Below are 144179 nucleotides of genomic sequence, written 5' to 3'. Positions count from 1 at the left end.
TGATCAATATTATTTAATCATTCTATAAAGAGTTTGATCAATATTATTTATTCATACTATAAAGAATTTGATCAATATTATTTATTCATATTATAAAGAATTTGATCAATATTATTTATTCATACTATAAAGAGTTTGATCAAAATTATTTATTAATACTATAAAGAATTTGATCAATATTATTTATTCATACTATAAAGAATTTGATCAATATTATTTATTCATACTATAATGAATTTGATCAATATTATTTATTCATACTATAAAGAGTTTGATCAATATTATTTATCCATACTATAAAGAGTTTGATCAATATTATTAATTCATATGATAAAGAAAAAGTTTGATCAATATTATTAATTCATACTATAAAGAGTTTGATCAATATTAATTATTCATACTATAAAGAGTTTGATCAATATTATTGATTCATACTATAAAGAGTTGGATCAATATTATTTATTCATATTATAAAGAATTTGAGCAATATTATTTATTCATACTATAAAGAATTTGATCAATATTATTTATTCATACTATAAAAAGTTCGATCAATATTATTTATTCATGCTATAAAGAATTTGATCAATATTATTTATTCATACTATAAAGAATTTGAGCAATATTATTTATTCATACTATAAAGAGTTTGATCAATATAATTTATTCATACTATAAAGAATTTGATCAATATTATTTATTCATTCTATAAAGAATTTGATCAATATTATTTATTCATACTATAAAGAATTTGATCAATATTATTTATTCATACTATAAAGAGTTTGATCAAAATTATTTATTCATACTATAAAGAATTTGAGCAATATTATTTATTCATATTATAAAGAATTTAATACATATTATTAAATCATTCTATAAAGAATTTGAGCAATATTATTTATTCATACTATAAAGAGTTTGATCAATATTATTTATTCAAACTATAAAGAGTTTGATCAATATTATTTATTCATTCTATAAAGAATTTGATCAATATTATTTATTCATACTATAAAGAATTTGATCAATATTATTTATTCATATTATAAAGAATTTGATCAATATTATTTATTCATACTATAAAGAGTTCGATCAATATTATTTATTCATACTATAAAGAATTTGATCAATATTGTTTATTCATACTATAAAGAATTTGATCAATATTATTTATTCATACTATAAAGAATTTGATCAATATTATTTATTCATACTATAAAGAATTTGATCAATATTATTTATTCATATTATAAAGAGTTTGATCAATATTATTTATTCATATTATAATGAATTTGATCAATAATATTTATTCATACTATAAAGAATTTGATCAATATTATTTATTCATATTATAATGAATTTGATCAATATTATTTATTCATATTATAAAGAGTTTGATCAATATTATTTATTCATACTATAAAGAATTTGATCAATATTATTTATTCATATTATAATGAATTTGATCAATATTATTTATTCATATTATAAAGAGTTTGATCAATATTATTTATTCATACTATAAAGAATTTGATCAATATTATTTATTCATACTATAAAGAATTTGATCAATATTATTTATCCATACTATAAAGAGTTTGATCAATATTATTGATTCATACTATAAAGAGTTTTATCAATATTATTTATTCCTACTATAAAGAGTTTGATCAATATTATTTATTCATATTATAAAGAATTTTAGAAATATTATTTATTCATACTATAAAGAATTTGATCAATATTATTTATTCATACTATAAAAAGTTTGATCAATATTATTTATTCATTCTATAAAGAATTTGAGCAATATTATTTATTCATACTATAAAGAGTTTGATCAATATTATTTATTCATATTATAAAGAATTTGATCAATATTATTTATTCATACTATAAAGAGTTTGATCAATATTATTGATTCATACTATAAAGAATTTGATCAATATAATTTATTCATACTATAAAAAGTTTGATCAATATTATTTATTCATTCTATAAAGAATTTGAGCAATATTATTTATTCATACTATAAAGAGTTTGATCAATATTATTTATTCATATTATAAAGAATTTGATCAATATTATTTATTCATACTATAAAGAATTTGATCAATATTATTTATTCATACTATAAAGAGTTTGATCAATATTATTGATTCATACTATAAAGAGTTTGATCAATATTGTTTAATCATTCTATAAAGAATTTGAGCAATATTATTTATTCATACTATAAAGAGTTTGATCAATATTATTTATTCATACTATAAAGAGTTTGATCAATATTATTTATTCATATTATAAAGAGTTTGATCAATATTATTTATTCATACTATAAAGAATTTGATCAATATTATTGATTCATACTATAAAGAGTTTGATCAATATTATTTATTCATACTATAAAGAGTTTGATCAATATTATTTATTCATATTATAAAGAGTTTGATCAATATTATTTATTCATACTATAAAGAGTTTGATCAATATTATTGATTCATACTATAAAGAGTTTGATCAATATTATTTATTCATACTATAAAGAGTTTGATCAATATTATTTATTCATATTATAAAGAGTTTGATCAATATTATTTATTCATACTATAAAGAGTTTGATCAATATTATTTATTCATATTATAAAGAGTTTGATCAATATTATTGATTCATACTATAAAAAGTTTGATCAATATTATTTATTCATACAATAAAGAGTTGGATCAATATTATTTATTCATATTATAAAGAGTTTGATCAATATTATTTATTCATATTATAAAGAGTTTGATCAATATTATTGATACATACTATAAAGAATTTGATCAATATGATTGATTCATATAATAAAGAGTTTGATCAATATTATTTATTCATACTATAAAGAATTTGATCAATATTATTTATTCATACTATAAAGAGTTTGATCAATATTATTTATTCATATTATAAAGAGTTTGATCAATATTATTGATTCATATTATAAAGAGTTTGATCAATATTATTTATTCATACTATAAAGAATTTGATCAATATTATTGATTCATATTATAAAGAGTTTGATCAATATTATTTATTCATACTATAAAGAATTTGATCAATATTATTTATTCATATTATAAAGAGTTTGATCAATATTATTTATTCATATTATAAAGAATTTGATCAATATTATTTATTCATACTATAAAGAGTTTGATCAATATTATTTATTCATACTATAAAGAGTTTGATCAATATTATTTATTCATATTATAAAGAGTTTGATCAATATTATTAATTCATTCTATAAAGAATTTGATCAATATTATTTATTCATACTATAAAGAGTTTGATCAATATTATTTATTCATACTATAAAGAGTTTGATCAATATTATTTACTCATACTATAAAGAATTTGATCAATATTATTTATTCATATTATAAAGAGTTTGATCAATATTATTTATTCATACTATAAAGAGTTGATCTATATTATTTATTAATACTATAAAGAATTTGATCAATATTATTTATTCTTATTATAAAGAATTTGATCAAAATTATTTATAGATACTATAAAGAGTTTGATCAATATTATTTATTCATATTATAAAGAAAAAGTTTGATCAATATTATTTATTCATATTATAAAGAGTTTGATCAATATTATTGATTCATACTATAAAGAGTTTGTTCAATATTATTTATTCATACTACAAAGAGTTTGATCAATATTATTTATTCATACTATAAAGAATTTGATCAATATTATTTATTCATATTATAAAGAATTTGATCAATATTATTTATTCACACTATAAAGAGTTTGATCAATATTATTTATTCATACTATAAAGAGTTTGATCAATATTATTTATTCATACTATAAAACATTTGATCAATATTATTTATTCATATTATAAAGAATTTGATCAATATTATTTATTCATACTATAAAGAATTTGATCAATATTATTTATTCATATTATAAAGAATTATATCATTATTATTTATTCATATTATAAAGATTTTGATCAATATTATTTATTCATATTATAATGAATTTGATCATTATTATTTATTCATATTATAAAGAATTTGATCAATATTATTTATTCATATTATAAAGAGTTTGATCAATATTATTTATTCATATTATAAAGAATTTGATCTATATTATTTATTCATATTATAAAGAGTTTGATCAATATTATTATTTGTTCATATTATAAAGAATTTGATCAGTATTATTTATTCATACTATAAAGAATTTGATCAATATTATTTATTCATACTATAAAGAATTTGATCAATATTATTTATTCATATTATAAAGAGTTTGATCAATATTATTTATTCATACTATAAAGAATTTGATCAGTATTATTTATTCATACTATAAAGAATTTGATCAATATTATTAATTCATACTATAAAGAATTTGATCAATATTATTTATTCATATTATAAAGAGGTTGATTAATATTATTTGTTCATACTATAAAGAATTTGATCAATATTATTTATTCATACTATAAAGAATTTGAGCAATATTATTTATTCATACTATAAAGAATTTGATCAATATTATTCATTCATATTATAAAGAGTTTGATCAATATTATTTATTCATACTATAAAGAATTTGATCCGTATTATTTATTCATATTATAAAGAATTTGATCAATATTATTTAATCATTCTATAAAGAGTTTGATCAATATTATTTATTCATACTATAAAGAGTTTGATCAATATTATTTATTCATATTATAAAGAATGTGATCAATATTATTTATTCATACTATAAAGAGTTTGATCAATATTATTTATTCATACTATAAAGAATTTGATCAATATTATTTATTCATTCTATAAAGAATTTGATCAATATTATTTATTCATACTATAAAGAATTTGATCAATATTATTTATTCATATTATAAAGAATTTGATCATTATTATTTATTCATACTATAAAGAGTTTGATCAATGTTATTTATTCATACTATAAAGAATTTGATCAATATTATTTATTCATTCTATAAAGAATTTGATCAATATTATTTATTCATACTATAAAGAATTTGATCAATATTATTTATTCATATTATAAAGAATTTGATCAATATTATTTATTCATACTATAAAGAATTTGATCAATATTATTTATTCATATTATAAAGAGTTTGATCAATATTATTTATTCATACTATAAAGAGTTTGATCAATATTATTTATTCATATTATAAAGAATTTGATCAAAATTATTTTTTCATACTATAAAGAGTTTGATCAATATTATTTATTCATATTATAAAGAAAAAGTTTGATCAATAATGTTTAATTATACTATAAAGAGTTTGATCAATATTATTGATTCATACTATAAAGAATTTGATCAATATTATTTATTCATATTATAAAGAGTTTGATCAATATTATTTATTGGCTGAGTTGGATAACTTTTCACGCCTATATGATATTAATTTAAGAAATATATGTTCTTTTTGTGAATTCAGGTTGGATCCATGTGTTTTAATTTGGCAGTAAATAATTACAAAATTTAAAAACATGTTTAGAAGTTTCTTTCCCGAGAAAATTAAGCTGATAATAATAAGCCTTAAGTATAGGGTCTCATTAGTTTCAAACTTTTACTTAAGGGGTTGCGAGTGTGAAAAGGTTGAGAATCCCTGTATTATAGGATCTACCCGTTAAATATCTTTATGTTTTGATTCTATTAAAACAAATACCACGCCTTAAGAATGTATTTGAAATTGTCATCTGACGATAAGTACTTCATCTCAAGAGACACGAATTCTTTTTGAGTTATTGAAGGTTGCAATTGCGCTCTAGAAACTCTTGTAGCCAATTGACAAATCGACCATGTGATTAATCGAATGGATTTATACGTATTCATATTAATGAAATAAGACGGAATGTTTTGTCCGTCCTAAAGTGACCAGTTTATGCGCGGTAAATATTATATTACAAGTTGTCCCGTAAAAGCTGAGATACCCAGCCTTCCCGCCACAGATAGTAGTTTAGGCTGATATTGAACATTTCCAAATGTCAAATATGCCCTTGTGAAGAAATTTGGGTATTTGTACTGAAACTAAAAAATAGATATCCAATTTAGAGTTCGAGCAATTGATTTTAACGCTGTAGTCGCGGTCGTGATAAAATCATTACCAAATACACTTCCGTATTTTGTTAATTCTTTTCAGAGAAATTTTAATGTAAAAGACCCAAATATTTGGAAGCCAAACTATTCAATATATAAATATATATGAAATGCGACGGTTTGAAACATCACCAATCTACATGTAGTGTATTTAATGGTAAAAAGAACTCGAGAAACTGTACTTTTGTTAATGTTTTGACGAAGAGGTCGTGATCGCCGTCGATGATGAAGATTCATATAGTGATTAGCGCGTTTGAAACCTTGTATAAGAAAGCAAGTAAACGGGTTATTTACCGTTCGTTTAATGATTTTCTCTCTCTTATAATTTTCGATCTTACATGCTTGAAATGACCTGTGCATTAAATGAACTTGACATCGGGGGTAATAACATGTCTGTTAGTGACGCCATATTTTAATGTTAGTAAGCGTTCGTTTATAAAGCGAAGAACTGTGTTCCAGAATATGGTTGGTTGGTTTGTTTTATGCCATATCAACCCTTTTCAGGTCATTAATGCTAAAATCCATTGATTTTGAAGTAAAATATTTTAATAGGATATATTTGTTTTTTCAGTTTTTATTTAACCTATAGTTGGGACCCTAACAGGTACTACCATTCCGGGTCAGTCAACCTGGAAGCAATAGCAATTAAGGAGTGGCTCCACACTCTCCAAAGCCTGTAAGCTGGGGGTTCACCATCGGATATAGTTTAAGGTCATATCCAGGACCTCCAGAATATGAGAATTTTCAGAGCTCAACCAAGCAGAATGGACGGACTTTGGTGTGGGAGGCTTTATTAGTTATGAATCGGAAATTAGAATATTATGTTAGGTCTATGTATCTATTAGCCAGTTACAGTCTGTGTAATCACAGAATCTGTAGAACATGTAGAATTCATCATCAGTGACAACCAGTAGCAGTGATAGTACTAAATATTTAGAGTGAAAAATAGAGACTCCTTCCTCTAGAGATATTTCGATTGTGATGGTGTTGCTTGTAGGATTCAATGTAGCATTTTATTATCACGACTGAATGTGTCTGAAATGGTGTTCGAAAGCTACATAAGGTAGTGGCTAGTAGCCTAGATGTATTGAATTTGTATGTGGCATCTGTTGTTGAAAACCTATGATACTTTGGCCCGGAGGGGAATTTCTGAGGTCATTTTATTATATAGGAGATAAAATAGTTATTTTGCCCCAATTACTGTAAAAATACATGTTAAATATATGTTCTCAAACGTAAAAACACAATCGTGTGTGGGTGATCTATAGATTTTAGGTTTACTGGAAGTTGAAATCAATAATTAGTTATTATTTTATTATTAATGCCAGCAGTAGAACTTATAAAACAAAACAAAACAAACAAAATCAAAAAAGATAAATAGGCACATTTTTTTCGATTCCGATTCTAATTCCGATGCCCCAAAGTCCCAATATTTTTCGATTCCGATTAATCGTCCCAACACTAATTAGTACCCAGTTTACACAATTTTCAAAAGCGCAAAACATGCGAAGATATTTACCTTTGTACAAAAGTGTTTCAAAGATGATTCTTATGATACCATCTTAAAACTAAATATATATATAAAAATAAAATAACTTATCCGCGAATGTGTGAGATTCCAAACGAGATTCCAAACGAGATTTCAAACGAGACCTTTACTCTTTCTTGAGCTTCACTCACCCAGTTTCATCAAAGCTCAATTCTAGTCGGAGTTAGACGAAAGTCACAGCTAGTCAACTTATTTTGACCCTTTTTTTTTTAATGTTCTCAGATATACTTCCCCGTTAATATCCAAGTAAGCCGTATATAGGATGCTTATTTAGTTTAATCAAGACATTGAAAAATAGAAAGCGAAGAACTGCGTTCCAGAATATGGTTGGTTGGTTTGTTTTATGATATACTTCCCCGTTAATATCCAAGTAATAATATTTATTAATTAATATAGTTTAATCAAGACATTAAAAAATATATTGTTATGTACTCGTTATGGAATTAAATTCTCATAAAAAATTCACTTAATTTGATCGAATAGATCTTTTTTACAAAGTAAAAAAATTGTTTGTCCTTGAAATTCATATTTATTTCGATGTTGTTTTAGGACTATTCGTCTTATAACTTGTTTTCGTCTGTGATTTTATACTTATATGTATTATATACTCGTTGAGTTCGTATTCCGAGAGGAATATATATCATTTTTGTGTATATCTCTTTCTTTGTAATATATATATATATATATATATATATATATATATATATATATATATATATATATATATATATATATTAAATCTATCCATTTTAAACATGATCCCATAGATATATTTATTTTAATCGTTAATCTATCATGATTTTTTAGTTTAAACATGGGTAGGTTAATGAGATAGAAATAGATATATATGTAGGGGACTAGGATATATAAATACCCCAATCCCGTTACAAAAGAATAATGAAACGCATGGGAATTGAAGGAAACAAAGACTCAAGTAATTGATAAGATAAACGTCGTTTATTTGCTGTTGAAAGAAATGAACATTTTCGTTATAACATGTCCGCGCGTATGTAACCAATGTCCGTTGCAGGACTGGTGTTGTACAAGAAGAGGAAATGTGTTTTCATCTCAAGTTTGGGTCACTATTGTTTGTTCGCGCGTGGGAATTGAAGTGAGTGTTGTAGTGGAAATGAGAACCCAGCGTGTAGGCAAGGAAGAGGATATTAGAGTTGTCATCAGTTAGTAGTCAGCTACGGGAAGGTGTCCTTAGTGGCCAGTAGTCGATGGAGAGAGAAAGAGGGAGAATGTATACATACAGTCATTAGCTCGTGCCCCCATACATAGTAGGAAGTGGGCGTGAGGTGCGCGTGCGCGCGCGCCGAAACGGCGGCGGCTTGTTAGCCCAACCTCTCTCGTTGAGAGTTGGTCCTAAAGAGAGGATTAGAAACAACTTGTCTTCATGTTTTATACTCGCTTCTGGAGTGTCTTTTGCGCATGTGTATTTCCTTAGAAAGCGGAAGTGACGTCGTCCATGTGTGTGTTCGTGTTCGCATGTGTGAGTCATGTGTATACGTAAGCGTGTGTGTATATATACGTGAATGTGAGTGTATGTACGCGAACGTGAATATGTGTACATGTGTGGACGTGGGCGCGTATGTTTGTGTGCGCGTATGTATATGACAGCTTGAAATATGAATGTGTGTTTTGTGTGAAACTTGAAAAAGGCTCGTACATATACTCTTAGCCAGAATATAAATTATGCATAGTACTTTTACTTCGAGTTGCCTTATTTTCTCCTTTTTTATGTTGATATATATATATATATATATATATATATATATATATATATATATATATAGATAAATTTTTAATATCTCATTGAAATTCTTAACTACTTAGTTCAATCATTAATTAATCATTTCATTTTATTTTAAACGTTAGTCACTTGTTTTAAATGTAATTAGCCTTATTAGTTAAACGATTTATATCTTCGTAGTCGAGGAATATAAATAAAATAATGAATTATTCTGATATAAAACGTAACTTTCTAAACTATGTAATCATAAATAACCATCTCATTGATATTTTATTTACTACTTATTCAATCATTAATCTATCATCTCATAATTTTATTTAGTTTTAAACGTTTAATCACCTGTTTTAAATGTAATGTTATGTTTTAAACGTATATTATCTATTTTAAAAATAACTAGTATAATGAATAAAGATTGGATTATTAATCTTAACTGATGAATGTATATAATGTACAGAATAGAAATGAATATGGTTAAAAAAAAGCATAACTCTAAAATTATATACCACATCAATTTGTATAATGTGATAACCTATCTTATCTGGTTACCCCTGTCTTAACCTTGGAAATTATATAATCCCATTTATTGGTTTTAATTATAAAAAGAGGTTATGTTTTTGACGGATACTCTCGTGGATATTCTTGGTCTGTTGAGGTGATTTTCCTTGGCAGGGTGGTCACTGAAACATGTTTGCATATGTGTAGCCATTATTTATCACATCCAACATATATATATATATATATATAGTTTTTGTTGCTGATTTTTTAAACGATATTAAGGTTAACGTCTCCACCCTGGAGATCCGGTGTTTTTTTTTTTTTTTTAGAAAGTTGCCCATTTTTTATTTGGACGTATTATTTATTTATTATTTTTTAAAAATAGTAATCTACGTACACGTGTATTTCGGGGCCCTACCCCTCTTCAGCGTAGCTTGACTGTTGTTAGGATTCGAACCCCGGACCTTATGTATTTCAGTCGAGCGTCTTAACCCATTACGCTATGGTGCTATAGACAATTTACTCCCTAGTTTTTATCGTTTATCTATTTATGTAGTCTTTGTTGTCGATTTTTTAAACGATATTAAGGTTAACGTCTCCACTTTGGAAATCCGGTATTTTTTTAGAAAGTCGCCCATTTTTTATTTGGACACATTATTTATTTAGTTATTTATTATTTTTTAACAAAAGTAATCTATGTACACGCGTGTTTCGGGGCCCTACCCCACTTCAGTGTAGCTTGTCTAAGGAAAATTTCATCGTCTTTTGATTCTGTGAAAAATGTAACCTTTATTGAAACTAATTTGATTGTTCTGTTAACATATCGATATCTATAACACAAATATTGGCATCTATACTTAGGAGAGGTACTAGAATGACAATCGCTGCTAACATTAAACATTTTTTTTACATGGAGATCACCACTTATCAAGGCCCGGAGGCCACTCAGGGATAAGGGTTATTGCGTGTACAGAAATCAATGAGATAATATTGTAGTAATCATTAGTATTGGGGATTTGATAGAGTGTCTTACTTAAGGGGGCGGTTTGTCAGGAATTTGTTTATGTTGGACTTGAAGACATCCAAAAACATCAAAAATAAAATTATATAATTTAGAAAAGATTAAATTAAATACATTGAAAAATAACCTAGCCATCCAAATAAGGCTGCTATAGAATTCTAAAGATGTTGAAAATAGTTTTTATAGATTACCCACAACGTGATCTGTAACATTACTGTTTAACTTTGAATTGTAACATTACTTGTAACATTACTTTATGACAGTGCATTATAACGTTACTTTATAACGCTGCAGATAATTGGATAATATTGTAAATTCGTTGCCTTCTAACGTTACAAAAAGTGAATTACTTTATAACGCTGCATTGTAACGTTACTTTAACGTTACTTTATAACGCTGCATTGCAACGTTACTTTATAACATTGCAATGTAACATTACTTTATAACATTGCATTGCAACGTTACTTTAATGTTATATTATACGTGGAATTATAAAGTTACTTTGTAACGTTGCATTTTAACGTTAATTTATAAGTTGCATTGTAAAGTTACTTTGTAATGCTTCAGATACATTGATAATATTGAAAATTCGTTGCCTTCTAACGTTACAAAAGTGAACGTATAAGAATGCAGATATATATCATTGTAACGTTGATAAAACTTTGTGTCATAATATTACAAATATGTTGCCTTGTAACGCTAAAAACATATTGCCACGTAATGTTTAAAATGTGTTACAGTGTAACGTTTTAAAAGTATGGCGTCGTAACGTTGTAAATAAGTTACCCTGTAACGTTTCAAAATTTTTCCTTGTAATCTTGCAATAATACGTTATCTTGGTACATAGGAAGTAAAGCGCTTTATAGCGTTTAAAATATGTATCCTTGTAACGATGCAAATACACTACCTTACACTGTTACAAATCGTTTCCTTATAAAATTACAAAAATATTTTTAGATGACATGAACATAAAAAATAAAATAAAAACTCTGATAAAGGTGTGAAGAGGCATGGTAATAAGAGACCACGGTTGGCGTGTGCCGCAGTAGTGAAACAGTAGCACTCTAACGTGAAACCCTTCTAATACAAAACATAATACAAGGATGCTAATTAAGGCGCTGTCTAGAGTTCGAGGTGGCAGAATAAAAAGACGGATTTTTGTGAGATAGGAGTCTTTCGTTTTTGGTCGTTGTCTTCTTTGAGTATTTTTGCTGTGAAGATAAAGAAAAAGGGTAAAAGTGCGCTGGTTGACCCCCTTTAAGAAGTTAGTTGTTGCCGAACGTGTTCTGTTTTTGGGTTACTTATTTAGAAATCTATTATTTAACATGGGAAAGGGGAAGGTGTTTTGTATCGATGTTGTACTTTAATCTAACGATTTAATCCCAAATTCTTCAAGGTATGACTTCTGGTGGTTAACCAGAGCACTTGTAACAGAAAAAGTAACAGAAAAGAAATGGAAAAGAAAAAGAAGGAAAAGAAAAAAAAAGGAAAAGAATAAAAGGAAAAGAATAAAAGGAAAAGAAAAAAAGGAAAAGAATAAAAGGAAAAGAATAAAAGGAAAAGAAAAAGGAAAAGAAAAAGAAGGAAAAGAATAAAAGGAAAAGAAAAAAAGGAAAAGAAAAAAAGGAAAAGAATGAAAGGAAAAGAATAAAAGGAAAAGAAAAAAAGGAAAAGAAAAAAAGGAAAAGAAAAAAAGGAAAAGAATAAAAGGAAAAGAAAAAGAAGGAAAAGAATAAAAGGAAAAGAAAAAGGAAAAGAAAAAGAAGGAAAAGAAAAAGAAGGAAAAGGAAAAGAATGAAAATAAATGGAAAAGAAATGGAAAAGAAAAAGAAGGAAAATAAACCAAGGAAAAGAAAAGGGAAAAGAAAAAGAAGGAAAAGAAAAAAAGGAATAAAAGGAAAAGAAAAAGGAAAAGAAAAAGAAGGAAAAGAAATGGAAAAGAAAAAGGAAAAGAAAAAGAAGGAAAAGAAAAATAAGGAAAAAAAGAGTGTTACTGCTGGTTTGGCGAATAAGCAAACGAGTCGTGGAAAAGGAAAATACTTTTGTTCCGGCGAAGTACAACGAGAAACAATCTATTGATGTGGCGAATCAAGAAATACGAGTTAGTGAAAAGGAGTTCAGACTCCCTTTTTAGGAAAAGGCTGAACATATAGAGAAAATTAAAAATTAAAATTATTAACATATAGAAAGAAAATTAACTTAAATAAAAGAAGTCCATTTATTTCTAGAATCTCAGAATTGTGTCTGAAAAAAAAATCACAGTATTTGAAAATTGTGACAGGTGTTTCAGGGTAAATCTATAATTCCAAAGTTCATCCGAACAAATGATTTTTACATAAATAATAAAAATAATAAAATAGAATAAAATAATAAAATAAAATAAACTTTTGATATAGTTGAACAATAACTTCTTGACATTCGTGAAAGTAGTTTTTTTGTTTTATTTTTTACAAAGAAGTCACCACTTATCAAGGCCCAGAGGTTACTCGAGGATAAGGGTTAATAAGTGTACAGTGGTCAATGGGATAATATCGTAGTAATTGTTAGTAGTGGAAATTTGGTAAATTCGATTATTTAAGGGGAACGGCTCATCAAGAACTTGTTTACGTTGGACTTGAAGACGAACATATTATAGTCAGCCGGAAAGCAGGCAAATGGAGGAGAGTTCCACAGGTGTGCAGTTCTAAGAAAAAAAACTTTGTTTATGGAATCTACGTTTAGGTTTATGCACGGATAAAGAGTGGGGGAAATTATTGATAGTGTTTTCAGCTGGGCGAGTGTTTCACGTGAATATTTGACGAAGAGGGACCATAGATCGAAGCTCAGACAAGCACTCGCCATGTAAATAACGATAAAGCAGAGAAAGGGGTTTCAGGGAAGAGAAAAGGGTTTCAGGGAAGAGAAAAGGGTATCCCCCACTAGGCTACGAAGTCTATTTTGAACTCTGTCAAGGCAGGATAAGTCCTTTCTAGCAGCTCCTGTCCAGATGTAGCAACAGTACTCCATCCTTGGACATACTTAGCTCTTATATAAATAGAGAATTGCATCAGCAGTGAGATATCTACTGGATCGATAGAAGGATCCCACCATTTTCCCAGCGACAACAGATTTGATGTACGTGCTCCATTTTATATCAGGAGTAATGGTCAAGCCCAGGAGCTTGTCAAACCATGAGGCCTCCCCAAGACGAGAGCCATTCATTTCAATTGATGCCAGATGGGGATCAGAGTGTTGATGATGTAAAGACAAAAGCTTGGTTTTAAATGCATTAAAAGTAACCAGCCAACTGTTTCCCCATTGTACCACATGCTCAAGATCAGAAGAGAGATAATCAGAGAGAACTTGGTCATTTACGGTCTTTGATGTACTGCCACAGATGGTAGTGTCGTCAGCATAAATATCTACGAATGATGTAAGGATGTGATTTGGAAGATTATTACTATTAGGAAGAGAGTTGGGCCCATGATGGAACACCGAGGGACTCCAGCATTAATACTGTGAGCTTCTGATTTCTGCCCATCAGCCACTACTCTTATGAACCTATCAGACAGAAATGATTTAATACTTGGTTAAACTGGCTTCCACCGAATGGGGAAGTTTCATGGGAATATCAGTCGCTTGTAAATTGATTTATGCAAATTAACTCGATACATCTCATTTTTTCGAATGTTCATTGAAATAGCGACAAGTTTAAACAAAAACATTGAAACATGAGGATTGATTAATTGTATGATTTGGATTCTTTCTGTCAAACTCGGGAATCTGCACAAAGTCAGCAAGGATCCGTGGCGCAATGGTTAGATTACTTGGAAAATTCAGTGGTAAAAAAAGACATTCTTTTGAAGGTCGAAGGTTTAATCCTCAGCGTGAGCGACCGAAAAATACAATTGCGCATTACTTAGGACTTCTATCCAGTTATGGCTGACGGAACAAGATCATGCTACCTCTGTGGATTAAATAAAGGGTTCTGTTCAAAATTCTGTGCAGATTCCCGAGTTCGACAAGATAAACCTGAAGAAGGTTGGAGCTTACATGGGACGAAACATTGTAAAAATAACACTTAAGATGAGAACAGTAGTCCGAAGAATCCAAATAAAACGATTGAAACACCAATTTTTTTTTATTCCATCGGTAAGTGCCCTAAGAAAACATGAAAAAATTTGTTGTCAACAACACCCAGCATTTGTCAACAGAAAAGACCCAATTTTTCATGACAATGCCTGACTGCAAGTTGTTAAATTGACTCTGCAGAAGTTGAACGAATTGGGCTACGAAACTCTGTCTCATCCGCCATACTCTCCAGACGGTCACCTACCAACTACCACTTTTTCAAGAATCTTGACAACTTTCTAAAGTGTTCCTTGGTAATCATATAAAATAAAATGTATGAAGACTTTCAGCTAATCTATACTTATTTTATATATCTTTATTAACTTCACTGTTTTTTTTTTATTTCAACCATTTATTAATTACAAAAATTTGAAGAAATTTTAAAAAAATTAAGAAAACACTACAACAAACGAATAAATTAATTTAAAAACAATTTAACTTTTCAAACTCCTAGTAGTGGGTTTGTTAGTGCAGTGTTCACGCTTGGTAGTAACCCGAGTTTTCAATCTCAAAGTTAATGCGCTCTTTATGTCTAGCCACAATGATGAGTCATCCGTGGATGACTATATGATAATCAGTAGGGCTATGACAACAGCACATTCTTTTCATTGTCTTGACTCTCGAGTATATATCCGAGATAGTTAGACATAATTAATCACCCGAGAACCACATCACTCTACATAAAAAACATAAGATATCAATGGCTATATACCTGAGAATCAAAACAAGGAAAAGAATATGCTGTTGTCATCGCCCTACTAATCAGGTAGTTTTATGTTTTCCTTTTCCAAGCCCTGGGAACGATTTGGACATTGGTGACCGCTGCAAATAAATAGTTTGTTTATAATGTCATATTTTGATCCGAGGGGGTAATCTGTCAAGTCTCTACCGCCTCATAATAACGAACTAATCTGTTGAGAGACGAAAGTGATTCTATAAGAATACCGACTACGCACACACACTTTATATATGTGTACATGTTTATATATCTGTTCATACAGGTTTCATGTGTAAATAATTGACTGACCATTTTGAAAGACAACTGCTAGGTGTAAGTGACGGCAATGTGGCCTATATTTAATTTAGTTTATGTAAAGTGAGTAAAAAGAAGTGAAACCCTCCGTGAAAAAATCGGCACCATCGGTTTCAAATCCAAATAAAAGAAATATAATTGACTTTCTATGTTGAACTCTCTTCAGTCTCTTTTTATATTTGCCTCTCCGCAAAACAGCGTGTAAGCCACCTTTTCACAGGGTGACAGACGGTACCGATGTTTTCCTAATCTGTAATAAATATACAGATCAATAAATGTTACGTTCTTGTTTTTTTAATATTTCGAAGATTTAGTAGAGAACCAACAAACGACTAAGTGAAAAATAAATTTTAAAAATAAATAAATAAATATACAATAAATAATTGTTACCGTAGCCAATAAAAGTTACTTATTTACATATTTTTTGTGTTTTTAAGTTGTTTTTAATGCTCTTTATTTGATCTCAAAAATTCTGTTTTTACGAGCGGTTTTGAATCAAAACATGTTCTTGTTGAGAAGGAAGCCTTGTTTTGAAATTCGCGGTTTCCATGTTCCATGAAGTTTTTTGTGCACATCTCAGAAACTTGTGTGTTTTTTTTTCTGTGCAGTTTAACATTCCAAACATATTCTGTGTTTACCTTTTCCGGTTTTTTTTTTGGTGGGGGGGGGGATATTTAATTTTGGCACTTGTGCAGTGTAACATTTCCAAGCAAATTCTGTGTTTTATTTTAAGATTTCCGTTTTTTTTTTTTGGAGGGGGGGGTAGTGTAAAATCGGAGAGAAGGAAAAAAGAAAGCATTCATTACGAGTAAATAAGGAAAGATAGACGACAGGGGAAAGAAAAGAAAGAAAAAAAAGAAAAGAAAGAAAAGGACAAGAAGCTTCTAACCAGCATAAATCTGATCGCCTCTCCTATTCCACGTGTGGGAATGCGTAAATTCGAAAATTAAAATGAAAATATCTATTAACGCAAAAATATATAATAGAAAAAGATATCGGAGATTCTTACCTGGTATATTATCAGGAAACATTTCAATATGAAGAAAAAGTTGCCGCCAGCAGAAACGACAGATTTCAAATTTGATTTTCCCGCGAATCAGAAAAAAAAAATGTCCGATGAAGTGATCCTATAAGTTCGAATTATTTAGCACACGTAAAACATTTTTTTTTCTATCTTTGTCCGGTTTATTATTTATTTTTATGTTTTAAATCCAATACTTTTTCAATGTGGAAATCTCAGACTAATTTATCCAGTTGATCCAAAGGAAAATTCCAAACAAACATGGAGTTTCTTCTGAATTCCAACATCCTTTTCGTATTTGCAGATTCGGACATTTCTGCATAATTATTTTTTGGTAAAGTCGATTCAGGTTGTCTAAAACTGGAAATAAACATCTTTTTTTTTTTTTTTAGGAGAGATTAGGGGGTAGCTGTGTTAATAAAACTGCCGGATAAAATCCAGCGTGCCTGTGTGTGTTCCTGGCCTATACACAACTTTGATAAACATACATTGAATTTTTAATGTTTTTTTTTTGTTCAGTATTAATTGAATATTTATTGAAAACAAAAATAAAATAATGGAAAACCAAATCGAATAAAAATGTATATTAAACAAAAAAATCTCATTTAAAAAAAGTTGTGATATGACTATTTTAAATTATTTTTCTCCGAGCTCTCCACCTGAAATATACTTCCAAAAAAAAAAAAAAAATGAATTTTGTACTTCTAAAAGTCATTTAAAAATTTTTTTCTCATTGATTTGTATTTTTTCTTTCTTTTTTTTAATAACTAAGTTTTTTTGTTTTCCTTCCTAAAGTTAAAGCTTAACTTTAAAAGACCCAATGAGCGGTTCCAAAAATAACACGAATATTTATATTTTTAAAAAGGGAGCCAGAAGAATGGATCAGCATTATTTCTAATTACATCTTATAAAAACAATCTTTGAATAAAAAACGAGTAGATAGTAATTATTTTGAAATTACAAAAGGTTTTTCATAAATACTTAACATATACAACAAATACTGAATTAACGATTCACAAGTCATTTAGAAAATAATATAACTTTAAATTTGTCAAAAAAAGTTTTTTTTCTCCACTTTCTGGTTCATTTTTTTTTCTTTCAATAGCTTATCCGCGTTTATGGTTTCGTCTGCATCTTTTTTTTTCTCTGTTCATCCACCTCTTTGATTTCGAGGACTTAATAAAATAAAACTCCGCTTCGAAAATTCAGCACAAAGCTGAAGGCAGCGGCGGACAGAATAAGGAATCCCCTTGCACATTTATTATATCTAGTTCAGAAAGAAACACTAACATTCTAATTTTATTTCCTTTGTTGTTTTTCTCAGGTTTTTTTTCGTCTCCTTTCCTTTTCTTCTTTAAACTCGTGGACTTTCAAACACAATCCGATAAAAGTTTTACTGTAAAACAAAGTTTAAAAGAATCTGCTTAAACATGTAAAAAGGCAAACAAAAAATAAAGAATTTCCGTGAATCAACAACCTGGTTGGGAGTTTTTTTTTTTCACCCTTTAAGTATGTCTTGAATTCACAATAAAATCATTTACAGTGAAATGAGATATATCGTTTTATTTTCAATGATTTCTCTTTTGGAGTATGAAACATTAAAAAGGTTTTGTTTTTAAATGCCGTTATCGCAACCGCGGGTTAAAAAATGTATTTATATTATATTTATATATTTTATATGTTTTTTCTAACTTTCATTATCATTAGTTGAATAATCATCATTAGTTGAATAATCATGGAACTCACTTTTCGAAATCATAACTTTTTTTATTCAATTATAAACTAAAGCATCCAAATATAATAAGTTATTTCTGTTGTTCGCTTGTCTATCGCGCTGTAAGTTTGAAATAGCATTCCCGGTTGTTTGTCACGTAAAGATGATATTTTTTCTTGGTCTGTCACGTTTACGTTTGAAATAGCTTTTTTAGACGTGTCCAACCATCTCCATAAGAAATGATATCCTTTTATTGATCTGTCATGTTTAAGTTTCAAACAACATTCTTTTGGTCTGTCACGATACATGTACCGATTGAATGGACGTATCTTAAGATTATCAGATCTTCTGAACGTTTTTTAGAAGACAATTATTTTTAATAACCTTCAACACACCAACTTCTTGCAACAAACAGCTTGAACATTATTATAATCCGCGTTTCCTTTTTGTTGTGTTTTTTTATTATTCTGGTAGTCCCTTTCATTTGGCCGTCTGTCAATCGTCCTTCTTTCAGCTTAAGTGTGACCGTCTCTACATGGCTCTATTCGCAAAGCCACAAAGGACAAACATGCCTAGTCTATGCTCTAACACGCCCAACACCGGAGAAGAAGAAAGAAAGCAGAAACCCCCGGATTGTACTTTGTCCAATTAAAACCGGCTTGTCGTATATCTGCATACGAGTGTGTGTAAGTGGGGTGGAGAAGAAGACTCGAAATGGCCAGTGCGAACCCAAGTGACGACGGCTGAGGTGGAGAGGTGAGAGGTCACACCTGTATTTGTGTGGAAATGTTTGGTCGAGGCGCAAATGCAAGAGAAAGTATGAACGTCGTCGAGTCAAAACCTCAGGTGAGAGAATGTCACAAGGACAACGTGAGTCGCGAGGAGTCATTAGTTATTTTGACAAGTGTGTCTCTTCTGCAGTTTGCTTTATATTAAATCCAAAATTCGTCGAAGAACAGATTATATAAATTCTCCACTCTATAGTAAAGGCCAAGGCATATATATATATATATATATATATATATATATATATATATATATATATATATATATATATAAATTGTCCTCTAAAAAACGTTCAGAAGATCTGATATTCTTAAGATACGTCTATTCAATTGGTATATTTATCGTGACAGACCAAAAGAATGCTGTTTGAAACTTAAACATGACAGACAAATAAAAGGATATCGTTTTTATAGAGATGGTTGGACACGTCTACAAAAGCAAACAGGCAGTTTGAGCACTGTACAAGTGGCGGACGGATGTATGTTTAAATAGACATTCGGAGAGACGGCTTGCGGGCATCGCTTCTGTGGTCGAGTGGTAGAACTCCCGACTCTCAACACGACGGTTCTAGGTTCGATCCTTGGCTTGGGAGAGGTGTTAGTTTAGCGGCACTGATGAGTTGTGAGGCAACGAAACAGGACTGTATGTGGATGGCTACAAATATATACATAATAAATTCATATATATATATATAAATTAATAATTATTACGTTCATAAAAGACTTACTTTTATGCACGTAATAATTATTAATAAATAATATTTTAATAATTATTAATAAATAATATTTTTAAAAATTAAAAAAATAAATAAATAAAATAAAATCAAAATGAAATACGTCCTGAAAAATGTGGGCGGAAAAAATGTAAACAAAGGGTGTATATATTAGTCCTCGCGCGAAAGAGCAGAACAAAAAATGTTTTAAATACTACTAATAATAGAATAACAGGACTACTATTGACCGTAACCAGTTATACAGTCCTTTTGAAATTTTCATCTCTATTTTTCTCGTTATGTACTGAATATTTGTTAATGAAACCTATATGAAATATGTTCCTTATTAAATTTGAAAGATTTTCTATTCTGAAAGAAGTTTAAAAAATTTAATCTAAAAAAGTTATTTTAAAGTTTCTGTTAAAAAAATTCAGATTTTCTCATTATTCAGACCTGTATTACAAAGAGGGGGTTACAAAAATGAGTTGTGGTATGAAGAAAAATACAAACTGAAACAGAGAGAATATTCAGACCTGTAATAATACAAAGAGGGAGTTGCAAAAATGAGTTGTGGTGTGAGATAGAAATAGAGAGAAGGAGAGTTTTAAAATACAATCTTAAAAAGATAGAGAGATAGAGATAGAGAGAAGGAGAGTTTTAAAATATAATCTTAAAAAGATAAGATACAAGTTAGAAAAGCATTTCATCCAAGGCATGAACATTGTTAAATAAAATGTTTTTACTATAGGCTTTAAAAATAAATTTAACAAAGTTAGGTATAAAAATTTAATTTAAATTGAATCAAAAAATTACCTTGAATTTATTTTATGTAATGTACATTTTGGTGCACTTTAAAAACATTATCTTTCACCTAGCAATTAATGATAAAGATATAGGCTCATAAGAGAAGTGGTCGATGGACAAAAATCAGAGGCCTGCAGTATTAATGCTGGAGTCTCTCAGGGGTCAATCCTGGGCCCAACTCTCTTCCTGATCTACATCAATGACCTCCCTAAACACATACTTAAATCATTCGTTGACATCTATGCTGATGACACGACCATATACGGCAACACATCAAAGGCTGTAAATGACAAAGTTCTCTCTGTTTCTCTCTCCTCTGATCTCGAGCGCATGGTTCAGTGGGGGAAGAGGTGGCTGGTTACCTTTAATGCGTCTAAAACCAAACTCCTATCCTTACATCATCAACGCTCTGATCCCCATCTGGCATTAATTGGGATGGATGGCTCTCGTCTGGGAGAGGCCCCGTGTTTTGACAAGCTTCGGGGTTTGACCTTTACTCCTGATTTGAAATGGAGCATGTACATCAAGTCTGTTGCCAAGGTCGCTGGAAAGATGGTGGGATCCTTCTACCGCTCCAGAAGATATCTCACTACTGATGCAATTCTCTATCTATATAAAAGCTAAGTACGTCCAAGAATGGAATACTGTTGCCATATCTGGGCAGGAGCTGCTAAAAACAGCCTATCCTGCCTTGACAGAGTACAAAATAGACTTCGTGGCTTAGTGGGGATGCCCTTTTCTCCACCCTGCAACCTCTCTCCCACAGAAGAGACGTTGCGAGCCTATCCTTGTTTTATCGTTATTTCCATGGCAGGTGCTCGTCTGAACTCCAATCTCTGCCCCCCCTCACCAATCTTTCACGAAAAACACCCGTCTAGCCGAATCCATTGTGAAAATTTTCCCCCACTCTATATCTGTGCCTAAATCAAAATGTGGATTCCATGAACAAAGCTTCTTTCTTAGAACTGCACGCCTGTGGAACTCTGTTCCGTCTGCCTGCTTCCCACCTGACTACAACTTGGATGTGTTCAAGTCCAACGTTAACAAATTCCTAATGAACCGCCCCCTTAAGTAAACACTTCATCAAATCTCCACACTAACGTAATGTACTTGCAATAACCCTTATCCCTGAGTGGCTTCCGGGCCTTGATAAGTGGTGACCACTGTGTAAAAAAAAAAAAATAAATAACAAAATAAATAAAATTTTCAATGATTTTTTTAAAAAGTGCAACAGAATGTACATTACATAAAATAAATCCAAGGTAATTTTTTGATTCAATTTAAATTAAATTTTTATACCTTACTCTGTAAAATTTATAAAAGTGCACTTTGAAGATAAATAAATTTCGAATTGAATCTTTTACCTTTATTTTTAAAGCCTATAGTAAAAACATTTTGTTTAACAATTTTCATGCCTTGGATGAAATGCTTTTCTAACTTATATATATATATATATATATATATATATATATATATATATAATTTAAAGGAGATTAGAACAATAGTCTAAAGAGCTGAGTGTATTTTAATGTAACAGTGAAATTACTAGTTTAATTAAAATACAGGAAAGAGAAAGTGCTCGTTGTAATTTAGATATATAATAAGCTCGATAGTTAAATGTCCTAGAGCTAATTCAATATTAAGTAATGTGATTGATAATTTAAAATTTAAAAATCAAATTATAATTAAATTAAAAATCCGTTTCATAAGAAGGAACAACAACAAAATCAATTATCTGTACGATCGTTTCGGAAAACAATGCTTTTTATTGTGGTATACATCAAGTTACGTACAATAATTACATATAGTTTTTTAATAAGCAAGGTCCCCTCGTCAGCAAATTTTGAAGGGTTTTTATTGAATTTAAAAGACACCATAAATAAACCTAGCATTAAAAGTAAGGCAGATGAATCTTTTAATTTTTCGCTTTTTGAAATCAGGAACTATGGTTAAAATACTCATTTAGATGTTTGCTATAGCTTTTTATCTTTATTTATCAACAAGATAAAAAGCTATAGCAAACATCTAAATGAGTATTTTAACCATAGTTCCTGATTTCAAAAACTTTACATTAGACTTGAAGACACCCATGTTAGAGAATGAGGAAAGTTGTTGGCGGTTGTTTCAGATAGGCGAGTATTTGTTGAGAACATCTTTCGGGGAGGAACCATAGATTGGAGCTCAGTCGAACATCTACCAGGAAAGTATTGATAGAGCAGAGACTGGCTTGCAATATTTTTTCTTCTGTGAGAAAGATGAAATGAAGAGGCGGAGATTTCGAAAACGGTTTTGTATCCTGTCAAGGCAGGAAAAGTTGCTTTTCGGGGCTCCATCCCAAATGTGGCAACAGTACTCCATGTTCGGGCGTATTTGACTTTTGTACAAGTAGAGTATTGCGTCGGCAGTGAGAAAATTTCTGGAGCAGTAGAACGATCCCATCATTTTTCCATTGATTTTGGCAACATATTTGATGTAGGTCCTCCATTTTAAGTCAAGGATAAAGGTCAGTCCCAGAACTTTATCGAGGCCGGATGCTTCATCAAGTTCTTGGCAAATAGTTTGGCTTTGTCGAATGAAAAGTAATCAGCTTAGGACCGTTCATGATGGTTGGGATGAAAGTTACGTATCTGTTCAGATTCATGTGCAGTGTACAGCAACACATTCAAGGGTGAACAACAATGGTCGACTTTTTGGTTTAATTTGAAGTTTGTAGAGTGTATATAGCTATACCAATAGTTAGCCATTCAAGTCAGGCGCTATAGGGGATACAGCCTTTTGAACATAGAGCTTAGGGGTATAACCGATATGTACGTACGGAAGCCGTCACAATCGGCCATAGAGTACCGATACACTGTGCGATAAAGTAAAAAATATCCCCCTCTTGCAAGACAACATTTAGATCCCCAATGCACATATCGCCAGATCAGAAGCACAAGCGTGTGGCTATGTAATCCTCTCCCACCCCTACTCTCCTAACCTTTCACCTCTTTCTAGCTATGAAGTTGTTTTTGAAAGGAAAGCGTTTCTCAAATGACGCAGCCTTGATTTATTAAGTCACGTCGTGGTTTCAGGACTAACCTGGGGTGTTCTACACAAACGGTATTCAATAGGGCCAATGCTTATCTCTGGGTGGTTACTATGTAGAGTACGGCTAATAATTGTGCCAAGTTTCGTTGCTATACTGCCACGAGAACTAAGTCAGATGCAATACTCTTCAAATATCCTTCGTATGTGTTGCTTTTCGAATTCAAAGATTTTACTTAAGATTTTCGCTATTTTTTTTCATAATTGCCGTCCAGTATATAAAATGTCAATCTTCCTTCCACTTTCTCCGCTTCTTTTTCATGTTTTTTTTAGAATAATTAGTTTCATTTCAGTTGTTTTGGTAAGTTTCATGTATTTGCTGTTTTTGCTATCTCCCCCATCCTCACTTTGTGAACTGCTAGAACGACGAAATCGACGATTTGACAAGTGTTTTTCTTTTTGTTGTTTGCATTAATATTCTTGTGGATGAGTTTGTCTGTTTGTACAAATTTCTTCATGCCATCTATATATTAATACGATAGCGTGTGTGTTCTTTTGTGTGTCACGCTTTTCGGCAAATTTCATTGGTTGAGATTTAAGAACACACACGCTATCGTATTAATATATAGATTATACTAAATGTGAGTTAATCGATTTGGTGAGTGTTTAATGAGATCCCAGGCATAATCTCCTTCTTTTCTAGTAGGGGGGGAATAGTCTGACGTGTTTACTTCCGGTGATGACGTCATTATCTTCTGTTAAAAAAGATGCATATAATATATTTATGATGTACTACATTAACATAAGATGTCATATTCCAAAAATCACATGGATGTACTGCTGATTCCAAAAAATAGGTAAATGAGTCAGTGCACGCTAGAGGCTTATTTGTAACATTCCAAAAATCACGTAATCATATCACATAATCTTGACTTCATATTTTTGTCCTTAATGCCATCATGACAGTAATTATAAAAACTCTTCTTAAGGTTAAAGTCACTGGAATGTTGAGACTACACTCAGAAATTCATGTTGATGCAATGGTTGCCTAATCTCTAACCGTGTTAATGTTTTTATGTATTAATTTTGAAAAGCTGCTGAAACAGTTTATAATTTAAACATTATTTTATTTCATGTATATTTCATGTATATTTTTAATAGTTGGGTGCGGGAGGGGATATGAAATCAGTCCCGGAAATGGCTGAAACTATGAAAATACCCAGAGTTGATTGATGTATTTGTAATGCAATAATCAGCCCAGGCAATATATCAAAGTTATCATTTTAGTAAGGGAGGCGATAATGTGGGCTTAAATTATGAAAAATGATTGTCGAAATTAGTAACATATCCAAGAATTATAAAAAATGATGAAATGTGAGTTAATTGATTGGTGCGTTTGTAATAAAATAATCAGCCCAGAATATATCCAATTTATTATTTTAGTAAGGGGGGGGCGATATAGTTTTAACAAAAGGGCATGAATATTATGATAATGCATTTATTCTGAACATCCACATATGAATGATACAGCTGTGGAATTTCCGCAGGTCCCGCTAGTTATTATTATTATTATTATTATTATTATTATTATTATTATTATTATTATTATTATTTCATGGTCTCAACTTTTGGATGTTTTTAGTTGGATTTTTTTCTTGAACATCAGGACAATATTTTAACACTTTCGTCGTTCCTAATAGTGTCTATTTTGCAGAATTGGGGGAAAATATTTCACCAATCTGTTTAAACCATTTATGGGGGCTTCTCGTTATAGTCCAAGCCTTTCAATCACAATGGGAATAATCTTGACTTTTCTTTTTCATTTACATAATCTGAATTCCCATTTCAGAATTTTATATTTATTTGTTTTCTTACACTCTGGTACTGTAAGGGCATGAAAAAATTGAACTTATCCATGCAGAAAAAAATTGAACCGACACGCATTTACCAGCGCCTATTTACAATTGACGATGCCGATGTAGTTGATGTCAACACAGTTAGGAGATAGGTTTGACGATTTCAGATATGCGATAGCAGTGTCAGAAACCGATCTTAAGAATGCGTGAAAAAAAAAATTGAATAATTCGACCTCATATTTTTACAAGCTTATAACTACTTGAAAAATGCAATTCAAACCCTAATTTTTTTCAAGACCAAAATTAAAAAAAAACCGGTTTAATAGCAAATTATGCAATATTTGTTTTTTTTAAATCGGTTTTCTTTAAAAAAGATTTGAAGAAAATCAACGAAATTTTACATACTTCGGTTATAAAAACCGATGTAAATTCGAAAAAATCACTTACCTATAAAACACTATTGAATGTTTAGTTTCATTCTTCATTGTTCAGAATTTATCCATATTTATATTTTAAAATCCATTTATTTTTTAAATAAAAGATTTTTTTAAACGACTGTTTGAAAAAAGCACAATGACGCAAGCATTTTTACGTCTTTATCGAAAAACCAGAAGTAGTGTTTGTTCTTGTTTTGAACTACGGATGGACAGAAGGCAGTAAAAACCACACGTTCGCGTCAGCCGTGTAGCCTTGTGTCTGAAGAAATATGTTTTCCCATAGTTTAAAAATAGTCAAATTTTACTTCTAAGACTTTGCCTTAAAAAAAAAAACACTCGAGGAATTTTTGTTTTCTTTTCTCAAAGAAATTTTTGATTTATCATATTTTCATTCTTCTTTATCGAGTGATTTTTTTAAAAATATCTAAAAAAGAAAACATTGAACGAAAAAAAAAATTGTCATCATCGTCCATTACTTACTGGACAATATTAGCAGAATTCCAATAAAAAAAAAATCAACGTGGTTAAAAAAAAAAGGATCTTACACTTTGGACTTTGCAGGTAAATTTCCAAAAAACAATTCTTTTTTGTTTTAATTTACAATATATTATTTATTGATCTTTTATCTTCAATTTGTGTTATATAAAACTTTGGTACGTAAATTAATTATTAAAATTTTAATAGACATTTCAAAATGGGGAGGGTGAATTAAAAAAAAAACGTTTGCCTAAAATATTATATTCGGTTTATTGGAAAGAGCATAAAATTTCACTTTAACCCTGAAAATATCGTAAAAATTTAACCAACAAAAAAATTTTGATAGATTTTTAAAGTCTAAAAATTGGAAAAGAATTAACTCGTAAAATTCAATTGATTTCATTACGAAAAAAAAAAAATGGCTGCATGAAGGTGCGCCGGCACTTTGTAAACACTGTTTTTTAAAAAATAAAAAAAATAATATTTCTATTTTTTTTTTTTTTTTTTTTTTTTACATGGGCGTCACCACTTATTAAGGCCCGAAGGCCACTTAGGGATAAGGGTTATTGCGTGAACAGTAATCAATGAGATAGTGTTGTAGTAATCATTAGTATTGGGGGTTTTGATAGAGTGTCTTACTTAAGGGGACGGTTTGGCAGGAGTTTGTTTATGTTGGATTTGAAGACGTCCAAGTTGTAGTTAGGTGGGAAACAGGCAAGCGGCAGAGAGTTCCACTGGCGTGCAGTTCTAAGAAAGAAGCTTTGCTCATGGAATCTACGTTTGGATTTAGGCAGAGATAAAGAGTGGGGAAAATTATTGACAGTAGTTTCAGTCAGACGGGTGTTTCTCGTGAAAGATTGGCGAGGGAGGACGAGGGATTGGGGCTCAGACCAGCACTTGCCATGGAAATAACGATAAAACAAAGGCAGGCTCGCAACGTCTCTTCTGTGGGAGAGAGGTTGCAGAGAAGAGAAAAGGGCACCCCCCACTAAGCCACGAAGTCTATTTTGTACTCTGTCAAGGCAGGATAGGCTGTTTTTAGTAGCTCCTGCCCAGATGTGGCAGCAGTACTCCATCCTTGGACGTACTTGGCTTTTATACAGATAGAGAATTGCATCAGTAGTGAGATATCTTCTGGAGCGGTAGAAGGATCCCACCATCTTTCCAGCGATCTTGGCAACAGATTTGATGTATGTGTTCCATTTCAGATCACGAGTAAAGGTCAAGCCAGAAGCTTGTCAAAACATGGAGCCTCTCCAAGACGAGAGCCATCCATTTCGATTGATGCCAGATGGGGATCAGAGCGTTGATGATGTAAAGATAGAAGCTTGGTTTTGGATGCATTAAAAGTGACCAGCCACCTCTTCCCCCATTGTACCACGTGCTCAATATTAGAGAGAGAGAATTAAAGAGAAATTTGTGATTTACGGCCTTTGATGTGTTGCCATAGATGGTCGTGTCATCAGCGTAGATGTCAACGAATGATTTAAGTATGTGTTTTGGGAGATCGTTGATGTAGATCAGGAAGAGAGTTTGGCCCAGGATGGACCACTGGGGGACTCCAGCATTAATACTGTGGGCCTCTGATTTCTGCCCATCAACCATTACTCTTATGAACCTATCAGAGAGAAATGATTTAATAATTGAGAAAACATTTCCAGTAATACGGTAGCTGAAAATCTTGTGAAGTAGGCCCTTATGCCATACCGTATCGAAGGCCTTTGATATGTCAAGAGCAATTGCACTGGAAAGGAAACCTTTGTCAAGAGATTCACTAACTTTAATATTTTATTTTGGAAGTATATTCCTTAAAGAAAATAAACAACCCACTTTTAAAAGAGAAATTACGAGGTTTTTTTTTTTTATATTTTGTTCGCAATTTCGTGTTAGGGGTGTCAAAAATTCCCCCCCCCCAAATTCTGATACACCTAGAGATGCGAGTGACAAAGCGCGCCTTTACAATCAAGGCATCAACAGAAGCTGGCAAAACTGCATTGAGAATGGTGGTGATTATGTGGAAAAATAAATTCTGGAGCACAAAAGGTCGCTTGTATAATGGTGCCACTCCCGTCTTTGTAGCTCTTCAACTTTTTAGTTTTTGACTTAAAAATAGGAGGCCTTACTTTTAGAATGACCCTTGTATTACTTGAACGTATCTGAAGATACCAATATAATAGTGCAGCACGAAAATAAGTCCAAATTATAGGTAATGGCTCCAAGTTTTCTTAAACTTCGATCTGGGGCAGGTGCCCCAGAATAGAATCTGCTGCATATATGTGTAAATAATATACGGTGTGTGTGTGTGTGTGTGTGTGTGTGTGTGTGTGTGTGTGTGTGTGTGTGCATACGTGTATACGTGTGGAGAATTGGTGAACACCTGCAAATCCGGGAAGTCCGGTTAACCCCCTTCACCTTCATACCTCTTCCATACAAGTGAAAGGAGCGTAAAACGTAAAAGATGGTACAGAGGGAGAGGGGATCCGTCTCCATGTCTTTTTTTCTTTCTCATTTTCCCTACTATCGCCCCCTCGTAACCCCATCCCCAAAACCACCCGATTCCGTTCGGGCAAAATACAAATATTGATTCACCTTTCCGCGTGTTTGGTTAATCGCCTTGGATTCTTTATTCTAGATGAGAGACGAGAAATGGATTCGTCGTCGGAAGGGGGCAGAAATGAACGGCTATAACGCAAAAGAAGAAGAAGAGGAAGAAGACGAGGAAGAAGACGAAGAAGAAAAGAAGAAGAAGAAGAAGAAGAAGAAGAAGAAGCGACTTGGAGATAAATAAACAAAAAAGAAAAGGTAGACATAAGAAAAGGGGGTAGGAATCAAAAAAAGAAGAGAAAGAATAAAATGAAATGAAGAAGAAAGAAAGAGCGAAAATTCTAAGGAGAAAAAAAGAAGTGAAAAGAACAGACAGAAGAAACAGAGAAAAATGAAATGACGAAAATAGGAGCGGTAGATAGATAGATAGATAGATAGATAGATAGATATATAGATAGATAGATAGATAGATAGATAGATAGATAAAGACAAAATCAAGAAGAAATGAAAACAGAAAAAAGCAAAATAAGAAGAAATAAGAAACTAACGATATAACGAATAAAAAAAAAAGAAAGAGCGATGAAACGAAATAGCGAAACAAGACGCACAATAATTTTCCATGAAGACTTTTTTGTATAGGCATTTAAAATTGTCATAGACTCTTGAAAATTCAATATGTTATTGCTATACTTATTATGAGATGACTGGCCAATTTTTAAGATTTCAGGTTCAAATGAACAGTTACAGCAGCAATTTGAATACACCCTACTAAAACCTAATTGTCACAGCGGCTGAATTTCAAAAATGCATTCTGGACTTTAGAAGAACGATATACAATAAAACATTTTTAACTTGGGGAAAAATGCCACACAAACGTATGGAATACTTCAGACTGCTTTTGGACCATCTTGCATGAATCGAGCATCAGTTTTTGAGTGGTATAAGAGATTTAAGGAAAGCAGAGAGTCTGCGAGGGATGATGAGAGGTGTGGGAGGAGTAAGGAAGTAAGAACACCAGAGTTGATTGGCCAAATAAAGAATTTCATGGATAAGGATCGTTGTGTGTCTATAGAGACAATAAGTGCAGAGTTTGATGTCAGTGTGGGAACTGTATCACAATTATTTGCAAATAACTGAAGATGCGGAGGATTTGCACAAAGTTTATCCCAATGGGGCTCAGAGAAGATCAGAAAGAAAGCCGTTGTCATGACAGCAGAGAGGTGGTAGAGTTGATCAATTCACATCCTTCAGTTTTTGATGCTCTGATCACCTGCGATGAAAGCTGGATCTACTGCTATGACCCAGAGTTCTCAGTGGGAGCATTCTGGCTATCCCAAACCCAAGAAGGCCAGACAGAGCAAATCCAGAGAGAAACTTGTGATGATCCCTTTTTTTATTTTAATACTACGGGCATGATCTACATGCATTGGGATAATCAACAAGGAATACAATTTTGAGTTTTTAAGGGAGTTTAGGAAAAGATTCCGTTGGAAGAGGGCAGCACTTTTCAGATCGGGTCAGCGGCATTCCCACCAGGACAATGCACCAGTCCACAACTCCATCTTCGTCACAGACTATTTGACCAAGATGGACATCAAGGCAGTTCCTCACTCTCCCTATTGTCCATACCTTGCTCCACATAACTTTTGGTTACTTAATCTCAAGGAAAACCTTAGAAGCTGTCGTTATGAGACAATTGAGGAGATGAAAGAGGCGGTGATGAGGGTCATTGACACGATCATATAAAAATACTTCTATAGGACATTTCAGAAGATGTTGGAATAGTATAAGTGCATTGCAGCCGCAGGAGATTACTTCAAAGGGGACTAGAATTTCATGTGCGTATTTTCAATAAAAGCGCCCATACGAAAAAAGTCAGGAAACTTATCAAAGGCACCTCGTACAAATAAAAAAAAAGGATGCAAGAAAAAAGAAAGAAAGAATCAAGTAAGATCAAGCAACAATGAAAAAAAAAAAAAGAAATAGAAAGTTAAAGAAAAAGAAAAAGAGCAAAAAGTAAAAAGGAGAATCGAAACAGCAAAAAAATTTTTCTAAACGTATTATCGAACATTATCGAAATAAATGCGGAGAATAGATACATAAAATAATAATAATAATATGATTATATATACGTTTGTTGTAACTTTTATCCTCATCTTTTATTATATATATATATATATATATATATATGTTTGTTGTAACTTTTATCATCTTTTATTTTATATATATATATATATATATATATATATATATATATATATATATATATATATTTAAAATGGGTTAAGAAATTCCAATGAAATAAAGACGGATATTTAAATAAGGGGTAGTCACCAACAATGTATTTTTTAACATTATTTTATTATTCCGTGTCTTGGTTTTTCATTGAGAATTATGTTTAGATCATTGTAATAATGTTTTTAAATCATTGAAATCGTTTTTAACGCGTTTCATGCGTTCTGTGAAGCGTCCTCTTCAGAAATTATTTTCAAAATGTGTTGGAGATGTAAAAATAGCATTTTCGTAGTTCATTTGAAGTGTTTCCAAGAGGTGAAAACGTGTAAGTGTCTACTATTCATAGGAATGTTCAATTTTATACACATTGTTGGTGACTACCCCCTTATATATATATATATATATATATATATATATATATATATATATATATATATATATATAGTGTAAAATTTTGTTGAAAATTCAAAAACACGCTTTCTTTTTATAACCTTCGTTTATTTCCTGGATTATTTACATTACAGCTGTTTCATTGATGAGTAGGCAATTTTACGATTTATGTTTCCATAAAAATATCCTGTCTTCATCGACTTCTTCAGATGTTTATCCATTAGATTTTTACAAGAAAAGGTATATTTTTAACATGCTGAACATCGTATTTGGGTAAAAAGATTTCCAAAGTATGCCTCCTCACTTCCTCTATCTTCTGATGTTATGTGAAGATAGTTTTCCGTTTTAACCCGTAGTTTCGTATTTTTTTTAAATTATCATATAATTTAATTTTTATATTTATATATTTATGCATGTTTATTTTAATATTCTTTTTTAGCTTAGTGTTTGAATTCGTATTATTACCCGATCCTTCTGTTTAAAGGGAAGGTCACTCTATTGATATTATTTTTTATATCTAGGATTACCTCCCTTGGATCTTTTTTCTTTCCTTATATTATACTTTCGTATTTACTATTTTTTTCCTAATCTGCTCTAGTTCGTGAAATTAAATATCTGTTTCTGTGCAAACACCCGTGGATTGCATCTAATATATATATATATATATATATATATATATATATATATATATATATATATATATATATATATATATATATATATTAAATAAAAGATGTGGATAAAAGTTACAACAAACTTATTATATCATCAGGTCATTAAGAAAAGAATAAGAGAGAAAAATCCCATAAGAAGAGAAGACGGACCAAAATTATACAAAATATGCAAGATAGATAAAAGCTAGCTTAAGGACATTTAGATTGGAAATGAAATAAATATATATTAAAATATATTAAATAAAGTATAAAATACATTAAGATATAACTAAAAAAAAAAAGAATCAAGCATGATAGGAAAGAAAAAATTATAACATAAAAAAATAAATAATTATAAATATGAAAAGAAAAAAGAAATAGTAACAAAATGGAAGTGTAGTATAAAAGTAACAGAAACAAATGGGACCTATTAGATCGAAAACTCTTTTTTGAACCCTATCGAAGAGGGAGAGGCTAGTGGTAGATGCAGTAGCCCAGATGTGGCGATACATACAGGGGCGACTTGTGGCCTTGTAGAGGTACAGGATACTTTCAGGTGTGAGTAGTTTTCTAGCTCGATAGAGGGAACCCATCTTCTTTGCAACAGCTTTCGCAATGTCCTTAATGTATTTGTTCCAGTTTATATTGCCTGTGAATGTTAGGCCGAGGTGTTTGAAGGAAGAATTCTCTGGTAGGGTGTTATTTGGGGGCTGGAGAGGGGTTTTGTAATTGTTATAGGGGAGAAGTTTAGTCTTCCGAGCATTAAATGTTACCATCCATTTGCGGCCCCATTCCAGTATTGTTTGGAGGTCATTTTTTTAACGATTCAGCCATTGACTTAGATTTATGTACATCCGTTGTTCCCTCAGGCATATTATAGAGTGTTGTATCATCAGCAAATATACCCATCTCGGACACGATATTATCAGGGAGGTCATTGATGAATATCAGGAATAATAGTGGTCCAAGAATCGACTCCTGAGGTACGCCCACATAATTTGTTATGCTGTTTGGATGTACATCCATCAATGAAAACCTGGATGGTCCTATTGTATAAGAAGACTCTAATTATACTTAGTATATGTCCAGTTATACAGTATGATTTAATTTTTATTAGTAGCCCTTTGTGCCAGACTTTGTCAGAGACCCTGGCTATATCAATGGGTTACAAGCCCTGGCTTCACCCGCTTATCCAGTACATGGTATATGCGTTCAGAGATTACTGTTAAAATATCTGCAGTAGAACGACATTGCCTAAATCCATACTGTTGGTCAGAGAAAATATTTGCTTTTACGAGGTGGTGGACTAGTACTTGATTAATTAAGACCTCAAAGATTTTAGCAAAGAGGGAAAGGAGACTGATAGGGCGATAAGTGAGAGGGTCAGTCCTTTCACAGAATTCTTATACACAGAGGCCATCTTCCAGCTATTACGGAGGCAAGATTCAGCAAGGCATTTATTGTAGAACTTGGATAATACGGAGGCTAGCTCAGCTGAGCATTTCTTAATTAGTATAGCAGGGATGAGATCAGGCCCACACATCTTGGACCTGAGAAGGGGTGTAGTGTAGCTAGTTTCAGTCTTTTTTTATAAATACTATTATGGCATGTTTTTTTGTTTTTTTTTAGAATTGTATTACATCTTTTATTCCAGCTCGTTTGACTCATTCATCTAGTGGTCTCCATCAATTCACTGTTTTAATATCTTATTTTAACATAATTATTCGAGTAACTTCTTTCAAAGAACTGCAAGAACTCATTTCTTGTTTCCTGTTTTCCTCCTATCTGCAACGTTATTCTTTTCAAGACTAAAGTGAATAAGCATCTTTTGTTTTTGTAATAATCATCTTTTGTTCTTGTTAGCTCCTTAAATCAAGTGATTTCCTGCCTTGCCTGGAGCGATTTCCATACGAAATGTCATGGTATTGACCATAAACTGAGCGTTTACTAATCGAGGAAACTATTATACACTTTCATCATTGTGAACCCAGATATTTGCTTGTCTGTGGATACAAGCACTTGAATGCTAATGCTTAGTCTTAAATCAAGTTTTATTATTATGAAGAAAAAACAGTTACAGAAAAAAACAGAGTGACAGGTTACATAATAAGAGAGAGAGAGAGAGAGAGAGAGAGAGAGAGAGAGAGAGAGAGAGAGAGAGATGATGATGACACCATTTTCTATAAAAGCCACGACAGGAAAACAAATGAACACATATCTAAAGAAATGGCAAAAACACTAGACGATGACCTCCAATCTGTAGTGGAATGGGGACAAAAATGGATGGTCACATTCAATGCTGCCAAGACTAAACTTGTTTCCTTCAATAATTACAAGAAACCTTCTCTACCACCAATAGCAATGCCAATGGCTCTTTATCTGAGAGTACACCTTTTAAACTCCTTGGCTTAACGTTCACATGAAACATGAGTTGGACAAATTACATTGAGAGTATTACCAGAACCGTTGTGAAGAAGGTAGGCTCTCTCTACTGTGCTAGAAAACTATTAATACCCGAAAGTATCCTGTACCTTTATAAGGCCACCATTCGCCCATGTATGGAGTATTGTTGTCATATTTGGGCTGGTGCATCTGCTACTAGTCTCTCGCTCCTAGACAAGTTTCAAAAGAGAGTCGCCAATCTGATAGGCCCTGGACTGTCATCTAAGCTTCAATCTCTGTCCCATTGACGAAATGTTGCATCCCTCTGCCTTTTCTACAAGTATTTTAATGGTGAATGCTCTGACGAACTGCAAGCACTTGTGCCCCCACAACGTAAACACCCTCGACAAACCCGGCAGGCAGCTAAATCCCATCCCCACACAGTAGAGATCCCTAGATGTAAAAGAGCCTTCTACTCTAGTAGTTTCTTCCCCAGAAGCAGGTCCCTGCTTCCCCAACTGTACTGACATGCAGAAGTTCAAGTGTAACGTGAACTGACATCTTGCTGCCCAACTCCCTGCATAGTACTCCAGTAGCTGTTGCCCCTATACCAAAGTGACAATGTGCCTTGTTTGGGGTGAAAATGTAATAATAATACAAAAAAAAAAAATTCTTTGAATATAAAAATATATATAAATTCCAAAAAATCACTTACCTATAAAAATGCTGTTCAATGGGTACTTACATTCTTCCTTGTTAAGAATTTCTCCATACTTATATTTTATATTCCATGTCCTTTTTAAATAAAATACTTTTTTAAGCGAGTATAAATAAATACCGCGACATGAGATGTTTCACAACTGGAATAAAGGGAGACAAACGTCGCCTTTTCTTCCAGTTGAGAACTTCGGTGGCCTTAAGCGCCAGAATTAATCTCCCTTTCTATTGATAGCTGTAAACGAAAATTAATAAATATGGGCCACAGTAGTTGAAAAAATAGTCACATTTTACTTATCAGTTTTTGCCTGTAAAAAAAAAACACTCGAGGAATTTTTAATTTTTTTTTCTTTTCTGAAAGAAATACATGAGTTTTTGATTTAATATATTTTATTTCTACTTTATGGAGTGAATTTCTTTTTCAAATATCTAAAAAAAAAAAAACATTGAATGAAATAGAAAAAAATTGTCGTAATTCTACGAAATTTTCTGAACATTATAAGATTATAAGGTTTCACTTAAAAAAAAAATTAACGTGGTTTTAAAAAAAGGTTTTAATATTTGGACTTTACAGGTAAATTTGCAAATAACTTTTTTGTTTGTTTGTTTTAAATTAACTTATTTCATTTATTGATCTTTTCTCTTCAATTGTGATATATAAATTTGAGGTGAGAAAATTAATTATTTTCATTTGAATAGACATTTCAAAATGGGGGGGGTGAATAAAAAATCGCTTTTCTAGTATATTATATTCGGTTTATTGGAAAGAGCATAAAATTTCACATTGAACCTGAAAATATCGTAAAACTTGAACCATTGGAAAAATTTTGATAGATCTTTAAAGTTTAAAAATAGAAAAAAAATTTAACTCGTAAAATTCATTTGATTTCATTACGTAAAAAAAAAAAAAAAAAAAAAAAAAATAGCTGCGTGAGGCGCGCCGGCACTTTGTAAACACTGTTTAAAAAAAAGAAAAAGAAATAATATTTCTATTATTTTTTAAACAACTTTAATAGTTTATTTTGGAAGTATATTCCACAAAGAAAATAAACAACCCACTTTAAAAGGAGAAATTACGTTTTTTATATTTTATTCGCAGTTTCGTGTTAGTGGTGTAAAAAATTCCCCCCAAATTCTGACACACCTACCTTACCTCTGTATCCGTCTGATTCTAACAAAATAAATTGTAAATTGTTATTTATAACAAAAAGTGGTTATCTTCACGTTTACAAAGGCTTTATATGGAGCTGTCGGCTATAAAATAAAACGAGTATTTTTTTTTTTACTTTTCGAATTGTACTTTTTAAAATAAACAAACGAACAAAAAGTTGAGTTATCAATTTGTTTTTCTTTTGCTCGTTCGCTTATTCATAAATTTCATGGGAGATAACTCCTTAATAATAATCATGGGAGATAACTTATTAACAATAAACGTCATGGGAAATAACTCTCCTTTAAGTTAAAAATTAGAGTTATCTTCCACAATTCGTAAAAAAAAAAAAAAAAAAAAAAAAAATGTATCGTGCATTTACATTATTTCTAGAGGAAGTACCTGGATATGATATACGCATCAACATTCTTAAACTCCGATAAACAGTACATCTATACAGACAAACCCAATTCAAAGAATATGCAAATGTAAAAAAATGTTCATAAGATAAACTATGCTATGAAATTGAACTTTAGTCCTGTCGGACATAAATAAATATATTGCCTGCAATATATATATATATATATATATATATATATATATATATATATATATATATATATATATATATATATATATATATATATATATATATATATATATATTAAACGGTAATCTACGTGCATGCAGGTTTCGGGGTATCTATCTCTCTTCAGCGTAGCTTGAATGTGTCTAAGAATCGAACTCCGGATCATGTGTATTGTAAGAAATTCTGCAAAAATAGGCTCTTTATTAGACGATTTGTCCGCCCGCGGATTTGTTTGAACCAATCAGATTGCATGTTATTACTAACTGCCGAGAATGTGCTTGGCGCCATAATTATCCTTTCAGATCGCCAGAATTCAAAAAGATGCAGGCTGAAATGGACATCGAATTCTCACTCGAAACTCAAGCATTGAACTTACTTTGTTACTTTGAGACGTTTTAATGCCCAAATGTGGGGGAAATTTTATTACCATTTGCAAACACCAATGCCCTTTTGTTGGGCGAATTATTATATTTTTGTACGTTGTTGTGCTCTATGAATTAACTGACTTTCTTCATTACTATATAATGTCTGTCAAAGACGAAATTAAAATCTACTGTTTGACCTGTTTTGTCCGCCATTGGACAGTATCAACAGAGGACTCCTCGATGCAGCATCCGACTTGCAGTATCCATTTTGGATGATATCTCAACTCTTCACTCTGCGCAGTTCTTCGTCAGCGGAAGTTTTCTATCCAGCTTTTATCGAAGATGAACTATTATCCCTCCGGGGATGTTACCAACCCATAGTGGCAGATGATGCATCTTTTGCAATATGAATCTTTTTGGTTTCATAAAATTTACGTTGAATTTTAAAATATGAGCCTGTTGTAATTCTGTTTGGTTTTCTTCCATTCTGCCAAAAATTTTCTCACAGTATCATAGTCCGGCGCGTTAATCGTTATCCCATGAAATCCTAGATGATTTTACTGTTATTTTTATCGTTTATAAACTTAGATTTCTTGTTGATTTTTTTAACGATAAATACGGTTATAAATATTATATTATGCAAATGAATTAACATCGTTTACTCCCCATGATTTTCGAAACCGGAAGTAGTTTGGATGAGTAAGCATGTCAAATTGATGATTCAATGTTTTTATTAACACGAGTTCACACCTGCTGCTTGAGTGTTGTTGGTATAGTGACAAATGACAAACGGCATTCACCCTAGGCAGATTGAGCCCCCCCCCAAAGGAGGACGTGTCAAAGGAATAACAAATTCACAAGCAGTCCCCAGTCGCATATATCTCCAGATCAGGAGAGTTGACTGCATTAGTTTTACTTATTTATTTATTTTTTTCGCAGTTCTTGCAGTTAAATGTCGACAACCTTCTCCATAAGCGCCTAATATTCCCAAATAGTTACTTATCTGGTACTGACCAAGCAAAACGAAAACCAGTGAATCAATGTGTGTACGTCATATTGGTATAGTGCTTGGTTATGTCAATTTCTATAGTTTTATAAATTATGTTTATATCCAAACAATTAAGTTTGCACTTTTATGTTATGCAATTTATGTGTTGCACTTTAAAATAATGTTGAATGTTATTTGATTTAAGGTTTTTAGAATGATTGGAAAAACAGTCGCTTGGTTAAAAAAATAAATAAATTGTAATATTTACTTTTATGCCATTATGTTCTGGTCATTACATGAAATTCAATAAATACGTATCCAGTTAAAAATATTTAGACTTACGTGAGATTCGAACTCGGTAATGGCAAATGTAAAACTCGCATTTAATTGTCAATGTTTTGACGATTTGGCATCATACAAACTCTGCTTATTTCATTTTCAACAACCAATCGCAGTTTTCTATTTGGATATGAACAAACTAAAAAAAAAAAAATAAATAAATACCATAACATCTTTTTATAGTATACTAGCCTGGGTGCCCGGCGTTGTCCGGGTGTTTGGAGGTGTGTGTTGAGCAAAAAAAAAAAAAAAAAAATGTGGTATTAGGTAAGCAGGCAGGCTCAAACCCGTACCGCGAAGGAGAAAAAGAACGTGAAAAAGTCCTCTCCCTGTAGAAAAGTGCCCAGTTAAGGATGAACAAATTAATGTTTTTAGCCAATTTTTCAATATTTGTCGGCCGAAGAGTCGAGTTTCAAAATGATACCGATCTCGTGAAAATCCGTCGCCTCTATCGAAAGTTTTAGGCAGAAATACATACATACATACATACATTCATTTAAACAGACAGGTGAGATTTACATTATAGAAGATGGATTTGTAATAGCATTGAAGACCGATAATAATCAATGCAAACACGGTATTATAATTAACAAAAAGTGTATTAGCAAAAATATGTTATAAAAATACACGTCATGATTTTGGGGGTCATAACTGTCATGTCAGTAACTTCTAAAAAATGTAGCTTTATTTATAGTTTCTTTTTCATTTTCTTCCTTTGAAGATTGTAATGCTGAGTATGGGGCAGTCAAACCAGTTGCCAACATTTCCATGCTTTTTAATGAAACCAACCGAGAGCTCTTTGTAGTATCCTCACTGTTCCTTTAAGTGCAATTGTCTGGATCTTCTTTGCACTTGGTTTACCAGGAATATTAGTTAGGCAGGACTTCAGGTTATTCTTTATAAGCCCTGTGGCACCTATAACAACTGGTATGATTGATATCTGCCTAAGATTCCAGTTTCTTTTCATATCATACACGAGATTTAGTCTGTTTCTCTCTTTCAGACCTCCATCATTAGAGACACTCACTTCAACTAAGGTTGCCACTCTCTCTAGCTTATTACATATAACTATGTCAGCTTTGACAGCAGCATTTTCAAGGTAGGTAACTGTAGGGATTACATAGTCGTATGGTATATAAGTCATTTCCAACTGTCCTTTCAGGTTGACGTCCCCAGATACACTAGATGTTTAATTTTTTACAGATGGTGCAGTGGAGGTACTTACATACTCGATCATGTCTCGCTGTGTAGTAGCCATCCCCCAAAAGAAACTTGCAACTTGATACCAGATGAGTCACACTTTCCAATTTTGTGTGGCAGAACCTGCATTTATAGTCTGTGTGTGAGTGAGTCTATTATTCCTGAAATGAGTATATCAGCTTGCCCCATAACAGGATTTGTTAGAACACTTTCGTATCTAAGACGAAAACACATACTTAAATCATTCGTTGACATCTATGCTGATGACACGACCATCTACGGCAACACATCAATGCTGTAAATGACAAAGTTCTCTCTGATTCTCTCTCCTCTGATCTCGAGCGCGTGGTTCAGTGGGGGAAGATGTGCCTGGTTACCTTTAATGCATCCAAAACCAAACTCCTATCCTTACATCATCAACGCTCTGATCCCCATCTGGCATCAATTGGGATGGATGGCTCTCGTCTGGGAGAGGCCCCGTGTTTTGACAAGCTTCTGGGTTTGACCTTTACTCCTGATATGAAATGGAACACGTACATCAAGTCTGTTGCCAAGGTCGCTGGAAAGATGGTGGGATCCTTCTACCGCTCCAGAAGATATCTCACTACTGATGCAATTCTCTATCTATATAAAAGCCAAGTACGTCCATGGATGGAATACTGTTGCGATATCTGGGCAGGAGCTGCTAAAAACAGTCTATCCTGCCTTGACAGAGTACAAAATAGACTTCGTGGCTTAGTGGGGGATGCCCTTTTCTCTACCCTGCAACCTCTCTCCCACAGAAAAAACGTTGCGAGCCTATCCTTGTTTTATCGTTATTTCCATGGCAGGTGCTGGTCTGAACTCCAATCTCTGGTCCCCCCTCGCCAATCTTTCACGAAAAACATCCGTCTAGCTGAATCCACTGTGAAAAATTTCCCCCACTCTTTATCTGTGCCTAAATCAAAACGTAGATTCCATGAACAAAGCTTCTTTCTTAGAACTGCACGCTTGTGGAACTCTGTTCCATCTGCCTGCTTCCCTCCGGACTACAACTTGGATGTCTTCAAGTCCAATGTTAACAAATTCCTAATGAACCGCCCCTTAAGTAAACACTTCATCAAATCTCCACACTAACGTAATGTACTTGCAATAACCCTTATCCCTGAGTGGCTTCCGGGCCTTGATAAGTGGTGATCACTGTGTAAAAAAAAAAGAAAAAAAAGACATTGTCAGTAATAATTCCCAACAATAAGTCACTCTAAATTCTTTTTCGATCTTATTCAGCAATACATTTGGGTAAAACCGTAGTTTAGTGGCGTAAACATAATCCAATGAAAAATTGTGCACATGATATAAGTTTATTGTTTTATTTATCTTGTTGTTGTTATTTTTTTTTTGTTTTTTTTAAAGATTAGTAAACTAGCAGGACCAGTGTACCGGTGTCGCTCAGTGGAAATATGACCTGAAACCAGGACAGCTACGTTTTGATCAGATTGGACATTCGCTGTAATGTTTAGAAGAAAAATTGAAAGGAATATTGAAGCATATAAACTACCGAATCAACATTTTATTTCTGGAAAACCTTATAAGCATTCAGTAGCTTCACGGAAGAAATTGTGTAGAAGTTTTACGTATAAGAAAATGAAGGCGGAAAAGAGAAAGAAGAATAAAGAAAACGAAAGATTAAAAAAGAAAACAAAAAGAGGAAAAAGGGAGAAGAAAAAGAAAGCATAAAAGAAAGAGAAGAAAACCAAAAAAGAAGAAAAAGCAAAAGAAGAAGTAGAAGAAAAAGAAGGAAAAGCCAAAGAAGAAAAGAAGAAGACGAATAAAGAAGAGGAATAAGAAGAAAAAGAAGAAAGAAAAGACGAAGGAAAAGAATAAGGAAAAAGAAAGAGAGGACTAAAAAAAGAAAAAGACGCTACAGAAGGAAGGAAAAGACGTACAAATGAAGATATAGACGCGAAAAAAGAAGAAGACGATGAAAAGAAAGTGCACAAAAAAAAAAGCTGAAAAAAAAAACCCTGCAGAAAGATGAAAAAGAAGACGCTGGAAAAGAAGAAGAAAAAGAAGGAGCGAAGGTGCAGGTGAAGAAGACGTAAAAATGCCTGCGAAATAAGTAGCAGAAGCCACTGGCTGATAGCAGTCATAAACCACGTGTGTATTTACGTACAATCGATAGCGAATTAATAAGTATAGGCCATGTTGACATTGATGTAATAGCTTTAAGAAAACGCAATGCCCGCGGATTCAAGCTGAAATATAGCAGGAATAGTTCAATGAAACTTGTTAAAATAATGTTATTTTATTTTGTATGTAAAGTTTTTTGTTTCGGGTAACGTGTCTAAGAGCGATACAGGAAAAGTTCCAAAATAGCATTCCGTTATTCGAAGAATTACTGGTTCTAACGGTAAGATGTTTGTCCAAGTGCCATTCCGTCATTCTGCTGAAATCAGAATTAAAAGGGAGCGTTCCGTATTGTTTATTTGTAAGCCAATGTAATATGTATGAAACTAATGCATTGACGTAGTGAAATAATGAACCGATGTCCTGTAGCTAAATAGTGTAAATAAAAGAATCGGTGATTTAGAGTCTTGTGGAAGGACAAAAAATAAAGAGGATAAAATATTTGCTACTACCATGGTGAGCTCACTTGGTGAGAGAGTCAGCCAAGGAGGAGAAAATCTAACTTTTATAGAAAGATGAGGAAATGTGTTAGTTTTGCATGAAAACACGCTGCAGTATGAGTTTGGAATCGTGAGTGGGAAAGATTTGCATAGGAATTGGCGCGTTGTTTTCCTATAGTGTTGAAAGTAATGATGGAAAAATCGTTATCAAATTATTAATGTAGATAGAAGAATAGAAGATTAGAAGAAGAAGAAGAAGAAGAATAATAGAAAGATAGAATAGATAAAATAGAAGATAGAAGATAGAATAGGTAGAGGAGAGATGAGGGGGCATTTTGAGTTAAAATCAACTAAAAATTACGCTTGTAATCTTATAAATACAAGTTAAATGTGTACATACGCTGAAATAATTGCGAGAAAAAAAAATAGAAACATAAAAAAACAATAGAATCTTCATACAAACGGAAACTAGCGATTATTTCAGCATATGTACACATTTAAAGCGTGTTCTTCTCAAGATTACAAGCGTAATACTAAATAGATTTTAACTCGAAATAGTTCACCATTTCCTACCATTTAACAAAATCAACAGGATAAAACAATATCGCATGTACACAATTTTCATCGCATTATGCTATGGCCACTAAACTGCGGTTTTACTAACATCTGTCTGCATACATCGTATGCTTCAAAGGTTACCTTCAGCGGTTAGCTTACCGATCATATGACATATTTGTACCACGTGACCTGATATTATCTTTAGACTAGCTCTACGTAGCTATGACCTTTTGGTGGAGGAGGAGGGCCTCGAAAATAGCATTTCTGTTAATCATAGTAATAGGTTGCTTATGTGGCCTTTTCGTTAAATAACGTATCCAATTTTAACGCACGCGCGCACACACACACACGCGTGCGCACACGCGCACACACACGCGCACGCACACACATATCCTAAGTCATGGTAGCAGTACTTTAACTTTTGTCAGGAAAATAGATAAATTTAACTCTTTATGACGATCTGCATAAGTAATTGATCATTTTTATAAAATTTCAAGTTCCTATCTCTAATAATAGTTATTATACAGACGGACATGTGTCTCTCATATTATAATGTATTCGTACTTTTTTTCTTTCTCGCAGATCCTCCTCTTCAAACATGTTTGCCTGTTCATGTATACGCTAACTACTTATGCCTTATTAGACGTAGGAATGTGAAATTTGGTAGGTGGATGCCCTACTTATGTATATTGTCGTAGAAGTGCGAGCACAAGGCAGGACTTGAGATCCAACCATCGTTCGCGCAAAAATACACACGTGTAGAAAACTTAAAAGCACACCTATCTTTTACTAGCGTGGGTGCCCAGCGTTGCCCGGGTGTTTGGAGGTGTGTGTCGAGCAAAAAAAAAAAAAAAAAAAAAAAGTAGTAGGCAGGCAGGCTCGAACCCGGGACGCGAAGGCGGAAAAGAAAGTGGAGGTATGTGTAAGGGTGTTGGTTGAGTAAAAAAAAACAAAAGAAAAATTACGAGCGCCAATAAATAAATAAATAAATAAATAAATAAAAATAAAATAAAAAAATGTAGGAGTAATAAGCAGGCTCGAACCCGTAACACACCAGAGGAAAAAGGGACGAAAAAAATACAAACTGTCAACCGATGTGCATAGCGTGATTTTGACGTCACGGGCGGTCGAAATAACGTGTTTTATGCGACGTCGTGGGCGCGTGGGTTGAATGACTTGCAAAAAATGTCAGCGGAAAAACCGACCCTCCCTGTAGAAAACTGCCCAGTTAAGAGTGACGGATTAATGTTTTTGGCTAATTCTTCGTTATTTGTCGTCGGAAGGGTTCAGCTGATACCGATCTCGTGAAAATCCGTCGCCTCTGTCGAAAGTTTTTGCGAAACATACATACATACATACATACATACATACATACATACGTAGTACGTACATACATACATACATACATACATACATACATACGTACGTAGTACGTACATACATACATACATACATACATACATACATACAGACAGGTGAGATTTATACTATAGATTATTTACTCACTCGAACTTTTTTTTTTTAGTGGTTGACGCTTTTTTATTAGGGAGTCATCGCTTATCAAGGCTAAAGACAACAGATTAGTGATCGTTGGTGGTGAAAGTTGGGTAAGTTGTCTAAAGTTACTGGCTTCCTGGCCTTCTTATGCACCAAACATTGATCTTATTTTTACTTTCTCTTTCCGAAACTCAATCATGTTCTGCGCAGTTAAAGGGTAAGGTAAGGCTTTTTCTCTGATGAGTTAATTTATTGTTAATCGCCTGAGGTGCCCATACCAAGAATGCCGGCAGAAGTTATTATTTAAAAGGGCAAGACATCAAAAACTTGTTTACATTAGACATGAAGACGCCTATGCTATAGTCAGCTGAAAAAACATGTCAGCCAAACCGAGTTTCACGGTCGGGCAGTTTTAAAAAAGAAGCTTTGTTTATGGAAACCGCGTTCAGATGAAGGTACAAATAAAGAGTAGAGGAAATTGTTTTTAATGGTTGTAGACAGACGAGTTTGGGATGGAGAATTATAGATTGAAGATCAGCTGAACACTTGCCATTAAAATAATGATGGAGAAGATACGGGCTTGCAACATCTCTTTTGTGGGAAAGAAGTCGCAGGGACGATAAAATGTCATCACCTACCAGACTACGACTTTTTTTTCTTGTGTGAATGAGGTAATTAATCATGTACACCATATTTAATGGTGTACAGAATGAAACTAGAGATTAGAGTTTGGTCGAGAACCTATCATGAAAATAACGATAGAGTAGAAAAGAGCTTGCGGCGTCACTTCTGTAAGAAAATCAGCAGGTCATATTTTAATGACTTGTTCGTTTGTTATCAGGTTGCATAACATATTATGCAAGTTGAAATAATCTTTGTTGTCGGGTTTTGCAACTCGATACAGTGCGTTGAACACCTCCACTTTGACCATTAAAATGATCTCACCTCTCCTTGTATTTTTTCGATCGCTTATTTGCAATACGCCTTTTTATTGTCCCTCTTTCTCTTCGTTACTTCCAGTGTACTTAATCACACTGATTGTATAAAACAATACGTATTAGATATGTTTGAAGTCAAAACAACGCATTAGTACAAAATAAACAGATATTTATTTTGTTTGAAATTTATATTGAAATTTATGAATATATCTGTTTATTTTGTAATAATGCGTTGTTTTGGCTTCAAACATATCTAATACGTATTTACTTTATTCAAACTCAACCAGCGCTTCTACTCAAGAAACACTAACGTCAATACTGCGTGACCAACGCACCGTTCCGACACTTGAAAAGACTACCGCAGAAACAACAAACGGACTTCTACTGATTCTATGCTCCAACATCAACATGGCAAAAAAAAAAGACCTACTGAAGATGAAGTTTTACTTCGAAATATATTTATAAATTTCAATATAAATTTCAAACAAAATGAATATCTGTTTATTTTGTAATAATGCGTTGTTTTTGCTTCAAACGTATCTAATACATATTTATTTTATTCACTCAACCAGCGCTTCTATTCAAGGAACACACATCCTAACACTGATTGTAGTTTTTACTGGTTGTAACTCTAATATACCGGATAGCCTCTGATCTTATGCGCCATTTGGATCATGTAGATTTCTGTTCTCATCTTGAATGTTATTCTCATAGCGTTTCCGTCGATGTAACCTCCGATCTTTTCCAAATGAGTCTCAGGAATTGTTATGTAGAACTCGAGAATCTCTATGGAATTTCGAACGGGAGCATTTATTTAATTTGCAATGGTAGCTTCCGTCAGTCACGACCGGATGGAAGTCCTAAATACTGAGGATTGAAGATTTAACCTTCAAAAACCTGTTATTTAGAACTGATTATAAATTAACCCTTTATCCGTTGCGCCATGCGTTTATGTGTGTATGTAAAACTCCGATCTAATATAAATGATGTGTTAGAGAAGGAAACGATGAAAATGCCAAAATATATTTGCCGGAGATTTTTTTTCAGCAGTGCCTTTAAATAATAAAAAAAAAGATCTTAATTGTGACATTTATTTGTAAATTCTAATCGGGATTAGTTTACTGAAGCAATACAAAATATTGGGTGAAAGTAAAGACATTTTGGTACTTATGCAGAACACGAACCGCGCTGTCATCGGCATGCTCCGAGTAGATTACGTAAACTGCCGAAAGGTGTCGGATAAAAACTTCATGGCCGATATTTAAAACGCTAGGAAACAATTAAAAATTAAGGAAAAACATAATGATAATCGAAAATAATCATTGTATTATAATTTCAATGAAAATAAAAAATGCTATCCATGGAGTTTACGGACCGTGCTAAAATAATAACATTATTATTTAGAAAGCCATTCTTAATCTTAACATGAGGAGTGGGGGCTTTTTAACTGTTTTGTACTTTCACATAATAATTTAATAAACAAAAATAAACAACCGTAGGCTGCTGTGATTTCATTGGCTATGTGTTTCGGTATTTTCCTGCGATTGACGTAACCTGCTCGGAATATGCCAACAGATACGCAGTCAGTATTTTGCACAAGTACCAACATTTTCCAAAATTTGTCCATCTTATTTGACTGACTGTTTTCATACGACTGTGCATTGTTTCGGTCGATTGTGATAATTTGTGTATACAGGGTAATCAAAAACATGGAATCGGTAATAAAACACTCGCCATGTCAAGCGACACTGTGGAGCCGTGGTACAACGGAACAGCTCTCTGTGAATTATTACATATCCTCTTTATTCATGAGTAAGAGATGAAACGCTTGTTAATTCGTACGTACAGGGTTATTATAAACTTCAAACTTATAGAATCGTGAATAAAAAGCACAATCGTTTTTTTTTTCAATCCAGCCATATTTGGAACAAATATACTTCAGCCTATGCTTGCCTTGCCCACCAAGTTTCAGCCATAAATGCCCAACAGGCTTTCTTTTATCGTTACTGTGATTACTGTGCTGAAACACTAACCCTAACGTTTAAAGAAGAGGCTGTGCCACATTTCAATCAACTATTCAACGAGAAGACGCTGAAGGCTCAGTAATCTGTTCAGACGCATAGAGAGTTTACAATAATTAAAACAACTCAATTTTCCGTAAATTACCAACAAAATTTTGTCGATCCCAACTCTGGAGCGTATACACAAGCAATTAAAACAGCATGGCATATACACAAGCAATTAAAACACCATGGCGTATACACAAGCAATTAAAACAGCATGGCATATACACAAGCAATTAAAACACCATGGCATATACACAAGCAATTAAAACAGCATGGCATATACACAAGCAATTAAAACAGCATGGCATATACGCAAGCAATTAAAACACCATGGCATATACACAAGCAATTAAAACACCATGGCATATACACAAGCAATTAAAACACCATGGCGTATACACAAGCAATTAAAACACCATGGCATATACACAAGCAATTAAAACACCATGGCATATACACAAGCAATTAAAACACCATGGCGTTAACAAAATAGAGGGACATATAGTGTATATATTTGTTCCTTGTAGATAACAAACCATAATAGCATCTAATAAGGTTACAGTGATGATCCATACTCAAACCGGAACTTTTCATACAACACCGTGACAACACTGACAAAATTATTAATGCCTAAATCAGTCTGACTGTTCTGGGTTTATTCCGTCTGTTTTTTAAAAGTCGATTGTTGTCCACAACTTATTGCTGAGCGATTTAAAAGTCGATTGTTGTCCACAACTTTTATTGCTGAGCGTTGGCGTAGGTATGCACGTTAGTAAGCAGTGTTTTTTCCTTTTAGTGAACGATCACTCGACACGCAAAACATCTGGCACGGTTCTGGTCTCTATTATCACAGTTTTATTTTTACTAGAAATTAACTGAAGTAAAACCCAAGTGTGTTAAACGTGCTCATTTCACCTGTTGGGTGGGATAATGTAGCAAAGTAGTTCGACGACAAAAAGAGGCGACACACACACACACACACACACACACACACACACACACACACACACACACACACACACACTAAGAAAGCGAAAACTTGGTAAATGTTAAAAATGCCAAGTTTATTTACTTGAAAGAAGATAGCACAGACGTATATCGCATACAGATGAAGTCGGAGGGAATATGTAAATGCTGATTGATTCTTTCGTTGTCGATCGTACTAACAACTTGCTACGGTATCGAGTCGTGTTTCACGAGGGTTTCCGATCTTACTAAAAGGTGAAATGTCGAGAGGTCACCATAATAGTGGGGACACGTAGCAAGCCTTCCTGTGGCGTTCCTGTTCATCTTTCGACAGACCGATTATCGCACGACGCTCATCGCACAACGAAAAAAACAAAAACAAAAAACAAACAAGCAAACAAACAAAAAAAACAAACAAAAAGAATAGTAAGACGTTTTCTGTCAAGTACTTTATATATGCCAAGTACTTTGGCAAAGAAAACACACACACACACACACACACACACACACACACACACACACATATATATATATATATATATAAGAAACTAGAAGGGTTAGCGGTGTCTTCTGGGATCTTAATTGCCCTAAATTTCGTAGACTAGAAACACATAAATAAAAAAATTAAATGAAATAAAAAATAAAAGCAAACGTAAACACCCCGCTCAAAAATTGTAATTTGAAATTTAATTATGAATTTATTTTTCGATAAAATCAGAGTAAAAATAATTATAACCCGGGTGAGGTTCTAACTGACAACTTCTGCATCTAAGTGCTAGGCAATACGGATTGACCCACAACGATAAGTACGAAATATTGGCGCTGTTAAATACGCAAATAACACCCTTTTCTTTTCTCTACCTATCTCTTTCTACAAAGTCGGATGTAAGTCAGTAATAATATAAAAAACGGTGCAAGATTAAATTTGTAATGTTAAATTTCTTCCCAGTGTTATGAGTGACATGCATAACAGATGTGTCTGCAAGGGTAAGTCCTCCCCAACTTTCTTCTATTCATGACTAATAAAATATAGATCAAGATTAAATATTAAAATCGATTGTTTTAGTTGTGCATACGAATGGCAGAAGAGAAAGGGGGATGAAAGGAAATTGAAAATATTTGATTTGAGTCCGGTCGCCCAAGATGTTTTCTTTCTTTATAGTAAAATGAGCATTTCATTAAACTGGGGATAATGCTGGGACCGACCAGTTTGAGAAAAGGTGATGCCCAAGATTATCTGCAGATAAGCTCCTTTGAATGAAGACTGTTTAACCACTATCCCAAATGGATATCACGAGTAATCAACTTCTGAGTGGTCGAATAGTGATCACTAACAAATGCTGGAATCCCTAAGAGTGAAACGATTCTAGGAGATGAGAAGGGGAGGCTATATATATATGATTAGTTTTTTTTTGGAAAAAGAAATCCAGCAGAGTGCTCAGTTAAAAGGAAAATCCGCAATGTAAGAGCATATTTATATTTTGTGTACAGAAAGTTGTTAGATGAGACAAATCATTGGTACCGTCGGTTTCAAGCCCGATAGTACGACCGTTTGAGGTATCCTTATCAAGCTCTCTTCAGCCAATATTCGTCTATGAGACGGAGGATACCTTAAACGGTCGTATTATCGGGCTTGAAACCGACGGTACCAATGATTTGTCTCATCTAACAACTATATATATAATTGATACTTTTGTTGTTATAAATATAATTTAATTTGTCTACTTTAGTAATTTTTTATTCTTTTATTGCTGAGCGTTGGCGTAGGTATGCACTTTATCGAATGCCATTCTCGCTTATCTTTATTTTTTCTAACGAATTTTACCACCTCGATTCAAGTTGGCCCGGGGGCGAAAAATCTTCAACGTAGGCACCAACCACTAAACTGCTTTATCTATATGTGGGGAAAGAAAAAAAAAGAAGAAAACAAAACAAAAAAAAAATAAACGGCAAAAAAGTAAACTCTTCTGCCACACTGCAAAAACGTATCCTTGAGAATCGAAAAGTTGGCTCAAAATTTGAGCAGCTTGGCATTTAAAACAAATTACCTGTTGCAGAATTACTTCTTGGGTGTACATGGATCATTAGTGCAAGACCGACCTACGCCAACAGTCGAGCGATAGATTACTTTCGTTTTGCTAACATATGCCTAAGTGTTCTTGTGGTTTGTCAGCTATCTTTTGTGTACACCCACCCATTATTGGTGAGTGAATGTCGCCATAATGCACTATTAGCCTGCTGATCGATGAGAATTATTATTTTTTCTTTTTTAGATAATAAAAAATAAATGTTGGTAGCCGCTCTCGTCGATTCAAACAACTAAGTTGTCCGAAATTTACACAGCATTTCTTTATAGTGGTGAAGACTTTGTGTACGACCAAGTGATGGTCACAAGACCAAGCAGACAATATACTTAAGATATTTTACAGAGATTTTTCTTCTCTTATATGCATTTATTAACGAAGACAGAGTCCCCAGACACTAACCTGGAAATTTTTACGTCCCAATAGAATACATACAGCATACGTGTATATATATATATATATATATATATATATATATATATATATATATATATATATATATATATATATATATATATATTCTGAAAATAAGGGCTTCTTTCTGTTTGTGTCTTCGAAGCACGTGTGTTACACAATTATAGTTGCGTTAGTGGAACGTTTGGAGGTCAAGGTGGGGAGAAGGAACACTGAGTGGAAGTTACGCAAACCATATGATTTCCGAACGATACTCTCTGACTCTCTCTTAGCCGTCAACTGTTTCACTGATTGCGCATGCAAGGCCCTGAAACATGATAGTTTCTTTATGTTAATAATAAGTAGGTTTGAAAACACTTTATAAAGATCCTGTCAAGCTGGTCTAATGGTTGTTGTACGTGACTCACTGTCTTTAGGTTTTAGTTTCGATCTCAGCTCGAGTAATTTTTTTTATTTTACTAACAAGAAATGAACTGTTTAGAAAAATATATTACTCGCATGCACATGTCTTAGTTTCTGTATTAATTAAAATATAATATTTATGCGTAATGACCGGGCAACGTCGAGAGGCCTGCTTATATATATATATATATATATATATATATATATATATATATATATATATATATATATATATATATATGGAAGTTTTAAAAGCCAAAAGCAATGCGAAAAGGACCGGAATCATGAGAGTAAAGAAAAGAAAAACATGATTCCGGTCATTTTCGCATTGCTTTTGGCTTTTAAAACTTCCATATATTCCTTTATCAGCAATGCTTCACGCAAACTACACATATAGTGTATATATATATATGTATATATATATATATTCAAATTGGTAGTACAAATATTAATATTACTATTTACAGTTTTAATATAATCCTAAAATGCTCAATATTCGAGAGAGAGAGAGAGAGAGAGAGAGAGAGAGCGAGAGAGAGAGGGAGAGAGAGAGAAAGAGAGAGAGCATCAGCATATGAGGGGGGGGGGTAAAGTTTGTAAATTAAGTTTATAAAATTTATTGTTTATAAAACAAGGAATAACAAAAAATATTTCCTAATTCCATGAAGTTTCAAAACGCTAATAATATAAGGTGATTATGAAGAAAGAACCGCTAAAATTGTATTCCTCTCAATAAAATTGTATTCCTGTCAATAAAATGCCGTGTTTGAAGCTGAAATTTCAAAACTTTGCGCAAGTTAAGAGATTTTCCTTAACTTATTAATTAACTTCGAACTATTCAAACGGTTTCAACTTATGGCAAAATGCTTCAATAGGAAATCTAACTTGATCATCTTAGGTCTTTTGAACTAACCTATCTGAATATATTTACATCAATAGTACCGATTTGATATTTTACCAGATTTTAAACCAATTTCATTGATAAGAGTTTATTCCAATATTCTTTTACGCGTTTTTCGATCATTAAAAATTTCCAAGTTTTCACTTTTTATGCACTTTTGAGTAATTCTATAATTATACTTTGCTCGTTATTTTCATAAGAAAAAAGTCCAAGTTTTGAAACTATATGGAATAATGAAAATGTTTTGTATTGTTTGTTTTTCTTGTTTTTAAACTATAAATTTTGTACATGTTAGTTTACAAAATTTATCCCCCATCATATGTTGAGGATTTATCTCGAACATTTTGAATATATATATATATATATATATATATATATATATATATATATATATATATATATATATATAGTTTTAAAACAGATCCTTTGTCCCATAAATGCATGCCCATTGGCTGATAGGAAGGGCGCGGTGGATACTAGAAAGCTGATTGGCTAACTAAAATCTCAATAGAAGAGGAGCATATAAAAACGATAAACAACCACAGAATTCGCGCATAAGCCTGAAGAGCCCTAGAGTGGATGAAACGCGGAATATTCAGTGTAGCTTAATCGCCATATATATTTTATAAATTACTAACTAGCTCTACCTAATTATTGAGCACTTTTGAAGTAAATACTTAAAGTTTACGCATAAATCTATACTTTCGTATATTAATTTTATGTGAGTAAATTAAGTAGTTATATATATATATATATATATATATATATATATATATATATATATATATATATATATATATATATATATATAAGGCTACAAAACTATCCAACCAGTGCGAAGTTCAATTTGTGAAACAGTCATATATTAACATGTGATATACACATTGATCGTCGTCGCCACCATCGTCGTTATAATCCTAGGTTGCTTTTAGGTTAAATTACAGAACAGAAACTTTGCATGCGTACGTGCACGCACATGTGTTTGAGAGAGAGAGAGAGAGAGAGAGAGAGAGAGAGAGAGAGAGAGAGAGAGAGAGAGAGAGAGAGAGAGCAATGTAATCTCACTATATCAGACTATCCTTCGCTTGCCATCCTCGATTTTAGAGACGGCGCACAAGCAGGTCTTTCCTCTATCAAGTAGTATTACCGGCTAAGAGAGAGTCGGAGAGTACCGTTCGGAAATCATATGGTTTGCGTAACTTCCACTCAGTGTTCCTTCTCCCCACCTTGACCTCCAAACATTCCACTAACGCAACTATAATTGTGTAACACACGTGCTTCGAAGACACAAACAGAAAGAAGCCCTTATTTTCAGAATGTCCCATTTTGGTGTGAATTGTATATCATTTACACTAAAAATCGATCTCGTTAGGAGACAAGTAAATTGGGACGCAAACAAACAACGGCAAAAGAAAACAAAACAAACAAAAAAAAAAACAAAAAAAAAAAACTATGGATTAATTTTTATTTATTGCAGACTATTATCCTCATCTTTTTCTTAGTTGTTGTTTCACGACGTTTCGGCCAACTATTCCTCTGGCCTTCGTCAGGTGGTAACCGCGACCTGGTGAGACGACAACAACTACGGAAGCCAGTAATTGCAGTGGATGCAGTCAGGAGATTCAGAGTTCGTATCCTTTTACTGTACTAACATGAAAAAGTTAAAATGTTAAACGAAAACACGTTTTCTTGCGCAATTCGTATATACAGGGTGACCCCCCCCCCCCAAAAAAAACAGAGGACATTCATTTGTTTTTCTGAGCATTTTACAGTCAACGGAGAAAAAACAGTCAAAGACCCTAGTGTTTTGATGTGATGTTTTAAATATAATAAACTAGTTATGACCAAAGTTTCATTTCATTCAAACAAAATACTAAGAAACGGAGGCTAATTAGAATTGGGGCCCGTTTTTTTGGGGGGGGGGTCATCCTGTATTTCATGATAGAAATCATCCCAAATCGTAGCCCATTTCCTACAAGAAGCAATTTGTCTTTGGTAAGCATAAATATAATAAACATATAACGAAACGACGACCACAGGACAACTCAAAGCAGCCCAAAGAAAGTTATCACTTATTTGTCATGTACTTAAATAGCGATAAAACTATTAAAAATTCTGAATTAAACTTGATGAAGTAGTCACTCATACACAAAATATTATTTGTATTAACGCGAATTAGTTTATGGGAAGAAAATGCAGCGCAACTACTGCAAATTTAAGTTATTTTTTTAAACGTTTCTTTTGTTTTTAATTTCCGGCGTAATAAATCAAAGCATTAACTAAGAAAAGATGAGGATAATAGTCCGCAATAAATAAAAATTAATGAATAAAACTCATCTCAATAATGAATTACAATTAAATAATATATACTATGGATTGTTCAACCCTAGTCGGGGAATTTCTCATTTGGCGCCAAATCCAGTAGAATTTGGTCCATTTCTGAAATGAAGTTTTCCCTGTTGACTATCGTACGTTGCTGAACCTGTGCAGTTTAAGGAGGTCCACATGCCTTCTCTCTTTGAGAAAATGTTAGTTTTTGCTAAATCACTTATGGCGCCACTATCGGGAAATACCGAGGGAGTGTCTAGATATTATTTTCAGGCCAGAGTGCTCTTCCTCTAGAATGTTGGTTTTTCAGATCCCACTTTTCCCACAAATCCCACATCTTTCTGCTGTGGGATGAAGATAAATAGCCATCTGTTAACGATTAAAGGTATAACCCTCAATGCCAATCAGTTGGGCCCTTCAGGAATTTCGACAGGCCGGGGGAGGATGCGTGTCAGGCATGAGCTCTAAAAGACCCCTGCGAGATCTGTGTCAGTGCTGTTGCATAACAGAGCTCAAGTGAGGCGGGACATTCTCCTCTTCATGCCCCACTCACCTCCTAACCTAGCACTACCACCACCACCACCACCACCACAGCCGCAATCACAACAAGCAGATCCGCCACGAGTGAGCCCATCTATGTTGCGGTTTCAACAATCCACGCTTTTGCAACGATTATTGTTTAGTGCGATGTGCAACGAAAGATGTACAGTTGCCATGGCAGCAACAACTGAACCGCGATAAAAGAACACACACACACACACACACACACACACACACACACACACACACACACACACACACACACACACACACACACACACACGGGAAACATCTGGCGTGCGGTTTCTGAGCGGAGGTGAAGGGAGGAAGGCAAGTCATAGGAGATGAGGAGGGCTGTAGAAAAGAGCCTCAGGAGGCGTGATTTTCTAAGCGTAAAATGTAATCAGAAAGCGTAATACCCGTTGTTTCTCTGTTTGAATATATGTATATGTACATGTGTGTGTATATGTATGTGTGTATATGTATGTGTGTGTATGTGTGTGTTTGTGTGAATATACGTATATATGTATATTTATATCTGTGTGTATGTGTGTAAATCTTAATAGATGCACATATATATATATATAATTATTTTTTTTTTACTATAATATATATATATATATATATATATATATATATATATATATATATATATATATATATATATACACACACACAACATACACACGCTAATCCAGGTAAGGTTTGTATCTACTTTTTCTCTGTCACACACACACACACACACACACACACACACACACACACACACACACACACACACACACACACACACACATTTGAATTTCTAACATCGTGAAATCGACGTCAAAAGAAATCGTTTATAATATATATAAAAGTGAAAGTGTCTGTCTGTCTGTCTGTGCTTGTGTGTCTGTCTTAGTAATTTCGTAGAGACCACAGAGGTCAATTTTTGTTTAACTTTGACACCAATTTTGGCCACTTCACATTTATAATATTGGTCGCAAATCAAAATACAAAGTATTACCCATGTCCAAGTAATCTACATCTAAAATTTCAGGTGTTTCGACCCAAAACTGGCGGAGGAATTTGTTAGAATCTGCAAAGGTCAACTCTTTCAACTTTGACCTTTTGGTAACCCAATTTTCTCCACAAAACTGAGTAAAATGCTTGCCGCATGTCTGAATACACATTATGTATAGATTTCAAATGTTTAAATCCAAAATTGGCTGAGTAGTTTGCTGGACACCGCAAAGGTCAAATCTTTTGAACTTTGCCCCCTTGGCAGCTCAAATTTTCGACCGCAATGGATTAAAAAGCTTGCCCTATCTCTGAATACCTTTATGTAAAATTTTAAATGTCTAGACAAGAAATTGGCTGAGTAATTTGGTAGAGACCGCAAAGGGCAAATTTCTTTTCACTTTGACACAAATTTTGATCTCTTAACATTTATTTTTTGGGGCTCAAATCAAATGAAAAAATTTGATCCATATCCAAGTAATCTACATTTAAAATTTCAAATGTTTCGACCCAAAATTGGCGGAGGAGTTTGGTAGAATTTTCAAAGGTCAAATCGTTGAACTTTGACTCCTTGACAGCCAAATTTCTGGCCGAAAAACGATTAAAAAGATTTTCCCAAACCTCAATACTCCTTAAGTCAAATCTCGAGTCTCTAGACCGAAAAATGACAGAATTATTGTGTAGGGAAATTTACACAGACAGACAGACAGACAGACAGGTAGACACAGACATTTTCACTTTTATAGACATAGAGACTTTTCTGTTAAAGAATAAACAAAAGTACATCCTAGGTGCTAAGCCTTAAATAAATGAATTATTTATCGCCATATTTTTTTTATTACATTTTCACCTCAAACAAGACACACTGCCACTTTGTTGTAGGGGGCTACTATCAGGGACATAAGCATCAGGGGTACTGTGTAAGGAGTTGGCCAGCAAGATGCCGGTTCACGTTGCACTTGAACTTCTGCATGTCAGTACGGTCGGGAAGCAGGGACTCAGAAGGGAATTCCAAAGTCTCGCTGTTCTGGAGAAGAAACTACTGGAGTAGAAGGCTCTCTTGCATCTAGGGATCTCAACTGTGAAGGGGTGGGATTTAGCTGCCTGTCGGGTTTGTCAGGGGTATTTATTTAAGTGCTTGCAGTTCGTAAGAGCATTCACCGTTAAAGTACTTGTAGAACAGGCAGAGGGATGCAACATTTCGTCAATATGACAGAGGCTGAAGTTTAGCTGACAGTTCAGGACCTATCAGATTGGCGACTCTCTTTTGAACCTTGTCTAGGAGCGAGACACTAGTGTCAGATGCACCAGCCCAAATATGACAACAATACTCCATACATGGGCGAATGGTGGCCTTATAGAGGTATAGGTTACTTTCAGGCGTTAATAGCTTTCTAGCACGGTAGAGAGAGAGAGAGAGAGAGAGAGAGAGCGAGCGAGCGAACGAAGAAAGCTTCGACCAGAACTTGCCCCCATACTTACAAAACTGTTTAAGCGTTGCCTTAAGGAGAAGCGCTTTCCAACACCCTGGAAAATCTCGTCAGTATGCTCTGTATTTAAGAACTCAGTCATCTCCCTCTCAGTACAAACCAATAAGTCTCTTGTGTGTCATGAGTAAGTTACTGGAATCCATATTAAATAAAGAAGTAGTCAACCCCTCAGCAGAAATAACCTCCTTAGTGACATGCAATATGGTTTCCGTTCTGCTAGATCTACAGCTGATGTGCTAACAGTTATATCTCATAGGATTAGTGAATCTCTTGAAAAAGGCTTCCTTTCTAAGGCAATTGCTCTTGACATATCAAAGGCCTTGGATAAGGTTTGGCATAAGGGCCTACTCCACCAGATTTCCAGCTACGGTATCACTGGTAATGTTTTCTCAATAATTAAATCATTTCTCTCTGATAGGTTCATAAGAGTAGTGGTTGATGGGCAGAAATCAGAGGCCCACAGTATTAATGCTGGAGTCCCCCAGGGGTGTATCCTGGGCCCAACTCTCTTCCTGATCTACATCAATGATCTCCTAAAACACATACTAAATTCATTCGTTGACATCTATGCTGATGACACGACCATCTATTGCAATACATCAAAGGCCATAAATGACAAAGCTCTGTCTGATTCCCTCTCCTCTGATCTTGAGCACGTGGTTCAGTGGGGAAAGAGATGGCTGGTTATCTTTAATGCATTTAAAACCAAGCTCCTAACTTTACATCATCAACGCTCTGTTCCTCATCTAGCATCAATTGAAATGGATGGCCTTCGTCTTGGGGAGGCTTCATGTTTTGACAAGCTCCTGGGTTTGACCTTTACTCCTGATCTGAAATGTAACACGTATATCAAGTCTGTTGTCCGGGCCGCTGGGAAAATGGTGGGATCCTTCTACCGCTCCAGAAGATATCTCACCTCTGAGGAAATTCTCTATCTTTATAAAAGCCAAATACATCCAAAGATGGAGTACTGCTGCCACATCTGGACTGGAGCTTCAAAAAAACAGCCTATCCTGCCTTGACAAAGTACAAAATAGACTTCGTCAATAATTTTCCCCACTCCTTATTTGTGCCTAAATCAAAACGTAGATTCCATGAACAAAGCACTCCTGTGGAACTCTGTTCCGCTTGCCTGTTTCTCTCCCGACTTCAACCTGGATGTCTTCAAGTCCAACACAAACAAATTCCTGATGAACCGCCCCCTTAAGTAATGACACTTTATCAATTCTCCAATGCTATTACTACACTATCCCATTGATTACTGTACACACAATAACCCTTATCCCCGAGTGGCCTTGGGCCTTGATAAGTGGTGACCTCCATGTAAAAAAAAAAAGTGGGGGATGCTCTCTTCTCTTCCCTGCAACCTCTCTCCCACAGAAGAGATGTTGCGAGTCTGTCTTTGTTTTATCGTTATTTCCATGGCAAGTGCTCGTCCGAGCTCCAATCTCTGGTTCCCCCTCGCCAATCCTTCATGATAAACACCCGTCTAGCTAAAACCACTGTCAATAATTTCCCCCACTCTTTATCTGTGCCTAAATCAAAACGTAGATTCCATGAACATAGCTTTTTTCTGAGAAGTGCACGCCTGTGGAATTCTCTTCCGTTTGTCGGTTTCCCACCTGACTACAACTTGGACGTCTTCAAGTCCAACATAAACAAATTCCTGATTAATCGCCCCCTTAAGTAAGACATTTTATCAAATCTCCAATACCAACTATTACTACGATATTATACCATTAATTATTGTACACAAAATAACCCTTATCCCCGAGTGGCTTCCGGGCCTTGATAAGTGGTGATCCCCATGTAAAAAACAAACAAAAAAAAAACACCTTCTTCGCAGCCGCCCTGGAAATGTTCTCAATGTAATTGTTCCAATTCACATTTCCTGTGAACGTTAGGTCGAGGAATTTAAAATTATGTACTTTCAGATAAAGAGTCTTTGGCCATTGCTATTGACGGTAGGAAAGGTGCCTTGTAATTATTGAAGGAAACCAGTTTAGTCTTAGCAGCATTGAAGGTGACCATCCATTTTTGTCCCCATTCCACTACGGATTGGAGGTCTTCCTCTAGTGTTTCTGCCATTTCTTTAGATATGTGTTCATTTGTTTTCCTGTCGTGTCTGTTATAGAGCGTGGTGTCATCAGCATACATACCCATCTCACAGACAATTTTTGTCAGGGAGGCCATTTATGAATATTAGGAATAACAGAGGTCCAAGAATAGAAACCCTTCGGTACTCCCGCATTTATATCATATTGTTTAGATGTACGATCGTCAAGGATAACCTGTATTTTTCTCTTATCTAAGAAGGATCTAATTATGTTATGTATTCTTCCAGTGAGGCCATATGATCTGATTTACTTGAGAAGACCCTCATGCCATACCCTGTCGAAAGCCTTAGATATATCTAGAGTTACCACTCTATCCTTCCCTGCTTTGTCCAGTGATTGGTATATACGTTCTGAGATTTCAGTTAGGATGTCTGCTGTGGAACAGGCTTGCCTAAATCCATATTGTTGGTCAGTCAGAAGTTTAGCATCTGTAAGGTGATGGACTATGGCTTGGTTAATTAGGGTCTCAAATATTTGGGCGAAAAGTGGGAGGAGGCTAATGGCGCGACAATTTACTGGGTCAGTTCTTTCGCCAGAATTCTTGAAAACTGGCACTACAGAAGCAGTTTTCCAGCAGGCAGGAAAGCAGGATTCATTAAGGCATTTGTTGTAAAGTTTGGAGAGAACTTGAACTACTTCTGCGGCGTACTTTTTTAATAGCACAGCCGGGATGAGATCAGGTCCACATGATTTTGCAGTGTCAAGCTTTCTAATGATAGCATGCACCTAAGCAGGGGTGATTTTCAGATCGTCTAGTGTGGCGTCTGTCTGCAAAGGAAAGTCATGGAGGGGGTGGTTAGCAGAGTCCAGTGTGAAGTTCGAGGCAAACCGACTGGCAAGCATGTTAGCCTTCCCAATTGCTGAGCAAACAACCTCATAATTGTTGGATAGTGGGGGAATTGTTGATTGCTCATTATTTACTACACTGTTGTAGATTTTCCAAAAACCACGGGTTCCTAATTTCTGTGCTTCGATGCGTTTTTGGATGGTTTCAGTAAATTCTCTCTTAGCTGTCGCTATTTCTTTCTTACAGTTATTTCTGGCTTCTATGTACTTTTGTCTGTTTGAACTGGACTTATGTCGGTTAAATTTGCGATACGCATGCTTCCTTTGTGCTATGGCCGCTGTACAAGTTGAAATGAATCATTGGGGAGAGTGGGGGTTGCTGTAGAATTTGCGTGTGGGAACATGTGCTTCAATTGCCGCTTTGAACCATTCAGTGGTCTCATTTGCGCAATGTTCAGCAGGAAGTGAAAAGATATTTTGCCATGAAGCGTCCTTGATGAGGACACTGATGGTTTCCCAGTCAGCCTTTTTATAATATCTCGTTGTTTTGAGCAGTGGCTCTTCAGTTTTGGCTCTAGAGTTTAGGGCGATTTCAACCATTACTCCTGCATGATCGGTGTTTCCAGCATTTTTTAAAAAATAACTTTAAACAACTATTTTGTTCACTGAAGAAGTCAATTGTTTGATCTAAAAAGGAGTTATAGTTATAGTGACATCAACTACTTTCCTCCACATCCTTTGAAGTAAATTGTTCTCCTCCCTCATAAACACCTTTTTTTAATATTGACCAGAGATGTTCAATGGAGTTAAATCCAGAGAACACGGTGGCCAACTCATGAAGGTTTCTCCAAAGAAGCCCACGGATTCAAGGAAGGCTGCAGTCGCCCTAGCAGAATGGGATGGTGCATTGCCATGTATAAAAATCATCCGAAAGCGACGTGACAATGGTAGGTCATCTAGCCATGGTGACAAATGCTTATTCAAAAAGGCCGTGTATGCATTGCTGGTAAGTTTTACACCCTCTGAAACTCAGAATGGTCCAATCAGCTTATGATTCCCGCCCAAAACATGATGAACTCTGTAAGGGTTTGGCGTTCCATTCGAGTTCCAATCTTTGCTCACTCCATCCATCCAGACCGTCAAGAGTAGCACGGGTTTCATCTGTAAATAGGATATATTGGAAATCCATTTTCATGTAATTCTGTGCCCAAGCCATTCGTTTTTCCCTATGATGTTTGCTCAATGGAGGCCTTGGAATAGTTTTGATGTTCCTTGCTATCTCATTCAACTCATTACATTGGGCTTGCCTGGATCGATTAAAAAGGGAATCACTGGTGCTGTTTGGGTTTCAGTTGACTTCCCAACGAATTTTCCGAATATCACGATGTGAAAGATTTCTTCTGGTGTCCTTATCCTTGCTGGATTTAGTTTTGGGGTTGTTCACGAATGAAGCCAAAGTTCTTGGGTCCCTTTCCAGTTCCATACCTAAATCTTTGATGAACAATCCTTCTGCGTGCCCGGCAACAATCCTTTCCTTTTCAATAAACTATTTTTGCATTTTAAAAGACTTGCAATAAAGCGATGGACAGTATAAATTACTTGATAATAAATAAAATGTCATAACTTCGTGAATATCGCATGGATTTGAATAAAGTTTTGGGAAATAACTAACCTTGAAACAATCATTTGATGATACAATTTTTATTTTTTGCGATGTATATTTAGTGAAATATTGATATTTTACTTATCTGTAATAAAGCGATTGCGCAGTTTATATATATATATTTATCTATATATATAAAAATGTAAATTTGGTTTGTTAAAACTGAATAAAACCATATTTCTACATTACCAATTTATTTGAAATTTTCAGACAACCCATCTTTAGAGTCAAGGGATGTTTTTATGTTATTAAAATAAATTTACCTTGCGAATTATTAAAATATTAAATAAAATAAATATATTTTTTTAACCGTTAGTGCGAATCTGTTCTGTTGATAAAACTGAACTTCCGGTTCGATTCATTTCACAGCCACGAATTGATGAAAGATTTCATTTTCTGTTTACTCGATAAGTAAAAAAAACCAAAAAAAACATAATTCATTTGTTTATCTTCCAAATTTTTTAATTTACACACTTTTTCTTTATTATATAAGGCAAAAAAAAAAGTTTGTCGCTTGCTTTTTGAGTTTTTTTTTGTTTCTCGATATAAGATTGGTTGGTAAAGTACAGTTTTTTTTGTCCGCGCTATTTTTTTAAATCGTATTTCCAGGTTTAATTACAGTTTTATTATATGTTTTTTTTATTCAATTGTAAGGTTAAAATACACCCTCCCCTCCCCATGTTAAGAATGGCTTTTTAAATAATAACGTTATTATTTCAACACAGATCACTCTCTGCATGAGTACTGTACTTTCACCTAACAATTTAATAAACAAAACATGGTACTTATGCAGAGAAAGTACCAAAATAATAGAATAATAGAATAATAACGTTATTTAGAAAGCCGTTCTTAACATGGGGAGGACGTTTTGTTACTATTCTATACTTTCACCTAACAATTTAATAAACAAAAGATGGTACTTATGCAGAGAAGGTACCGTGCTGAAATAACACTATTAAGAAAGCCATTCTTAACATGGGAAAGGGAGAGTGTTCTGTAAATATTTTATATTTTCACCTAACAATTTAATAAACAAAAGATAGTACTTATGCAGAGAAAGTACCGTGCTGAAATAATACCGTTATTTAGAAAGCTATTCTTAACATGGGGAGGGAGTTTTGCATCTATTCTAAAATATGAATGCTTTTTCTTTATTAAAGAAATTGGGTACGCGTGCCATTAATGATCTGTGCTGAAATAATAACGTTATTATTTAAAAAGCCATTCTTAACATGGGGGAGAAGAGGGTGTTTTGTAACTATTCTGGACTTTCACCTAACAATTTAATAAACAAAAATTAAACTTAAGCAGACAAGGAACAGTACAGAAGCATTAACATTATTTAGAATGCAATTGAATAAAAAAAAAAAAAACTTTAATTAAACTTGGAAATACGATTTAAAAAATAGTACGGATCGGTAAGTGCATTAGCACCATAAATTTGTCTAATTCTTAATTTCTTATGTTATTGGAAAAAAAGAAAAGAAAAAAAAAAGGTAAATATGAGGAATTACTCCACCCTCGAAAATTCCTTTAAAATTACCACTCCTATAGGTTTTCGGGGTCGCTGAAAACGAAAATAACCTTTATAATTAAGGCAAACGAGTAGTCTCTAAGATATTAAAAAATGTTAGTTTAAAAAAGTGAAGGATCACTTTTCCATAATAATTTAACGTAAAATGATCACCCACTTTGTGGCCACGATTTTTGGGGTGGGGCTTTCTTTCTACCCTTGGAAAATCCTTTAAAATTACCTGCTTAAATTGGTTGGCGGGGCGGGGGGGTTTGTCAGCCCCCCCCACACACTCAGAAAAATGCCCCTCTCTCAGGTGGCCAGAAAGTGGGTGCTCATTCTAAGTTAAATTTAAATTGAAAAGTGATCACCCACTTTTCGAAAAAGTAATTTCTTCATATCATGAAAACTTTCTTTTTGCGACGGAAACGGTTTGCAGATTCGTTTTTAGTACACTGAAATCTACAATAAAATATTTCGTTATATACGAACATGAGACGGGCCTTAAAGTAAAATAATACCGGATTTTTGGGGCAGATTTGCCATTTAGTTGTATAATATCCTCAAACCAGGTAATCACTAAAAGGGACTCTTAAAAGTCGTTACCTGTATCGATTAAAATTTAAAATCACTGATTATATGTCAGCCTACATCACAGTAACATATATTGAGTGAGTTCCTAACAGTATTTTGTATAGTTTTTTAGTTTAAATTCATTTTCCCAAAATTTCCCCAAAACTTAACGTGTTCGCTACAGTGTGCCGCCATTTGTATTTTTCAAATATACCGATAAACACTGCATGTTTTTGAACTGATTAAACATTATACATTACATAAAAACACTACAATCTTATCCAGTTAGGTAGAACATTTACTTTTCTTGCCTTTGATAACATTTATTTGTTATATATTCATTTTTTGACAACTTCTTTGTATCTGTTAATACAAACCCTTTTCATTTAATGTAACGTTTAGTCAGCTCGAAAAACAGTGTTTATCGGTGTATTTGAAAGATACAAATGGTGGCGGACACTGTTGATTATGTTAAGTTTGAGAAAGTGAGTTAAAACTAAAAAACTATACAAAATACTGTCACAAACCCACCGATTATGTCAGCCTATGTCATGGTAACATATTCGGTGGGTTTTTGACACTGTATTGTATAGTTTTTAGTTTTCAACTTAATTTCCCAAACTTAACGTATTCAACAGTCTGCAACCATTTCTGTTTTTCCAGCGGATTAAACATTTTACCTTACATAAAAACACTAAACAATTATCCAGTTAGGTAGAAATGTAACTTACCTTACCTTTGCTTTCATTTGTTTTTGGACAACTTTTTCGAATCTGTGTATAGTAACCCCCCCCCATCACTCAAATATTAATTACTAACTCACATTTTTGTATTTTTGTATACAGAAAAAAACAAAAACAAAAACAAAAAACATTTAGCGTTTCAACGTTAGCTTTATCCACTGATTGTTGGTTGAGCCCAAGCAATGCTTGACGGTAATCCTGAGGATCAGGATCCAATTCTGCAAGAGTACCATTTTTTTCATTTTTTTTTTTTTTTTTAGAGTGGATTGCTGTACCAAGAATATAAGAAACATGCATTTTCTCTACACCAAATTGAGCCACAGCAACGCGTGGCAGGGTACAGCTAGTATATATATATATATATATATATATATATATATATATATATATATATATATATATATATATATATATAATGTATGAGCATGTATACATAAATTATATATCATTCAATATATCATTCAACCACGGTAGTGGTTGAATATATGCTTAAGTCCGAAATTGAATGAATCGAGACACATTCAAACCCCCACCACTAATTCCGTTCGCAATTAAATTTCAAACAGGTTATATAGTTGGATAGAACACCTCATTAGCTACATTTTGAAAAAAAAATTTCGAAAATTGGTTCCGTAGAAAAAAAGTTACAACAAAATATGTGGGTTCACAAACAGGAGAGTAAGTACATAAGTGACTAACGCTTTTTTTTTTATTTTGCATAACTTTTTTGTATATAAATATTTTTTACTGCGATTTTTCCAATATGACATGTTAGCGTAACGGTTAGTGGAAAGATTTTAGGTTCAATCCCGTGTATCGTTTTTTTTTTTATAATTAAAAAACCGAACTTTTTTTTAATAACTAAGTTTTTTTTAACTCTCCTTATGATTTTATAGCAAAAAATGGTGAATTTATCGATTAAAAATATTAGTGAATTCTATGATATACATATTCTTTAAATGAACTCAAATTTTTCGTTATCACATTTGATGAAAAATGTAGTCCCATTTTGGCAATGCGTCTGACCAATGATGCTTTTGAACCCGCGACCAGCACTGCGATGTCATCAGCATCAGCCTGGGCATAAATATTCCTATTTTTAAACTCCTTTAAAAGAGGATTCAGCATACAGTTCCATAGTAAAGGTGATAAAATCCCACTTTGGGGGTTTCATTTAACTACTTCCCTTTTAACAGTTGCCCTCAGTAGTTCTACTTGAACTGTTCTGTGCCTCAAAATATACTCAATCCATCGGATGAGTACTGGTGGCACATTGAGTTCTCGTAGCGACTTGAACATACTACTGAAGGGTATGTTGTCAAAAGCTCCAACGATATCTAAAAAGACACCGAGTGTCATCTTCTTTTTTGTTAGTTTACGCTCTATACAGATCACAAATTCATGAACCGCAGTCTCGGTAGAGACCCTGGCTCGGAACTATTGTGATTGAATGATAAATATTGCATAAATGTGTGTTTGAGAGCTAATTTTATTTGACAATCATTAATAAATATTATAAATTCATATATTAATACAATAGCAATGCCTGGAAAAATCATGAATTATATGGAAAAATGCGCGCATGAAAAGTAATATTCTTAAGATTTTATTAAACCTGGAAAAGTAAAGGACAAGAAATTCAACCTGGAAAAGTAAAGAACAAGATATTCTAGTAAAGTAAAAAATAAGAATTTTTTAGACTTAAAATATTGCAGATAAAATAAAATTTGAATATTGATAAATATTTTATTTATTATTTGCATATGTTGTTGTTTATTGTTGAGTTAGAAAAAATTAAATGATCCTAATTATGATATAATAAAATTATTAATTTTTATGTAAATTATAAAATTATTAATTCCATCTGCTAACTAACTAACTAATGAATTAATTTTATTCAAACAATTTTCACTACATAAATATATGCAAATAATAGGGGGGAAATAAGTTCAATCCAGCGACTGACACCCTTTCTAACTCAACAATAAACAACAACATATGCAAATAATAAATAAAATATTTATCAATATTCAAATTTTATTTTTAGCTGCAATATTTTAAGTCTAAAAAATTCTTATTTTTTACTTTACTAGAATATCTTGTTCTTTACTTTTCCAGGTTGAATTTCTTGTCCTTTACTTTTCCAGGTTTAATAAAATTTTAAGAATATTACTTTTCATGCGTGCATTTTTCCATATAATATATATATGTATCTATCTATAATATAAAGCTGAATGTGTGTGTGTGTGTGTGTGTGTGTGTGTGTGCGTATGTGTGGTCACGAATAGGCTCCTATATGGTTGACTACTTTAAAAAACTGATTACATATAATGACAGAAGATGTATCGAGACAGAGACACAGGAATGGGTATGTTTGATCTGTCAGAACGGTGGTGCATTAAAATTGTGGGGTCTGCGTTCGCGCCTGGTCCACAAAGTATGGAAATAAACAATTTAAAAATTAAAAAAAAACGTTTACAAGTGTTTTTGATATAGATGTACATAATAATAATAATTTGATAAGTATGTTTTAACTTAAATATGGATGGTATAATAAAATTGTGGGGTCTGGGTTCGCGCCTGGCCTCCATAGAATGGAAATAGGCACAAACTTTAATAAAGACTTTTCATATGTATCTGCGTAAGTATACTTTGATAATTATGTTTCAGTTTGAAGAAATATGGTATAATAAAAAAAATATGGTATATAAAAAAAAATGGAAATATATCACAAAGTTTAACAAGTTTTTTTTTTTTAATATAGATCCACAGAATATTGTGAAAAGTGTTTCAGTGTGAACAGGCATGGTATAATAAATTATGGGGTTTATCTATTTTATTTTTACTTTCATCATATTTTGCTTTGGTTTTGATACCCCCAAATTCGAAGTTATCTCTTTACAACCCTTCCTTTTCATAACCTATCATACTTTCATAAATCAGATTCCATTTTCTGTAGGCTGTTTTTGAACGCAGTCAATGACGGGTACTTTTGCTAGTATATATATATATATATATATATATATATATATATATATATATATATATATATATATATATATGTGTGTGTGTGTGTGTGTGTGTGTGTGTATAATGTTAAAAGTCCACGTATGCTTCTAGATAGGGATTTAAAGGTTATGAGGGTTTTTTAAGCATGAAAAACGATGTTACTTTTGTATTTAATATTTTTATTATTTTTTATATTTCAAGCTGACCTCCGCTCTTGGTCACAAAAAAGTATCGAAATGAAAAAGAAAAAGAAAGCCGTTGAAAAAACTGGAAAATTGTAGTGTGGACAACGTTCATTCCTAACAATCATGTTCGAAAAGGTTCATGTGGATTATTTTAGCCGTTTGTATAAGAAGATTGTATTTTTTATTTATTTTAAAATTTTTAAAAATGTTGCAATGTAATAGCGTTTAATGTAAACGGCAATATATATATATATATATATATATATATATATATATATATATATATATATATATATAATATAATGTATGCATGTATATGTTTCTAACAGTTTCATTTGCTTTCGAATCATATTTCCATTAAGAAGAACATGCTCAATGATATTAAAGTTGTTTACAGCTGTCTCAAGTTAATATTTATTTATAATTTGTCGGTTGTTTACTTTGCACACACGTAAATAAGTTCTGAAGAGAGCCGATATTTAAACAATTATATTGCAAATAAAAATTAATATCGGCTTGGAACAGCTGTAAAATAATTTTAGTAACTTTGTGTTTGCACCGTTTTTGAAATATGATCCGAAAGTTATTTAAATCGTTGAAATACACTCACACACACATTATATATATATATATATATATATATATATATATATATATATATATATATATATATATATATATATATATATCAGCTCTATGTAAATAAATATTGTGTCGTTTGTTGTTTTCAAGTTGGTGATTGATTTTTGTATTGAGCTGGAAAACAATTTCCTAATATATATATATATATATATATATATATATATATATATATATATATATATATATATATATATGTGTGTGTGTGTGTGTGTGTGTGTGTGTGTGTGTATTAGCGAAATAATACGTGAATTACCTGCCTTTATAGTTATGAGCAAGTATGGCCTTTTGGAAAGCCATCATTTTAATAAGTTCTGTTTTTAATCTCCGCAACAGTTACACGGTAAACAGGTGATTATTTCCCTTTTTTGTGATTCAAGGTAAGGCCTTAATTTATATTCCGATATTGGTATAGTTGTATTCTTTTTTTGCATTGTGAATTTTCCAGTGATAAGTCTACAATATACTAAATAAAATTAGATTCTTCTTGGACAAGAGGAAATCAAAGTTGTCCTTGATAACCGTACATTCAAACAGCATAATATTAATGCGTGTGTGTCTCGCAGGTCGATCTATTTTTCCTGATATTCATTAACAACCTCTCTGATAAAATTGTGTCAGAAACGGGTATATTAGACGATCATACTACGCTCTATCATAAGTATAAGGAAAGAACGGATGTACACATATATGAAGAGAATGGCAGAAAACGACCTTCCGTCTGTAGTGGAATGGGGTTGTAAATGGATGGTAGCATTTAATGCTACTAAGTCGAAGCTGGTTTCCTTTAACAGCTATAAGAAGCCTTCGCAATCACTGATAACTCTGACTAATAACACCCTAACTCAAGATTCTTCCTTCAAACTCCTTGGCTTAACATTCACAAAAACATGAACAAATACATTGAGGACATTGCGAAAGCTGCTGCAAAGAAGATGGGTTCCCTTTATCATGCTAGTAAATTACTCCAACCTAAGAGTATCCTGTATCTCTACAAAGCCACCATTCGGCCTTGTATGAAGTATTGTTGCCATCCACCACTAGTCTCTCCCTCAGAACACAAAGAAGAATCCCCAATCTAATTGGTCCACTGTCAACTAAACTCGAACCTCTATCCCATCGCCACAATATTGCATTCCTGTGCCTGTTTACAAGTATTTAATGGAATGTGTTCTGATGAATTAATTTCACCTGCAACCCCTCGATGTACATAAACCCGATAAAGCCGTTTAGCAACAAAATCGCAACCCTTCACTTTTAAGATTTCTAAATACCAGAAAGCTTTCTTTAGATTTTCTTAGATTTAAGAATGCGCTACCTGTTACCTACTTTCCTGAATGTACTGATTTGTAGGAGTTTAAATGTATTGTGAACCGATACATCACTCGTCTCCTCTAAACATTGTCCCAAATATTAGTCCCTTACGTTCAAGTGGCAAGTATTTTGTTTGGGGTGAACAGGACTAAAAAAGTACGAATTTAGTGTGTGTGTGTGTGTGTGTGTTTGTGTGTGTGTGTGTGTGTGTGTGTGTTAGGTTTGTAGGAAAGAATTCCAGTAGAGTGCTCGATTATTACGATAAATAAAAAAATTAACAACGTGATGTTTATTTATATATATATATATATATATATATATATATATATATATTATTACATTTTCACCCCAAACAAGGCAAATTGCCACTTTCGTGTAGGGGGCTACTATCAGGGGCAACAACTACAGGGGTACTATGTAGGGATTTGGGCAGCAAGATGTCGGTTCACGTTACACTTGAACTTCTGCACGTCAGTACTGTTGGGGAAGCAGGGACCTGGAATGGAATTCCAGAGTCTAGCAGTTCTGGGGAAGAAACTATTGGAGTAAAAAGATCTTTTACATCTAAGGATCTCTACAGTGTGGGGGTGGGATTTAGCAGCCTGTCGGGTTTGTCGAGGGTGCTCACGTCGTGGGGGCACAAGTGATTGCAGTTCGTCAGAGGATTCATCACTAAAATACTTGTAGAAAAGGAAGAGGGATGCAACATTTCGTCGAAGGGACAGAGGCTGAAGCTTAGATGCCAGTTCAGGGCCTATCAGGTTTGCGACTCTCTTTTGAACGTCGTCAAGGAGCGAGAGACTAGTAGCAGATGCACCAGCCCAGATGTGACAGCAATACTCCATACATGGGCGAATGGTGGCCTTATAGAGGTACAAGATATTTTCGGGTGTTAGTAGTTGTCTAGCACGGTAGAGAGAACCTACCTTTCTTGCAGCGGCCCTGGCAATGCCTTCAATGTAATTGTTCCAACTCATGTTTCCTGTGAACGTTAGACCAAGGAGTTTGAAAGATGTACTCTCAGATAAAGAATCGTTGGCCATTGCTATAGGTGGTAGAGAGGGTTTCTTGTAATTATTGAATGAAACTAGTTTAGTTTTGGCAGCATTGAACGCGACCAACCACTTTTGTCCCCATTCCACCACAGATTGGAGGTCTTCCTCTAGTGTTTCTGCCATTTCTTTAGAAATGTGTTCATTCGTTTTCCTGTCGTGCCTGCCATAGAGTGTAGTGTCATCAGCAGATATACCCATCTCAGAGGCAATTTTGTCGGGGAGGTCATTTATGAATATCAGGAACAATAGAGGTCCAAGGATAGAACCCTGGGGCACCCCCGCATTTATATCATATTGTTTAGATGTACGACCGTCGAGGACAACCTGGATTTTTCTCTTATCTAAGAAGGATTTAATTATGTTAAGTATTCTACCAGTGATATCGTATGATCTAATTTTCCTGAGGAGACCCTCATGCCATACCCTGTCAAAAGCCTTAGATATATCTAGAGCTACCGCTCTGCCCTCCCCCGCTTTGTCCAGTGAATGGTATATACGGTCAGAGATTACAGTTAGGATGTCTGCTGTGGAACGGGCTTGTCTAAATCCATATTGTTTGTCAGTCAGAATTTTAGCATATACATACATACATACATATATATACATGCATACATACATATATATACATATATACATATATATGCATATACATATGTATACATATATATACATATATACACACATATTTATACACACACATATATATACATATATATATATATATATATATATATATATATATATATATATATACATAAATATATATAGTACAGAAGATTGGAACAGTAATGTTATTGTAAAGACATGTAGTAATTGTGTTTACCTAAATTGAATAAAATAATATATATAGTACAGAAGATGAGCACAACATTGGTACCGTCGGTTTCAAACCCAAACAAACAGTTGAAGATTTTCTTTCCTTTTTCTCATAATTTATTTTGGCTTAAATTGTCTGATGATATAGGCTGAATAATTTGTTCACCCCGTTTATAGAAACAATCGTGTCTTGATTTAAGCAAATACTTCTGAGGTTTAAATAATAAAAACATATATATATAGGTAAGACATGCCATCAACATACAAAAGTTGGACTACATAAGCACCCCAAACCCCAACGACCTCACATTCAGACCCATAGTAGCAGGACCATCATGCCCAACAAGCAACCTAATATATATACTATTACATCCCTTCACCAATTTAGTCAGAAGTTTTTTAAGAGGTGACACACACTTCCTTAGCTCCCTACCACAAACAGTAGACGATGGGACAATACTAGCCACATTCGATGTTAGCAGCCTATATAACAATATCCCACACAATCTAGGAAAAGAAGCTATCGCATATTGGATTGACAAACATACACAGACTTTACATCCCAGATTCAATAAACAATTCGTGATTGATAGCATCGACATAATCCTCAATAACAACTCCTTCCAATTTAATAATGACAACTACATCCAAAAACTAGGCACAGCAATGGGTACTAAAATGGCACCGACATATGCCACCCTTACACTCGCCTTCCTAGAAGAGACCCTTTATGAAAGGATAGAGCAAAAGTACGGGCACAATATAAAAACACTCTTCATAAAATATTGGAAAAGATACCTAGACGACTGCTTTATCCTCTGGAGAACCTCATGGGGGGATATCAAAGAATTCCACACTTTGCTACAAAATCTACACCCAAAAGTAAACTTCACACTAGAACAAAGCCCCTAAGATCTACCTTTCCTAAACATCCTAGTAACAATACAAAACAACAGCATAATTACAGACATCTACCACAAACCCACAGACACTCAACAATACCTCCACTTCAAAAGCCACCATCCTAAAAACTGTCTAAAATCAATACCTACTCCCTAGCACGTAGAGTCTGCACCATAGTAACAGACAGACACCTCCATTCGACTAGACTCAATGAACTGCAAATAACCCTGCGGAAAAGAGGATATCCACTACAACTAATACAGAAAGGTATTGAACTGGCTGAAAAAATTCCAATAGACCAACTAAGAATCCCAAAAGAACACAACAAAGAACAAATTTTAGCATACGTCTCTACACACAACACAAACAACCCAGAACTATTCACACAGATAACAAAAAACCTTATCCTCCTCAATCAGAACGACAAACTAAACAACATACTTAAAACAACAAAAATAATAAAAAGCAAACGCCAACCCCAAAACTTAAAATAAATCCTAATTTCCTCAAAACTCGTTCCACACACTACAAAAGGATTTACAAAATGCAATAAACCGCGATGTGCAGTATATGACATAATAATAGAAGGAACCACATACACATTCAAAAAGCCAGCACAAACATTCAAAATAAAAAAGGATCTAAACTGCAACTCCAGAAATGTAGTATATGCACTAAGATGCACACCATGCAACAAATCCTACATAGGCGCCACCAAAAATTTCAGCAATAGAGTGGCCTTACATAAGAGCAACATCAAAATTGCATATAACAGACACCTCTATGTTTCAAAACACGTACACACATGCAGTGGAAACAGCTTCAAAATAATGCCAATCTTCCAGCAGACAATTATTTTTATTTACTTACACAGGAAAAAAAACTTCATAACAAGATTCACTCCTGAACTATGCAGAGCCTAATTTCAACACACAAAAACATGAAATGCAAGGCACACTCGCATGAACATCCATATACATATACACACCCACACATAAATCAGAACCGACACATTAAAACACACACGCGCGCATACCACCACACACAGACATAACACCCCTATCTCTAATACAACACACTGAACAATACCAACCCTACTTAACCTCGAAACCAACAACACTAGGAAACACCTAGAACCATAGTATAATATCTGTTCCAACATCTCGCTCCCCCTTCAGTCAGTGGAGGAGAAATCTCTCATAACTGAGACAACTATTATCCCTTCTATCATCCCCACTCCCATACCTATACCCCTCCAATTGGCCCCTCCCCTCTGGGGAACGAAATCTTCCCCACACTAGGAACCGATCCTGGGTCTAGCCATACCCACATGGGGAGATAAATAAATAGAAACATTAAAAAATCCCCTATACATGTTTATAAATACACCCCTCTATCTAAACAAACGTAATATAAAGAATACCCGAACAGTCTAAGATTGAAACGAAAAATCACAATACTAAAATCTAAGAATCCAAAAAATAAATATCAAAATTGAATAAAAACACCCCTACCCTTATTTCAGAGGAGCTGGTTCCCCTCCTCCTCACACGTACACATTAGTAACGACCTTGGATCACAGTTACCTTTCTAGGGAAGCAAATAACTTCATAATACTATAAAACAGTACACACATTCTTCCAACCAATAAAAGAAAACACACACACACACCCTACCCTAAAGGAAAAGAAAAAACACAAGCAGAAAGAGAGAGTGAGAGAGAGAAACACAAGACAGGAGTGACCACAGCCCAATAAAACAGTAATAAAAATTGAACATTCCAATGATAGTAGACACTTACACGTTCCCACCGCTTGGAAACATTTCAAATGAACTACGAAAATGCTATTTTTACATCTCCAACATATTTTGAATATATTGTAAGCATTTTAAATAATTTCTGAAGAGGACGCTTCACAGAACGTCTGAAACGCGTTAAAAACGATTTCAATGATTTAAAAACATTATTACAATGATCTAAACATAATTCTCAATGAAAAACCAAGACACGGAATAATAAAATAATGTTAAAAAATACACATTGTTGGTGACCACCCCCTTATTTAAGTATGCATCTTTCTTTCGTTGGAATTTCTTAACCCATTATATATATATATATATATATATATATATATATATATATATATATATATATATATATATATAACTACTTCATTTGCTCACAAAAATTAATATACGAAAGTATAAATTTATGCGTAAACTTTAAGTATTTACTTCAAAAGTGCTCAATACGTAGGTAGAGCTAGTAAGTTATAAAATATATATGGCAGTTAATATATATTTTATAACTTACTATATATATATATATATATATATATATATATATAGTAAGTTATAAAATATATATGGCTTAACTGCCATATATATTTTATAACTTACTAACTAGCTCTACCTACGTATTGAGCACTTTTGAAGTAAATACTTAAAGTTTACGCATAAATTTATACTTTCGTATATTAATTTTATATATATATATATATATATATATATATATATATATATATATATATATATATATATATATATATATATATATTAATGGGGAAGTATGTTAATCAGTTATATTAGAGAAGCTCAGTGTAACTACAGAGCATATACAAATAAATGACAAATGACTGCATTCCAAATATGAAGATGTTGACCATCTTACCGTTTATTTCTCTCTATATATATATATACTAGCAGGTAGCCCGGCGTTGCCCAGTCGAAAACTACGCTCAAATATTATATTTTTATTCGTGCCGATTTCATATGTATATTTATAGAGTCAATTCTCTATCGATTATTATATTGCACCTTATATATAGTAATGATTTCAGACCCCCCCCCCCAAAAAAAAAAAAACAACAACAAATGATCTGTGTTCCATAAGTTAAATCAAAACCAGAATATATAACTTTCCAGTCTTATCCGTTAACGTATAACCTAAATCCATACACATAAAAAAACTGCAAAAAAAAAGAAATAATAATAATAATAAATAACAGTTTAATCTATGGCTTTTGATTAATGCATGCGCCAAAAAAACAAAACAAAAAAAAAAAAAAAAAAAGAAAAAACGTGCGTAGAAAATTTACGCCAGGCCAATTTTTTTTTAAATTTTAATTTTGATCCCTTAACAGCTACTTTACTAGCTAAAAACCAACTGAAAAGTGTGCCTCAGGTACAAATATCAAATTCAAACTCTGTAGACCAAATATTTAGAAAGGAGCTTGATAGAGAGTTTTCGCACCCACACCGACAGAAGAAAGAAAGGGATGAGCAAATTAGCTAAAATTCGCATTAAATGAAACAGCACCTTATGATGGTTAGGCATAAGGTGCTAAAAATGTGTTCATGTCAGTTAAAAACATGTGAAAATATGAGGAATATATATATATATATATATATATATATATATATATATATATATATATATACTGTGTGTGCAAAATCAAGACTTCAAGACATGGTGTTGATAGCAACAAAAAGTGTATTTCATTTTACATTACAATTGTTTCAATGTCCAGTTCGACAATTTCAAGCATTGTATCGTTTGAAAATTTTCAGAAATCAGCATTTCTTCAGACTTTATGAATAAACACACTTTTGGCAATGTAGCATTTTTTGAATAGAAAGAAAAAAGGGGGGGATCTAACGGGAAAACATGCGAGAAACATACCTTGGTTGTGGTTACCGAAAAGCCCATTTAAATATTAATGTATCGCCTAATTTTCGTATCCTTATTCAAGAACAGAGTTATGTGAAGTTTCTACGGGGAGCCCTAAACCATTTACAAAAACAAAAAAGAAAAAGTCTTGATTTTGCACACACAGTATATTAATGCTCAATTATGAAATGTGATAATTTTGTAGCTTAATCCTTAAGTCAACCATTTTTGGCTTAAAACCTATTGCCATATGAAAATTTACTGAATTAAACGAACTCAGTATATTACATATAAGTCTATATATATATATATATATATATCCGTGGATTAAGGAGCACCTAGCTACCAGCTTTGGAGTATTCTGCCGAATAATGGAAACTTATATATATATATATATATATATATATATATATATATATATATATATATATATGTATATATATATATATATATATATATATATATATATATATATATATATATATATATAGTAAGTTATAAAATATATATGGCGATTAAGCTACACTGAATATTCCGCGTTTCATCCACTCTAGGACTCTTCAGGCTGAAGAGTCCTACTTTTATAACTTACTAACTAGCTCTACATACGTATTGAGCACTTTTGAAGTAAATACTTTTTAAGTTTACGCATAAATTTATACTTTCGTATATTCATTTTATGTAAGTAAATGAAGTAGTTATGTATATATATATATATATATATATATATATATATATATCTTTTTTTCTTAAATATTTCGCAATTATACAGAATGTAGAAACTATGCATAAATAAAATTCAGCGTAATAGTGAAATGGAACTAATTACCTAACAAGAAATCATAAAATGAATAAGTAATTAACGCTCGTTTTTAAAGGAATATGCAAAATAGTTAACCTTCATATAATCGCTCGCATATTCATAACTGAGTATATTAAGAAATTCGCTTTAATAATTTTTGAAATAGGAAAGTAGGTTTTTAATATCAATGTCAGAGCAAAAAAAAAAAATACTAAACTTTATAGGTATATATATTCAGTAACACACGGTAGATATTTATGCCTAATCCTGTATTAGTAACTTTCTCCTTGGACAAACGTCGTCATTATCACCGGAACGGGTAGTTATAATATATAAGAAACGATAAACTAGAATCTCCAATTACCTTACAGGTATTATTCGTTTTACTATCTTCTCAAACCTCCCCTTCTATTTCTATTTTTCTCCAGTAGGTGGCGCTCATATGCAACCTGAGCTTCCAACCATTTTTTTTCATAAATGTCAGATGGTTAGGAATGAATGCTTGATATGCGATACGATTCTCTTGTCTCTCTGCCTTCATTTTCATTTTTTTCTCTTTTTTTTATTCATTCTTTTCTCGTCTCAGAAACTCTTACTTTGAAAACATCTACTTTCTTCGTATAAACGCACGGCTTTTAATCTCGTGTAGAAGCTATTTTAAACTTACTACTTAAATAGTTTTTGCTACAGTGTGACCTCCTAAAAATGCCACCAGTGGAATCGTTTATAAAATTCACAAGCCATTTTAGCAATCCAACCATTTTAACACAAATAAACTTCAGTTTGACTTATCCACCAAATTTCAGCACACCTGGATACGATAACTTTGACGCTAAGAAAGACCTTGGCACTGCTCTGATTTTCACGGTGATGATCATATTTAGCTTAGGGATAATCTCGAAATCATTCTGATATATATTATCTTTCAGATAACATCGCAGATAAAAATTCGGGAGGTTAAGGTACGATGAGTGTGAATTCCAGTCAGGATCACACCTCCTACTTATGAAATTATGATCAAAGTGGTTCTGCGTATCATTGAACGGCCTTAAAATAAAGACTGTTGGCTATTTATGATGAACACTTGGTGGACAAGTTAGGCATGAACTGAAGTGTTTTTTTACCAATTATTTAGATGTGATTTTTTGAGGGAGCAATTTCTTTATCCGTTATCACGATTTCTTATATTTTCATATATTTTTTTTTATTTTGTTGTTATTTTTCAGCCATTTTATTCATTTTATTATACTTCCAATTATCTCTTGGATTTTCTCTCTCTTTCTTTTCCAAATATTTCTTCTTTTGTTCATTTTCTTTTTTAGTCTGTGTTTATTTATGCTTCTTTTCTTTTTCACTTTTATGTTTTATTTGTTCTTTTTTGATCATTAATTTTTGCTATTCATTTATCCTTTCTATTATATTTTTTCTTTCTTTTTTGTTTTTGTTTTTCAATTCAATATTTTCAACAATTTTCCTTTTCTTTCAATTTCTCTGTTTTGCTTTTTGATTGTTGATTCCCTCTTTTTCCTTCAATTTTTTTCAGAGTTTTCCGGATTTTTTTTTCTAATTTCTTTATTCACCATTTTCGTTTTTCATCTTTTCTCTCTATTTCCCCATTTCTGTTTTTCTATCAACTTTTTCATCATCTCTTATTTTACGAATCAATACTTTCCATAATTTATTTCTTTTATTTCCATTTTTTTATTTCCTTTATTCTTCTCAATGTTTTCTTTATCATTTTTTTTTCTTTTCAAAACTTCCTTTTTTTCACCTTAATCATTTCCCCCCTTTTTTTTTTATTCACCATTTGTGTGTTTTACACGTTTTCTTCCCTTTTCTTTCTTTCATTTTCTTTCTATCCCCTTTCTTCCTTTTACCATTTACGTTATTCTCTCCTGAGCATTTCAAGAACTACAGATTCACGCATATCCCTTCCGCGGACAGATTAATCACACCCAGACTTTACACTTATTCCTCCTCTTCTCGACTGAACATGGTAAAAAAATGTTATTAAACAGAAATGTTTCTTTTACTAGAAAACATGCTTCTCCCTCTTTTATGTTTTTCCCTTTGCATTTTCTTTCCCACATTTCTTTTAATTAACCTCGCCCCCCCCATGAAAAATCAAGAATAAAGAAAATTCTGTATGATATACAAGACATCACGTAAATTGATCAAGTACTTTTATATTTAAATAAGAAAATGAAAATTTTATGGATAAACTACGAGCGACAATCTCGCGACGCAATTTTGAAAACAGTCTAACGCAGGGGTGGGCAAACTACGGCCCGTGGGCCGCATGTGGCCCGCCAAAGGAATTCATGTGGCTCTCCAAGTACTGAATATTGAATGCCCAAAAGGATTTTATATTCAGTAATGTGAAAATGAATTGCATTTTTTCTTTGACATGCTTTTATTTTGTCTATTTTAGATATCAATTATATTGGAAAATATGCTATGTGGTCCAGTAAAATTTGAATGTTTTTAATGTGGCCCTTGCACTGGAATGTTTGCCCATACCTGGTTTAACGGAACAAGAAAGATAACTTCCAATTATTCAAACTTGTGTGATTTTATAAAACCGTTATGGTCCTTATTAGGAAAGAGTCGAAATACTGATTTTTTTAAATATGTGGTTACAGGCAAAAACAACCGTTCTTACTTAATTGTCGAAAATAGAAATATTTAACAAAATTACGAAAATTCATCGAGTAAAACAACTGTGTTTTTAGTAAAATGCTCTTAAAAATGCTCGCCATTAAAGTGTCGAAAAGGGAGATAAGTCTGTCCCCTGCATTCGCAATCTTCAATGTGTTTACATCTAGAGAAAATGCAATTTCCCTCAATTTTCCGTAAAAATTACTTTTAACTATAAATAATTTTCCGTTCGATGAATTTTCGTAATTTTTGGATATATTTTCAACACGACAATTAAGTATTGTTGTATATGCTTAAGGCGATGTATTTAAAAATCAATCTGTCGACTCTTTTTTAACAAACACCGCCATTATTAACATTGGGAAATGTGCATTGGAAAAACTCAAATTCGCTTGAAATAAGTTTAATTATAAAACTAAAACTACTTGATCCAGTTACACGATTTTTTATGTCCGATATTTTGTTTCCGTTATAAGTACGTATATTTGCAGAGTTTTCTTTATTTTTTGTTTTATTTTTTTTCCTAACAAGCACTATTATGTTTGTTTCGTTTTTTTGTGTAAACTTAATTTTTGCTGACTTTTCCCCCCTTTTTCCATTCTCATTTTTCTCTTTTTTATTTTTTAAATTTTATTTGCACCTTTATTTGCACCTTTATTTGCATCTTTATTTCTTTTTTATTTGCATCTTTATTTGCACCTTTATTTGCATCTTTATTTCTTTTTTATTTGCATCTTTATTTGCACCTTTATTTGCATCTTTATTTCTTTTTTATTTGCATCTTTATTTGCACCTTTATTTGCATCTTTATTTGCATCTTCATTTGCATCTTTATTTGCATCTTTATTTCTTTTTTATTTGCACCTTTATTTGAATATTTATTTGCATTTTTATTTGCATCTTTATTTGCATCATTATTTGCATCTTTATTTCTTTTTATTTTCATCTTTATTTTTTTTATTTGCATCTTTATTTGCATTTATATTTGCATCTTTATTGGCATTTTTATTTGCATCTTTATTTGCATCATTATTTGCATCTTTATTTCTTTTTATTTTCATCTTTATTTCTTTTAATTTTCATCTTTATTTGCATTTTTATTTGCATCTTTATTTGCATCTTTATTTGCATTTTTATTTCTTTTTATTTTCATCTTTATTTCTTTTTTATTTGCATCTTTATTTGCACCTTTATTTGCATCTTTATTTGCATTTTTATTTGCATCTTTATTTGCACTTTATTTGCATTATTATTTCTTTTTATTTTAATCTTTATTTCTTTTTTATTTGCTTCTTTATTTCTTTTTATTTTCATATTTATTTCTTTTTTATTTGCTTCTTTATTTCTTTTTTATTTGCATCTTTATTTGCACCTTTATTTGCATCTTTATTTCTTTTTTATTTGTATCTTTATTTGCACCTTTATTTGCATCTTAATTTCTTTTTTATTTGCATCTTTATTTCTTTTTTATTTGCATCTTTATTTGCACCTTTATTTGCTTCTTTATTTGCATTTTTATTTGCATCTTTATTTGCACTTTATTTGCATTTTTATTTCTTTTATTTTCATCTTTATTTCTTTTTTATTTGCTTCTTTATTTCTTTTTATTTTCATATTTATTTCTTTTTTATTTGCTTCTTTATTTCTTTTTTATTTGCATCTTTATTTGCACCTTTATTTGCATCTTTATTTCTTTTTTATTTGTATCTTTATTTGCACCTTTATTTGCATCTTAATTTCTTTTTTATTTGCATCTTTATTTCTTTTTTATTTGCATCTTTATTTGCACCTTTATTTGCACTTTATTTGCATCATTATTTCTTTTTATTTTCATATTTATTTCTTTTTTATTTGCATCTTTATTACTTTTTTATTTGCATCTTTATTTGCACCTTTATTTGCATCTTTATTTCTTTTTTATTTGTATCTTTATTTGCACCTTTATTTGCATCTTTATTTACATCTTTATTTGCATCTTTATTTGCATCTTTATTTGCATCTTCATTTGCATCTTTATTTCTTTTTTATTTGCACCTTTATTTGCATATTTATTTGCATTTTTATTTGCATATTTATTTGCATCATTATTTGCATCTTTATTTCTTTTTATTTTCATCTTTATTTCTTTTTATTTTCATCTTTATTTGCATTTTTATTTGCATCTTTATTTGCATTTTTATTTGCATTTTTATTTGCATCATTATTTGCATCTTTATTTCTTTTTATTTTCATCTTTATTTCTTTTTATTTTCATCTTTATTTGCATTTTTATTTGCATTATTATTTGCATTTTTATTTGCATCTTTATTTGCATTTTTATTTGCATCTTTATTTGCATCATTATTTGCATCTTTATTTCTTTTTATTTTCATCTTTATTTCTTTTTATTTTCATCTTTATTTGCATTTTAATTTGCATATTTATTTGCATCTTTATTTGCATTTTTATTTCTTTTTATTTTAATCTTTATTTCTTTTTTATTTGCATCTTTATTTGCACCTTTATTTGCATCTTTATTTGCATTTTTATTTGCATCTTTATTTGCACTTTATTTGCACCTTTATTTGCATCTTTATTTCTTTTATATTTGCATCTTTATTTGCACCTTTATTTGCATCTTTATTTCTTTTTTATTTGTATCTTTATTTGCACCTTTATTTGCACATTTATTTACATCTTTATTTGCATCTTTATTTGCATCTTTATTTGGATCTTTATTTCTTTTTATTTTCATATTTATTTCTTTTTTATTTGCTTCTTTATTTCTTTTTTATTTGCATCTTTATTTGCACCTTTATTTGCATCTTTATTTCTTTTTTATTTGCATCTTTATTTGCACCTTTATTTGCATCTTAATTTCTTTTTTATTTGTATCTTTTTTGCACCTTTATTTGCATCTTTATTTGCATCTTTATTTGCACTTTATTTGCATCTTTATTTGCATCTTTATTTCTTTTTTATTTGCACCTTTATTTGCATATTTATTTGCATTTTTATTTGCATCTTTATTTGCATCATTATTTGCATCTTTATTTCTTTTTATTTTCATCTTTATTTCTTTTTATTTGAATCTTTGTTTGCATTTTTATTTGCATCTTTATTTACATCTTTATTTGCATTTTTATTTCTTTTTATTTTCTTCTTTATTTCTTATTTATTTGCATCTTTATTTGCACCTTTATTTGCATCTTTATTTGCATTTTTATTTGCATCTTTATTTGCACTTTATTTGCACCTTTATTTGCATATTTATTTCTTTTTTATTTGCATCTTTATTTGCACCTTTATTTGCATCTTTATTTCTTTTTTATTTGCATCTTTATTTGCATCATTATTTGCATCTTTATTTCTTTTTATTTTCATCTTTATTTTTTTTATTTGCATCTTTATTTGCACCTTTATTTGCATCTTTATTTGCATTTTTATTTGCATCTTTATTTGCACATTTATTTGCACCTTTATTTGCATCTTTATTTCTTTTTTATGTGCTTCTTTATTTCTTTTTTATGTGCACCTTTATTTGCATATTTATTTGCATTTTTATTTGCATATTTATTTGCATCATTATTTGCATCTTTATTTCTTTTTATTTTCATCTTTATTTCTTTTTATTTTCATCTTTATTTGCATTTTTATTTGCATCTTTATTTACATCTTTATTTGCATTTTTATTTCTTTTTTATTTGTTTCTTTATTTCTTTTTTATTTACATCTTTATTTGCACCTTTATTTGCATCTTTATTTGCATCTTTGTTTGCATCATTATTTGCATCTTTATTTCTTTTTTATTTGCATCTTTAGTTGCACCTTTATTTGCATCTTTATTTCTTTTTTATTTGCATCTTTATTTGCACCTTTATTTGCATCTTTATTTGCATCTTTATTTGCATCATTATTTGCATCTTTATTTCTTTTTTATTTGCACATTTATTTGCATATTTATTTGCATTTTTATTTGCATCTTTATTTGCATCATTATTTGCATCTATATTTCTTTTTATTTTCATCTTTATTTCTTTTTTTTTTTAATCTTTATTTGCATTTTTATTTGCATCTTTATTTGCATTTTTATTTGCATTTTTATTTGCATCATTATTTGCATCTTTATTTCTTTTTATTTTCATCTTTATTTCTTTTTATTTTCAACTTTATTTTCATTTTTTTTTGCATATTTATTTGCATCTGTATTTGCATCTTTATTTGCATTTTTATTTCTTTTTATTTTCATCTTTATTTCGTTTTTATCTGCATTTTTATTTGCACCTTTATTTGCATATTTATTTCTTTTTATTTTCATCTTTATTTTTTTTATTTGCATCTTTATTTGCACCTTTATTTGCATCTTTATTTGCATTTTTATTTGCATCTTTATTTGCACATTTATTTCCACCATTATTTGCATCTTTATTTCTTTTTATTTTCATCTTTATTTCTCTTTTATTTGCTTCTTTATTTCTTTTTTATTTGCATCTTTATTTGCACCTTTATTTGCATCTTTATTTCTTTTTTATTTGCATCTTTATTTGCACCTTTATTTTCATCTTTATTACTTTTTTATTTGCATCTTTATTTGCACCTTTATTTGCATCTTTATTTGCATCGTTATTTGCATTTTTATTTGCATCTTTATTTGCATCTTTATTTCTTTTTTGTTTGCACCTTTATTTGCATCTTTATTTCTTTTTTATTTGCATTTTTATTTGCATCATTATTTGCATCTTTATTTCTTTTTATTTTCATCTTTATTTTTTTTATTTGCATCTTTATTTGCACCTTTATTTGCATCTTTATTTGCATTTTTATTTGCATCTTTATTTGCACATTTATTTGCACCTTTATTTGCATCTTTATTTCTTTTTTATTTGCTTCTTTATTTCTTTTTTATGTGCACATTTATGTGCATATTTATTTGCATTTTTATTTGCATATTTATTTGCATCATTATTTGCATCTTTATTTCTTTTTATTTTCATCTTTATTTCTTTTTATTTTCATCTTTATTTGCATTTTTATTTTCATCTTTATTTACATCTTTATTTGCATTTTTATTTCTTTTTTATTTGTTTCTTTATTTCTTTTTTATTTGCATCTTTATTTGCACCTTTATTTGCATCTTTATTTGCATCTTTATTTGCATCATTATTTGCATCTTTATTTCTTTTTTATTTGCATCTTTATTTGCACATTTATTTGCATCTTTATTTCTTTTTTATTTGCATCTTTATTTGCACCTTTATTTGCATCTTTATTTGCATCTTTATTTGCATCATTATTTGCATCTTTATTTCTTTTTTATTTGCACATATATTTGCATATTTATTTGCATTTTTATTTGCATCTTTATTTGCATCATTATTTGCATCTTTATTTCTTTTTATTTTCATCTTTATTTCTTTTTTTTTTAATCTTTATTTGCATTTTTATTTGCATCTTTATTTGCATTTTTATTTGCATCTTTATTTGCATCATTATTTGCATCTTTATTTCTTTTTATTTTCATCTTTATTTCTATTTATTTTCAACTTTATTTTCATTTTTTTTTGCATCTTTATTTGCATCTGTATATGCATCTTTATTTGCATTTTTATATCTTTTTATTTTCATCTTTATTTCTTTTTTATTTGCATTTTTATTTGCACATTTATTTGCATATTTATTTCTGTTTATTTTCATCTTTATTTTTTTATTTGCATCTTTATTTGCACCTTTATTTGCATCTTTATTTGCATTTTTATTTGCATCTTTATTTGCACATTTATTTGCACCATGATTTGCATCTTTATTTCTTTTTATTTTCATCTTTATTTCTCTTTTATTTGCTTCTTTATTTCTTTTTTATTTGCATCTTTATTTGCACCTTTATTTGCATCTTTATTTCTTTTTTATTTGCATCTTTATTTGCACCTTTATTTTCATCTTTATTACTTTTTTATTTGCATCTTTATTTGCACCTTTATTTGCATCTTTATTTCTTTTTTATTTGTATCTTTATGTTCACCTTTATTTGCATCTTTATTTACATCTTTATTTGCATCTTTATTTGCATCTTTATTTGCATCTTCATTTGCATCTTTATTTCTTTTTTATTTGCACCTTTATTTGCATATTTATTTGCATTTGTATTTGCATCTTTATTTGCATCATTATTTTCATCTTTATTTCTTTTTATTTTGTTCTTTATTTGCATTTTTATTTGCATCTTTATTTGCATTTTTATTTGCATTTTTATTTGCATCATTATTTTCATCTTTATTTCTTTTTATTTTCATCTTTATTGCTTTTTATTTTCATCTTTATTTGCATTTTTATTTGCATCTTTATTTGCATTTTTATTTTCATCTTTATTTGCATTTTTATTTGCATCTTTATTTGCATCATTATTTGCATATTTATTTCTTTTTATTTTCATCTTTATTTCTTTTTATTTTCATCTTTATTTGCATTGTAATTTGCATCTTTATTTGCATCTTTATTTGCATTTTTATTTCTTTTTATTTTCATCTTTATTTCTTTTTTATTTGCATCTTTATTTGCACCTTTATTTGCATCTTTATTTGCATTTTTATTTGCATCTTTATTTGCACTTTATTTGCACCTTTATTAGCATCTTTATTTCTTTTTTATTTGCATCTTTATTTGCACCTTTATTTGCATCTTTATTTCTTTTTATTTGTATCTTTATTTACACCTTTATTTGCATCTTTATTTACATCTTTATTTGCATCTTTATTTCATCTTTATTTGGATCTTTATTTCTTTTTATTTTCATATTTATTTCTTTTTTATTTGCTTCTTTATTTCTTTTTTATTTGCATCTTTATTTGCACCTTTATTTGCATCTTTATTTCTTTTTTATTTGCATCTTTATTTGCACCTTTATTTGCATCTTTATTTCTTTTTTATTTGTATCTTTATTTGCACCTTTATTTGCATCTTTATTTACATCTTTATTTGCATCTTTATTTGCATCTTTATTTGCATCTTTATTTTCATCTTTATTTGCATTTTTATTTGCATCTTTATTTACATCTTTATTTGCATTTATGTTTCTTTTTATTTTCATCTTTATTTCTTATTTATTTGCATCTTTATTTGCACCTTTATTTGCATCTTTATTTGCATTTTTATTTGAATCTTTATTTGCACTTTATTTGCACCTTTATTTTCATCTTTATTTCTTTTTTTTTCATCTTTATATGCATCTTTATTTGCATCTTTATTTCTTTTTTATTTACATCTTTATTTGCATCATTATTTGCATCTTTATTTCTTTTTATTTTCATCTTTATTTGTTTTATTTGCACATTTATTTGCACCTTTATTTGCATCTCTATTTCTTATTTATTTGCTTCTTTATTTCTTTTTTATGTGCACATTTATGTGCATATTTATTTGCATTTTTATTTGCATATTTATATCTTTTTATTTTCATCTTTATTTCTTTTTATTTTCATCTTTATTTCTTTTTATTTTCATCTTTATTTGCATTTTTATTTGCATCTTTATTTAAATCTTTATTTGCATTTTTATTTCTTTTTTATTTGACTCTTTATTTGCACCTTTTTTTGCATCTTTATTTGCATCTTTATTTGCATCATTATTTGCATCTTTATTTCTTTTTTATTTACATCTTTATTTGCACCTTTATTTGCATCTTTATTTCTTTTTTATTTGCATCTTTATTTGCACCTTTATTTGCATCTTTATTTGCACCTTTATTTGCATCATTATTTGCATCTTTATTTGCACCTTTATTTGCATTTTTTTCTTTTTATTTTGATCTTTATTTGCATTTTTATTTGCATTTTTATTTGCATCTTTATTTGCATTTTTATTTCTTTTTGTTTTCATCTTTATTTCTTTTTTATTTGCATTTTTATTTGTACCTTGATTTGCATCTTTATTTGCATCTTTATTTGCATCTTTATTTGCACCTTATTTGCATTTTTATTTCTTTTTATTTTAATCTTTATTTCTTTTTTATTTGCACCTTTATTTGCATATTAATTTGCATCTTCATTTGCATTTTTATTTCTTTTTATTTTCATTATTATTACTTTTTTATTTGCATTTTTTTTGCACCTTTATTTGCATCTTTATTTCTTTTTATTTTCATCTTTATTTCTTTTTTATTTGCACCTTTATTTGCATCTTTATTTCTTTTTATTTGCATCTTTATTTCTTTTTTATTTGCACCTTTATTTGCATCTGTATTTCTTTTTTATTTGCATCTTTATTTGCATCTTTATTTGCATCTTTATTTGCATCTTTATTTGCATCTTTATTTCTTTTTTATTTGCACCTTTATTTGCATATTTATTTGCATTTTTATTTGCATCTTTATTTGCATCATTCTTTGCATCTTTATTTCTTTTTATTTTCATCTTTATTTCTTTTTTATTTGAATCTTTATTTGCATTTTTATTTGCATCTTTATTTGCATTTTTATTTGAATCTTTATTTGCATTTTTATTTGCATCTTTATTTGCATCATTATTTGCATCTTTATTTCTTTCTTTTTTCATCTTTATTTCTTTTTATTTTCATCTTTATTTGCATTTTTATTTGCATCTTTATTTGCATCTTTATTTGCATTTTTATTTCTTTTTATTTTCATCTTTATTTGCACCTTTATTTGCATGGTTATTTCTTTTTTATTTGCATCTTTAGTTGCACCTTTATTTGCCTCTTTTTTCCTTTTTATTTGCATCTTTATTTGCACATTTATTTGCATCTTTATTTGCATTTTTATTTGCATCTTTTTTTGCACCTTTATTTTTATATTTATTTGCTGATTTATTTGCATTTTTATTTGCACTTTTATTTGCATCATTATTTGCATTTTTATTTCTTTTTATTTTCATCTTTATTTCTTTTTTATTTGAATCTTTATTTGCATTTTTATTTGCATCTTTATTTGCATTTTTATTTGCATCTTTATTTGCATCATTATTTGCATCTTTATTTCTTTCTATTTTCGTCGTTATTTCTTTTTATTTTCATCTTTATTTGCATTTTTATTTGCATCTTTATTTGCATCTTTATTTGCATTTTCATTTCTTTTTATTTTCATCTTTATTTCTTTTTGATTTGCATTTTTATTTGCACCTTTGTTTGCATCTTTATTTCTTTTTATTTTCATCTTTATTGCTTTTTTATTTTCATCTTTATTTGCACCTTTATTTGCATCTTTATTTGCATTTTTATTTGCATCTTTATTTTCACCTTTATTTGCGCCTTTATTTGCATCTTTATTTCTTTTTATTTTCATCTTTATTACTTTTTTATTTGCTTCTTTATTTCTTTTTTATTTGCATCATTATTTGAACCTTTATTTGCATCTTTATTTCTTTTTTATTTGCATCTTTATTTGCACCTTTATTTGCATCTTTATTTCTTTTTTATTTGCATCTTTATTTGCACCTTTATTTACATCTTAATTTGCATCTTTATTTGCATCCTTATTTGCATCTTTATTTGCATCTTTATTTCTTTTTTATTTGCACCTTTATTTGCATCTTCATTTGCACCTTTATTTGCATCTTTATTAGCATCATTATTTGCATCCTTATTTCTTTTTATTTTCATCATTTCTTTTTATTTGAATCTTTATTTGCATTTTTATTTGCATCTTTATTTGCATTTTTATTTCACTTTTATTTGCATCATTATTTGCATCTTTATTTATTTTTCTTTTCATCTTTATTTCTTTTTATTTTCATCTTTATTTGCATTTTTATTTGCATCTTTATTTGCATCTTTATTTGCATTTTTATTTCTTTTTATTTTCATCTTTATTTCTTTTTTATTTGCATTTTTATTAGCACCTTTATTAGCATTTTTATTTCTTTTTATTTTCATCTTTATTTCTTTTTTATTTGAATCTTTATTTGCACCTTTATTTGCATATTTATTTGCATTTTTGTTTGCATCTTTATTTTCATCATTATTTGCATCTTTATTTCTGTTTATTGTCATCTTCATTTGCATCATTATTTGCATCTGTATTTCTGTTTATTTTCATCTTTATTTCTTTTTATTTGAATCTTTATTTGCACTTTTATTTGCATCTTTATTTGCATCTTTATTTGCATCTTTATTTGCATCATTATTTGCATCTTTATTTCTTGTTATTTTCATCTTTATTTCTTTTTATTTGCATCTTTATTTGCATCATTATTTGCATCTTTATTTGCATCTGTATTTGCATCATTATTTGCATTTTTATTTCTTTTTATTTTCATCATTATTTCTTTTTTATTTGCATCTTTATTCGCACCTTTATTTGCATCTTTATTTGCATTTTTATTTGCACCTTTATTTGCACCTTTATTTGCATTTTTATTTGCATCTTTATTACTTTTTGATTTGCCTGTTTATTTGCACCTTTATTTGCATCTTTATTTCTTTTTTATTTGCATCTTTATTTGCACCTTTATTTTCATCTTTATTTCTTTTTTTTTCATCTTTATTTGCATCTTTATTTGCACCTTTATTTGCATTTTTATTTGCATTTTATTTGCACCATTATTTGCATCTTTATTTGCACTTTTATTTGCATCTTTATTTCTTTTTATTTTCATCTTTATTTCTTTTTTATTTGAATCTTTATTTGCACCTTTATTTGCATTTTTATTTGCACCTTTTTTGCATTTTTATTTGCATCTTTATTTGCATCTGTATTTCTGTTTATTTTCATCTTTTTTATTTTCATCTTTATTTGCATTTTTATTTGCATCTTTATTTGCATTTTTATTTTCATCTTTATTTGCATCATTATTTGCATCTGTATTTCTGTTTATTTTCATCTTTATTTTTTATATTTTCATCTTTATTTGCATCATTATTTGCATCTTTATTTGCATCTTTATTTGCATTTTTATTTCTTTTTATTTTCATCTTTATTTCTTTTTTATTTGCATTTTATTTGCACCTTTATTTGCATCTTTATTTCTTTTTGTTTTCATCTTTAGTTCTTTTTTATTTGCATCTTTATTTGCACCTTTATTTGCATTTTTATTTCTTTTTATTTTGATCTTTAATTGCATTTTTATTTGCATTTATATTTGCATCTTTATTTGCATTTTTAGTTCGTTTTATTTTCATCTTTATTTCTTTTTTATTTGCATTTTTATTTGCACCTGTATTTGCATCTTTATTTCTTTTTATGTTCATCTTTATTTCTTTTTTATTTGCATCTTTATTTGCACCTTTATTTGTATCTCTATTTGCATCTTTATTTCTTTTTTTTTGCATCTTTATTTGCACCTTTATTTGCATCTTTATTTGCATTTTTATTTGCATTTTTATTTGCACCTTTATTTGCATCTTTATTACTTTTTATTTTCATCTTTATTTGCATTTTTATTTGCATCTTTATTTCTTTTTTATTTGCCTGTTTATTTGCACCTTTATTTGCATCTTTATTTCTTTTTATTTTCCTCTTAATTTCTTTTTTATTTGCATTTGTATTTGCACATTTATTTGCATCTTTATTTCTTTTTATTTTCATCTCTATTTCTTATTTATTTGAATCTTTATTTGCACCTTTGTTTGCATATTTATTTGCATTTTTATTTCCATCTTTATTTATTTTTTATTTACATCTTTGTTTGCACCTTTATTTGCATCTTTATTTGCATTTTTATTTGCATGTTTATTCGCATCATTTTTTGCGCCATTTATTTGCACCTTTATTTGCATCTTTATTTCTTTTTATTTGCATATTTATTTCTTTTTTTACATCTTGTTTTCTTTTTTATGTGAATCTTTATTTGCATTTTTATTTGCATTTTTATTTGCATCCTTATTTGCATCATTATTTGCATCTTTTTTCTTTTTTTTTCATCTTTATTTCCTTTTTTTTGCATCTTTATTTGCATCTTTATTTGCATTTTTGTTTCTTTTTATTTGCATCTTTATTTCTTTTTTATGTGCATCTTTATTTGCGCCATTTATTTACACATTTATTTGCATTTTTATTTCTTTTTATTTTCATTTTTATTTCTTTTTTATTTGAATCTTGATTTGCACGTTTATTTGCATTTTTATTTGCATCTTTATTTGCACCTTTGTTTGTATATTTTTTTGCATATTTCTTTGCATTTTTATTTGCATCTTTATTTGCATCTTTATTTGCACCTTTATTTGCATCTTTATTTGCATCTTTATGTGTATATTTATATGCATATTTATTTGCATTTTTATTTGCATCTTTATATGCACCTTTTTTGTATATTTATTTGCATATTTATTTGCATCATTATTTGCATATTTATTTGCATTTTTATTTGCATCTTTATTTCTTTTTTATTTGCACCTTTATTTGCACTTTTATTTGCATTTTTATTTCTGTTTGTTTTCATCTTTATTTGCACCTGCATTTTTATTTCTTTTTATTTTCATCTTTATTTCTTTTTTATTTGAATGTTTATTTGCACCTTTATTTGCATTTTTTTTGCATTTTTATTTGCATCTTTATTTGCACCTTTATTTGCATCTTTATTTGAGTCATTATTTGCAGCTTTGTGTGCATTTTTATTTGCAACTTTATTTGCACCTTTATTTGCATCTTTATTTCTTTTTTGTTTGCATCTTTATTTGCACCTTTACTTGCATATTTATTTGCATTTTTATTTGCATCTTTATTTGCATTATTATTTTCATCTTTATTTGCATCTTTATTTGCACCTTTATTCGCATCTTTATTTGCCTTTTTATTTCTTTTTAATTTCATCTTTATTTCTTTTTTATTTGCACCTTTATTCGCATATTTTTTTGCATTTTTATTTGTTTTTTATTTGCATCTTTATTTGCACCTTTATTTGCATCTTTATGTCTTCTTTATTTGCATCTTTATTTGCACCCTTATTTGCATTTTTATTTTCATCTTTATTTGCATCTTTATTTGCACCTTTATTTGCATATTTATTTGCATTTTTATTTCTTTTTAATTTCATCTTTATGTCTCTTTTATTTGCACCTTTATTTGCATATTTATTTGGATTTTTATTTCTTTTTTATTTGCATCTTTAATTGCACCTTTATTTGCATCTTTATGTCTTTTTTATTTGCATCATTATTTGCACCTTTATTTGCACCTTTATTTGCATCTTTATTTGCATTTTTATTTGCATCTTTATTTGCATTTTTATTTGCATCTTTATTTGCATCATTATTTGCATCTTTATTTCTTTCTATTTTCGTCGTTATTTCTTTTTATTTTCATCTTTATTTGCATTTTTATTTGCATCTTTATTTGCATCTTTATTTGCATTTTCATTTCTTTTTATTTTCATCTTTATTTCTTTTTGATTTGCATTTTTATTTGCACCTTTGTTTGCATCTTTATTTCTTTTTATTTTCATCTTTATTGCTTTTTTATTTTCATCTTTATTTGCACCTTTATTTGCATCTTTATTTGCATTTTTATTTGCATCTTTATTTTCACCTTTATTTGCGCCTTTATTTGCATCTTTATTTCTTTTTATTTTCATCTTTATTACTTTTTTATTTGCTTCTTTATTTCTTTTTTATTTGCATCATTATTTGCACCTTTATTTGCATCTTTATTTCTTTTTTATTTGCATCTTTATTTGCACCTTTATTTGCATCTTTATTTCTTTTTTATTTGCATCTTTATTTGCACCTTTATTTACATCTTAATTTGCATCTTTATTTGCATCCTTATTTGCATCTTTATTTGCATCTTTATTTCTTTTTTATTTGCACCTTTATTTGCATCTTCATTTGCACCTTTATTTGCATCTTTATTAGCATCATTATTTGCATCCTTATTTCTTTTTATTTTCATCATTTCTTTTTATTTGAATCTTTATTTGCATTTTTATTTGCATCTTTATTTGCATTTTTATTTCACTTTTATTTGCATCATTATTTGCATCTTTATTTATTTTTCTTTTCATCTTTATTTCTTTTTATTTTCATCTTTATTTGCATTTTTATTTGCATCTTTATTTGCATCTTTATTTGCATTTTTATTTCTTTTTATTTTCATCTTTATTTCTTTTTTATTTGCATTTTTATTAGCACCTTTATTAGCATTTTTATTTCTTTTTATTTTCATCTTTATTTCTTTTTTATTTGAATCTTTATTTGCACCTTTATTTGCATATTTATTTGCATTTTTGTTTGCATCTTTATTTTCATCATTATTTGCATCTTTATTTCTGTTTATTGTCATCTTCATTTGCATCATTATTTGCATCTGTATTTCTGTTTATTTTCATCTTTATTTCTTTTTATTTGAATCTTTATTTGCACTTTTATTTGCATCTTTATTTGCATCTTTATTTGCATCTTTATTTGCATCATTATTTGCATCTTTATTTCTTGTTATTTTCATCTTTATTTCTTTTTATTTGCATCTTTATTTGCATCATTATTTGCATCTTTATTTGCATCTGTATTTGCATCATTATTTGCATTTTTATTTCTTTTTATTTTCATCATTATTTCTTTTTTATTTGCATCTTTATTCGCACCTTTATTTGCATCTTTATTTGCATTTTTATTTGCACCTTTATTTGCACCTTTATTTGCATTTTTATTTGCATCTTTATTACTTTTTGATTTGCCTGTTTATTTGCACCTTTATTTGCATCTTTATTTCTTTTTTATTTGCATCTTTATTTGCACCTTTATTTTCATCTTTATTTCTTTTTTTTTCATCTTTATTTGCATCTTTATTTGCACCTTTATTTGCATTTTTATTTGCATTTTATTTACACCATTATTTGCATCTTTATTTGCACTTTTATTTCTTTTTATTTTCATCTTTATTTCTTTTTTATTTGAATCTTTATTTGCACCTTTATTTGCATTTTTATTTGCACCTTTTTTGCATTTTTATTTGCATCTTTATTTGCATCTGTATTTCTGTTTATTTTCATCTTTTTTTATTTTCATCTTTATTTGCATTTTTATTTGCATCTTTATTTGCATTTTTATTTGCATCTTTATTTGCATCATTATTTGCATCTGTATTTCTGTTTATTTTCATCTTTATTTTTTATATTTTCATCTTTATTTGCATCATTATTTGCATCTTTATTTGCATCTTTATTTGCATTTTTATTTCTTTTTATTTTCATCTTTATTTCTTTTTTATTTGCATTTTATTTGCACCTTTATTTGCATCTTTATTTCTTTTTGTTTTCATCTTTAGTTCTTTTTTATTTGCATCTTTATTTGCACCTTTATTTGCATTTTTATTTCTTTTTATTTTGATCTTTAATTGCATTTTTATTTGCATTTATATTTGCATCTTTATTTGCATTTTTAGTTCGTTTTATTTTCATCTTTATTTCTTTTTTATTTGCATTTTTATTTGCACCTGTATTTGCATCTTTATTTCTTTTTATGTTCATCTTTATTTCTTTTTTATTTGCATCTTTATTTGCACCTTTATTTGTATCTCTATTTGCATCTTTATTTCTTTTTTTTTGCATCTTTATTTGCACCTTTATTTGCATCTTTATTTGCATTTTTATTTGCATTTTTATTTGCACCTTTATTTGCATCTTTATTACTTTTTATTTTCATCTTTATTTGCATTTTTATTTGCATCTTTATTTCTTTTTTATTTGCCTGTTTATTTGCACCTTTATTTGCATCTTTATTTCTTTTTATTTTCCTCTTAATTTCTTTTTTATTTGCATTTGTATTTGCACATTTATTTGCATCTTTATTTCTTTTTATTTTCATCTCTATTTCTTATTTATTTGAATCTTTATTTGCACCTTTGTTTGCATATTTATTTGCATTTTTATTTCTTTTTATTTTCATCTTTATTTATTTTTTATTTACATCTTTGTTTGCACCTTTATTTGCATCTTTATTTGCATTTTTATTTGCATGTTTATTCGCATCATTTTTTGCGCCATTTATTTGCACCTTTATTTGCATCTTTATTTCTTTTTATTTGCATATTTATTTCTTTTTTTACATCTTGTTTTCTTTTTTATGTGAATCTTTATTTGCATTTTTATTTGCATTTTTATTTGCATCCTTATTTGCATCATTATTTGCATCTTTTTTCTTTTTTTTTCATCTTTATTTCCTTTTTTTTGCATCTTTATTTGCATCTTTATTTGCATTTTTGTTTCTTTTTATTTGCATCTTTATTTCTTTTTTATGTGCATCTTTATTTGCGCCATTTATTTACACATTTATTTGCATTTTTATTTCTTTTTATTTTCATTTTTATTTCTTTTTTATTTGAATCTTGATTTGCACGTTTATTTGCATTTTTATTTGCATCTTTATTTGCACCTTTGTTTGTATATTTTTTTGCATATTTCTTTGCATTTTTATTTGCATCTTTATTTGCATCTTTATTTGCACCTTTATTTGCATCTTTATTTGCATCTTTATGTGTATATTTATATGCATATTTATTTGCATTTTTATTTGCATCTTTATATGCACCTTTTTTGTATATTTATTTGCATATTTATTTGCATCATTATTTGCATATTTATTTGCATTTTTATTTGCATCTTTATTTCTTTTTTATTTGCACCTTTATTTGCACTTTTATTTGCATTTTTATTTCTGTTTGTTTTCATCTTTATTTGCACCTGCATTTTTATTTCTTTTTATTTTCATCTTTATTTCTTTTTTATTTGAATGTTTATTTGCACCTTTATTTGCATTTTTTTTGCATTTTTATTTGCATCTTTATTTGCACCTTTATTTGCATCTTTATTTGAGTCATTATTTGCAGCTTTGTGTGCATTTTTATTTGCAACTTTATTTGCACCTTTATTTGCATCTTTATTTCTTTTTTGTTTGCATCTTTATTTGCACCTTTACTTGCATATTTATTTGCATTTTTATTTGCATCTTTATTTGCATTATTATTTTCATCTTTATTTGCATCTTTATTTGCACCTTTATTCGCATCTTTATTTGCCTTTTTATTTCTTTTTAATTTCATCTTTATTTCTTTTTTATTTGCACCTTTATTCGCATATTTTTTTGCATTTTTATTTGTTTTTTATTTGCATCTTTATTTGCACCTTTATTTGCATCTTTATGTCTTCTTTATTTGCATCTTTATTTGCACCCTTATTTGCATTTTTATTTTCATCTTTATTTGCATCTTTATTTGCACCTTTATTTGCATATTTATTTGCATTTTTATTTCTTTTTAATTTCATCTTTATGTCTCTTTTATTTGCACCTTTATTTGCATATTTATTTGGATTTTTATTTCTTTTTTATTTGCATCTTTAATTGCACCTTTATTTGCATCTTTATGTCTTTTTTATTTGCATCATTATTTGCACCTTTATTTGCACCTTTATTTGCATCTTTATTTCTTTTAATTTTCATCTTTATTTACATTTTTTTTGCATCTTTATTTGCACCTTTATATGCATATTTATTTGCATTTTTATTTGCATCTTTATTTGCACCTTTATTTGCACCTTTATTTGCATCTTTATTTCTTTTTATGTTCATCTTTATTTCTTTTTTTTTTTCATCTTTATTTGCACCTTTATTTTCATCTTTATTTCTTTTTTTTTCATCTTTATTTGCATCTTTATTTGCATATTTATTTGCATTATTATTTGCATCTTTATTTACACCTTTTATTTGCATATTTATTTCTTTTTATTTTCATCTTTATTTCTTTTTATTTTCATCTTTATTGTCATTTTTATTTGCATTTTTATTTGCATTTTTATTTGCATTTGTATTTGCACCTTTTATTTGCATCTTTATTTGCATTTTTATTTGTATATTTATTTGCATATTTATTTGCATTTTTATTTGCATCTTTATTTGCACCTTTATTTGCATCTTTATTTGAATTTTTATTTGCATCTTTATTTGCACCTTTATTTTCATCTTTATTTCTTTTCTATTTTCATCTTTATTTGGATTTTTATTTGCATTTTTGTTTGCACCTTTATTTGCATATTTATTTGCATTTTTATTTGTATATTTATTTGCATATTTATTTGCATTTTTATTAGCATCTTTATTTGCACCTTTATTTGCATCTTTATGTCTTTTTTATTTGCATCTTTAATTGCACCTTTATTTGCATCTTTATGTCTTTTTTATTTGCATCATTATTTGCACCTTTATTTGCACCTTTATTTGCATCTTTATTTCTTTTAATTTTCATCTTTATTTGCATTTTTATTTGCATCTTTATTTGCACCTTTATATGCATATTTATTTGCATTTTTATTTGCATCTTTATTTGCACCTTTATTTGCACCTTTATTTGCATCTTTATTTCTTTTTATGTTCATCTTTATTTCTTTTTTTTTTCATCTTTATTTGCACCTTTATTTTCATCTTTATTTCTTTTTTTTTTCATCTTTATTTGCATCTTTATTTGCATATTTATTTGCATTATTATTTGCATCTTTATTTACACCTTTTATTTGCATATTTATTTCTTTTTATTTTCATCTTTATTTCTTTTTATTTTCATCTTTATTGTCATTTTTATTTGCATTTTTATTTGCATTTTTATTTGCATTTGTATTTGCACCTTTTATTTGCATCTTTATTTGCATTTTTATTTGTATGTTTATTTGCATATTTATTTGCATTTTTATTTGCATCTTTATTTGCACCTTTATTTGCATCTTTATTTGAATTTTTATTTGCATCTTTATTTGCACCTTTATTTTCATCTTTATTTCTTTTCTATTTTCATCTTTATTTGGATTTTTATTTGCATTTTTGTTTGCACCTTTATTTGCATATTTATTTGCATTTTTATTTGTATATTTATTTGCATATTTATTTGCATTTTTATTAGCATCTTTATTTGCACCTTTATTTGCATCTTTATGTCTTTTTTATTTGCATCTTTATTTGCACCTTTATTTTCATCTTTATTTCTTTTTTATTTGCATCTTTATTTGCACCTTTATTTGCATATTTATTTGCATTTTTATTTGCATCTTTATTTGCACCTTTATTTGCATCTTTATGTCTTTTTTATTTCCATCTTTATTTGCACCTTTATTTGTATATTTATTTGCATATTTATTTACATTTTTATTTGCATCATTATTTGCACCTTTATTTGCACCTTTATTTGCATCTTTATTTCTTTTTATTTTCATCTTTATTTGCATTTTTATTTGCATCTTTATTTGCACCTTTATTTGCATATTTATTTGCATTTTTATTTGCATCTTTATTTGCACCTTTATTTGCACCTTTATTTGCATCTTTATTTCTTTTTATTTTCATCTTTATTTCTTTTTTATTTGCATCTTTATTTGCACCTTTATTTTCATCTTTATTTCTTTTTTATTTGCATCTTTATTTCTTTTTTATTTGCATCTTTATTTGCATATTTATTTGCATTTTTATTTGCATCTTTATTTGCACCTTTTTTTGTATATTTATTTCTTTTTGTTTTCATCTTTATTTCTTTTTATTTTCATCTTTATTTGCATTTTTATTTGCATTTTTGTTTGCATTTTTATTTGCATTTTTTTTTGCATATTTATTTCTTTTTATTTTCATCTTTATTGTCATTTTTATTTGCATATTTATTTGCATTTTTATTTGCATCTTTATTTGCACCTTTATTTGCATCTTTATTTCTTTTTATTTTCATCTTTATTTCTTTTTTATTTGCATCTTTATTTGCACCTTTATTTGCATATTTATTAACATTTTTTTTCATCTTTATTTGCACCTTTATTTGCATATTTATTTACATTTTTATTTGCATCTTTATTTGCATCATTATTTGCGCCTTTATTTGCATCTTTGTTTCTTTTTATTTTCATCTTTATTTGCACCTTTATTTGCATATTTATTTGCATTTTTATTTGCATCTTTATTTGCATTTTTATTTTCATCTTTATTTGCATCTTTATTTCTTTTTGTTTTCATCTTTATTTGCATCTTTATTTGCATCTTTATTTGCATCAATATTTGCATCTTGATTTGCACCTTTATTTGCATTTTTATTTGTATTTTTATTTGCATCTTTATTTGCACCTTTATTTGCATATTTTTTTGCATTTTTATTTGCATATTTATTTGCATTTTTATTTGCATCTTTATTTGCATTTTTATTTCTATTTTTTTGCATCTTTGTTTCTTTTTTATTTGCATCTTTATTTGCACCTTTATTTGCATATTTATTTGCATATTTATTTGCATATTTTTTTGCATATTATTTGCACCTTTATTTTCATCTTTATTTTCATCTTTATTTGCATCTATCGTTGTTATTTAATTTCTGTTTCATTTTCTCTTCATTTTTCTTTTTATTCTTCTCATCTTTTCTGTATTTTTGTTGCTAACTTTTATTTTCTATTTGTTCATGTTCTTTCTTTCGTTTTTATCTAATTTCCTTTGTCTCCATTTTACTATTTTTCATGCATTTCCTTTCTTTTCTATTTTCCTTCCTTTTTTATTTCATCCTTGTCATCGTTCTTTCTTTTACCAATTTCTTTTTCATTATTTTTTTCTTTATTTTTTCTTTATTTTCCTTTTCCTTTCTTTATCTTCTTTTTTATTCTATCGTAATTTTCCATATGTTTTTTTTTTATTTTTCTTTATTCCTTTTTTCATTCTGACATTGTTTTTAGTTTATTTATTTTTTCTTTTCCTTTATTTCTTTTTTTCTTTTATATTATGTCACTCTTTTTCTTATTTTCTCCTCTTTTTTCTTTATTTTCTTTCCTTTTCTTTTTGCACTTTCCCTCCGCCCTTTTTCATCGCATTTGCTAGTTACCAATTCACATGTATCCTTCCGCAGGCAGACTAATAACAACCAGACTGCGCACTTATTTCTCTTCTGTTCGCTTGAACATCACATAAATTGCGGTTCAGTAGATACTATTCTCTTCCTTTTTATCTGTACTATAAACAGATACTTCTTGATGTGGTTTTCCACTGTGTATTGTTGATGAGTGGAGATTTAGGAATAGAGCATTCTAATTGGTTGCAATCGATGAAGTCTTTGTGCTTCAAAACGAACCTATCATCGTTGCTCCAGTATACAAAATCTCATAGTTTCTGGAGACTGGCATATATTCGTCTTTTCATATAGCTGACTTGTTTCGCATAAACAACAAGCACCTGTAATAGAAGATGACGACAAAAAAAAAAGCAAAAAAAAAAAAAAAACTCAAACAACAACAAAAAAACCATCATTCAATCATCAGCGATATTCATAATCCTTTCTGTAATCAACCAGATACAAATAAACGGAATTTTGTACGAAACCTTTTATTTAATTCACGGAGGTAGAATGGTCTTGTTCCGTCAGCCAAGACTGTGTAGAAATCTTAAGTAATTCACAAAATCGTTAAAAGGCATCAAATAGTTAGAGAAACGTTTCAATCAATGTACCACTCTAGGAGGAGACTATGTTGCTGAATAAATTTGAATTTTATTTAAAACGTATTTCACTTGTTTAGGCTCTAGATTTAAAGAGTGATGTACTGTTATATAGCGACTATAGAAACGTATATATATATATATATATATATATATATATATATATATATATATATATATATATATATATATATATATACGTGTATATGCTCTCTTCAACTATCTGGTCTGTTCCGTGAATATATCATACCTCGTTAGATCAGTCTTGCATCAAAGTTACCCTTGTTATTGTTAATTACTTTAAGTTTTGTTAATGTAACTAAAATTCCAAGTTTTGTTAATGTAACTAAAATTCCAAAACCATTTATCAAACACATTTTTAACTAAATTTCAACTTGTTATATAAATATCCTGAAATTATTTTATTGTTTTGTAAACTATTTATTCTCCCATCTCAACACATTTGTTTTGCTTTCAAAATATTCCATTTCCATACATGTTACAACATACCGTAGCGCTACCACTCATCTCCTTGTTCCATCAAGTCATCCAGTGTTATCCGGGAATCCAATATTCCACAGTATTATATCACTATCAATAATTATGTGATAATAAACCAATATTTCGACGCATGTTTCTAATACTACTTTAATAAGTCATAAAAATAGAACTTTACTTTAGTAATTCATAAAATAAAACTTTACTTTAGTAATTCATAAAATTTAAGTATAAATTCATAAAAATAAAACTTTACTTTAGTAATTCATAAAAAACTTTACTTTAGTAATATATAAAATAAAAATATTAATTCATAAAAATAAAATTTTACTTTAATAATTCATAAAATAAAACTATTAATTCATAAAATAAAACATTACTTTAGCAATTCATAAAATAAAATTTTACTTTAATAATTCATAAAAATAAAACTTTACTTTAGAAATACATAAAATAAAACTACTTTAGTAATTCATAAAATAAAATTTTACTTTAATAATTCATAAAAATAAAACTTTACTTTGGTAATTCATAAAATAAAACTTTACTATAGTAATTCATAAAATAAAACTTTACTATAGTAATTCATAAAATAAAACTGGAAAGAAAGAAATAAAAATCCGGGTCGACATTTTTTAATTATTTTTTAACAAAAGTTTTTATTACCGTCACTTTTTCGTCTTGACCTCACTTAAAAGTTTCTCGCCATTATCTATCTCGCTCGGTGTACACGTTTATTCTTCCACCGACCACATGTCGGCCACAGCCGGCCCATTGTCGCCCTCGACTCTACACGATCATTTTCTTTGACGTTGACTTTCTTTCTATTCCGAGCAATTTGTGTTTTCCTTTCTGTTCTCGCGCACACTTTCTAATTTGCATTACCGCTTTTTTGGTTTCTGCTGCTAATCTCTTCGCAAGCTATCCTTTGCTGCTGCTGATACTTTTCTACGCATTCATATGCACTATGTTACAGCTGTATAATAATTATGCTGATGCTGCTTATAATGATGCTACTGATAATGATGCTGCTGATAATGATGATATCGATTAATTATAGCGCACATAGAGTTCATACGTCCACTCAAGGACAAATGTTAATGAGGAGGAATGATTAGCAGCCAAAAGATGAGAAACACTATCATTTATGAGGCGGTTTAGGACAAGAATTTATTGATATTGAATTTGAAGAAGACTAAGTTGTAATCATCAGGGAAGCAGTCAAATGGCAATATACGGCATAATCACGTTGACACACTGGTTCCCGTCAGATCACCGAAGTTAAGCAACGTTGAGCTTGGTCATTGCTAAAATCGGTGACCAATTTGGCAATTCCAGGTGTTGTATGTAGAAGGACGTCGACACCTCCCTGCAAAGGTTGCAAAAACCTAACGTCATCTCCCCTAACGGGGATATACATGCGACTGGGGACCGCTTATGAATTTCATACTCCCATGAAACTTCCTCCTTCGGAGGAAGCCGGTTAAACCCGAATATGGTTGGTGCTGACTGCACACGGTCAAATGGCAATGTGTTCGGGAAATGATGGTGGTTCTATAGTTAACGACACAGACTGATGAACTCGGCGTCCTAAATTCGAATCCATTTTTTTCCACCAAAACTTTTTTATATGGCCCTTCCCGTAAGTACCCGAAGTGTGTGTGTGTGTGTGTGTGTGTGTGTGTGTGTGTGTGTGTGTGTGTGTGTTTTAAATAATTCTGATTAGAAATAAATTATCGGGGAAACTAATAACAACATCCTAGGGTTCATGTAAATGATTATGATGATGATGATGATGATGATGATGATGAACGATGATGATGATGATGATGATGATGATGATGATGATGCCGTAAAACTGATACGAATAAAAATAAATATTTGATAAAATATTATTGATAAAATCTTAATACTTAAAGATATTGTTCCCACTTCTGCAACGCCAGAGTGTTTGTAAATGTGTGCACCTATGCGCCGTTGTTGTTATTGTTGTTAACGACGACGACGACGACGATGATGATGATGGTGATGGCGATGATGAGCATTATTCGTTCATTTCGTATGCATCAGATAATTATTGTTGGCATTAATTTCCCCGATATCTTTCTATTTATAATGCTTTCTAAAAAGACATAGGGTACTTACAGGGGGGACCATTTGAAGATTGCAAACATCCCTAAGTGAAAGTTTTTCTGTGAAACGCACTGGATTCGAACTCGGCATACCCAGATTGTTAGTTCGTATCGGTGATAACTTAGCCACCGTCACCACCTTGTTGCTGTCGTTGTAACAAGATCACCCGAGATAATCGGAGAAGCAGGATAATGAATAAGTATTATAAGATAACATCGAAATCTCACTTTCAGTTTCTGATGGTGTTTCATTTGTTTACATAAAAAGCTTCACATTTTCGTTGATGGCAGTTTCGCTCAGACTGTTTCGACGCTCCTATGCATTCAACCATAAGCCACTCGCCATCAGTAAGCGTAAGTAAGCAAAATCTCAATGCTTATATAAACATTGCCAGTTGCCGACCGTGTTCCATTTGTTTACACAAAAAGTTTTGCATGTTCGCTGACATCAGTTGACTTACCACAATGCTCAGCCCAATAAATAGGGGGGGGGGAATATACAAAGCTTTTCGCTGTAATTATAGCTCTTCAGTATGGCTAAACTGACAGGTGCTTCGAGCAGGGATCGAAACCCGACTGACTCGTAGACAGTAAATAAAAGCAAACAAAAAGCAAAACAATAACACATAGTTTTTATCGACATTGGTTTCTCTCAAAATCTTTTTCCTCGTTATTTTTCTCTTTTCTTTTGCGTTCTTTTCGCCCTCCTGTGAGTAAGATATTTTTGCTACCCCCCACCCTCATCTTCGCCAGAAGGTATTTTTAGACGAAAATGTAACTAGAAGACAAACAAGTAATTACTTTGTCTTATATACTTACTACTGTGTCTTCCCCACCCCATTTCGGGTGTAAAGAGAATGGCAAGTAGGTAGATAATAGGTCAGGTCTATATGATGAGTGTTGGATTAGCAGGAATGGGCGGGAGGTTTCGGTAGGCACTTTGCTTTTTTGCGTCTTCTTCAGCTGGTTAAAAGGCGCACAGTATTTGCTGAGAATGGTTTAAAGCTATGCCATCGAGAATGCACGTGTGTGCATTCGGGTTCTTCATGCTCTCTCACATATGTTGTCCTCCCATCAGAGTCCTCTCAGAATAAACCCACACACTTGCACATACACACAGCTCTTTCTTTTCCTTCTCTCTCTCTTTTTATCTCTCTTCCCTCTTTCTTTCTCTCTTTCCCTCTCACTCTTTCTCTCTCTCAATATCTATCTATCTATCTATGTTTGTATGCATGAGTATATATATAAACACACACACACACACACACACACATATATATATATATATATATATTTTTATAAAGTAATAGGGTTCGTGTGTTTCTGTCTGTGTGTACAGCTCTCCATCATCAACGAAATATAAAGGAGGTAAGAGGGTAGATCTCTCCTGGTAGAGAAACATTAGAACCCATTTTAGGATGTTTCTGTTATAGGAGACATAAGAATCTTTGCCTAATTTCTTTATATACTAGTCTACAAACCACCCCCATATCGAATGACTTATGCTCATTTGCATATCACATTATATTAAATCTCTTTAACTAATTACCTCGACCTTATTACATATTGGAAATATTCTAATCATTTCAACTGTACTATTTACAAAATCTATTTAACATTTAATTATTTAATATATTTTCATTTAATTTTATATTCGATTTATTTCACTTTACGTATATTATCAAAACAATTCATTGGCGAGGAAAGCTTTATGTTTTGGGATTGTATTGAAAATGTAATGGAAATTTCAATTTCGTTCCGTTTTAATCTTTTATATTTTACTTGCCAATATAATTGAAAGAATACAATTCAACTATCGTAATTTTATATAAATAAACAAAAACAAATATTTTAAAATAAAACTTTATTAAAAAAGAAATAATTTTATTTTTAAATGAAAAAAATCAATTTAGTAAAATAATTGTATTAAACACCCCCAGCCTTGTCAGCAAACCTGTAAACCTATAAAAGTCAACATTTCGAATGTAAACAGTGGTTTTTCGATTTTGTTAGCGCTTGCCGCAATTAAAGACAATTAAAACGGAACTAACTTTATTTCCATTCTATTTTTTAAACAACCCCCAAAACATGACGCTCTCTTCCAGTTATAGCCAATTTTTTTTTAATTAAATAAAACAGGTCAAAATAAACAGATAAGCGCATTTTCTTTTACATTTTTCTTACAACCATTGTCATTTAACCAACTGCAGGATATCGTTACTTTTGTGGGGTTGTTTTGAAAATGGCACGGAGATTATAATTTCGTTCCAATTTAATCTTTCTGGTCGAGCCTATTTCGAAAGCCTGTCTTATCATAGATTTGAACTACAAATAATTTATTACATTTTGATTATTACTATCTTAAGACTTAAAGCTTATATTTATTTCATTTTTCTATTTATATATTGAATTAGTTATTTCCAGTCTTATTTAAACTTAGTGCTTTCTTTAAACCGGATGAACCTTTTATAAAAATATGAGTTTAACGTAAAGAACACGAACAAGGTTTTATTCAACTGAATTTCTTCCAGTTTACTAACAAAATATATAAATTTAAAAGAGATATAAATAATAAAATAAAAAGGTTATGTAATTTAAAAGAAATACACGTACTCACAAAAGCAGAACTTTTTTTTACACATTTTTTTCTTTAAAACCATAACAATGAGACTAACAATTACCTAGATCTTAGTAATTATTTGTTTTAATAGAACTGTTTTAATTGTACTGTTTACTTAGTTAACCTAAGTTGGTATTACATTTATTTTACATTTACTTTTTTTTTTTAATTATTACTTTTAGACTGTGACGTTTACACCCGGAAGTAATGAGTCACACGTAGGTCGCTTTTATTCATTCCTTTTGGTCAAGATCAAAGTGTAGTATCTGTTCCGACAGATACTGCAAGCTATGACTAGCTATGACTAGCAAAGACCAGATGTGGGGGCAACCCCACATGCCTGACCTTTAACCAGCTCCCATTTCCCACCTCTCGGGAGCTGGTCCCCTTTTTCCCTTCCCCCTCCCTTCACTCCTCACATTAAAAATTGGCCTTGTGCCTAATTTGCTCGGTGGGGGAGCAAATAAATACCATCTGTTCCGGCAGATACTGCAAGCAAAGACCATATGTGGGGGCGACCCCACATATAAGACCTTGGTCAATGTAGGGGCAACCCTTCATACCAATTGTCACTATCCAGCTCCCCTACTCCCCGGGGAGCTGGTTCCCATTTCCCCTTCACTCCTCACATTAAAAATCGGCCTTGTGCCTAATTTGCTCGGTGGGGGAGCAAATAAATACCATCTGTTCTTCAGATGCTGCACTTCATTTTCTTGTTCTCTTTCAGTGGAGGAGAAATCCTTCACGACTGAGACAATTTTTATTTTTGTACCTTTTCTCCACGTTAAAAAACGACCCTGGTGTCTAACTCTGTCCCGTGGGGAGGCATAGTAAATAGGTACAATATAATTGTTTATAATTGTACTATTCAGAAATATTATTTATAGTTCGTCCATTTCAGTTAGTATACATATCCTTTACGCTTAATTAATTTACAATCATTAATATCGTTAAACAATTCCGTTTAAAACCGAAATTATGCCACCCAAACGAAGTAGAAACGAAAGTGAGGAAGAAAGAATGGAAAGATTGGAAGCTAATAGACTAAGAGTTGCTGCAATTCGCTCCAATGAAAACAATTCAGATAGAGAAAGACGTCTAGAACTTAACAGGATACGTCAAAGAGAAAGGAGAGCAAGACTGTCAGATTTGGAAAGAGAAACCCAACGTGAAGCTGACAGAACTAGACATGCTGTAAGGCGGTTAAATTCATCACAAGATGAAATTCAAGAAAGGCAAAGATATGCACTGGAAAGAGAAGCAATATTACGATCGAATGAATTATATGAGGTAAGTAGACGTACACAAGGTCAGTTGAGAGTGGCTCAACGACATCAGAATGAATCGGAAACCCAACGAAGCTTTCGCCTATACCAAGGGCAACAACGAGAGGCTGCATGGAGAGAGAGAGAGAGTATGACTTTGCCCCAGCAATTGACAGAAAACGAGGCAGCTAGACAACGAATGACTGCTTTGAGACACCATGAAATAGAACACTGCAATAGAAAAGGATTGCTCTACAACAAAAATGACTCTCTCACTACAGCTGATATAGGAAAAATGGACAAAGTATGTCAACATTGCTCAGCTGTAAAATTTAAAGGAGAAACCCCTGGTTGTTGTTGTTCTTCTGGCAAAGTTGTGCTTGATAGCTTTCCACCACTGCCTCAGTTGCTTCAAGATTTGCTCTCCGGCAATGGTCCCATCTCTAAAGATTTTCTGCAAAATCTACGCAGTTATAACAATTGTTTTGCAATGACATCATTTGGTCACAAAATTGCGGCAGTACATGGGTGGAATCCTTCTTTTAGAATTCGAGGCCAGGTTTGCCACCAGATTGGGAGTCTTTTACCACCTGAAGATGAAACAGCAAAGTTTATTCAAGTCTACTTCTTGGATAGTCTGGAAGAGGAACTACATAATCGGGGACGTGACAGTAGACTCAATAGAGACATTCTCCAAATTCTGACTGAATTTTTACATGAGAACAACAGCTTTATTTGTCAGCTGAAAACAACAAAGGAGAGGATTGAAGAAGAACACTTGGTAGAACATAAAGTTGTCATAAGGGAAGACCGAAGGCCGCAAGAAGAGCATCCACGGCGATTCAATGATCCAACAACAACGTATGAGATTGGAATATTAATGGAGAATGAACCAACAGCTTACCGGGATATTGTCTTGCGTTTTAGAAATGATACATTAAAATGGATCTCCGAACTACATCCCCTCTACGATACTTTAATATACCCGTTAATGTACCCCTATGGTTCTCCATCTTACAACATCTACATGAAGGCATCCAATGGGCGAAAAGTTACCCAACAGCAATTTTGTTCGTACCATTTAATGACTCGGCCTGGAAACTATTTTCTCTGGTACTGAAGGCTATTTCAACAATGGCTGGTGGATGTGTACTGCAAGATTGAAACAGAACGTTTACAGTTCCTGAGGCGTGAGCAACAGACCCTGAGAGCTGACAATTATAGCAACTTGAGAGATTCAATTCTTAGGGAGGATGGGAATCCAGAACAGTTTGGTCAACGAGTTGTACTTCCGGCAACTTATACAGGAGGCCCTCGATACAACATGTTTGAGCGTCAAAGTGATGCCATGGCATATGTTCGGCGAATGGGCCGAGCCGACCTCTTCATCACGTTCACAACAAATCCAAAGTGGACAGAAATTACAGAAAATTGTCTTCAAGGGCAAGACCCTCAGGATCGTCCAGATATTGTTGCCAGGGTTTTCAGGCAGAAGCTAAAAAAGTTACTTGAATTTATTAAAAAGGGAGGATTTGGCAGGTTGAGGGCTTTCCTGTACAGTATTGAATATCAAAAAAGAGGACTGCCGCATGCACACATCCTCACCTGGCAGGCCCCAGAGGACAAACTTCTACCAGAAAAAATGGATCTCTGCATATCTGCAGAGATCCCTGACAAAGAGGAAGATCCTGATCTTCATGCTAAAGTGATGGCACATATGGTGCATGGACCTTGTGGACCATTTAATCCAAATTGTCCATGTATGATTGACAACAAATGTTCCAAAAAATACCCAAAAGAATTTCTTCAGTGTACCGAGCAAGGCCAAGACTCTTACCCCAAGTACAGGCGAAGAAAACCAGAAGATGGAGGCCAGACTGGTACAATAAGGATGAAGAGAAATGGTCGGTATGTTAATCAAGAAATAACAAACCAGTGGATTGTTCCGTACAACAAGGTCCTCCTTCAGCAGTTCAACGCTCACATTAACGTAGAAATTTGCAGCTCGATCCAAAGCATCAAATATGTCCTCAAATACGTGAATAAAGGATGTGATCAAGCAGTGTTTGAACTACAAAGAACTGATGGAGCAGCTAACCAACAAGGCCAAGTACAAAGTCACATTGTGGATGAGATCCAGCAGTTCCAGAATGCAAGGTATGTCGGCAGTTCAGAGGCGGCCTGGAGGATATTGGAATATCCCATCCATGAACATTTCCCCCCAATTGTACAACTTTCTGTTCATCTTGAAAATGGGCAGCGTGTCATGTTCTCAGCTGATACTGCTCTGGAACGAGCCCAAGGTCCACCGCCTGCCACAACTTTGACAGCATTTTTTCAACTCTGCCATGAGGATGACTTTGCAAGGGGTCTCAAATACGTAGAAGTCCCTGAGTTTTACACTTGGAACAAATCGACAAAGAAATGGATGAGAAGAATGCGTGGGGTACAAGTTGAAGGTACTGAAAATGATGATGTATGGAAGGCACCATGCATTGGGAGAATCTACACGATTAGTCCAAAAGCAGGGGAGTGTTATTTCTTACGCCTGTTGCTCAATGAGGTTGCTGGTCCAACTTCATTTCAAAATGGCTATTATTTCGCCATTAAACAGCAATGTGAATCATTTGAACAATTCAATAATGGATGAATTTCCAGGAGACACAAAGCAATACAAGTCAGTTGATTCGGCTACTAATGAATATGAAGCTGTTCACTACCCTGTGGAGTTTTAAAACTCTTTGGAGATATCTGGAATGCCTCCACACATTTTAAATCTCAAAATTGGATCGCCAATCATGATTCTTCGATCCTTGGAACCGCCAAAAACAACAAACGGAACCAGATGTGTTATCACCAGATTGCACACCAATGTACTTGAGACCACCATTTCCTGTGGTCCCTACAAAGGCGAAACCGTTCTACTGCCAAGGATCCCCTTAGTTCCATCGGACTCAGAACTTCCATTTAAATTCCGGAGACTCCAATTTCCTGTGAAGGTGTGTTTTGCAATGAGCATAAACAAAAGTCAAGGTCAGACATTTAACACCATTGGCGTAGACTTGACATCAGACTGCTTCAGTCATGGTATGTTCTACGTCTCCATCAGCCGGACAGGAAGTTCAGAAAAACTCTACATTCTGGCTCCAAATCAAAGCAGCAGAAATGTAGTTTACCCTGAGGCTCTTCAGTGAAAAGTTCGAGAAATGGATATGAGGAAAAACTGACATGATCTGATTGTGGTAAGTTTTTAGTAATGAATGTGCAAGATAAAATTTAAGCAAGAGTTGAAAATTACTTCAATGAAAAATTTACTATGTAACATCAAGTAACCTTCCTTTTTGATGAAAATGTTTTGTGAAGTTCCTGATTGAATTTCAGTCACTACAAGAGGTAGTTAAAATGTTAATCACCTTATGCAATCGTTGCTCTTACAACATCAACTTACTGGAAAGGTGCCCACAGATTTTGGTACCCGAGTGCGCAACAAAGCTCCATGCGAAGCACGGGTATCTTTGCTAGTATATATATATATATATGGATATTTTGAGAAGTACCATATAGGCAGGCGGATGACATTAGATCGGGGCCATAGCGTGGAAATATTTGGTCAAACTGACGCCTAATTCCGACTGATTCCCAAATTCATATCGCTGACTCATATATGGATGAAGTAATAAAAAGAGGAAAAAGTTGATAAAATTGTATACAAGAAAGTTTGCCCCCACCCCGTCCAACTTTTTCTCTACTCTTTATTTTGCTCACCCCCTTTTTGTCATAATTTTAAATTCCTTTTCAAATAGCGGTGAAATTATAACACACACACACACACACACACACACACACACACACACACACACACACACACACACACACACACACACACACACACATATATATTAGTGACCTGACAATGCCACAGGGGAGGAGACAACCCAGCTAAAAGAAATTCCTAAGCAAAATTCATCCCAAAGCGGCAAAAGTAAAGCTGGCTTGCCAGGACACTATATATACAAATGTAGTCAAATTAGGGCATATTTTATTGCTATAAAAATAGAGGTTCTTTTTTACTAATTGTCATGAGATTTTAACCATAGAATAGTAGTATAATTTTCAAAAAGTCTGCAAATTTTCATATAGTTTCATTCCATAAAACCAAAAGCATGAGCATTTCAATATTCAATTTGGCTACGAATATAGATATATCCATACATATATATCCATACATATATATCCATACAGATATATCCATACAGATATATTTCCACAAAACCTCTGGCCTTGATGGAGAAGAGACTAAAACTTGCTGCAATGGTTTCAAATGATCTGCTGTTTTCAAATGATCTGCTGTTTTTCAAATGATCTGCTATTTTTCAAATGATCTGAAATAACAGCAAGGGGAGACTTGATCCCAAATATTTCTAATACGTTATATCTCCCCTCCTTTGGAAATAGGGTATGATTATCAATATCTCCAGTATACCAAAGCGAAGAGATATAACATATGAAAAATATGTGGAATCAAGTCTCCCCTTTGCTGTTACTCCAGATCATTTGAAACCATCGCGGCAAGTTTTAGTTTCCCCTCCATCAAGGCCAGAGATTTTGGGGAAATATCAGATATTTTGTAATTCATATGCAAAAGTAAGAAAACAAATGATTATGATTGAAACATTTTATGGCTGTAAAAAAATGTCCAAAACAAGGCTCTGGATAATAGATGATCCCCTAAATATGTGACATAGCCCATTACACATTTCATGTCATTAGCTTTTCAACGAGCTTTCATTTGTTAAATTCTGATCAGTAGTCGCTGAGATTTCGAACTTACAAAATTGCCAGAAAATGGTGGTATATCTATCAGTGGCCTATAATGACGTAACAGGATATAAAAAATACGTCACATAATTCACCGCTGTTCCGCTCTGTCGTTCAGCTGTGCTGTTGCTAATAATTCACAGGTGACAATTGAGACAGGGAGAGAAAATATTATTTCAAAACAAAATCTGGAAAAATCATGGATTACATAGAAAAATGCGAGCATGAAAAGTAATATGATTAAGATTTAAACATAGAAAAGTAAAAGAACTAGTAGTTAAAACTGGAAAAGAAAAAGACAAGACATTCTAGTAAAAAATATATAATAAAGTTATAATTTAAAATATTGCAGCATTAAGAATTGATTATATAATGTTAAATTGAATTTTACAAAAAATTCTTAATGCTGCAATATTTTAAGTTATATTATATATTTATTATATTTCTTACTAGAATATTTTGTCCTTTCCTTTTCCAGTTTTAACAACTAGTCCTTTTCCATGTTTAAATCTTAACCATATTACTTTTCATGTTTGCATTTTTCTATGTAATCCATGCCTTTCCCGGCTTTGCTGTGAAATAATATATAAAACATATAAAACTAGGACTGCGAAAACTGAACTAACTCAAAAAAAAAAAAAAAAAAAAAAAATAGGCACGATGGAACATATGCAATTTGTGATTTACAAGGGTTGTTCCAAAAGTAACGTCTCCAATTTTTAAAAATTCAAAACGTCGAAGAACTACGAAGACGGGAGTTGTACTATTAAAACGAGCAACCTTTTTTGCCCCAAAATATATTTTTCTACATGGTCACCACCATTGTCAATGCACTTTTGCCAGGAATGTAATGACGCATATCTGCTTCTGACGCACGTCCATGGCAGGGATTTCTTTTGTAGAGTCTCACGCCGTCAATATCTTCAACAGAGAGATGAAAATTTCATATCATGAATTCATAAATTCAGCCATCATAATGCATTTTGTTATCATAACAATGCAATATATAAACCTCCTATGATCCATTCGAGCGGAATAAAGAGTAGGAAGCATTATTTTTTGAACTCCTCTAATACATTTTATCTCAAAAGACCAGCAGGCTAAAATTTAGAGAAGCTGTACAATTGTTGACGAAATTATTTAGTCTCAAAATCTGTTTTCCACAATAGATAGAACTTTTTGAATCTTACAAAAAACAATAATACACGACTTTTGTAAGCACAGTAAATAAGCACTCTAATGACTCCGAATTAAGTGCTAATAGCTTCAAATGTCTCGTACAAGGATTGGTGTTGAACATAGACTCTGAAATTAAAAGGAAAGTATTTAAAAAACTGGAAAATGAGCAAACTCTAACACTAATAGTAAAAAAACTACTAAGTATTTTTAAAAAGTAGACTTAAACGAAACACATTTGCAGATCTCGGCAGACGAAGAATGTTCAGTTATTGTGTATAAATAAACATACAGGTTTATAGAAATTTGAGACTTTGCAACTGCCTATCTGGATGGTATCTCACTAATTAATAAAATGAGAGCGCAAAAGCACAGATATAAAGTTTTTCAAAGAATTTAGGATTATGGCTTTAAATTAAAAGAAAAGAAATGTGAAGTTTTTTTTAAATACAACAAATTAAATATCTAGAACAAGTAATAGGCAAGAATGGAAGAAGGACCGACCGTGTGTGTGTGTTTGTGTATGTGTGTGTTTGTGTGTGTTTGTGTGTGTGTGTGAGAGATAGATAGATAGATAGAGAGAGAGAGAGAGAGAGAGAGAGAGAGAGAGAGAGAGAGAGAGAGAGAAAGATGAGCAATAAATAATATGGCAGCGTTAGAAAATATATCATCTTTGCAGTTTCCTAGCGAATTTCTACAACATATTTATCCCAACGAATTATTGAAGAATAAAGTCTTAATTTGGACGTCAGAATGACAGCTGGCATTTGAGAGAAAAAAAAGACAATTCTAACGCCTGATTTATTTAAAACTCATTATGATAGAGAAGTCGAGATCATCGTAACTTGCGATGCGAGTAGATTCGGCATATGTGTATGTATTTTGCATCTGGAATAAATAATAAACAAGAATAGAAGAATTCCTGGCCGAGAGAGAGAGAGAGAGAGAGAGAGAGAGAGAGAGAGAGAGAGAGAGAGAGAGAGGGAGGGGGGGAGCAGAATGATAAAAATATAACAGTGAGTTCAATCGACATAGAAGCATGTATTTTGCACAGGATGTACGACGTTTCGTTGAAGCAAATAGAAATTGAAAGACACAAACTGAATCTTAACACGATTAAAGAAACAAGACATTTTGTATAATTCCAATCTACAAGTGAACCCAAGTCAACTTCTAGATTAGCTGCATATTTCAACTGATCCGAGGGAGATGAACGAGAAGCAACATCAGAATAGAGAATGGCATCGACAGCGTAGTTATTCATTTTCTGCACAATATCCTCTGGAAGATCATTGATAATAGAGAAGAAACAGAGTTGGGTCTAGAATAGAATCCTGAGGAACAATAGCATCGATAGGAAACGAGAATGAAGAGACACCATCCAGAGTTACTTGAATGTTTCGATCAGAAAGAACAGGTCTTATAATGTCAAGAACTTCATCATTAATACAATAATCTCGAAGTTTATGTAACAGAGAAGAATACCACACTCTGTCAAACGCCTTTTTTTTTGCATAGGAATCACCACTTATCAAGGCCCTAAGGCCACTCTAGGATAAGAGTTATTGAGTGTACGGTAATCAATGGAATAATATCGTAGTAATCGTTAGTAGTGGAAATTTGGTAAATTGGATTACATAAAGGGACGGTTCATCAAGAATTTGTTTACGTTAGACTTGAAGACTATCAAATTGTAGTCAGCTGCAAAACAAGCAAATGTTGTGTATAATGACCTTAACTTCTCCTGAATTATCCATTAAGATCATGAAGATCATGAAGAACCATATCAACCATCTTTGGGGATTGATAATTATAGAATCAAAAGAATTATCAATTTTTAAACGAAAATCAAGAACAGCACAAGAATCATCAATAGAAGAATTGCCAGAAAAAAAAATGAGCACAGAGATCAGCCTCATCATTTTATCATTATAAGATGAAGTGACGTGGAGACAATTAAAAAGAGGACGAGTAGCAGGCTTGCCACTATTAATAACCCTATTATATATCCTCCAAAAATCATGAGAGCCATCGTTTGGAGATGAGATAGAGTCGCGAATCTTTTGAGAATGCTTGATTTAGCCTAAAAATTGCTCTCTTACATGCAATGCTAGCTATTTTGTAGGGTTGTCTAGAAGCCTCAGAACCATCACGACGATACTGATTGAAATGATGATTACGATGGGCAATGGCAGAAACACAGATAAAAACCAAGGAGGAGTATAAGGATTGGATTGAAACTTACGGTGAGAAATGAAAGTGTCAATTCCAAGAAAATGTCAGTCAGTAACCTTCTTTGCAGCATCTTTCGGAAACATACCAAAGATAGAACTCCATAGAATATCACATAAGAAGCTGCGAAGCCAATCCTAATCAGCCCTTCAATAGTTAAACGTCTTCCTATGGAAGGGACGATTAATTGAAGATTTAATTCATTTTTATTCTACAAGAGTTTCATATTGGCCATTCAGACACATCACGGATGTTATATCTACAGGATGTCAGTAGCAACTTTTGCTAATAGACATTTTAAAAACTATACCACTATGGTTGTCTTGATTATTACTGGTCTGCAAGAACAAAATCAATCCAGGACACGTGTTTTATATTACTGTTCCTCTATTGTAGTTACTTTCCAGTAAGGTGATAAAATTTCAGACCATTTAATATAAAAAGCTAAGCAACACTGATCTGCAGAATAAAAGAAAATACGGTGATATTTTGTAAATGATGCGTGTTAAAATTTAAATCCTGGCCTAAAACGAATCGACCATGGCCGAGAATCCATATTGACTTTGTTGCACTATTGAACGGGTTGCATCATGTGGTTGTAGTGGATAACTACACTACAACGTCAAAGATACTTAAGTGTAAGAAACCAAGGACAGAAACAACAATTGGGTTTCTGCATGGGTTGTTTGCACGTTTCAAAGTGATGCCTAGTATCGGATTACGGTACTCCACTTGCCCGTCGTTTTTAGTGAAACACATTAAAACACATTAAATCATACCGTATCATGCAAGAAGCAACAGTTATGCGGAACGTTTTATTGATGCTACTTCCATGCTGAAAATAATGCCGCATAACCCACTAATAATAACATTCCATCTTGCATGTCATCAACGAACGGTATGTTCACAAGAAAAATCGACACAATTTTCGACAGACTATAACTGACTCATCAAAAACCGTCACGGAAGATAAATGTCAAAATGAAGTTTTCAAATCAAAGAAAAGGATTTTACTCGAATATTTAAGACTCACAAGTCATTTTGAGAACTTGGGAGAATTTATGAAAGATAAAAGAATTGGTCTATGTAGTAAAGCATCAAAAATCAACCCATAATAAACAATTAAATCAGGAAAATATATTCTGATACTGAAGACGATATAGAAGAAAACGTAATTATCCAGATACTATAAATATAGTTACAGCTAAAGATCGATTTAACGATTCGTGGCAGTTATGGCTCCAGAATCATGATGTGTACTTTTATAACATACTTTTGCTAATAAACGTTTTAAAAAAACTATACCACTATGGTTGTCTTGATTATTACCGGTCTGCAAGAACAAATTCAATTCAGGACACGTTTTTTTATATTACTGTTCCTCTATTGTATTCACTTTCCAGTAAGTTGATAAAACTTCCAAACCATCTAATATAAAAGCTAAGCAACACTGATCTACCAAATAAAAGAAAAGCATTGTATGTGGAATCTGGAAAAAGCGATATTCTAAAAGTTGGGCTTTTAGTTTACGAGTTAGGGTTAGAGTTAGGGTTAGGGCAGTAGAATAGAGAAATAGCTGACCTTTCTATTCCATTGTTTCTTTGTTTTTATTTTTTTATTTTATTTTTTTTGACAAAGTAACGTCAATAGTTTTATCAGAACATCTATATCGGTTTTCGCGATAACCTTTCTGAAGAATAGTTTTTTGTTTCTTTTAGACTTCCATTGCACAACGGACCATGTTCTTTTAAATAATGGTTCTTTTTAGATGAGGAGTACATAATCAGTCTAAATAATACATCTACAGACTATGGAATCGAGTATTTAGCGTTTAATTTATATTTGTATCAATTGTGGTTATTTCCGTACCAATACTGCTGACATGAACACTACTTGACATGCTAGATGTATCATATGAAATAAGAATTCTACTACTACTACTACTACTACTACTACTACTACTACTACTACTATGGTTGTTGTTGAACATCATTTCTAAGAATCAGAAGATTACTGTTGCCGTTCGTTTCTCTTATATCTTTCTAGTTAGAATTATGTCTAGAAAGATTTCGGGTAGTTATGGGACGGACCACGTGAAGGTTGCCAACATCTCAAGTCAAAGTGGGACGAACTGAATTTGGACTTAGCACACCTAGGTTGTCAGTCCGTATCGGTAATCATTTAGCGATCATCACCTCCCTGTTGCTGCCGATGTAACGGGATCAGACGAATGATCAGAAAAGCAGGACAGTGAATAAGTATTGCAATTTAAATTAGTTGGTGAAAGTAGCAGGTAGAGGTCGAGTTTGGAATACGACTGCGGTTGTTTCGATAATTTCAAAGTAGAGAGGGAAATATAAACATTTATTATCTGATTATAGCCTGATTTATATTGGATTGAGAAATGCGCGAAGAAAATATTGTTTGGCCAGCCACGTTACTCAGCGTACGATATAAATATAAAATAAGTTTGCAATTTTTTTTTTTTTACAATGGAATCACCACTTATCAAGGCACGGAGGCCACTCGAGGATAAGGGTTAAGGAGTGGTTAAAAGGAATCGTTAGAAGGGTAAATTTGGTAAATTGGATTACTTAAAGGAAGGGCTCATTAAGAAGTCATAAATTGCCAAATAAAAAAGTAAATAAATGATGGATATGTAAAAAAAAAAAATATAAAAACAAACCGCATATATATATATATATATATATATATGCGGTTTGTTAACTATATATATATATATATATATATATATATATATATATATATATATATATATATATATATATAACAAGAATAGCATTCTTTGAAACGGAATAAGGACTTTGTAAATTATTTTTTGGAGTATTCAATCGAACAATAAATTTTGATTGTAAAGTTCAATTTACAATTTTAATTTTCTTTCTCTTATAATAAGCTCTATTCTCTATTGCGTATTGAGCTTTTTTTATTCGGTTGGGATTAAATGTTCTATACATAAATACTATTATTTATATTAGTTTGAATTTTACCATTGCGTGTATAAGGTAAACACTACATCCCTTTGTTTTCATTAATATATATATATATATATATATATATATATATATATATATATATATATATATATATAAATTAAAATGTAAATTAACTAAAATTCTTTGAAGATAATCCATTAGGTGTATTCCAGGATGAAACGAAACGAAAGGTAATATCCAGTATATATATATATATATATATATATATATATATATATATATATATATATATATATATATATATATATATATATATATATAGAAAGAGAGAGAGAGAGGGAGAGAGAAAGAGAGGGAGACAGACAGACAGACAGAAAGACAAAGAACGAGGGAGAAAGAAAGAGAGAGAGACGATATAATCACCTTTTACTTATAGATACTCGTGTTTTATAGTTACGCAATCATCAGTGTAGAAAATAATAATCACTGCTGCTCGAATGGTTCAAACCCAGTCGCAAAGTAACCTTTGACCCTGTTATTAAAAATAACTGAATTCTGCGGTTTGATTATGCGTTTTTTAAAATAACTTTTTTGTCATCCTTGATTAATAACATGCTCCATATGTATCACGAGCGTTTTCGATACTTCGTCGAATTATCATCAGATGAGAAAAACAAATGTAACAAATGGCTGAAGAAAAAGGCATATATAGTCCTCCACGAATATGTGTTAAGTTTTTTCAAGTCTCATCAGTATGGCTATACGTAAAAAGTGCGAGATTCGATTTCGAATCCTGGAAATTTATTATTACCTATCACAGCAGTCCAATGCTCTACCATCTGAGCTAACTTGTTTACTGCTGTTAATGGAAGAAATATTAGTAAACAAATTTTTGTATTCGTTTGTTTATCTTTCCCCGATATTGATAATCTTAGAGGATTCAATTTATCTTTTTTTTTTTTACTGGGGAATCGTTCATTATTTTATTTTATTTTCGTCAATATACTCGAGTTTTGTTTTTCAGTACTCATCAGTGTGACTAGACACAGCAGGTGCATCAAGCCAGAGATTTAAAACCTATCAAAGAAGAAGAAGAAGAAAAAGAAGAAGAAGAAGAAGAAGAAGAAGAAGGAACCAACAACAGTGGCCAAATGCTAACGACACAAACTGCCGACCTGTGTGTTACAAGTTCGAATCAAGTGCGTTCCATAAAAATCACTTTCACTTAGGACGTTGGCAATCTTCTCGTGGTCCCTGCCGTAAGTAACTGATGCTTTTCTAGAAAGAAATCTGACTCAGAAAAATATCGAGGAAACCAATGCCAACAATAGAATCTTCGGATTCATACGATATGATAATTCGTAGATTTATTGTCAAACGACAACAAACTCGTTTTAATTACTTCCTCCATTTCAGTGCATATTATTCAATAAAAAATTATCCCTCGTGTTAAGCCACTCTGCTATTTAAGATACACATTTAAATCAATGCAGAGATATACATTTAAGATAAACATTTAAATCAATTCCACAGGAACACCAGTCCTAAGACAGGTAAAATTAAAATTTAGAATTCTTATTCCAATTTTGATCAGAATCCATTTCATGATTTCGATTGTAGAAAATATCTAAAATTTTAGCGTTAATCTTAAAAGACTCTTTAGAAAAAATTGAATTGCAAAATTAATATTGCACTCTGTTAAGATAAATAGAGCTTTGAGCGACACATCAAATGTGACAGCAGTACTCCATCTTATACAGATCAAATCCGATGTCAGCGTTTGTGAATATTTTATAGCAAGCCCCACTCTCCCCAATGGTTTACTTCTACTTGCGCAACTGCCATTGCTCAAAGGCAGCATGCATACCGCAGATTTAACCGACATAAGTCCAGTTCAAACAGACAGAAGTATATAGAAGCTAGAAGTAACGTTAAGAAAGAAATGGCGACAGCTAAGAGAGAATTTACTGAAACCACTAAAAAAAGCATCGAAGCACAAAAATTGGGAACTCGTGACTTCTGGAAAATCTACAACAGTGTAGTAAATAATGGGCAATCAACAATTCCCCCACTAACCAACAATCACGAGGTTGTCTCCTCAGCAACCGACAAGGCTAATATGCTTGCCAGTCGGTTTGCCTCAAACTCCACACTGGACCCTCTAAACCACTCCCTGCCTGATTTTGCTTTGCGGACAGACGCCACGCTAGACGATCTAAAAATCACCCCTGCTCATATGGTATCACTGGTAGAATACTTAACATAATTAAATCCTTCTTAGATAAGAGAAAAATACAGGTTGTCCTTGACGGTCGTACATCTAATTAATATTATATAAATGCGGGAGTGCCTCAGGGGTCTATCCTTGGACCTCTATTGTTCCTGATATTCATAAATGACCTCTCCGACAAAACTGTCTCTGAGATGGGTATATATGCTGATGACACCACACTCTATAACAGGCATGACGGGAAAACAAATGAACACATAACTAAAGAAATGGCAAAAACACTAGAGGATGACCTCCAATCTATAGTAGAATGGGGACAAAAATGGATGGTCACATTCAATGCTTCTAAGACTAAGCTTGTTTCCTTCAATAATTACAAGAAACCTTCTCTGCCACCAATAGCAATGGCCAGTGACTCCTTATCTGAGAGTACATCTTTCAAACTGCTTGGCCTAACGTTCACAGGAAACATGAGTTGGAACAATTACATTGAGAACATTGCCAGGACCGCTGCGAAGAAGGTAGGCTCTCTCTACCGTGCTAGAAAACTACTGACACCTGAAAGTATCCTGTCCCTCTATAAGGCCACCATTCGCCCATGTATGGAATATTGCTGTCACATCTGCTGCTAGTCTCTCACTCCTAGACAATGTTCAAAAGAGAGTCGCCAATCTGATAGGCCCTGAACTGGCATCTAAGCTTCAGCCTCTGTCCCATCGAGCAAACGTTGCATCTCTCTGCTTGTTCTACAAGTATTTTAATGGTGAATGCTCTGACGAACTGCAGACACTTGTGCCCCCACGACGTAGACACCGCGACAAACTCGACAGGCAGCTAAATCCCACCCCCACACAGTAGAGATCCCTAGATGTAAAAGATCTTTCTACTCCAGTAGTTTCTTCCCCAGAACCGCTAGACTCTGGAATTCCATTCCAGGTCCCTGTTTCCCCAACTGTACTGACATACAGAAATTCAAGTGTAACGTGAACCGACATTTTGCTGCCCAAATCCCAACATAGTGCCTCAGTAGTTGCTGACCCTGATAGTAGCCCCCTACACCAAAGTAGCAATGTGCCTTGTTTGGGGTGAAAATGTAATTAAAAATATTGTTTTTTAAATATCTGTCCTGTTACTTTTCAAACACGTCTCGTAGCGCTTTTGTTTCCGATTTCTTCTGAGTTTATCAGTAGTGAGCAATACCTTGTGATCGTTAAGATTTTGGGCAACGTTTTACTGACGAAGAGATTCTGTAATGAATGACTATTGGTTTCAAAAGGAGGGGGCAACTTCCCATACTTCAAATTACTCGCTGTGATTATTGATTATGAATATGATTCTAATTAACTGAACCTTAACCTCCGATATATTTTTTCTAGGGAATTATGTAAAAAATAATGTTTATTAATTGCTTGTTTTAATCATATTATTTGCTCAACAAAGATCAACAAACCAACTTAATGCATACAGGATGACTTCCTCTCTCTCTGAAAATTCTACAAAAGGAATCGTTAAAAAGGTATAATCCTTTCTTCAATTTAATCATATTTAGTACAAATGAACTTCTGACTTTTCCACCATGTTTCAGTTAGGACTGTCCAACAATCTTTGTTTTATTGGTATTCGGTCTCAACGACAATGTTTATCAAAGACAATTCCCAGACTATTCTTAAACTGAAGAAGATCATCGCAGCCGAAATCAATGACAATGCCAAAGAGTATATCATATTTATTGGAGTATATCATAGTTATTGACGATTGTATCCGGGTGTGCTCATTATTTGACAGCAATAAAATAAAAATTGTTGAACATATACAACTGAAACTTTATGGACAAGGCAGAAATAAATTGAAATATATTTGTGCTGAGTATGATTGGATTGTAAAAAAGGATTTTGAATTTTATCAACGGTTCCCTGGGTGGCTGCTTTGGGAGTAACCCTCTACTATAAAACTTGCACATTCTTGATAAGTACGCTTGTTATTTCATTCATGGAAATCATAAGTGAAAAAGTTCATTACAGCCAAAAATAATTTTTAAAAAGGTGCGTTCAAATAATTGGCAATTTTGTCCATTGTAACCAGATATGCTTAACATTAAAAAGTGATAAGGAAAAAGAAAGACTGTTGTACATTACTTATTGAAACTTAGTAGACAAACCAGACATAGAGTGATGCTTATTTGTGTGAAATATGGTTAGATTACAAAATGGATTGTGAATTTCATTAACGATTCTAACAGTGGCATTTTGGAGGAGTCACTCTGTGTTAGCCAGAATTAGCATTGCTTAACTTCGGCAATTTTATGAGAATTACTATTTCAAGATGGCCAAAAAATTGTTTTGAATTTTATCTAGAAAGAAACCATTACGTCCCAACAATGGTTGGTTAGTCAAATATCAAATTCTTTACGGGCCAGCACGGGCCTTGCCCACTTAACAGGCGGGGGCGGGTCAATGCTTATTTCGCTTATTTAATGGGTAGATATTAGAATGGGGGATACTAGTTTAGGTTAAAATAAGATATGCTTTGGTATAGTCGGATGTTCTTTATTTTTAAAGTGAGATCTTTTTAGCTGAATAAGATGAGTGTGTGTGTGTGTGTGTGTGTGTGTGTGTGTGTGTGTGTGTGTGTGTGTCTTTTGTGCGTCAATTCGTTTTTTTTTTTCGTCCTGCCGTCCGGCTTATCACTACCGAAAATTATGTAGCAGATTACAATGAAGGGCGAATGAGGCGAAAAGTATAAGAGGAGGGAATAGGACAACCAGTGTATTAAATACAAAAGTCTTGTAATCTGAACGTTGCGAGTTCAATCCCAGTACAAGGCAATACCTTTTCATTTTTTGCTTCAATCATATAAAAAAAGTCAATTTCACTAAACAATATCGCAAAAGTAAATTGTGTAATACGAATTTGCTTTACAAGGAAGTAACGGCTTATCAAGACCATTCGAAGATAAGGGTTAATAGGTGTCAGGAGGTCGGTGAAACAATACCGTATTGATGGGCAGTGGTGGAAATTGAGTAGAATTTGATTATATAAAAGGACAGGTTGGCAAGAATTTGGTTACATTACACTTGAAAACAACCAAGTTATAGTTAGCTGGAAAGCAGACCCACAGTACAGAGTTAGATTAACAGAACTTTGTTAATTGGATTGGCGTTTAGTTTTAGGCACAGATAGAGAGTAAACAAAATTGTTGAGAGTGGTTGTAGCTATACGAGTGTTTGCTGTGAATGTTTTGCACGAGGGACCATATTGAAACTCAGTCAAGCAATTGGCATAAAAATAACGACTGAGCATAGATAAATTCTCAACGTCATTCACACATTAGTTATAGCGATTCACACAAATTTAGCAGCTTTTCATTTTAAAACATTCTCACAATTTAACAATCTCTTTGTATGGTTCTACTCCTCAAGCCATACATTCTGTGTAAAAAGAGAGTAGTTTATTGCTTATCAACTGAGGCGCTCATACCGATGAATGCTGACTGGCATGTTTAAGCATTTTCTTAGGCCAGAATTTACTTCACTTGGTGCGCTGTTTTTTCAAATTCACGCATAATAATAATAATAATAATAATAATAATAATAATAATAATAATAATAATAATAATAATAATAAAATAAACGTGCATCTAATCTCCTGCATAAAAGGTAAATAACGCTCGTTTATGAGGCCTTGGAAATTTCTTAAAAGTTAAGGTAAGTTGCCATTAGGACAAATTAAAATGAAAGCTGCTACACTTATGAGAATCGGTATAATTTTGTTTCAAAGAAAATGGTTTGAATCTTATTCAAATCAAAGGTTGTAAATTTTCAATGGTGAAATATTTTGTTCAATATCTAGACCTTGTGTACCGAAAAAATCATTTTGAGAAAAGTGTACTCCTGGCAATAAATACAAAACCAATAAAATAATTATCAAATGAATAAAAGTTATGAATATGAGATTTTGTTTATTATCTAGGCAGTGTGTACCCAAAAAGTCATTTTGACAAAAGTGTGTGCCTGTAAGATCAATAGAATAATTATTAAATGAACCAAGAGGTAATTTGATTAAAAATTATGATCCTGTTCACGGCACCAAATCGAATCTGTTGTATTTCTAAGAATGAAGACACACTGATATATGAAAATATAATAATATATCTTTATTGTTGGTGACACTTATGGATGGTCGGTTGATGATTTGGATTCGAGAAGATGGCAGCCTCTCTCTGATATTCTAGAGAGCTATAAACAGGCACAGAAGTAGTAAGGACAGAAAACCGTCATGAGTAATATCATATCTGTGCGCAATCTGGTCTAACAGGAGATAGCGAAGCATGAATTTATACTTGTACATAACTTTCTTCAATGTAACAAAAACTCCATCGAGTTATCTTCCATTAGTTCACTGAAAACCTACGTTTACAAGACAGTATACATGCTGTCATTCATTTTGCCCTAACAAACGAAAGTATAATTTAATTTGGGCCCCAACACATCGAGCACTTACGATTTCTTTTAAAAATAAATTGGATGAAGAGGTAAAAATTATCACCAATAATTTATCCAATAATGGGTATCCTTTTGATATGATTAGACCAGCCATCAAAAGGACAATGACTGAATTTTCCCGAACAAAACTTAATACGGTGGCTAAATGTCTAATTTATATTCATTTGCCATGGTTATGGACAGTAAGTGAGAAAATCGCCAAACAAATCAGCCCAATAGTGGAAAATTGTTATTTTGCTTTTAATGTACGTGTGTCATTCTTTATGAAACTATTAAGAGCGTCCTCTCAAAGGACGGTCTACCCTTCCTCCCAGAATAATGTAACTTATTGATTCAAATGTAATTGCTATGGCGGCTACGTTAGTAGGAGGAGGTTGAGATTGGCAAGTAGAGCCCAACATCATGAACCTAGTTTACTCTGGAGTGGAATTCACTGACGAACGGACGTTCTAAGCAATATATTCAGGTTTTCTAGAGCTGACCATTTACTTAAAATCCTGCTACGAATTTGAATATTGACTCATTTTCCATTCACGCAAATAATCACCTGACGATCTTGAAGATTGTTACGGCCCTCTCTTTGTAAACAGAGCGTGTATCGTTAGCTTGAATGTGATTAGATCCCAAGACATGTTACCATTGTGTATATACATCATGCTAGTTTTATTTGAAATGTGTAAAGGTTCACTCGTGTGTTGTTCCCTTAAATAATAATGTTAAAAACTTCCCTTGATACAGCTTTTGATGAGTGAGGACGAAACCGGTCGGTTGATTTATTTTCTTCTTTCCTATATCGCTATCAATCGTAATAAAATATGTCATCCCTTCACTAATTCTGCTAATTCTGATATATATATATATATATATATATATATATATATATATATATATATATATATATATATATATATATATATATAAACAAATTATGTTGAAAAACACTTTAGCAAGAGTTTAAAACATATTTATTACTCGGTAAGGAAAGACTTATATAGGTGATAGTCATTATTCCACGGAGTTTCAAAGAATGTAAGGATTATTATCTTCAGAGAAAAGAAAATTACCTAGCAAAACATGTACATCGTGGGACTAGAAGATTTGCTGGTTTTATCATTTCTGCATTTTATCATGATTGTGGTCATAGAATGTAAAATACTGTTTGCAAAAAAAGTTTGTATAAATTGTTTGTAAAAATAGAGGAAAATTGAAGGGAGAAAATGAAAAGTCAAACCACTTCGGGTAAATCCAAGTGTGAAAATCCTTTGTATATATAATACTGCAGTCAAGGATGTGAATAGCTGTTTTTAAAAAACGATGCAAAAGATGATGGTGGACACTTTGTGGAAATTTAATTCTGTGCAGTTGTAGTGAGAAAAACAAAACATTGTTAGGAGATGGTGTTAGATTCATGAATCAGGGAAATATTTGAATAAACGAACGGATCTCCGGAACAGAACACGTGCGACACTGTTAGTCTTTCAACTTCCATTGAACGTAATGAATGGGAAAGGCATCTTTTTTCGGAAATAAAGTCTATTATTCAACTAACACACTGGTATCTACTAGTGGATGTATCTAATATAATCAGAGCCCACAATTACAGCAATTACTCCACCTCATTTGGCCTAATGTCTTCCCTTAAATTGAGAATATTTTCCTTTCTCTGTGCAGACTTTAATTCCCGGTGTCTCAATCACAGGAGGCGCAGAAACACAAACTTGGATTTAATTGTGATTTTTATTCAATGCATTCTTTTTGACTGTGACTTACGAATTCGGAAAAGAAGTATATGTAAAAGTTTGTTCATTGATTATTGACATTGTATAACTTCTCTATCAACTAATCTTTTCAATATTTTAATAATAATAATAATAATAATAATAATAATAATAATAATAATAATAATAATAATAACTATTATTGCAATGCCTACCTTACGGCTTACAATAAACTCTTCCTCTTACTATAAAGACATGGAAGAAATGCATATCAGAGTTAAGCACACATAGCACATTTAGCAGTCAGACTTTTCAAAATATATTCTGTTTCCATTAAATACCGAGTTGTGTCTTTCTGGCCCACCGGTCCACAACAAAATTTATTATTATTATTATTATTATTATTATTATTATTATTATTATTATTATTATTATTATTATTATTATCGTACCTTATATGTTCCGAAACAACATGCCTTCATCTTAAATTTGTGTTATTACAAAAACAAAATCTGTACGAATAATTTGAATAATTTTTATCAATACATTCCGTTATGCATCCATTTCAAACAGTTGTTCAATTATACTGACAATTATACTAAGATTTCTTATGATTTTGTATTTATACGGCCAAATGGTTTTCCTACTCAAACCCGATATTTTGATGCCAAGATCATCAAGATTGGTTTACCTAATCATAATGCAAGTGATAAAAAGACATATAATGTTTTTGACGGTGGCCATTTTGGAAAACAACGGGCATATTATTTTTCGAGAAGCAGCTCATAAGCTTTTAAGAAAAAAGTAAGTCAAGTACAATATCTACGAAATCTAATGCAATACAAAGTTAATGATTATTTCATTAATCGGCTGCACTAATTAGGCAAATGCTTTTAAAAGAAAATGTTTACGTTTTTTACAGGTTATCTTTATTCCCGCCTCTACCTTTGCTTCTTTCTTTTTTGAACAGATAATTGGATTTCATTCAAAATTTTTAGTAGAATTTTAGTTCGATGATAATTTTATTTTGAATTAATAAAGAAAAAATAAAAAACAACGAACCCTTAACACTGTTTTCGTTTGTTTTGTTTGTTTTTTTAAATTGTTTTGCTTACAGATTTAGGACAAACAGAGAAGTGTTGCTTTTAATTATCTAACACGTTATTAGACTATGATGCAACTTGTTACGATTACGAGTTGATATGTTGGCTATGCATGTCTAAGTCGTGCTTATAAATCGTAATAATGACTCCACAATTTTTCCCACTGATCCACCGTTACTTTACTCCCTTCTTCATTGCATAATTCCTCTAATCGCTTGATAATTTATGGATTCCGCTTATGAACTTTAATCTGTAAAATATTCCACAAATTCTGTGTTGAATTCAAGTCAGGAGACTAACTTAGTCAATTAAGAACACTAAGATCATTATTTTTAAACTATTCCTGTGTAAGCTTTCGGTATGTGTGAAATCATTGTCGTATTGTAGCATTACATTCCAACCATGTCCCAAAACACTTGCAGATTTTTAAAAGTTCTTCTCTAGAATCGCCTTCATACATTCTACCATTAATTCTAGCAAAGGTTCGTTTCATTCGATCACATTATCTTTTCACAAAACTGCATATCTTTTCAGAAGTTTCGACAAACTTTAACCGGTCTTTGACATGTTTAGTTTTCAGTAAAGGTACTTTCCTTGCTGACCTTGAATGAAAGCATGTATGATATAGAGATTTGCTAATGGTGTCCCAGTATTACATTAATCCCAGCACCCTTGAAATTTTAATTTCAGAAATTAATGTTTTTTATTCATATTTCTGCTCATTCTAACTTGAAGGACATTCATTTAGTTTACTCAAGCTTCCATTTCATGAAAGTTTGCTGTACCGTCGCCATACTTTCTGGTGATGTTTCTTACTGTATTTCGGGCTATATTCATTTCTTTGCTAATTTTTCGGTAACATCATCTTCTTTTGTGACGTTCAATGATTCTACCTCGGATATCCCTGAATAATTATTTAGTTTTTGCCATTTTTAATCCTTGAATTGCAGCACTAATTTGTAAACACTTGTGTACTTCTCTGGTCAGTGATAACATTCCAATAATATCGAAAATTTGAATATAAGTATTTTAAAATATTAAAGTTTCGATTGGGAATTTGGAAATGTGTCATTATCCAATACTTTTGCATAGGATAATTTTGAATTTTGATGAAGCAAATAGATTTAACCATGAGTTTCTAATTACCTTCCACACAGATATCACTTACTAATTACAGGCAAAATGCCTTAAACATAAGCTAGAGCTATAACAGAAAATAACATGTATCCAATGTGTGTTACTGTACACACACACGCGCACGCACGCGCACATACACACGCACACACACACACATCTATATATCTATATATACTTACGCGTGTCACAGTATATGTTAGTAGAACAAAAAACGGCAGAATGCTTGATTGTTAAGAAACTTATAAAATAAGAGTGTAAAATTTACAAATAAAAACGTAACATTTATATACGTGTTACAGAAGATCAGAATAACATCGGTTTAACATTTTCTTGTGCTTTTTTTGTTTTTTAATTTATTTTTTAATTTTGAGAATTTAAAAATTGTTCGATTTTAATTTATAATTCTTCAACGGCAGAGATGTAGAGGGGTGATCAGAGGTCATCATGACATTGATTAAAACTCACATATAAAGGAATAAAAGTTATTTTAACTTGCACATGATGCAAATATCGAGAAAATTTGCGGATAGAAATACTGAATTACAAATAAAAATAAAGCCAAGGATCGAAAATATCGTCAAAAAATCAAGCAATAGGCTATCCACCATTTTCTGGAGAGGCAAATGTGAACAGCAGATGAAGAGACTCCGGTAAAAGAGACTAAGTATATGTCTTAGATTTGAAACCGATGGTGTCGATGTTGTTCTGGTCGTCTATAACATACACACGTACAGAAATATATATATATATATATATATATATATATATATATATATATATATATAGTCATCCACATACAGTACTGTTTCGCTGTTTCACAGCTCATCAGTGCGGCTAGACAGGCAACTACCTCAAGCCAGGATTGAAACCCGACCGTTTGTACGGCAGTCAAGGCTCCTAACCATTACGCTATTGGCGGCTGCTTGAACGAGTAGTGAGTTTAACGATGTTTTGATATCGTCCGAAATACCTCCGCTCGATTTGTTTACATATATATATATATATATATATATATATATATATATATATATATATATATATATATATATATATATATATATATATATATATATAGGGTGGGGAAGCAAAATGTACAGTGAACTTTAAGTTGTTTTTTCTCAGTAAGAATTGCGTCACTTGTTTTAAAGCTTACGTGTGTTGATGCCATAACAATATTTACCATTATTATTTTTTCAGAAATGTTTACCCATGTGAGCAATCAGGAGGCCAAACGTCAAAGAGTGTGTGATTTGTTGAAAGCACACGTCTCACCGAAGGAGATATCTGGAATAGTGGGAGTGTCCAAAAAAACAGTTTACAATGTAAAGACGAAAATGACTATGAGCAAAACTGTTACTAGAAATACTGGAAGTGGAGGAAGCAATCAAAAAACGTAACAAAACATTTATCAGAACTCTCGAATCTAAGATTCAAAAAGATCCAACGAAATCCATGCGAAAAATGGCAAGTGAAATTAAGGTGGACAGCAAGACAGTTAGAAATGCAGTAAAATATGATTTGAACTTAAGGTCATATACAAGAACGCCGAAACAATTGTTGGCAAATACTCTAAAAGAAAATTACTACATGGCTTCAGAAAAATCCTTCTATTGTAATGATCTTTTCCGATGAAAAGATCTTCACTGTCGATACTGTTCTGAACCGTAGAAATTACAGATATAGCGCAGCATCAACAGGTTATGGCTTCTGGTGTTGTAGCTTCTGATGGAACGAAGGTGCCCATAAAATTCTACAAATCTGATGAGAAAATCAATGTTGACACTTACTATAAAACTTTGAGATATCAGATATCGCCATGGCTCAAAACAAACTATCTAAATGGAAATTATGTACGAACACAGAATGATGCTCTGGCTCACACAGCTAGAAAAATACAAGATTTTTGGGAGTCATGTTTATGGCCACCTTATAGTTCAGACCTAAAGCCTCTGGATTCTTCTATTTGGAACGTTTTGGAACATGTTATCAGTAGAACATCGCACAGTAATGTCGACTTTCTCAAAGATACTATTTCACATGAATGGGATAAGTTGTCACTCGAGTATTTGAAGAAGGAGACGTGTGACAGCAGTTATTGGGAAAGAAGGAAGCCACATTAAATAAAAACATTTTCTCTTATGCATTTTTGTGTGGCAAATTAATTGTCGTAACCATCTAAAAACGTAATTAGTCATACTTTGCTGTTAAAGTCTTGTCATAAAATACAGTAAATACTGTATATATATATATATATATATATATATATATATATATATATATATATATATAGGGTGACCCCAAAAAAACGGGTTCAAACTCTAATTAGGCCCCGTTTCTTAGTGTTTTTTCCGAATGAAATGAAACTTTTGGTCATAACTAGTTTATTATATTCAAAACATCACATCAAACCACTAGGGCCTTTGACCTTTTTTTTCTCCGTTCTACAATGTATGTTCTAGATGGCCTCCATTTAGTTCCGTGTATTTGTTGAGGCGCAGCACGAAGTTGTCCACGACGTTCTTACAGACCGAATTGTTAATGGCTCTCATCTCCTCCCTGATGGCTTCCTTGAGTTCCGTGATGGTTCTGGGTTTCCTTGCGTAGACTCTATCCTTAAGATAGCCCCAAAGAAAAAATCTGGGGGTGGGGGCTTAGGTCCGGGCTATGAGGTGCCCACTCAAAATAAGTTTTGAGACTGATCACTCGGCCTTCGAAGTTCTCTTTCAGTCAATCTCGGGACAGGTGTGAGAAATTGCTCCATCCTGCTGGAACCAGAACTTGCTCATGAGCGTCGGGTAGATGGTATGGAGCTCACTCTTGAAGGTTTTGAGGACCTCCACATACCGCTCCTTGGTGACTGTCACTGTTGCACCAGATTCTTCAATGAAGATTGGTCCGATGATGCTTCTGACCGAGATTGCAGCCCACACTGTGCACTTAGGAGAGTGCAGGGGCTTTGTGGTTACTTCATTAGGTCTGGAGGACCCCCAGAAGACATTTATCTTGGAGTTCGCTTTTCCATCAAGATGAAAGTGGGCTTCATCTGAGGTCCAAAGGAGGTTAAGGAAACGGTGTCTCCTCGATCTTCTCGAGCATCTTGACTGCCATAGGCCTCCTCTGCTTCTTGTCTGAGGCTGTAAGGGTCTGCAGCGTCTGTATTCTGTATGGATAAGCCCTGATATCGTTCACCAGCACTCTCCTGCAAGTCTCACGGGACATACTGAGGAACTGACTTCGCTTACGCACAGAGCGTTTTGGACTCTGCTGGAGAGACTCTCTCACTCTTTCGACCAGCTCGGCTGTTCGCTTCTTGGGACGTCCCGAATGGCTTGGACGGTTCTCTCTGGCAGCGTTGAGGTTCTCCATGGTCCCATACTTCTTGAAGTGGTCCACCCAGTTCTGAATTCTGCTTTTGGATGGAGCCATTTCACATTCGAACTGACGCATGAAACTGTCTTGGGTTTTCTTAAACGAGCCTGTCTTGTAATAAAATTTAACACAGTGTATTCTTTGTCCCAGCTCCCACTGGGGTCTTCGTGTATTCACGGTCGTTGATTCTGCCATGTCCTGTAAAATAAGGGCAATCAGTAAATAAATAAATGAGATATCACAAAGTGTACACGGGGCCCGTTTCTTTTGGGTCACCCTGTGTATATATATATATATATATATATATATATATATATAATTATTTTTTTACTATAATAATTAAATACCTACAGACACTAGTGTTTCATCCTTTCGGGAATCTTCAGTGCAGGGTGACACGATTAATACCAGTCGAACGATTCGAACCCCACATCACAAGACATCTCTGGCTCGATTAGTGAAGACCTAATCCATTCGGCTACCATTAACCGCGTGAAATAACGTTGAATTTAAACATTTTAATTTAAAATGTTCATTTACGTCAGTCAGAGAGTGATCTAATCGTTATACGATGATCTATGCATAAGAGCTAAATTGACCGACTTTAATTCAACTGAAAGTGCTTAACGATAAGAAACGAATTTCTTAAAGGCTTAATTATTTTTAATTAAAGGCTTAAAGGCTTAATTATTTTTTACTATAATAATTAAATACCTACAGACACTAGTGTTTCATCATTTCGGGAATCTTCAGTGCAGGGTGTCACGCTTAATACCAGTCGAACGATATATATATATATATATATATATATATATATATATATATATATATATATATATATATAATGGTTGCATCGATTGGTTTCCTAGATGTAAATCCCATAAAACTCGCGTGATTATTAAAGAGTAGTCAATGCAGGACAGATATATAACCTGTTTATTATACAAACATTATTGGTTACATATGTTCATACATGTTTCAGGAGAATCCCGATTCATCAGACCAAAAAGACCAATGGTCTGATGAAGTATTATCCTTGAATTGGGATTCCACTGAAATATGTATGCACATTTGGAACCAATAAATAGGGTGCATAAGGTATCTGAGAACACCTTAAACAAACAAAAATATTAATCCACGTTTTATTCTGAATATATACTCGGCTTCTATCACCGTATCAGTTCGAGATCGAAAACAACTGCAAGCTTTGATAAGATGGTATTTATTTATGTCCTCATTTGCTCAGGCTTTTTCTTCCATCAAAATTGGTGTTATGAGGATGCTTATTAACTTTCTTTTTTAATGGCGCCCCACACATAATAATCCAAAGGATTAAGATCTGGTGAGTTAAGAGGTCATAAGTTCAGTATGACATGATCATGAAAATTATTGGCCATCCAATCCTGGGTTTTGATAACTTTGTGGGATGGTGCCGAAACTTATTGGAAAACATAGACCTTTCCATTAGTTATGTTGTCTATCCAAGGCTTAACGATGGTTTGCCGAATGTCGACATAGCATTGACTCTACGGCCCTGTGTAAAAAATAAGGTGTCATGATGTGCTATTCACCACTGACACCAGCGAAAACCATCACTGTTGCTGGAATATTCGTGTGCAAAGCAGTTGGAAATTCAGTAGGGTCGTACGCAGCCACCACTTTTTAATTGAGTTTTTGATCCTGGTCGAAGTTTTCTTTTCATCGGAGAAAAATCAAAGACGATCCTGTCGTTCTGGATGCTTCAATTTGTTCAAGAGTCATTTCGCACGCATTAAACGATTCTCTTGAGTTGACATGAACTGATCTCACCAAAGAACGGATGATTTGTATCCGACGTTTGATGAACAACATTCCTTATTGTTCTTTCACACATTTGAAGATCTTTGGTAAGATGTCGGTATGTGCGAATATTATTTGCGAGAAGGGCTGGTAGTTTTTTTTTAATAGTAGCAGCGGTGGGTGCGTGGGAACGCTGAATCTATCACTAATGGTAACGAAAATGGTCACTGCACACACGCCTAAAGTTGGGGATCCATCTACTGTGAATAAAGGTCATAACTAGAACCGCAATGGTTTGAAGAGTCTCGACATATGTATCTGCATTAACTCTAAGACACTGTAGAAAAAATAACTCTAAGACACTGTAGAAAAAATAACTCTAAGACTCTGTAGAAAAAATGAGGAGGCATGATGTGCCCTTCACTGCTAAAAACACTGAAAACCATCACTGTTGCTGAAAACGTCGTGTGCATAACAGTTGGAACGTCAGTTGGGTCTGGACATAGCCACAGATCATTTCTTCGATTGATCAAAGTTTTTTTTTATCGGAGAAAAAAACATGACAATCCTATTATTCTGAATGCTTCAATTTGTTTAAGAATTGTTTTGCAAGCATTAAACGATTCTCTTGGGGTTTTCTTCTTGACATGAACTGACTTCACCTAAGAACGTGTGATTTGTAAAGGTTAGGTTTAAAATACCTAAAATCATACTAAAATTGTCCATGTAGACATAGCTCCGTGGTTAAAAGCGTTGATTATCAGTCACTTGTAAATGACAGTTTTTTCTGGGCATTGAAAATTTAATCCTTAATGCAAGCTAAAATAACTAAGAATAACATAATCCAGTCACGGCTGACGTCACATAAACACTTTACAGCATGGATTAAATGAAGGGCCCAGTTCGAAATTACCTAGAGCTTACCATATACAACATAATACCTAGGCTATTGTGTGGATTGCGTGGTATTTATTCTTGTAATTTTTCTATTCGTTATTATTCAACTGTCAATCTATTCACCTCATGAATCCTTATCACACATTTTTTGTTAGATCACCGAAGTTAAGCCATGTTGGGTCTGGCCAGTACCAGGTGGGTGATTATCTGAGAATATCAGAGAGGTATATGTAGGAGGGTGTCGAAAACTGTCAAGAAAAGAAAAGCCCTGGCGTTGCTTTTAGCAAGTATTTCAGTATAATCTATCAAACTACATATGTGATGATATAGATAGAGTTTTGTTCTCAAGCATGTGGCGAAGCTCTACATAGTATTTATCCAGCCTTTAAGATGCCTTTAGCAAGCACTTGAGAACAAACTACTAAATTACAAATGCAATGATACATAAAACACTCGACCTTAGATGGAGGTTTTTTTTCTACATCGTGTGGCAAAGCTCTCCCGAGAGAGTATGCTATCATCCCGTTTCATAGTGTTTAGTAAAAAATGCAGTTTGGAGTTTCCAGCATGATCAAACCTTACTAAGGGCCACACTTACGAATTCGTCAAGGGTTCCAGGTATTTCGCATCGATTCTGGGCAGGGGCCAATCATTTGATCTATTGCGGTTCTTTCTCTTAACCTCTGACATCATTAGTCACGGTAAGACGATAGCTTGAGTGTTTGTTATCCGTTTCGCTTGGTTTTCTGCACTGGCAATTTTATGTTGGTAATAACGCACCTATATATAGAAATAAATGTGTTACTTCATAAATAATATGGTCTCTTCTCGCCTCGAAAACTAAACACAATGATTTCACTTTCACGAATCTTGCACATCGTGGCATGGTTGAGAATTGAGTTGATTCGATTCCAGATTTAAAGCAACTCATATTTTCAGAAAGATTTACTTCCATTATAAGTTACCACTTATAAAGACGCAGAGGCCACTTGAGGATAAGGGTTAATTGAGCGTCAGGTGGACGGTGAGACAACGTTGTTATGATTGGTACTGATTGAGGTACGGCGAGAAAGATGTGACGCAAGAGTCGAAAGTAGAATTCAAGAACCAGATGAGTACTCTGGCTCGCAAAAATTACTGGACAGCCCAGTCGGCATTCTCAGTATGGGCACTTCAGGAGACTAGCAATAAACTACTTCCTTCTCAAAAAGAGAAGGCAAAACTTGGGAGGGAGGAACTCCTCGAACTGCACATGACCAACAATGTACCGCAGTCAACAAGGAAAAGGCTGCTTCAGGAATGGTCTCGACGACAAGAAGACTGCTGAACCAGAACTTGTTTACATTGGACTTGAAAATTTTCATGTTATAGTCAGCAGGGAAACAGATGCGAGGTATTGTGCTTCACAGGCAGATAGTTTTAGGAAAGAAATTTCGCTCACGTAATTTTAGGCATAGATACAGGGTACGAAAAATTACTGGCAGTGGTTATAGCTACACGAGTGTTTGTTGTGAATGTTTTATAGGGGAGGGGCAATAGATTGAAGCTCAGCCGAACACTCGCCAGCAACATAAACGGACGTCGCTTACTAGACATCGAAGTTGGTTTTGTATCCTTTCCAGGCAGAAAAGGATTCTCTGAACAGCTCATTCCCAGATGTGCTTGCAGTACACCATTTTAGGACGTATTTAGGACTAATGATTTAGAAGAAAATTGATTTCAATTGACTTATTGTATTAAATTATGCGCGGATGCACCTTGCTTATAGAAATGCGAATTTATGGTACACGAGTCAGAAAACGACATGAAATGAATGTGATGTAATAAATATAGGTACATCCGGGTTCCTCCTTGCAAGAATATGATTGGCTGGTTGAACCATAAATCTGGAATGGTAAAGCAGCTTGGGAAAAGATGTCGAAAGATACGCCGAAAGCCTCATGCTTAAGCATTTTATCAGCTCCGATCATGTCCACTTGTTTGGCGATTTACAAGATTATTACTTAAATACTGTAGCCAAGTCCACTTAGCTTCTTCAAACAAATATATCCATTTCGTTTGACATTTCAAAATGTGTCAGAAATGATCTAGTCTTCCCAGCCTCTTAAAATAACTTTCTCCTCGTACAATTGGGTTCGATCTTAAACTTAAGATATCTGACTGGGAGATCATAAACGACACATGACATAATGCTATTTCGTCAATGTGCGAGGACGAAATTTTTGTTTTTGTTATCCATGTTTTCTATTAAAGCAAGATGTGTTACAGGGCCAGAGGGCAGAGGGGCCACCAACACCTTCCCATCTATGAGAAGGCATTCTGGTTTGGTACAAAATCAGCCATGAATAGACCTATCGACATTCGCCGGTAGGAGTTCCTCAGACGATCCAACTCTCACTTGTAAAGGAGGAGGTAATGTTTGGGAGAGTATACCATACCTCATCTCGATAAAGTATGCAATTACGCTGCCGGAACAGCTGTGTTCTACTTGTTTTTGTTTGTTCTTGTCGACAACCTACGTCTATAACGTTTACTTACATTGCCTCGAAGTATTGCTCGCCTCAGTTGTTTCTGATTAGATAAAAATAAAATTAGAAACAATGGTTTATGTATCATAATTAATGAAAGATTGCTTGCACACCTGTGCGTTTCTTTCTCAGAATAATTGTTACCATTTATCGAGCCGCTATTGAACACATGCCTTCACATTGAAAAGAAAAACAAATGTATGTACGTTCCCTCGTATCGACATGCTGTAAAAATACTCATATGCTTGCACGTGGTACAGATGAAGAGAGACAGGCAGACAGAGACATAGAGAGATAGAGAGAAAGACACAGAGAGAGATAGCAACAAAGACAGAAAGAGAGATTAAATAACAGATAGAGATAGAGACAGAAAGAGAGAGAGACAGAAAGAGAGAGAGAGAGAGAGAGAGAGAGAGAGGGAGTAAGAAGAGAAGGATTTATCATGTAAGCACCTACAAAAAAAATCTTCTCACCTATTGTCATGACAACTGACATCCTACTCGAACGCCCATCTTCCAAACTCCTCGGCTTAAAACTCACAACATAAATTGGAACAAAAAAATTGAGGACATTGCCAAGGCCGTTAAAAAGAAAATGGCCTCCCTATACTGTGCTAGAAGATTACTCAAACTTGAGAACGTCCTATACCTTTACAAAACTACAATTCGATCATGAGTATTGTTGTCACATCTGCTCTGGTGCATCTACCATAAATTTCTCGCTCTTAGATATGGTCTCAAATCTAATAGGCACCAACAAAGTCAGCCTCCAACCCCTTTTTTTTTTTTTTTTTTACACAGTGGTCACCACTTATCAAGGCCCGGAAGCCACTCAGGGATAAGGGTTATTGTAGGTACAGTACGTTAGTGTGGAGATTTGATGAAGTGTTTACTTAAGGGGGCGGTTCATTAGGAATTTGTTAACGTTGGACTTGAACACATCCAAGTTGTAGTCAGGTGGGAAGCAGGCAGACGGAACAGGGTTCCACAGGCGTGCAGTTCTAAGAAAGAAGCTTTGTTCATGGAATCCACGTTTTGATTTAGGCACAGATAAAGAGTGGGGGAAATTTTTCACAGTGGATTCCGCTAGATGGGTGTTTTTCATGAAGGATTGGCGAGGGGGGACCAGAGATTGGAGTTCAGACGAGTACCTGCCATGGAAATAACGATAAAACAAGGATAGGCTCGCAACGTCTCTTCTATGGGAGAGAGGTTGCAGGGTAGAGAAAAGGGCATCCCCCACTAAGCCACGAAGTCTATTTTGTACTCTGTCAAGGCAGGATAGGCTGTTTTTAGCAGCTCCTGCCCAGATATGGCAGCAGTATTTCATCCTTGGACGTACTTGGCTTTTATATAGATAGAGAATTGCATCAGTAGTGAGATATCTTCTGGAGCGGTAGAAGGATCCCACCATCTTTCCAGCAACCTTGGTGTACGTGTTCCATTTCAGATCAGGAGTAAAGGTCAAACCCAGAAGCTTGTCAAAACACGGGGCCTCTCCCAGACGAGAGCCATCCATCCCAATTGATGCCAGATGGGGATCAGAGCGTTGATGATGTAAGGATAGGAGTTTGGTTTTAGACGCATTAAAGGTAACCAGCCACATCTTCCCCCACTGAACCACGCGCTCGAGATCAGAGGAGAGAGAGAATCAGAGAGAACTTTGTCATTTACAGCCTTTGATGTGTTGCCATAGATGGTTGTGTCATCAGCATAGATGTCAACGAATGATTTAAGTATGTGTTTAGGGAGGTCATTGATGTAGATCAGGAAGAGAGTTGGACCAGGAGTGACCCGTGAGGGACTCCAGCATTAATACTGCAGGCCTCTGATTTTTGTCCATCGACCACTACTCTTATGAGCCTATCGGAGAGAAATGATTTAATGATTGAGAAAACATTTCCAGTTATACCGTAGCTGGAAATCTTGTGAAGTAGACCCTTATGCCATACCTTGTTGAAGGCTTTTGATATGTCAAGAGCAGTTGCCCTAGAAAGGAAGCCTTTGTCAAGAGATTCACTAATCCTGTGAGATATAACCGTCAGCACATCTGCGGTAGATCTTGCAGAGCGGAAACCATATTGTGTGTCACTAAGAAGGTTGTTTCTACTGAGGTGGTTGACTATTTCTCTATTTAATATGGATTCCAACAACTTACTCATAACACACAGGAGACCTATTGGTCTGTACTGAGAGGGAGATGACTTATCACCTGAATCCTTAAATACAGGGCTTACTGATGAGGTTTTCCAGGGAGTCGGAAAGCACTTCTCCTTAAGGCAGCGCTTAAATAGTTTCGTAAGTATGAGAGCAAGTTCTGGTTGAAGCTTTTTTAACACTATAATTGGTATGCCGTCAGAGCCAGTTGCTTTACTGGAATCAAGGTTCTTGATTAGCTTGGCGATCTCATGCACAGATATTTGTATGTTACCTAGCTTGTTCTGTGTTATAGCAGGAAATATGGGGAGTTGATGGCCTTCGTCGAATAGGGTAGAATTAGCTGCAAAGTTCTTGGCAAATAGTTTGGCCTTGTCTGATGCTGACGAGATGACCTCTGGTCCATTGATAATGGTTGGAATAGAACGCACACTTCTGTTCAGGATTCTATTTTTTATTTGCCAAAACTACAACTAACGTGGAATGGCTAACCCATTCAAATAAGACAGATGATGAGGGGAGGTTTTGTCATGATTTTGCCATTGCTTATGACCTCACTCAGTTTGTTCGCAAGCCCACCCGTGTGCCCGATACTACAGGTCAATATGCAAGCCTCCTAGACCTTTTTCTCTCAACTTCCCCTGAGTTATGTTCATGTTCCGTTCATTCTCCTCTAGGATCCTCCGACCACTGAGTTGTATCAGTTAAAATAAAAACGAAATGTAATAAGTCCCCTGACGTACCCTTCCACCGTACTGTATACCGATACTCTATGGCTGACTGGGATAGCTTCCGTACATTCATATCTGATTTATCTCTGCACTCCATGTTTAAAAAGAAAGTGTCCTCTATAGTATCAGATCTGACCGAATGGTTAATTGTAGGTATAGACCAATTCATACCATCTAAAAAATTCCAAAAAAAACCTAATAGCACTCCATGGTTCTCCCCAGAATGTGCTGCTGCTATCGCGCACAGAAATCACTTTTTCCATAACTACCAACGTAATAGATGCACTGAAACTAAAGCTGCTTTCAGGACTGCCAGCAACCACTGTAAAAGAGTAATAAAAAATGCAAGAGAGCTATATGGTCAGTCTGTTAAATCCAAAGTAGCTGATCAGTGGCTTGGTTCCCACCAATTTTGGCAAATAAAAAATAGGATCCTGAACAGAAGTGTGCGTTCTATCCTAACCATTATCAACGGACCAGAGGTCATCTGCTCAGCTTCAGACAAGGCCAAACTATTTGCCAAGAACTTTGCAGCTAATTCTACCCTATGCAACGAAGGCCATCAACTCCCCATATTTCCTCCTATAACACAGAACAAGCTAGGTAACATACAAATATCTGTGCATGAGGTCGTCAAGCTAATCAAGAACCTTGATTCCAATAAAGCTACTGGCCCTGACGGCATACCAATTATAGTGTTAAAAAAGCTTCAATCAGAACTTGCTCCCATACTTACAAAACTGTTTAAACGTTGCCTTAAGCAGAAGTGCTTTCCAACACTTTGGAAAACCTCATAAGTAAGCCCTGTATTTAAGAACTCAGGTGATAAGTCATCTCCCTCTCAGTACAGACCAATAAGTCTCCTGTGTGTCATGAGTAAGTTGTTGGAATCCATATTAAATAAAGAAGTAGTCAACCACCTCAACTGTGAATCTCTTCCTTTCTAGGGCAATTGATCTTTTTCTTTCTTTCTTTTTCTATTACATTTTCACCCCAAACAAGGCACACTTTGGTGTAGGGGGCTACTATCAGGGGCAGCAACTACTGGGGCACTATGTTGGGATTTGGGCTCTTGACATATCAAAGGCCTTCGATAAGGTATGGCATAAAGGCCTACTTCACAAGACCTCCAGCTAGGGTATAACTGAAAATATTCTCTCTATCATTAAATCATTTCTCTCTGATAGGTTCATAAGAGTAGTGGTTGATGATCAGAGGCCTGCAGTATTAATGCTGGAGTCCCTCAAGGGTCCATCCTGAGCCCAACTCTATTCCTGATCTACATCAATGATCTCCCTAAACAATTGAAATGGATGGCTCTCGTCTAGGAGAAGCCCCATGTTTTGACAAGCTTCTGGACTTGACCTTCACTCCTGAACTGAAATGGAACACGTACATCAAGTCTGTTGCCAAGGTTGCTGGAAAGATGGTGGGATCCTTCTACCGCTCCAGAAGATATCTCACTACTGATGCAATTCTCTATCTATATAAAAGCCAAGTACGGCCAAGGATGGAATACTGCTGCCATATCTGGGCAGGAGTTGCTAAAAACAGCCTATCCTGCCTTGACAGAGTACAAAATAGACTTCGTGGCTTAGTGGGGGATGCCCTTTTCTCTACCCTGCAACCTCTCTCCCACAGAAGAGACGTTGCAAGCCTATCTTTGTTTTATCGTTATTTCCATGGCAGGTGCTCGTCTGAACTCCAATCTCTGGTCCCCCCTCGCCAATCTTTTACAAAAAACACCCGTCTAGCTGAATTCACTGTCAAAAACTTTCCCCAATCTTTATCTATGCCTAAATCAAAACGTGGATTCCATGAACAAAGCTTCTTTCTTAGAACTGCACACCTGTTGAACTCTGTTCCGTCTGCCTGCTTCCCTCCTGACTACAACTTGGATGTCTTCAAGTCCAACATAAACAAATTCCTGATGAACCGCCCCCTTAAGTAGACACTTTAAATATCCACACTAACGTACTGTACTTACAATAACCCTTATCCCTGAGTGGATTCCGGGCCTTGATGACCCCCTTGTAAAAAAAAAAAAAAAAAAAGAATTAATTCATTGATATATATAGCCATGTTATATACCATTTTGAAACGTATTTTTCGAATTGTGTTATTCGTTATCGTTCTCAATCACCTCATTCATTTTTTGCAGGCTTTTCGACTGCATGGAAACAATTCAAATCCGCGCGTGTTCCAATTCAAACTAGAC

At 32.3% G+C, this 144179-nt stretch overlaps 1 protein-coding gene and 1 long non-coding RNA gene across 2 annotated transcripts in view; one reads left to right on the top strand and one right to left on the bottom strand.

The window, feature by feature from the left end:
* Positions 1-17934, bottom strand: part of LOC145283255 (uncharacterized) — a 94347-nt gene extending 76413 nt beyond the window's left edge. The window contains exon 1 of the mRNA XM_080132269.1: positions 17146-17934. Within this exon, the coding sequence (XP_079988395.1) occupies positions 17146-17167 (22 nt within the window). The 5' untranslated portion in view covers positions 17168-17934. The remainder of the gene's footprint in view (positions 1-17145) is intronic.
* Positions 17935-69803: 51869 nt separating this feature from the next.
* On the top strand, positions 69804-132610 carry LOC145269451 (uncharacterized). Its single transcript, XR_013865214.1, has 3 exons — positions 69804-69916; positions 120837-121071; positions 131699-132610. It is a non-coding gene; the product is annotated as an uncharacterized LOC145269451 (long non-coding RNA).
* Positions 132611-144179: the final 11569 nt, after the last annotated feature.

This window comes from Euprymna scolopes, chromosome 1, assembly GCF_053919585.1.
Source record: "Euprymna scolopes isolate OS-2025 chromosome 1, ASM5391958v1, whole genome shotgun sequence".
NCBI lineage: Eukaryota > Metazoa > Mollusca > Cephalopoda > Sepiida > Sepiolidae > Euprymna > Euprymna scolopes.
This window is presented reverse-complemented; position numbering and strand designations above follow the sequence as displayed.